The following is a 144,179-nucleotide window of genomic DNA, read 5'->3' as shown; positions in this document are numbered from 1 at the left end:
CTGACTTTAGATTTTTACCATTTAAAATATTTCCTTTTAATTATTTTCATCCCATTTCTGTCACCATGTTCTGATTTGTATTTGTATGTGTGAATTCTTAGACAACACATGGATGAAGGAAAAGGTTTTTTACTTTAAAGTTGTTGTAAACAGCACCACAAGGCATGCCATGAGGCTGCAAGCCTCCATTGCAGATACTGCATCTGCAGTGCCCTGCTCTGTGTGTCAGCCCCCTGCTGGCAGCCAAGTCTAATCAAACAGTAAGGCATTGCTAGTTGCATTTCAACCATGATCACTATCATTACACAGGCTATAGTTGAGTCTATTCATTATTGGAAACAATATTTAGCAGGGAAAAGATTCACATTGCTGACAGATCAAAGGTCAGTAGCTTATATGTTCAACATGAACCTGAAGAGCAAAATTAAAAATGATAAAATCATGTGCTGGAGGATTGAATTCTCTACCTATGATTATGATATTCTCTACTGCCCAGGGAAGCTGAATGATCCTCCTGATGCTCTATCTCGTATGACCTGCACTCGTATACAATCTAATTACTTGAAAGAACTTCATGATGATTTATGCTATCCTAGTGTTATGAGATTGTATCATTATGTGAAGTCTCTCAACTTGCTCGAAGACATAAGGCAAATTATTAAGAAATGTGTAGTCTGAGCAGAGTGCAAACCCCAGTTCTACAAACCTTCCAAGGCCAGCTTTATTAAATCCACCAGACCTTTTGATTGCCTCAGTGTCGATTTCAAAGGACCACTACCAACTAACAATAAAAATGTCTTCTTCCTTAACGTTACAGACAAATGCTCAAATTTTCCTTTCGCTATCCACTGTGCTGATGTGTCAGCTTCAACTTGCCCCCTTGATAAAACCTTTAATATTTTTGGTTATCCTGACTTTATTCATAGTGATAGAGGATCTGCCTTTATGAGCACTGAGCTAAAACAAGCACTCCTGGCAAAAGGTATCGCTACTAGTCGTAGCACTAGTTACAATCCACTTGGTAATGGGAAAGTGGAGAGGGGTAATGCCACTATTTGGAAAATTATCGCTCTAGCACTAAAATCTAAAGGTTACCCCACCAGTCACTGACAAGACATATTGCCAGAAGCGCTACACTCTATTCACCCCTTACTATTCGCTACTAACGACAGCCCTCACCAATGTATTTTTACTTTTCCTAGAAAATCAAAAATTGGGACAACTTTGCCAGCCTGGCTTTCTAAATCAGGGACAAGTTTTGCTAAGAAAACACATAAGACACAGCAAATCTGATCCACTCATAGAAAGAGTGCAGCTACTCCACACAAATCCAAGCTATGCTTATATTATGTATCCAGATAGAAGAGAAGACACTGTCTCCCTCTGTGACCTTGCCTCACCTGATGTGGAGTTAACTAACTCCTTTACTCAAAGCACTAACATGCCCCAACCATCTGCTAGTCACATACAGCCCTCTTCTCAATGTGTCGCTCGATCTAACAATTTATTGCAAGATTCTGTGTCAGCCCAGGAACTATCACCACAGCATGAACATGTCCTACCTACCCCTGAACCTCAGCCTCTAGCCACAGCTGGGAATGAATACACTGTCTCTTCCAAGGTCTCAATTCCACCCCCACAGCCTCCACCTGTTCCACTCCAATGTTCAACCTGCATTTCCAAGGACCCACAGAGATTACAATACACAAAACTCTGAGGAAAGTTTCTTAGTGACCATGACAACTGAATTGCTATTCTTTTCTCATTTTATGTCATGATTCTGTGGAATTTTCTTCCAATTAATGCTTAATGTTTACTCTGTTATTTTCTGGAAATTTTTCCAATTAGTGCTAAATATATTTATGCTTTTAACTAATACATTTTGCTGCTGCACGTTTCTAAAATTTAAATGCAGTTTTGCAGCCATTTTATGTTCCAGTCAGTACATTTTTTTTAATTTAGCTAAATTCTGCAGGGGTGGGGTGAATATACTAACTGTCACTCACATAGATGTGCTTGTGTATTGGCTACTGCTGTAGGAGTGTCTGCCAAGCTGGTATAACAGATGGTGCACAGTGTCCCACTCGCCAGACTAAGGTAGCACTGAGTCTGTTAATAAAAGCTCAGTATAATTCCATCCACTTGTCTGAACTCTTATTGATGGCATATCAACATGTAACTTTTTCTTTAAAGCAGGAGAAGTTGTAATAAGTTGTAATACATCCAGCCTCTAGCTCCACCTTGTGAATGGGACTGGAATCTCCACTGAGGTCTGGTTGTGAGGTCTTGGAATCTGTAGCCTCCATTTTGAATAAATCTCTGTGTTTATCTCTGTGTGAGTATATTACACACAGTCCACTCGATGTCTTCGTCGACTGAAACAATGCCCTCCAATTTTCCTGTCAGCTTCAACTGTCTACATTTAGTGCCTACATCCCCAAATGGGTCGAGGTGGTGCCGGACGTAGGTCAGAGTCCTCAAAAGCCAGACTGTCCAGCCTAAAACCAGATATTTGGCCATCCTAGGGAGGACACCAGAGCCCCTGGAGGAAACTCATACAAACACAGGGAGAACATTCAAACTCCTTAACTCCAAATTGGAACCCAGGTCGCTGGCATTGTCATATCTTTGTGCTAACCACTACACAAAACTGCAAAGAATGGCATTTTCCTTTTTCAAGCTGGGAAGTTGTACTGAATTAAAAGAAACCAATCACCAGAACTGTCCTGTATGCTCATAGAGTGAAAGCAAGCTTTCTGATTTGTGTCAGACCATACCTTACCAAATGCTTGCTCAATCAGCCTCCGGAAACTCTAGAAATACCCATGATCACTGAGATCTCCCTTTTCTCCGTTGATGAAATTCACCAGGAACGTTGCTTAAATAGGACTCAGAATTATTGAGGATCCCTGCCATCCATCACACAGTAACTTTAACATCCTACCCTCAAGAAGGAGGTACAGGAGCATCAGGACTGCCAGACTGGGAAATAGTTTCTTCCTGTGGGCTGTGTTATTGATGAACCTTGGGTCGCCTAGAAATTAAATAGAGTAAATTATTCCAAGATTATAACCCATATTTATTTTATATTTCTATGTACGTACGTGATTATTATGCGCTGTGTGAGAAATTTATTATGTATGTGGACTCTGTGGTCCAGAGAAATGCTGTCCCACCTGGTTGTATATGTAGTCAGATGATAATGAATTTTAAATTGAAATATTCATGAATTACATTTGTTTTTACTTCAGGAGCCCTGAGACGATGTAATTTTATTGCCTGAAGTAATATCATCATGGACTAAACATCAAGAGATATGAGAAAAAGTAGACATTCTTAGAACTTTTTTTAAAACATTGGAGGCCAGACTTATGGCCTAACTGTTCTATTCAGCACTTTACATGGGACAGGTAATGAGATCACTGGAGACAACATAAAGGTGCCTGGATGATAAGAAGATTTTTATTGATTTAAAAATGCGCACTGGAGGCTATTAACGACTGCCAAACTGATTTGTCAGTCCAAGCCAAGCCAGTGCCTCACTGTAGAGCTTAAAGCAATGCATCTCTGATTTTAAAACTTATCCCATGGGATAGTGTTCCCATTGAATCAAAACTTATATCAGAGTAAAAGAAAATCTTATTCCCATTTTAAATCAAAGGTGACTGTCTTTTTTTTGTATTTTGCAGATGCGCAGAGTCACCTACTCTCCTCAAAAAAGTTGGAAAAAAAAGAGACAAGAAAGGTTGGATAAGTTCAGAAAACTAGAAGAGTTGCAGAGTCTGTCCCGACAATGGCTACCCACTACGGGTGAAGAAGTGACTCTGCGCATCTGCAAAATGCAAAAAAAAGACAGTCACCTTTGATTTAAAATGGGAATAAGATTTTCTTTTACTCTGATATAAGTTTTGATTTGCTAAAAAAAAAAGAGAAGAGAATTTAACACAGTTAAAAATATATTATGGGAAAAGGTTATGACTTTATCTTGAGGTATCTGGTAGTTTTGATAGTTTTTGTTCCAAATGAATGTATCATCAAATTATGTTTTTGGAAACATGGTAAAAGTTCAAACTATTGGTTTTTTTTTATGGTCACACCGTCAGAGGGCCCTGCTCACCACTACTTGACCTATGATCTAGTAGCGCACCAGGACAATGTTCAGACAGGTCACGTTATGTCTAATCTGGAGCAGCCACAAATTTTGAAATATTAACTGTCAGGCCAGTGGATTTCTCGCACTTATCAATACTGTTCCTCATACTTTTGGAATCGAGATCTGCCACCTGAAGTAAGCACAAACCCCCTGGACTATCCTAATCCCCTCTTATAAAGTGGAAAGGAGGTTACCGGCCCACGTAGAAAATGTCTTCTGGGCTTGATTAAAAAGATTTTTATTTTTGGTTAGATCACTCAATATTTGAACGTGGTCATTCTACACATCAACAATTTGGAATAAGCATAACAGAGAAGGCCTTAGGATGTCAATAATATTCCCTATATGACCATTTCTCTTTGTGCCACAAACCCATGCTGATGCACCTTTATTTGCTCTCTGTCTGAGACCTGCACAGTGGCTGGAGTGTGCTCTGCATACAGATTCTGGATTAGAATGACAATATTATATCAGAATCCTCAGTATGAAATAGGTCTCCAGTTTGTTTGGTACCATTTGTGTGGCACCATTTCCCATCCACATGAAGCTGACACAAATGGTGATGGATGGGATGAGGCATTAAATTAAAATCTAGATTTTCACAATACTTCCATCAAACTTATTTCCAACGATGGTCACAAACAGCAGATTCAACCTGAGCCACTTAAGCAAAACACAGTGTACTATCTGTTTATTTTGCTTTCTGCAGAGTTCAATTAATGAATGTTTCAACACTAATTTAATGGTCACCATGTAATGACCATGCATGTCTTTCCTGTCATAATGGGTTTCATCTCAAAACAGGCACAAAACCATCAGAATCAAAGTCTACTCCTTGTGGTCCACAGTGTCACCTTGTGGCCAAGTCTAAAATGACCTCTCATTGATGGACGGGTTTCTTTCTGAATGAAGGGTTCCAATCTGAAATGTTCCCAGTTCTTTTCTCCCCACTGTGGTTGTTTGACCCATTGATTCCTCCAGCAGACTAATTCAAGATTAATGAGATATGGGGGAGAAACATGTGATGACTGCAAATCCCTACTCTCCTCAAAAAAGTTGGAAAAAAAAGAGACAAGAAAGGTTGGATAAGTTCAGAAAACTAGAAGAGTTGCAGAGTATGTCCCGACAATGGCTACCCACTACGGGTGAAGAAGTGACTCTGCGCATCTGCAAAATACAAAAAAAAGACAGTCACCTTTGATTTAAAATGGGAATAAGATTTTCTTTTACTCTGATATAAGTTTTGATTTGCTAAAAAAAAGAGAAGAGAATTTAACACAGTTAAAAATATATTATGGGAAAAGGTTATGATTTTATCTTGAGGTATCTGGTAGTTTTGATAGTTTTTGTTCCAGCTGGGAAAAACAGGTTTTTTACGGAGCCTAATGAGGCAAAAGTGTATGCAGAGAGAGAGAGAGAGAGAGAGAGATAGGTGGTTGTTGACGCTTGAAAGGAATCTATGACTGAATGAGTTAAGATGTACCTGAAAATTTCAAGAGTTTAATTGGAAGGAGGGTTTTAACCTAAAAGTGATCTATATATGTTTTAAAAAGTTATGATGAATAAGAATTTATAGTCATAATGCAACAGGGACTGTATTGCATTTCGAGTGAGTTAGTTGGGAAAATGGAGCTGACTACTGTGGAATCATGTGAACGAGTGTGGTTTCAACTACATCCCGTATAGATCAGGGGTTTAAAGACTTTAAAACATCATGTGCTTTTGGGGGGGGGTAATGGAGAGGCAGTGTCCACCACCTGGTGGCGCTGCTGTGCTCCTGTTCGGAGGACACACTGCCTGCCAATCAAGATCAAAGAGTCACCCCAGCCATCAAGGTGACCCTTGCAATTGGCCCACCTAAATCACCAAGTGCTGCAGTCCAGGCAGCCTGCCCAGACTCAGCCCTGACCTTCATCCAATTGGCCCAGGTGAATCACCTCAGCTGACCCCTGCTGCCCTGACCTATACCCAATTAGCCCAGGTGAATCACCTCAGCTGGCCCCTGCTGAGCCCTTACACTTGGCTTCAAGCCATTGGCCACAGCAGCCAATGGGGGCCAGATTTCCCTGAGTGATTGGCCCCGCAGTACTGCCTGCAGAACTATAAAGGACCATGTGCCCCTTTATTCTGTCTCTTTGGACTCCTCATGGCACATAAGCACCACCTTTCACACTGGATTGAGATGAGTCTCAAGGCCAGGTAATGGCCAAGAGGTGGGGGCACATAGTATCACCTTGATCTTGATTGTTGAATGTGTATGTTTGTGTAATTTCCCCCAGTCTCTGTCGGTTCCTCCCTCATTATCTGGTATATATTTGCGAAGTGTGTGTGTGTGTGTGTGTGTGTGTGTGTGTGTGTGTGTGTGTGTGTGTGTGTGTGTGTGTGTGTGTGTGTGTGTGTGTGTGTGTGTGTATATAAAGAGAGCGAGAGAGAGAGAGAGATTTGCCTCGCATATTGACTCTGTTGTCCTATTTGTATCCCCGAAATAAACGTGTCCTTTGTACCTCAACTTTGGTTCTTAACCTGTGCGACCCACGCGAACCCAAATAACAGGAGTAGGTTTGTTTCTTTTTTCTTTCTCTTTTCTATTGTATATCTAGGTTAATCAAGAATATTATGAGATATGTTGTTAATATTTTGAAAGTGGGAGGACTGGGAGAGGTGGAGTGGATGGACAAAAGATTTTATTAAGGTACTTGATGGCAGGGAAATTGAATTTGATTGGTATCAATATAAATGGAATACAGAAAATAATAAAATAGAAAAAACTTGTTAATGTATATAAAAAAACAAAAGTAGTTATAACTTTTACAAGAAACTCATTTGACAGAAAAAGAGCAAAAAATGTTGAAAAGAGATTGGATTGGATTGGTATTGGCATCTTCATTTAATTCAAAACCTAGAGTTATGACAATATTAATGCATAAAAAATTACCAGTTAAAATATTAGCTCCAACTATAGATACAGTGGGAAGATACGTAATGGTTAATTGTAAAATTTATTTTGAATATTGGACTTCATTGAATGTGTATGCACCAAATGTAGATGATGGAAAATTTATACAAGATGTATTTATGCAATTAGCAAGTGCAAATGGAAAAATATTAGTAGAGGGATATTTTAATTTTACCTTTGATCCAAAATTAGATGGTTTAGGTGGTAAAATTATAAAAAGTTAAGTAGTTAAGATTGCAACAGGTTTAATGAAAGATATGGATCATATAAATATTTGAAGAAGAACTCATCCATCTGATAGAAACTAATCTTTTTATTCTTTTAGACACAAAACATATTCACATATAGATATATTTATAGTATCTGCACAGCTACAAGCTAGAGCTTGAAAGATTGAATATCAAGTGAGAGTTTTATCAGATCATTCACCTTTAATTTTGTCAATTGCATTGGAGGAAGAACAAAATACAGGTTATAGATGGAGATTTGATACAATATTACTAAAGAGAAATGATTTTTGTCATTTTATGAGACCACAGATAAAAAATTTTTTAGAAACTGATGGAAATTCAGTAATGAACAAATTTATTATATGGGATTCTATGAAGACATATTTAAGAGGTCAAATAATAAGCTATACTTCTAAGATAAAGAAAGAACATATGAAAGAGATAGAGCAATTGGAAAAGGAAATATTAAATTTAGAGAAGGAATTACATATCCAAAAAAATGAGGAGAGAAAAATATTATTGGAATTTTTAAAAATTAAGATTTAATACAATACAAACTTCTAAAATAGAAAGAGATATAATAAGAATGCAGCAGAAGTATTATGAACTAGGTGAAAGAGCTCATAAAGTATTAGCATGGCAATTAAAAGCTGAACAAGTATTGAGAATGATCATTGCAACAAAGAAGGAAACTGATCAAGTCACCTATAAGATGCAAAATATAAATGATAATTTTAGGATTTTTTATAAAAAACTATATCAATCAGAATCCCTGAAGGATGAAAAAAATACTAAAGGAATATTTATCACAAGTTAATCAAACATTAGAGTTATCTAATCATTTTTCTGAGATAGAAGTGTATGAGATTCTGATGTCATTACAAAACAACAAAGCCCCGAGAGAAGATGGTTCCCCCCACCCACCCCCGGAGTTTTATAAAGAATTTAATGAATTGTTAACTCCTGTATTAATGAGAGTATTAGATTAAGAGAGAGAGTCACATGATATGCCAGAATCTTTTAAAACAGCATTAATAATTGTTATTCCAGGAAAAGGAAATGATCCTTCTTCTTATAGACCAATATCATTATTAAATATAGATTATAAAATTGTATCTAAACTAATAGCTAATAGATTAACTAAATATTGGTCAAAATTAATAAATATGGATCAAACTGGTTTTATCACAAATAGAAGATCTGTAGATAATATAGTTAAATTAATAACTTTATTAAGTGTAGCTCAAAAAGAAAAGAAACCAGCAATAGTATTTGCATTAGATACAGAAAACACGTTTGATAGGTTAGAATACAACTTTTTATTTAGGAATTCCAAATGTTTTTATAAATTGGATAAGAGCATTATATAATCAACCAAAAGCTAAATGTAGGCAAATATCAAAACCCTTTTTTTATTAGAAAGATCATCTAGGCAAGGGTGTCCATTATCACTATTTTTATTTGTTTTAACAATAGAAACTTTGGCAGAAATAATTAGAAGAGACAATGAGATTAAAAGTTTTGAGATGGGTAATAAAGAACATAAAATTAGTTTATTTGTGGATGATTTTATAGTTTATTCAACAAAACCAGAAGTATCATTGTGTAGACTAAAAGTAAGATTAGCAGAATATGGTTCATTATCAAGCTATAAAGTAAATGTTGATAAGAGTGAAGTGATGCTTATGGTTGATATGGATTGTACACAAAGTAAAAAAAAAAGACAAAATTTAAGTGACAAAAAGGAGCAGTTAAATATTTAGAAATAAAAATTAGATAGAAATTTAAATAATTTATTTAAATTGAATTATTTACTACTATTGAAATAAATTGAAGATGATTTTTTTAAAATTGAAAGATCTGTCAATAACTTTAATAGGATGGGTAAATTGTATTAAAATTAATATTTTTTCCAAAAATACAGTATTTGTTTTAATCATTACCCATTCCTATACCAGAGAAATTTTTCCAAGAACTAAATTAAAATAAAAGGAAATTTATTTGGAGAGATAAAACCCCAAGAGTAGCCTTGGAAAAACTGACTTGGAAATTTGAACAAGGAGGATTAAGAGTACCAAATTTTAAAAATTATTGTAAAGCAGCTCAATTAAGATTCTTGTCCTCCTGTCATCAGATTGGAGTAAAAACAATGTGGGTTCAGATTGAAATGAATAAAATTGGAGAAATTAATTCAGAGCATTTTTTGTATAAATGGAACAATGAGTTGTTGAAGAAGAAGACAGAAGTACCAATTTTAAAGCACTTGCTTAAGGTAGGGAACAGAATCCATATCGAAAGAGGAATTAAAAATGATCAAATACCTAAGATGATGTTAAAACCAAATCATCTTGCTCCTTTTACTTTGAAGTATTATTTATTTGATACTTGGTACAGAAAAGGTTTACAGAAGATAAAAGATTATTTTTCAGGTTCCTTTTTATGACTTTTGCACAAATGAAAGAGGACTATGAAATACAAGATAATACAATTTTAAATCATATTTAAAAGGAAAATTAGGTGTGAATTTAAGACTCCCAGAAAAAAGTCAATTTGAATATTTAATTACAGATACATTTATTGAGAAATTTATTACTAACATGGATATAAAATTATAAGATACTTTTAGAAGATTTGGGAACCATATATGGAATTCGTTAACAAAAGCCCATCCACATCATCTACTCCTCTCAATTAATAATTAGAAGATACAAAATTATGTTAGGAAAATATGAATACTGATTAATATATAGTTTAGGTGTTTTCTTACTTTCTTTTTCTTTTTAGGGGAGGGGAGGGGGTGGAGGAGAAATATTAAAAAAGATTGTTTCATTTTGTATTGAATAGTATTATAATGTACTATTTATATATAATTGAATACTTGTTTGTTATTGATACAAGTGATAAATAAATTTTTCAAAAAAATAATTAATGATACGCCATTATTAGAACAGCCATCACGATCTATGACCATGATTTCTCTTGAAAATGTTATCTCCATGAGCAATGTTGTCCAGATCACTTGAATGGAAATATAACAGCAAAAGCAATTCATATGTCTCTAAGGAAGAAAATGTATCAAAATTTAGCTCAGATCTACAAGGAAAAAATGGCCAAATCTTCTCAGACATTGGTTTTGCAAGCCTGCTCAGAGCAGGAAAGTGAACAAATCAGAGATATTTAGGGAAGGAATTATGGAGATTGATTGATGCTTTAGTAGCCAAAAACGTGGTCACCAAATAGAGCACTATTCAGATGGGGATGTGTGATCAGAAGAATCAGTGGAACACTGAGCTCTCAGGAGCTCACAGTGCTGAGGGATCTCATAGAGATCACACACGGGGCACCACACAAGGATTCTAAAATAATGCAAAGTATTTTTAAACTCAGGGGCCAGTACAGGTGAGCAAGCACAAGAAATGAAAAGAACCTGGTGGAGATTGAGGGAAGGAGAGCAGAACTTTAGTTCATGTCAGACTGTGTAGTGTGTTGAGCAGGCAGGAAGACCAATAAGCATTAGAATAAAAGAGAACGCCTGCATTTATTTCATGCTTTTCTCAATGATAGTTATTCTAAATGTGTTGTAGCCAACCTGAATAGACTTAACTCCACCTGGCTGGCTGTCAATCAACTGCCTGGGATATAATCCTGAGACAGCCCCTCCTGAGCCAGTCACTCCGGAGTTAAGAGTACTGCTATTACTGTAGCAGAGACTTTTAACTGAATAAAACCTGTTGTACAGACTTTCTCGAGTTTTGTGTCTGTTTATTGCTGCAGCAGCGCATCATAATTTATTCAGTTAAAAATTTAGACCTGCTATGGAAAAGCTCCTTACCATCGGGAGCCTAGAGATCGACCCTCACCACCCAGAAGCCCAAGCACGCTTTGAAATCTGGAGACACGCATTCAAGGCAGTCATCCAGGCACACTCGGACGTGGTAAACATGAATCAGAAGAAACTCTTGGTGCTCTACACGAAGTTGGGTCCTCGTGCCTTCCAGGCCCTCAAAGACTGTACAGTGTTAGTGCATGGTTTAATACTATGCATGTTGGTCAAAGAAGCAAAACCACAAAATCAGTCTAATACTTTACAATCATATCTGTAACTCCTTACAAGATACCCTCTGCAGCTAACGAAAACTGATATCTTGACAAATGAAAGAGTGTAATAAAGATATGTCTAGTGTGTGATGCGCTGCTGCAGCAGGAAGCAGACACAAAACTCAAGAAAGACTGTACAACAGGCTTTATTCAATTAAAAGTCTCTGCTACAGTGATAGCTGTACTGTTAACTCCTAAGTGACTGCTCAGGAGGGGCCAGCTCAGGATTATATCCAAGGTGGTTGATTGACAGCCAGCCGGGTGGAGATTCAGGTTGGCTGAAGGACAGCTGGCCAGGTGTGGTCTGTCCTCCGGTTATCTTCCTGCAGATACAGAGATTGCCCTCTGCAGTAGGCTAGTGATGCATCACCACATTTCACCTCCTTCTTTAAAATTGTCCCGGGGTTGGGGGGAGGTTTAGCACATTCTTAGGTGGTATATGTGTATTTACAGGTTTAGACGGTCCGGCAGCCGTCGGAGTCGCTGTGACCATCGCAGGGTTGGCTCCTGGTCAAAGGTCGGCAAGGGTGTGCTGGGAGGGCTAGACGGCGAGGCTAGGGTGGATGCCGGGCTGGTTGGTGTGGCACAGCGCGGTAGGGTGGCCAGGGTGGCCTGGATCAGCAAGCCTGTAAAACGTTGGAGGGGCAGGGGAGAAAGGTTGCCCCTCGTGGTGTGAGTGAGCAATGAGTGTCCAAGATGGGGAAGATACATTGGGCCATCATGGTCCTGGGGCGGTGGAGGCTGCTGTGTGCACCTGCTGAGGCCAGATCCCAGGTTGAAACAGTGTCTTCCTGGCCAACGGGGTACCTGACGTAGGCGTAGTTGTGATTGGCGTGTGGGAGGAACACCTGCTCAGCCAGGGGGTTGGCCTTGTGGACCAGTGCGTATTTATGCAGGAGCACCGGTCCTGGAGATGTGAGCCATGCTGGAAGGGAGATTCCAGTTGCCAATTTTCTGGGGAATGAAAACAGGCATTCGTGGGGGGTCTCATTAGTAGCCGTGCATAGGAGTGACCTGATAGCATGAAGCACCTCGGGGAGGGTTTCCTGCCAGTAGTCCACGGACCAGCCTTTTAACTTAAGGGCTAGGAGTACTGCCTTCCAGATCACACCATTTTCGCGCTCCACCTGCCCATTGCCCCTCGGGTTGTAACTAGTCGTGAGACTAGTTGCGATGCCCCTTGCTGTCAGGTACTGGCACAGCAATGCATTCGTCTACCAGCAATCCTTGAGTCACGGCTGCTGTCTGGGCTGTCCATGCGGAGGCTTTGGGAAGTCAAGAGTTGAAGGCTTCGGCATGGGGGGGTGCAGCCCCTAAGGAGTGGACTACCTCTATAGTTCAGGCCAGAGAGGAGATACTGTCTTCTAGTAACTTCTGGTGGGCTGCTCTCGAGCCCAGACCTCAAACACAGGTGTCCCTGACCAATCTCTTGACTTCCCCTTTGTTCACCCTGGGCTCTGCCAGGCAAGGACAAGCTATCTCACACAGGACTTCCAGGTAGTCTCACCTGGCTGCTGGGCCTGAATACTTAGGAGGGATCTGGTGTAGACCATATTTGATGGGGGCTTGTACGTGGCCTCCAGGGTAGATCATTTCCTCCCCCCCACCTGGGGACAATTTTAAAGAAGGGGGTGAAATGTGGTGATGCACCACTAGCCTATTGTCTACTGCAGAGGGCGATCTCTGTATCTGCAGGAAGATAACCGGAGGACAGACCACACCTGGCCAGCTGTCTTTCAGCCAATCTGAATAGACCTATCTCCACCCGGCTGGCTGTCAATCAACCACCTGGGATATGATCCTGAGCTGGCCCCTCCTGCGCAGTCACTCTGGAGTTAACAGTACAGCTACCACTGTAGCAGAGACTTTTAACTGAATAAAGCCTGTTGTACAGTCTTTCTTGAGTTTTGTGTCTGCTTCCTGCTGCAGCAGCGCATCACACACTAGACATATCTTTATTACACTCTTTCATTTGTCAAGATATCAGTTTTCGTTAGCTGCAGAGGGTATCTTGTAAGGAGTTACAGATATGATTGTAAAGTATTAGACTGATTTTGTGGTTTTGCTTCTTTGACCAACATGCATAGTATTAAACCATGCACTAACACTGTTTACATAATTAATTATTACTCTACACTTACAGCAACTCTCAGTTACATGGAGATATACAGCATACTAACACCAAGCTGGCCATCAAACACTCATTTGCTGCCTCCTCCAAAACTCACCACTCACTGGCACAAAGGGGGTAATTTACAAAGGCCAACTAACCTGGTGACCCTCAAGTCTTTGGGATGTAGGAGGAAACCGGAGCATCCAAAGGAAACATGATGATGGGGGAATGTGCGATTTCCACATAGACTCCACTGTTCTGCCCTGATCCATATTTTAGAGCATAGAGCATATTAGAGGCCCTTTGACTGTCAATGTTGTGCCAACCTATATATTCCTACCTAAAATAAATGTATTCTATATTTCCATATATTCATGTAATTTACTGTACAAATAATGACCAGGACACAAATTATAATACTCCTGCTCTTCTTTGAAATCCTGCTGTGGGATCTCTTATATCAATTGAGAGAGAGAAAATGGTATCTGGAGTGAATAATACTAATTGATAAAGGGCTCCGAGCTGAAACCTTGATGGACAATTTCTCCCCATAGATGCTGCCTGACTCACTGAATAATATTAACATCTAAACTTGGTCCCCACTTAGCAAAGTGTTTAGCACAATGCTTTTACAGCACCAGCCACTCGAGTTCAAATCCACCAGTGTCTGTAAGGATCTTGCACATTCCACAGTGACCTGTATGGGTTTCTTCCAGGTGTTCAGGTTTACTCCCATGTTCCAAAGATGTACAAAGTTTAGTAGATTAAATGGTCACATGGGTATAATGGGGCAGCACAGGCTCATGGGCCAAAAGGGCCTGTTACCATGCTGTATCTCTAAATTAAAATAGAAAGTTCTGATTCAGTTTGTGAAGTTAGAGGGTCAATGATGAAAATGATTTTATTTTGCCTCCGGAACCAGGCCCTAAACTGTCTCTTTGTTCAAGTAAAAGAGCAGTATGGACATTCGTTCTGTCAATGTGTCATTCAGATGAAACAATAGCACCAACTATCAGCCTGATACTGTATTGCAACTGGGCTTCAAGACCAGAAACAGCTTTTCCAATGCACAAAGGAGCTGCTACTTTTGGCCAAACCATCAGTTAATGTTTGTAAAGATGAAAAAGTGATGATCATATGTCTTTAACTACTAAAGTCACTGTTAAGAAAACTCAGCAAATTATGTAATATTTGTAAAAACATAAAGCAATGCTGGAGGAACTCAGCCAGTCTCACAGCATCCATAGGAAGTAAAGACATTTCGGTCTGAGCTCTTCTTCAAGATGTAAGCAAAGAACAGGAAGGCAACAGAATGAAGATTGAAGACTGGCAGGGGATGGAGTCCAGATCAATAAAATGCGTTAATTGGATATGATAGAAGGAGAGGTGAGAATTGATTTTAGATCTGTAAAAGGAGACAGAGGGATAAGGGAAGAGAGGGAGAGAGAGAAAAAACTGGGGAAAGGCAATGGGGGAAGAAAGGGGAGGGTTTTTAAACAGAAACCGGAGAAGTCGATGTTAATGCCATCTGGTTGGAGGGTGCCTAATCGGAAGATGAGGTGCTGTTCCTCCAATTTGCATGTGGTCTCAGACTGGGAGTGTATGAGATCACAGACAGACATGTTAGCGGGTGAATGGGATGGGGAATTGAAATGAGTGGCAACTGGGAGATCCACACTATTATGGCAGACAGAGTGAGGTGCTCAACAAAGTGATCTCTAAGTCTGCATCCAGTCTCTTTGATGTAGAGGAGCACTGGATGCAGCAGATGAACTATGCAGATTCACAAGTGAAATGTTGCTTCAGTTGGAGGGACTGTTTGGGGCCCAGAATGGTGGTTACTGCAGGATTTGTGGGCGCAAGTGGAGCATCTCCTGTGGTCAGAGGGGTAGGTGCCAACCAAATGTATTCTTTGAGGATTTCTCTGTGTTTTTACTACCATCATAATACAGACTTCTGTGTTTCACCCATGTAATATTTGTAAACCAGAGATATCACTGCTTTAAAATGATTGATTTAGTTTTTTTACCCTTTTACACCTCATTTGTTTTTCTATTTTGCTTACCCCAATGGAGTGTGTTTGTGTGATGGGGGCAGGATGATGGTTGGCAGGAAATGGGGTAGGATTTGTGAAACAGAAGGAGGAAAGTTACTACATGGTGATTCTTCCATTAGTGAGGGACTCGTGGTCTTCTTCCTGCCCTTTTCTTGCACTTGGGGAACAACTGCAGCTTAATGAAAAGATCCTGTTGGATATGGCAAAGGTTGTACCTTATGGCACACCGCTACATGCCTGCTCCACCCACACTCTGACCTGTTGCAGCTGGACCACCCCTATTGACCTCAAGCCCTTGCCATCGTGGCTAATCCACAGCCAGTAACCTGAGTCCCTGTGCCCACCTCCCTGACACTCTTCTGACAGCGCCCACTGCAAAAACCCAATTCAGTCATCCAAGGATTTTTGATGGTGTAAGGAATGAAGAAACAATTTTTTAAAATCCTTAATTAATTGACAAAATAAAAATGATTAAATAGAAAAAATAATAAATTCACTGAAAAGCCTTTGAAGTGACATGAATTAATGGAATATTATTCATGAGTTAAAATGAAAATTACCAAGTCACGCCTTTACTTGCCTTTAAGTACAGACCATCATGTGGCCACGGCTATGGCTGATGTAATGCTGAGGGAAAGGATGTGAAATACATCCAGCTCTTCAGTCCAAGTTGTAGCATAGAACATTGAACACTATAGCACAGTACAGGCCATTGAGCCCTCGATGTTGTGCCTATATATTCCTACCGAAATATGCACTAAAACAGGGAAAAACTGTTGATTGGAAAACTAAATTGAAACAGAAAATACTAGAAATACTCAACAGGCCTGGAGAGACAGTACTTGTGGAGTGGGGAACAGAGTTAATTTGAGATTTTCTCTCTCCAGCATTTTCTGTTTTTTTTATTACGGAATGCTCCAGCACTCAGCAAGTTTGGGACTGGGTAGATAGTCAGATCATCTACAGCATCCCTGAAGCAGTCTTCATTTGGTTCAGCTCACAGTTAGATGTTTCTAGATATCAAGCAATCTGTACGAAGAGTACAGGATAGTTCTTTAATTTAATTTTTAAAGTTAGACATACAGCTCAGTAACAGGCCATTTCAGCCCATGAGTCTGTGCTGCCAAATTTACACCCAATTAACCTACACTCCCAGTATGTTTTGCACGATGGGTGGAAACCAGATCCCCCTGGAAAACCCACACAGACACGGGGAGAACGTTCAAATGCCGTACAGGCAGCGTGAGATTCGAACCCCTCTCCCAATCACTGGTGCTGTAACAGTGTTCGCTAACCACTACACCAACTGTACTGCTCAACCATGCTATGAGAAACATTGTTGATTCATCAACATAATTGAGGTGAAAAAGGAAGGAACCAGAACCGCATATGAAGTCTCATGATACACAAGCTGAACATAATTTCTCCTCCTAGAGTTAAAATAGAAGCCAGTTACCAAATCCTCACCATCAAGGAAAGGACATTTCTTTTACTGCATTATTGTGATCTAGAGTACTCTGTGTGAAACTGAAACAGATGAATAAACTTGAGAAGGACAAGCATTTGAAAAAGAAGCACTCTCAGGGCTACAGTAAAGCAGTAGAGTGGGCTAATTGTTTGGCTCTTTCAAAGAAATGGCATCAACATGATGGGCCAAATGGCTTCACTAATTCACTAATTCTACTTGATTTTAACAACTCTTACAGAGGCAGGTGATTACTTTAAAGAGTGGATTTGCTAAAACGCTGGAACAGAATAAATTACTTGTTCAGACTGTCTTATCCTCAATGAAAAGAATACGTCCATTGAAATTAAATAAGTTGAAAATGACAATTATCACCTTGAGAGATATTACAACATTCAATCATACAAGTACCTAATATCGTAAGATAAGAGATTTTTAATCCAAAGAAGTCCCTCAATACATTGAAAATACAAAATGCAAGACATGATAGCGTTTTCAGCTTTTGAGAGCTACCAGCCTGGATTGAAAATTTAAGCCTCCAAACCTAAAAGCTTTATTCAAAGTTCAGCAATGAAAATGGGGCTTCCTTTTCTTCCCTTTAGCTTTTATTTTTTAAAAATCTTTTGTTTTATGATGTTTTCCATGTTGACAGTTTATTGAATGCCTTTCATTGGGACATTTTTTTTTACAGCTGCAAATTTTAAAGACCAAATAAACATTTTCTATTTCTAAAAGTAAAGGGTTGAGGGGCTGTGAGAGGAATATATAAAATGTGTCAACAAAGAAGTTCAATGTGGCATCTTTCAATTGCATGGAACTTCTGCAATTCACTTCAGATCTTTCTCATTTTCAACTTATTTAATTTCAATGGACGTATTCTTTTCATTGAAGAATAAGACAGCATGAACAAGTAATTTATTCTGTTCCACCGTTTTAGCAAATCCACTCTTTAAAGTCATCATCTGCCTCTGTAAGAGTTGTTAAAATCATGTTGGATTAGAGCAGTGGTTCTCAACCTTTTTCTTTCTACTCACACACCACTTTAAGAATTCCCTATCCCATAGGTGCTCTGTAATTAGTAAGGGATTGCTTAAGGTGGTACGTGGATGGAAAGAATCATATCTAATTGACTCGTTATGTGCACAGTTTCAGAACTCCAAAAGAAATTGGCCAACAACAATTTTTCTCAAGCAAAATATTTCAGTAACAATTGGGTTTGGGGCAGTAATTCTCAACCTTCCCTTCCCACTCACATCCCACCTTAAGCAATCCCTTACTAATCACAGAGCACCGATGGGATAGGGATTACTTAAAGTCGTATGTGAGTGGAAAGAGAAAGGTTGAGAACCATTGGATTAGAGAATGCTGGAGTGCAGAATGAGGCCATTTGGCCCATCACTTTGGTGCCATTTCTTTGAAAGAGCCATCTAATTAGCCCACTATGCTGCTTTACCAATGTAAAATAAACTGAGAACAAATGAAAGGAAGTGAACCTACCAGCAAAATTGAAATTGTTACATGCTATTGCTGTCAATGTAGGAGTGATCATCCTATGACTGCAGCTGAGAGCTTTAGGCTGTATCAGAAAGTTGACATCATTGATGATAATTTTTGAGGCTGCGGTTATGGACTGAATAATGAATATTCTTAAGTTATTATAATACTGAGAAGGCCTGTACTAGGCTCATTTGGAGAACAAGGGGAAAGCAGCAAGACCAACTAGGTGAAGCAACATCTCTAAAAAGTTCATAAGGCCATTAGCACTATATTGATTTAAGTTTCCAGTCTTAAATCTCAAGCTATAGTCTATGTCACCTCGAAAATTAAAACAACCACAAATTCACTGATGATACCATGGTAGTGGGTTGCATAAAGGAGGGGGATGAGTCAGCCTACAGGACGGAGATTGAAAACGTAGCCGAATGGTGCACCAACAACAACCTTGCACTTAATGTCACCAAAACCAAGGAGCTAATTGTTGACTTCAGGAAGGAACCCCCACTGTTTACGATCCAATGATCATTGGGGGATCAGAGGAGGAGAGGGTAGCAAATTAAGTTCCTGGGAGTCATTATCTCAGAGGATCTTTCCTGGAGCCAACACACCACTGGCATGTGAAGAAAGCCTCAACTTCCTCGGGAGTTTGCGAAGATTTGGTATGACATCCTGGCAAATTTCTACAGATATGTGGTGGAAAATGTGCTGACTGGCTGCTTCTTGGTCTGGTATGGGGACACCAATACCCCTGAGCGCAAAGCCCTCCAAAAGACATTAGACATAGCCCAGGAATTCCAATCAAACCCCTCCTCACTATTGAGAACATCTACAGGGAACGTTACCATCGGAAGGCAGCAGCAATCATCTAAAACCCTCATCACCCAGAAAACGCTCTGTTCTCACTGCTACCATCAGGAAAGAGGTGTAAGTGCCACAAGACTCACACCACCAGGTTAAGGAACAGCTGCTACTCCTCCACTATCAGTCTCCTCAATGCAATCAGGGACTCAGTTAGGACTCTTATTTTTGCACTTTATTGTTTTATTTTCTCCTCTCAGTATTGCACAGTCAGTTTTACATTTGTTAATTTGTGTACAACTTTTTTCACTACCTATTGGTCATTCCGCTTGGCCCACAGGGAAAAGAATCTCAGGGTTGTATGTATTCTGACAATAAATCTGAAATCTGATCTTCCTGAAAGAGATTCTAAGAGGCAATTAATTACAACAAATTAAGTCTTCCTATTCTCGTGTTGAACGAATCATTTCTGTTAAACTTATAGGAGGATGGAGGGCTGCAAATTTCACCAAAACATTATGGTTGGAGTTAGTTAAGAAGGTGAGCAGAAGATCTATTGGCCAACATGAAGTGTGGTTTAATAAAAAAAAGGTCAAAATATATGAGTGCCCTGCCATATTTAATAAAAGTTTGTGGGAACAAGATTTACTCACTAGCACCCACTACTCCTCACCTCCTGCCTCTCTTTTTGCCCTGAATGCTCTGTGGCATCATCACATCTTGCAATGCCTCAGCATCATATTTCAATTGATATGTATGTTCTCGTGCCTGGATGTGTCCATCTCTTGTTCCAATGCAGTTGAGGAGATTATAAATTGTACTTTTGAGGAGAGTCCAAGTGTCCAATCATTTTGGCTGTTAACATCATCGGGAATGTTGCTAGCCCCTGGCATGTAATCCATCCATCACTGACAAAGTGATTCATTGTTTCATAGTTTCATGGTAGATGATGCATTGGGACAGGCCTGTTGGCCCAGTGGTTGCAGCACTTGGGTAGGCCCAGTGGTCTACCCAAATCATACAATTACTTTTGTTTGGTTAATCATGAGTGGTGGTGCAGGACTTGAAGTATTAATCTTTAAACACTGTTATCCTCAGCTGACCAAAGGCTGTGAGGGCATTCTGAAGACAGTGAAGAACTCCATTATTAAGGTCTGCCTTCACTGAGAGATGATTCCCAAGACGCAGGAAGTCTCACCATGAACGTGGTTTAGGGGGAGCATCGTGAAGCAGGAGTGGGATGGCAGCGGAGTTTTGTCTTCTAGATGTTCAGTGTAAGGCACATTACATGCTTCTGTGAAGGAACTGATGACAACTTGAAATTAGGTCTCCAAGTATGCATATTAGTAAGTACTGTCTGTAAACCAATGGCTGGGGTGGAATGATCTGATATTGGAATGGAAACAACAAACAGCAGAGCCCATTTCCTATTCATTTTGTAGTGAACTTCACATCACCAGTTTCTCATTCCTTCTGCTTTAGAAACCTCTCTTTCAACTGAGAAATAGTAATAGAGGTGTACGGACTTCTTCAAGTTGACCAGATTAAATTTTCTGCTGCAGAAACTCATTGCCAGTAGCAGATAAGCTATCTTAAACTTATGCCAAAGGCTAAAAGCAACCTACACTGTATCATCAGTCTTTCAATTGTTCCGTAGCTGATGACTGCGGTAGTAAGCCCAATATTCATGGAAACAAAGTGAAGGACAAGGAAAGCTGGTTACATACATGAGAAGCCATAATTACCACAAAATTGAAGGTCAGTTGAATTGCCCAAGTGGGTCAGTGGGACTAGGTGGGAGAAAATGTTCGGCATGGACTAGTAGGGACAAACTGGCCTGTTTCTATGCTATATATTGTTATATGGTTAATTTTTATTTTATTTTCAATTTTTCATTGCCTTCTCACTGGCTCTTCACAAAGCCCTGGAAGACCTGAATAGCAAATATGCATGGATCTGAATACTCTTTATACCAGAGCATCACAGCGCTGTGTTTTTAACCCCCAGCTCAACTCACTTTACACTGACTGTGTGGCTCGGTACAACAATGAGACCATCTACAAATTTGCTGTCGATACCACGGAAGTGGGTTGTATACCACAAGGTGATGAGTTAGCATACAGAAGGGAGATTGAAAACTTGGCTGAATGGTACACCAACCACAACCTCACACTCAATGTCATCAGGATTGTGGACTTTAGGATGCTAAAACCAAGGAGTACGATCCATGATTATTTGGGTATCAGAGGCGGAGAGGCTGAGCAAATTTAAGTTCCTGGGAGTCACTATTTCGGAGGACCTTTCCTGGGCCCAACATATGAATATCCTTGGTATTTCAGTGGAGTAAAGGAAATTATAGTGGCATGAGAGAGCCAAAGTAGGTTGGAAGGAAGGAGGAGAGCAGAACAGCAATACATGAAGTTCCTGCAAAAATTGGAAACAGTGCAAGATAAATACATCCAAAAAAGAGGAAATATTCAAATAGAAAAATATCACAGCTGTGGCTGATGAGGGAAGTCAAAGTCAATGTGCAGGCAAAAGTGAAGGTATACAAGGAAACAAAAATTAGTATGAGAAGTTTTTAGAACTTACAGGAAGTAACTATAAAACTCATAAGGAGGGAAAAGATGAAATATGAAAGGAGACTAGCAAAAAATATCAAAGAGGATACAAAAAGCTTCTTCAAGTATGTAAAGAATAAAAGAGAGATGAGAGTTGATGTAGGACCACTAGAAAATAACAAAAGAGAAATAATAATGGGAGACAAGGAGATGGCAGAGGAACTAAATGAGTATTTTGTACTAGTCTTCACTGCAGAAGGCACTAGTAGTGTGCCAGATGTCCAAGGGGGTACTCAGAAAGCTGAATGGATTAAGGGTGGACAAGTCATCTGGGCTAGATGGATTGCACCCTCGGATCCTGAAAGAAGTAGCAGTAGAGATTGTGGAGGCATTGGTAATAATGTTTCAGGATTCAATAGATTCTGGCATGGTCCCGGAGGACTGGAATTTTGCAAATGTCATCCCACCAGACTCTGTGTCAGAACAGATCTAATTGGGGGGTATTAAGATAATGGCTGGGGGGGCACAAACTGCAGTTTGAGAACTCAATCGGCATGTGCTTATAGTGCGTGGAGATGAAACCACGTGATTAATTTTGGTGACTCTCCCTCTGATGGTGTCACCTGGTGACACTAGTGCTGTAGGTGGGTGAGGAAGCACAATAACTTATTTGGGGGGCATGGCCCGCACATGCGCCCCCACCATGACACCGACCCTCCATCTCACTACTCAAAAAAGGAGGGAGACAGCAGAAAGGATATTATGAGTCTATTAGCCTGATCTCAGTGGTAGGCAAGATGTTGGAGTCAATTGTAAAGGATGAAGTTATGTAATACTTGGAGGCACATGACAGGAGAGGCCAAAGCAACCACAGTTTCCTTAAGGGAATATCTTGCTTGTCAAACATATTGCAATTCTTTAAGGAAGTGACAAGCAGGCTGGATAAGGGAGATGCAGTGATGATGTGTATTTGAATTTTCAGAAGACATTTGAAAAGGTGCTGGACATGAGGCGACTTAACAAGATAAGAACCCATGCAATAACAGGTAACATACAAACATGGCTGATTGGCAGGAAGCAGAGTGTCGGATTACAGGAATTATATTCTGGTTGGCTGCAAGTTGCTAGTGGTGTTCCACGGGGGTCGGTGTTGGGGCCGCTCCCTTTCATGTTGTATATTAATGATTTGGATTATAGAATGAATGGCTTTGTAGCCAAGTTTGCAGATGATGTGAAGGTAGGTGGAGGAGCAGGTGATGTAAATGAAACATGAAAGCTGCAGAAGGCCTTAGACAGATTAGGAGAATGGGCAAAGAAGTGGCAAATGAAATATAATGTCAGAAAATGTACAGTCATGTACTTTGGTTGAAAAAATAAGCAGGCAGACTTTTTTTTTAAATGGGGAGAAAATTGAAATACCCAGATGCAAAGGGACCTGGAGTCATCGTGCAGGGTAGCCTGAAAGTAAACTTGCATATTGAGATGGTGGTGAAGAAGGCAAATGCAGCGCTGGGATTCATTTCAAGAGAAAGGAATATAAAGTTGAGGCTTTGTAAGACACTGGTGAGACCTCACTTGGAGTATTGTGAGCAGTTTTGGGCTCTTCATTTACGAAAAGATGTGCTGATGTTGGAGAGTGTTCAAAGGAGGTTCACTAGGATGATTCTGGGAATGAAAAGGTTATCAAGGGGCATTTGACAGTTCTTGGCCTGTATTCATTGGAATTTAGAAGAATAAGAGGGGATCTTATTGAAATATTTTTAATGTTAAAAGGTGTGCACAGAGTAGATGTAGGAAGGTTGTTTAATCTCGCACAAGAGGGCACAATTTTAGGATTGAAGGGAGTCTACTCAGAACAGAAATGTGTGGAATTTCTTCATCCAGAGAGAGGTAAATCTATAGAATTTATTGCCTCAGATGATTGTGGAGGCCACTTATTGGGTGTATTTAAGACAGAGATTCATAGGTTTTTAATAAGACAGGGCATCAAAGGCTATGGGGAGAAGACCAGGCGGTTGGGCTGAGTGGGAAAATGGATCAGCTCACAATTGAATGGTGGGGTAGACTCAATAGGCTAACTAGCCTATTTCTCTTTCTATGCCTTACAGTCTAAGAACGCACATCAGAGCCTCCACTTTCCCAGTATTTTGCGGAGGTTTGGTATGACATTGAAAACCTTGGCAAACTTCTACTGATTCATCATGGCCTGGTAAGGAGGCACCAATACATCTGAGAGGAAAGCCCTGCAAAAAGTAGCGGACACAGCCCAGTACATCACAAGCAAAATTCTCCCCACTATCGAGAAAATCTATGTGGAACGGGGCCATCAGAGAGCCACAGCAATAATCAAGGATCCATACCACCATCACAAGCAAAATTCTCCCCACTATCGAGAAAATCTATGTGGAACGGGGCCATCAGAGAGCCACAGCAATAATCAAGGATCCATACCACTATCACAAGCAAAATTCTCCCCACTATCAAGAAAATCTATGTGGAATGGGGCCATCAGAGAGCCACAGCGATCATCAAGGATCCATACCACCATCACAAGGAAAATTCTCCCCACTATCAAGAAAATCTATGTGGAACGGGGCCATTAGAGAGCCACAGCAATCATCAAGGATCCATACCAGCCAAGACATGCTCTGTTCTCAATGCCACCATCAAGAAAGTGGTAGAGGTGCCACAAGACTTATACCAACAAGGAACAGTTACTATCCCTCCACCATCAGACTCCTAAACAACAAACCCAATCAGGGATTAATTTAAGAACCCTTACTTTGCACATTATTTATTATTGAATATTTATTTTCTGCCTTGCGCAGTTTGTTTACATTTATTTCTTTTGTATATGTATCCTTTCTTGAGTACAGTTTTCTTTTGCACTTCCAATAATTCGGCCTGGCCCACAGGAGAAAGAATCTCAGGATTGTATGTTTTGTCATGCATGTACTCTGACAATAAATTTGAACTTTGCAAAAACTTTGGAATTTGCAGAGACCAGGCGATTCAGATGCCAGATAAATGATTAACTGGAAGTGTGGTGTGGTTGTCAAGGGTAGGTTTCAGTAGAGAGAGGGAAGGGAGAAAGATATTTCATAACAGTCAGGAGAAAGCTTTGTCAGTATGATGGCTTGAAGAACCCTATTTGATTATCTTATCCCTTCCCTACTCCATAAAAAAGCAGTTACCTACTAGTAGAATTGCTCCCATTTCCATTTAGTGTCTGGATTCCAGAAGCTGAGAAACCAGCAGTGAATAATCATTACTGTCCACAATGGCTTCAGCAGCCCAGCTGAGAATTGATGGGAAAGGCCTATTCACAAAGAACACAGGAGAACCACCCAGGGATTTAATGAGGGTTGCAGAGAGTCAAGTTAACAAATTTTTGAATACGATGCAGTACAGAGAATTTCTTTGGAAGAACAATTGATTAACATTTTTGCTTTCAGGTTAACAAATGTCTTCTTCAAATTGTTTCAATTTTAAGTAAACATTTTAAAATACTTAATTAAAAAATTAAAGTATTTTAAAGTAATTTGTACTTGTAATTTTAATGATACAGCTCTGTAGGAGGCCCTTCTACAGAGTTTTGTATGTTCTCCATATGTCCTGCGTAGGTTTTCCCTGGTGCTGTGGTCTGCTTCCGTGTTCCAAAATGTACATGGTTGGTAAGTTAATGAGGTGGAATTGAGCGGCATGGGTTTCAAGGGCCAGAAGGGCCCTCTACAGTGCTGTATTAAAATTACAAGTACAAATTATTTTAAAATACTTTAATTTTTTAATTAAGTATTTTAAAATGTTTACTTAAAATTGAAACAATTTGAAGAAGACATTTGTTAACCTGAAAGCAAAAATGTTAATCAATTGTTCTTCCAAATAAATTCTCTGTACTGCATCGTATTCAAGAATTACTGAAAATTAATACAGGTAAACAAAGTTCTGGGACTCACTTCATAAGTTGAAATATTCATACATTGAAATCAAGTAAAATAACAGATTTTCTTAAAAAAAAAAGAGATTTTGCTTTTAAAAAAAATGCCAGATTTCACCGAGAAAACACCAGAAAAGAAACTTCGAAACTTGAAAATTATGTAGGTCGGGTCTTCGTAAGTAGGGATCTTTTACCTGGACTTGACACATTTGAGGTGTGAATTCATAATTAGAAAACTGAACCTACTCCCCAAACTATCCTGTTTAAATTTCTCACATCAACAAAGATAAACCTTTGTCTTTTTGCACTGCAGAGGAAAATGTTTCATTGTATTCATGAATGGTAGTGACATAAGGGATGAAAAGAGTGGAGACACAGGCAATTCAAAGAGTAGCGACAGGTATGGAGCAGCAGTGGTTGTGGGTGAAGGGAGGAGTGAGCAGTAACATAAGGGCACAAAAATTTTGAGGGCAGTATCATCAGTGTAGCGATTTGCGCAGTACTATTACAGCACTATTGAATGGGTTCAAATCCGTAAGGAGTTTTGTATGTTCTCCATATGTCTTGCCTAGGATTTCCCTGGTGTTGTGGTCTGCTTCCATGTTCCAAAATGTACAGGGTTGGTAAGTTAATGAGGTGGAATTGAGCGGCATGGGTTTCAAGGGCCAGAAGGGCCTTCTACAGTACTGTATCTTTAAAATTACAAGCACAAATTGAACAATTATGAGGAAAGCTAATGTCCAGATGTAAATCCCTTGCAAAATGCTTCATCATTTAACTCTGACTTCAATAAATGTGTATGGACTTGACAATTGTGGTAAACTAGCCCCTTTGCATCATATTTTCTGGGTACTGATTTTCTTCTGATAATTATAATATATTCCAATTCTTTAAGAGAAGCAAGAGAAGAAACTATAGATCATCTGACTTTACATTTTCAATCCACTGTGGTGGTAGACAAAGAATGAGAAGATTGGGGTAATGCTGGAGTGGTGACATTATTCTGTAAAAGGATGGAAGAGATGTACCAAATAATTATGGCCATAGTTTAATTTTAGTGATGGGAAAATTATTGGAATTTATTTTCAAGGACAGTATAAACCATAATTGAGAATGGCATTGATTTATCATGGGCAATTAGCATGGGAAAGTCATGCCTGACTAATTTGATTTGATGAAGTTATCAAAAAAAAAACAACAGAGTAAATTACTGCATTTTTAGAGCGTCTACAAGGATTGTGGCATGTTTTTGACAAGGATGCATGTGGCAGACTGGTCACAAAAGTAGAAACACGTGAGATCACAGGAAGACTGCAAAATTGGATGCAAAATCTTACAGTAGCAAGAAGCAAAAGGTAATGTTGGATGGGTGTTTTTTTCTCTGAACGGCTACTGGCAGGGGGGTCTCTATGATATACAATTGGTTAGAAATAAAGGAAGGGAGCATGATATGTACTATATGCTTGCAAACAAATCAAATATTATATTGAAGGAAAGCACAGGTGATTCGGTGAACTGGGCAGAAGAATAACAAACGGAATACCTTAAAGGTAGCAGTATAGGTCAATAAAGTAGTTAAAAAGTCACTTGGAATCCTTTCATTTATTAACCAAAATATAAGGTCTATTGGAATTATATACGGCAGTTCGTCTACAGTTTCAGCATCGGATACAGTTCTGGTCACCACACTAAAAGTGTGATTGGACTCGAGAGGTTGCAGAGTTTTACAAGAAGATTGTCAAGACTGGAAATATTGTAGCTATGAGAAAAGTTTGAATAGGCTCAGGTTCTTATTGCTGAAACAAAGGAGTTTATTGAGGTGTACCTGAACTATTTTGTTACAGCATTCAGTCCATCAAATCTTTTCCAGCTTACAATCTAACTTGTGATTCTACCACACACCTGATGACTCAGCACCTAATAGCCTAAAAAGCCTAAGATTGTCAGAACTCAGAAGCAAAGCAGGCTCAGGACAGGTCAATATGTGGAGGGGAACATGAGGTGCTGTAGGTGCTGTAGGTACCTGAGAGGGATGCTGGACAAAGTAGTGACTCTCTGTCTGCCTTACGGTAGACAAAAGTTAAATAAATTCATGGACATTAATTCTAAATAAAGGATTATATGACAATAATGGAACCTTTATCTTTAATAGCCATTTACAGTGGCATATGATTGTACCAACCTGCACATCTGGGAGGAAATTAGACCATCTGGAGGAAACCCACACATTCACAAAGAAAGCATGTAAACTCCACACCTAGATAAGAGTTTCTGGGAGGATTTGGTTCCCCAAGCAGAGGAGTGCAATGGATAGGAGAACCAGCAAGCCACATCACATTGTTGTGCTATGTGTTTGAAAAGCAATCAAATGCAGAGCTACAGAACAAGTATTGGAAATTGGGATGACGTTAGATGTCTTCATTTCAACCAGCTCACATAAGAGGACAAAAGTCCTCAATATTTTTTAAAGGACTAAATCATTTCCAGAGTCATTTTAATTTAAATTCTTGGATACATTCCTGGTATTGATATTGACCCCATTTGTGAGTTTGAAATCATTGTTTACTGTAAGGTTTCTCAGACTGCAGCAGGTTAAAAACAGACATGGTAAAACCAAAGAAGCCCACTACTACAATTGGTTAGGTCTCAGACAGCATCCTAATCAACCCACTCCTGCATTTGGTTAGGAGGTCTCAAACAGCAACCTGACCCACCCATTCCTCCATTCCATTAGGCAATCTCAGACATTGTCCTGACCCACCAACTCCTACATTTCATTAAGGAGGTTTCAGACAGCGTCCTGAACCACTCACTCCTACAGTTGGTTAGGAGGTCTCAAACAGCGTCCTGACCCACCCACTCCTACAATTGGTTAGGAGGTTTCAGTCAGCGTTCTGACCCACAAACGCATGCATTTGGTTAGGTCAAGGACAGCATCCTGACCTACCCACTCCTGTATTTGGTTAGGAGGTCTCAGACAGCATCCTGACCCACCCATTTCTGCATTTGGTAAGGTGGTACAGACAGCGTCCTGACTCACCAATTTCTCTATTTTGTTAGGTGGCCTCAGTCTTTGTCCTGACCCACCCTCTACTGCATTTGATTAGGAAGTTTCAGACAGCGTCCCGACCCATCCACTCCTGCATTTGGTAAGGAGTTTTCAGACAGCGTCCTGACCCACCCACTCCTGCATTTGATTAGGAGGTCTCAGACAGGGTCTTGACCCACCCACTCCTGCATTTGATTAGGAAGTCACAGTGTACTGATCCACCCACATATGCATTTGGTAAGGACGTATACACAGCATCCTTACCCACCAATTCTCCTATTTCATTACATGGTCTCAGACATTGTCCTGACCCACCCTCTCCTGCATTTCATTAGGAAGTTTCAGACAGTGTCTTGACCCATCCACTCCTGCATTTCGTTAGGAGGTTTCAGACAGCGTCCACACCCACCCACTCCTGCATTTGGTTAGGAGGTTTCAGACAGCGTCCACACCCACCCACTCCTGCATTTGGTTAGGAAATCCGAGACAGAGTCCTGACCCACACACTCATGCATTTGGTTAGGTCCTGGACAACATACTGACCCATCCTCTCCTGCATTTGGTTAGGTCTCAGATAGACTCCTTACCCATCAACTCCTGCATTTGATTATGAGATCTTGGACAGTGTCATGACCCATCCACACCTGCATTTAGTTAGGTCTCAGAAAGCGTTCGGACCAACCCACTCCTGCATTTCGTTAGGAGGTTTCAGAGAGCGACCACACCCACCCACTCCTGCATTTGGTTAGGAAATCCGAGACAGAGTCCTGACCCACACACTCATGCATTTGGTTAGGTCCTGGACAACATACTGACCCATCCTCTCCTGCATTTGGTTAGGTCTCAGAAAGCGTTCGGACCGACCCATTCCTGAATTTGGTTAGGTCACAGACAGCGTCCTGACCCACCCACTCCTGCATTTGGCTAGAATGTCTCAGACAGCATCCTAACCCACCCACTCCTGCATTTGGTAAGGTCTCAGAAAGCATTCGTACCGACCCATTACTGTATTTGGTTAGGTCTCAGACAGCGTCCTGACCCACCTACTACTGTATTTGGTTAGGAGGTCACAGACAGCATCCTGATCCACCCACTCCTACATTTGTTTAACAGGTCTCAAACATCATCTTGAATCAACAACTCTTGCATTTGGTTAGGAGGTCTCAGACAGCGTCTTGCCCATTCAACTCCTGCATTTGGTAAGGTCGCAGAAAGCATTCGTACCGACCCATTCCTGTATTTGGTTAGGTCTCAGACAGCGTCCTGACCCACCTACTACTGTATTTGGTTAGGAGGTCACAGACAGCATCCTGACCCACCCACTCCTACATTTGTTTAACAGGTCTCAGACAGCGTCTTGAACCACCCACTTCTGCATTTGGTTAGGAAGTCTCAGATAGCATCTTGACCCACACACACCTGCACTTGGTTAGGAGGACTCAGACAGCGTCCTGACCCACCCACTCCTGCATTTTGTATGGTCTCAGATAGCTTCCTGACCCACCCACTCCTACATTTGTTTAACAGGTCTCAGACAGCGTCTTGAACCACCCACTCCTGCATTTGTTTACAAGTCCTCAGATAGCGTTCTGACCCACCCACTTCTGCATTGGGTTAGGCGGTTACAGACAGCATCTTGATCAACCCACACCTGCATTTGATTAGGAAGTTTCAGACAGCGTTATGACCATCCAGCTGTGCATTTGGTTATGAGGTCTCAGACAGCTTGCCAACCCACTCAATTCTGCATTTGGTTAGGAGGTCTCAGGCAGCGACCTGACCCACCCACACCTGCATTTGGTTAGGAGGAGTCAGACAGCGTCCTGACCCACCCACTTCTACATTTGGTTAGGAGGTCTCAGACAGTGTCTTGACCCACACACTCCTGCATTTGATTAGGTCTCAAACTGCGTCCTGACCCACCAACTCCTAATTTTGTTGGAGGTCTCAGACAGTGTCCTGACCCACCCACTCCTGCATTTGGTTAGGAAGTCTCAGACAGCATCCTGACCCACCCACTCCTGCACTTGATTAGGAAGTCTCAGTGTCCTGACAACACACACTACTGTATTTGGTTAGGAGGTCTCAGACATCTTGCTGTCGCACCTACTCCTGCATTTAGTTAAGTATCAGAGTGTGTCTTCTTCTACCCACTCCTACAGTTGATAAGGTCTCAGACAGCGTGCTGACCCATCTACTCCTGTATTTTTTTAGAAAGTTTCAGACAGCGTCCTGACCCACCCACTCCTGCATTTGGTTAGGAGGTGTCAGACTGCATCCAGACCCACCCACTCCTGCATTTTATTACTTCTCATACTGCGTCCTGACCACCCACTCCTGCATTTGATTAGGAGGTTTCAGACAGCGTCCTGACCCACCACTCCTGCATTTGGCTAGGAAGTCTCAGACAGCATCCTGACCCACCCACTCTTGCATTTGGTTAGGTTTCAGAAAGCGTCCTGACCCACCCACTCCTGCATTTGGTTAGGTCTCAGAAAGCATCCTGAACGACCCACTCCTGCATTTGATTAGGTCTCAGAGAGCGTCCTGACCCACTCACTACTGTATTTTGTTACGAGGTCTCAGTCCATGTCCTGACCCACCCACTCCTACATTTGTTTAACAAGTCTCAGACATCGTCCTGAAACACCAACTCTTGCATTTGGTTAGGAGGTCTCAGACATCGTCTTGAACCACCCACTCCTACATTTGGTTAGGAGATGTCAGACAGTGTCCTGACCCACCCACTCATGCATTTTTGTAGGAGATATCATACAGCGTCCTGACCCAACCACTTCTACATTCGGTTAGGATGTCTCAGACACCGTCCTGACGCACCCACTTCTACATTTGGTAAGGAGGTACAGACAGCGTCCTGACCCACCAATTCCTCCATTTCAATAGGTGGTCTCAGACATTGTCCTGACCCACCCTCTCCTTCATTTCATTAGGAAGTTTCAGACAGCTTCCTGACCTATCCACTCCTGCATTTGGTTAGGGTGTTTCAGACTGCGTCCTGATCTACCCACTCCTGCATTTGATTAGGAGGTCTCAGACAGCATCCTGACCCATCCACTCCTGCATTTCATTAGGAGGTCTCAGACAGCGTCCTGACCCACCCACTACTGTTTTTGGATCGGAGGTTTCAGACAGCATCCTGATCCACCCTCTCCTTCATTTCATTAGGAAGTTTCAGACAGCTTCCTAACCCATCCACTCTTGCATTTGATTAGGAGGTTTCAGACAGCGTCCTGACCCACACACTCCTGCATTTGTTTGGGATGTTTCAGACAGCAACTTGACCCATCCAGTCCTGCATTTGGTTGGGATGTTTCAGACAGCAACTTGACCCATCCAGTCCTGCATTTGGTTTGGTGGTCTAAAACAGCGTCCTGACCCTTCCCCTCCTGCATTTTGTAAGGAGGTCTCAGACAGCATCCTGACCATTCAACTCCTGCATTAGGTTATGAGGTCTCAGACAGCGTCATGACCCACCCACTCCTGCATTTGGTTAGGTCTCAGAAAGCGTCTGGACTGACCCACTACTGCATTTGGTTAGGTCTCAGAGAGCTTCCTGACCCACCCACTACTGTATTTGGTTTGGAGGTCACAGACAGCGTTGTGACCCCCCCCCCCCCCCCCCACTCCAACATTTGTTAAACATTTCTCAGACATCGTCCTGAATCACCAACTCTTGCATTTGGTTAGGATGTCTCAGACACCATATTGAACTACCCACTCCTTCATTTGGTTACGAGGCCTCAGATAGCATCCTGACCCACCCACTCCTGCATTTGTTTAGGAGGTCACATACAGCATCTTGACCCACCCATTTCTGCATTTGGTTATGAGGTTTCAGACAGCGTCTTGACCCACCCACTTCTGCATTGCGTTAGGCGATCACAGACAGCATCATGACCCATCCACTCCTGCATTTGTTTAGGAGGTTTCAGACAGCGTCCTGACCATCCAGTCATGCATTTGGTTAGGAGGTCTCAGACAGTGTCCTGACCCACCCACTCCTGCATTTGGTTAGGAGGTCTCAGACAGCGTCCTGACCCACCCACTTCTGCATTTTGTAAGGAGGTCTCAGACAGCCTCTTGAACCACCCACTCCTGTATTTGGTTATGAGGCCTCAGATAGCGTCCTGACCCACCCACTCCTACATTTGATTAGGAGGTTTCACACAGCATCCTCATCCATCCACTCCTACATTTGTTTAGGTCTCAGACAGCGTCTTGATCCACCCACTTCTGCAGTTGATTAGGTCTCAGACAACGTCCTGACCCACCCACTCCTGCATTTGACTATGAGTTCTCAGACAGCGTGCTGATCAACCGCCTCCTGCATTTGATAAGGAGGTTTCATATAGAGTCGTGACCCATCCACTCCTGCATTTGACAAGGATGTCTCAGACAGCCTCGTGACTCATCCACTCCTGCATTTGGTTAGGAGGTCTCAGACAGCACCCTGAACCACCCACTCCTGCATTTGGTTAGGTTTGAGACAGCGTCCTGAGCCACCGACACCTGCATTTGTTTAGGAGGTCTCATACAGCATCCTGACCCATCAACTGCTGCATTTGGTTCGGTGCTAGGCAGGATTCTGACCCAGCCAGTCTGCATTTGGTTAGGGCCCAGGCATTGTCTTGACCCACCCACTTCAGCATTTGCTTAGGAGGTTTCACACAGGGTCCTGACCCATCCACTCTTGTACTTGGTTAGGAGGTTTCAACCGTGTCAGACAGAGTCCTGACCCACGCACACCTGCATATGGCTGGGTTTCAGACAGTGTCCTGACCCACCCTCTCCTGCATTTAATTAAGAGATTTCAGATTGCGTTCCTTCCTTCCCCACCTCATTTTCACTGGCCATAATAAATTAAATTCGTGAAGTTGTATTTCGAGCCATGTGCCAGAGATGCCCCAAACGGTGAGCTGTGTTCTCTGGGGGGGACGTGCAGAGCCTCGGATGTGCCGACTGAAATGTTCGGGAACTGTGAAGTTCTCGAAGGCGATGTGTTTCTGGATCGCCTTGAGGTGTCTGTCTGCACGATATCCTGGCGCAGGCAAAGGGACGGTGATCAGTCGTTGGGCTTCAACGTATTTCCGTGTTTTTTAAGCTCTTGACGTAAATACGCAAAGTATCATAAAGGAAAGGCAAAAGCTGAGGGAGAATCGAAACTGAAAGTTGTTGTTAATGTCAGGACTTCAGAGGAGCAGGAGAATTGCAGCTTCCGAGACCCTGACCACCCTCTGGTTTAAGGTGGAACACTGGAGGAGGCAGGGAAAGCTCCAGGTCGGTCCAACCTTTTCTTGGATGGTTTCAGATTGTTTTTAGTCACTTGTAACTTTGTAAACAACAGTCGTTTAAAGGACGCGTAAGGTGTCCAGGTAAACAACTTTTGGCTTGCTATTCGTGGTGCACGGGCAGGATGAGGAGAGGTTGACCCGGTGTGTTCCCACTCCAATAAAATTAGGAAATGCTGGTAATAATTCACAGGTCGGGGTGCGGAGAGAGAGAAAGAAACCGGTGAACGATTCAAGTCAGTAATTTCCTGGAGATGAGGATCTTTTTTCTATTTAGATTTCAGATTGTCAGCACCTTTTGCTGAAATTCTCAGCTGCATATTTTCAATCGTTTCTTGACCGAAATGTCGTCCTCATCTTAACTACAGCAGGTCAGGCGGCGCACGCAAGAAGCAAAACTCGACAGCCAACGTTTCAGGTCGGAGCCCTAAGTCAAGGTGCGAGTCTGCTGCGCTGGGACGTGTTGGCTCAAGCCAGCAGTGTTGTCCTGGGCAGCGATGTTCAGTGAGGATCCAAGTGAAGGCAGTTGCTGGAATTTGGAGCAAAAATGGAGCTGATGTCGGTGGAGCAGAAGTCATTAAAATAATAAGTCAGTATTCAAGGTGGACAGAAAGAGTAGGGAGGAGATCATCAGTACTGAGAGGTGAAGGGGATCGATGTTGTGGCTGGATTGCCTAGTGAAGTCAGAAACAGGAAGGGAGTGATCACTACTGGCAGCCTTCTATTGCCCCTAAATAGAAGAGCAGAGAAGCAGGTATTGTGGCAGAGTGTATAGATATGTTTTTGGAAGACAAATTGGGAAAAGGTTTTTTAGAGTAGGTTACATACAAACACTTTAAAACAGATCTTATTTGAAATACTGGAGCTCTGCCCCCCATGCTAGACATATTGGCTCTCCAGCTTTTGCATGAGCTTTGGAGAGTGTTCAAGAGACTTCACTAATGGATCGTTGTTTACAAAAGGCAACAGATGAAAGATCTTGTTGGAGCCACAGACAATCTGAAGGAGAAGTTGCTGTTCTAAGAGGGTCATGTGGTTTCGCAAGCAGAGAGAGTCAAACAGGCTTTCTCTCAAAGAGAGAGAGAGAGATCATTGATACAGCGTTACAGCCAGCAGAAGTAGCTGGAACAGGATAAGCTGTCAAGCTTATGAAAAGCCAATTTGTAAGATGGCCTGGTCAAAGCCCTTGTGGTTTATGCAAGAGGAGAGGACTGACTGTCTAATGTTTCACTTGGAATAAGGGTAACAAAAGGAAACTCTGTAGTGACCTGAAAGAAAGGTTATCATCTGGAGAACCCTAAAGGGGAAAGTTTTGTCAGCAAGACACTGGAGTGGCTGATGGAAGTACATCAGTTGTGGATGTCCTAGAATAATAAACCTCTCTCTGAAAACCAACAAGAAACTTCCTGAGCGGTAACCATTTACCTTTCAAGCACCAAAGCCTGGTGAACTTTATAAATGTTAAATTCTGTGCACAGTATAAGAATTGCCTGCAACCAGTGAACTTGGAGGAATGAGAAGTGAGATTGGACTGGAACCAAAAACCTTTTCTGAACTTACACACACATTACATACATGTGCACTTTGAATTAGAAAGGGGTTAAGTTAGGTTAGTTAAGTCAACAGTGATAAGCTAAAGTGTTATTCTGTTTTCATGTTTAAAGATAATTAAAAGCAACTTTTGTTTAAGTAACCATTTGTCTTGATGGATATCTATTGCTGCTGGGTTTGAGGGTCCTCTGGGCTCATAACAGTGCAAAAATAACATTGTTGTTGTTATGGGAGGCTTCATCATCTCTAACATTGACTGCACCTTTGTAGTGCAAAAGGATTAAGTGGGGCAGAATTTGTGAAGCGTGTCCAAGAAGGATTCCTGGCACATGTTACTAAGCCAACTTGTGGTGATGCCATTCTGGATCTAGTACTGAGAACCTGGTCATTTATGAATATCACAAAGAGCAGCATCTCTGAACAAATCCCTACAGAACACCACTAGTCTTCACCTTCCAGATTCTGATCAAACCTCTCCATATTCAATCTGTTTTGCTCCCTTCAGTCATTATCAGGCATGTTGTCATGTCTCAATAGGAAAGTCAGCCTCTGTGGGTGTAGGATGAAGCAATTGATGGCTCACAGATTCCCTCAAAGCTCCAAAGCTCATCACAGCAGTCAGGCCAGGCTTTCTCTTTCACGAGCAATGCACAATTTAATTTTGTAAAAATACACATTGATTATTTTCATAACGTTAGTGTGTTGTGACTGTATAAAATTGACACTTCTGCATTTTGTTTGATACCTGGCAAGTGGGATTCATACTTGTGTGAAATAGTTGACCATACATTTGGTTACTTATTTATGGATTTTAGCAGTTTTATTAATTTATGGTGGTCTTCACAAATAATTTCCCTTTCAACTTTATCAGCAGACATAACTCCAGGGTTTCTGGAGTCATCTTAGCATATTCCTTTAACTATGAAAAAGTAGAATAATGGTTAAAAATAGATTAATCAATCAACTTTGCATGATTCTTCTCAAGAACCTGACACCACTGATCCAAAATCTTTCCAAGGTTGAATGTGAACAGACTAAGTTGAGGAAAATATCGATCAGAGGGATGATGAACCTGTGGAATTATGGTGGCTGCCAGAAAAGGTTATAGGACCCTCTGAATATACTAAAGAAGAGAGATGAATTTCTAGGTGCAAAATTTATCAGGCAAGAACAAGAATATGGCATTGATACCACTGATTCATCAGGATCATATTGAATGAGGAGAGGATGGGGGCATGTGTGCACGTTCAAAGGGTTGGTGTGTATATATTTCTACTAATGTGGTCCCATTAGCTTTAAAAAAAACACTAATTAGAGAACTTTATTTGATTAAGTGAGTTTATATCTCTCTAATTCTACTTAAACGTGTGCATTTTAGAATTAATGTTTCCATGTTTATTTTTCGACCTGCAATCAAATATAATAGAATGAATGTAAATATCAATGCATTTATAAGCACTCAGTAGCAGTGACTGTTTTGTCAGCTGGTGAGGTTCAAGCAGATGTTCCCGAGCTGGGTGAGCTGTTCTGGGAGTGCAGTTGACTGCCAGGGTTGAGACATCTCTGGTGAACTGACCAAAGTGGTGAGTCCAGCAGGTAGAGGAAACTAATTCAGGGCAGGTGGCACCAATCTCAGGGCTGCAAGAGATCTCCATCAATATAAAATGGCATTGTCATTACATGAAATTTAAAACATTTGACAAAAATTATCTGACAATTTTTTATTCCATTATAGGTGAATAATCAAAGATGAGCAAAGCCTGCGATTTTCCCAATGATTTAACTGAGTGGACAAAAGATCACGTGAAATCCTGGGTGACTCATCAACTGAAACTTGATCAGAAACATGGCGAGATACTGTACAATGAAGATGTCAATGGGATGATATTGATGGAACTCACCAAAGCAGACTTAAAAGATATGGGAATAAAGGGTGGACCAGCTGCTGTAATAAAAAACAAATGTGATGAGATAATTAAAAGGTCAAAGAAAGCTACAAACTCACCAACTACTAATAAATCCTTTTGTCCAGGCATAAGTGGTTCAGACTGCAAGGTGCCTGAGTTTCGTGGAGCAGGGGGCCAGAATGATAAATCAGTTTCCTTGGATTTAACTATGAATCCCTCACAAAAAGAGTATAATAAAAAGAACTCTGCTCTACATGAAGTAGCACAACCCAACACAGGGACTACAAAATCAGAGGAAAGTGGGACCAAACTGCAGGAATGTTCACAAGAGAAGATTGATCCTGTTGCTGAGACACCACTAGCCACTGTATCAGGAGCAAAGAAAGACCAACAGCAATCAGAAAAAAGCACCTCAAAACCAAGATGTGAGCCTTATCCGTTTGACCAAAGTGATGTAGGTTCAAGGTATATACAGGCCTACGTCCTTCCTCCAGAAACAGGCCCCTCCAATCTAATTGACCCAGTGCATGAGTTTAAGCTTTTTACTGTGTCTGAGAATGAAACAAACCAAGAAATATTGCAAGATATGATGAAGAAGTTTTCCAATGAGGTTTTTAGATTCTCAGCTGCATGTATGAATAGCAGAACAAATGGGACCATCCACTTTGGCGTAGGAGACACCAAAAGTGGATATGAACATGGTGAGATCATAGGCGTGTCTGTGGACAGCATGGACAAATACGTTGATTGTCTTTGCAACAATTTTGTTCTTTATTTTGATCAGAAGGATGTAGAAAGTGCAAAATCGTGCATTAGACCACCCCGATTTGTGGAGGTTTTAAACCCAGATCAAACGTTGTTACGAAAGTTTGTAATTGAAGTGGATGTTGTTCCAAGTTCTTATACTTGTGGCTCGACATTGTATTATATCCACATGCAGATTAAACCTGACAAAAAATGGATGAAGAGCAAGGAAAAACACTTCTTCATACGTGATGGAAGTAGCTCCAGAGATATTCTGAAACAAAAAAACATCACAGAAAGAAATGCAGAGCACTGTAGATTTCTCACTGAGAAATTAGTTACCTTGGAAAAGGAACGAAAAATTGCAGAAGAGAAACCACGAAGACCAACAAAAAGACAAGACGGCTACAACCTGCGTAGGATGATTACAGGTGGCTCAGATATGCTAGACTCATCCTATTACCAATGGTACATATTGGTGACAAACAAATCACAGCAGGATCAAAACCAACATTTAGAGTTTCTCAGGGAAGTGAATTTGTTTTGTGTTCTAGAGTATGATCCTGAATCTGTAATCAGTGGTGTTTGTAATTCATTTCGTAAAGAGAGGATCGTGAATCTTCACATCCCAAGTCAGTTTCAGAATATTGATGCATCAATTCATGAAAACATTGAGAAACTCAAGTTATACAAGCAAATAAGCTGGATATTTTGTAATGGAAGATCAGACATTGAAGATCCAATATTTAAGCCAATGCCACCTAATCAATGGTATAAGGATCGAGCTGCGGATATCAGGAAGCTAATTTCATTTCTGTGCCGATCAGATATTATGCCAAAAGGGAGATTTCTGGTCATTTTTTTGCTACTGTCCAAAGTAGATGATCAAAGAGATCCCTTTCTTGAAACGTTCTGTTCATTTTACCAGGAAATGAATGGGGTGGAAGATATCCTGTGTATCTGTGAAAGTGAGCAGACATTCTTGCGCTGGAAGGACCTCGTGCAGTGCAGATGTGATCCACAGGAGGTTACAGATAGATGTGTTTCTGCCTTAAGCCTTGGAGAAGTCAATAATACGGTTCTGAAATTGAAATCAGTTATTCGGGCCACAAAGCGATTCTTGCCCTCAGCATCTTCAGGGTCTGTCATACTTAAAAAGAAAGATGAGGAACAAATGACTGCACTTGAAGTCCTGTGTGAAAATGAATGTGAGGGCACTGAAATCGAAAATGATCAAAAGCGGTTTAAAGAATTTCAAAACTCCATGGAAGAACAGTTTTACAGAGGTGGTAAAGCGTCATGGTGGAATTTCTACTTTTCTACAAGAGTCCCTTTTATCAAACGAGATGCTTATACTTCTGTCTTTGAATTAATTCATGCAAAATCTACCTCTAAAATGTGTGTGAAGATCATCAGTTTATTTCATCATCCAGGTTGTGGTGGGACAACTTTAGCCATGCATATTTTGTGGGATTCAAGAAAAAAGTTTCGATGCACTGTATTGAGGAATAGTCAAGAAGACGTTTTAGAAATAGGAAGACAAGTCATTGATCTGGTGACCTATGGGGTTCCCTGTAACTCTGAATACTTACCAGCATTACTTATGGTTGATGACACTGAAGAATTTGAAACTGTGCATGTGTTACAGAACTCCATTCAAATTGCTGTTGCAGAGAAAGGGCTACGATTTGAGTGGCCACTGGTAATTATTTTAAACTGCATGCGATCACAGGATCCAGCCAGAAGTTCAAAAATGATTGTATTTGAGAGCATTGCTCTGAAATATAAATTGTCGGTTGAAGAGCAACATTTATTTGAGTTAAAACTTGAGGAAATTGAGGAGAAACACTCAAAACCTGAAGATTTCTATTCTTTCATGATCATGAAGCAGAATTTTGATCAAAAGTACATTGAAAATGTAGTCCATAATATTTTGAAGGATTTGGATATTGCAAGCAAACAAGCACAGCTGATCTCATTTTTAGCTTTGCTGAACTGGTTCGTTAATGATTCTTCAATATCAGTTTCAAAATGTGAACAATTCTTGGGATTAGGACAAGTGAAAAACACATTTTGGGGTCCTGAAAAATTTGAAGACCTAATTGGCACTTATTCTACCCTCGTTATTCGCACAGAGGTGGAAGAGTACGGAAGATACCAGGGAATTCGGATCATCCACCCATTAATCGCAAGCCGCTGCCTGGAAGAATTCAAGTCTTGTTATGACTTTCCCAAGAGTAAAATTGCCTTAACGTGGCTCATGGAAACCATCTTTCTCCAACGTGGCATTGGAAAAGAAAAACTCGTCAAAGATACATACAGTATGTTGATCACCAGACAGCGAAAAATATATGGAGATGAAGCAGATACTCAGTTCTCTCCTTTGATTGAAGCAATACAGAATGAGGAAGGAAGTGATCAAGTCATTGAAGTTTTGACTGAAGCATCCAACAAGTTTGATGAAAATCCCTTCATTTCACAGGCCTTAGCAAGACACTTCTATCTGAATAAAAAGGATTTTGGTTCAGCACTTAAATGGGCTTTTAAGGCAAAAGAAAAAGCAAAAGATAATTCCTACATAAGAGACACTTTAGGTCAAGTTTTCAAAAGCAAGTTAAAGCACAATATAGAATCATCGCTAGTTGATGCTGGCAAACACACTGTGGTGACTCCTAGTCAACTGGCAGAGTTCCTGCACCTTGCACAATCTGCTTCAGATGCATTCAGAGAATCACAGACCCTGACAGAAATGAAAGAAGATAAAATTGGTTGGCAAGAACAGAGAACCAGAATGAGATCTGATGTTTACAATACCTCTGGCTATTTGGGAGAGATTGAAGTCGCTCTGTACGTCATAGACATTGCCAAAATGATACCTTTCTTCAGTGACAAGAACAAATTAAATGAAAATAATTTGATGTGTTTCCTCTCAGGAAACATGAACCTTCAGCACAGGAATGAGATAACTAGAGATGCTGAAGAATTGTGTTCCATTCTTGATGAATATAATCGATACCTAATTAACATTCAAAGTTCTATGAAAAGAGCTTTTGATTTTTTTGAAGACTATTTTGTCTATTTCAAAACAAGGAACATAGAGAGAGAAGCAGCTGACGTCAGGATTCGCAGAAAAGTTTCAGAATGTTTTTCTAAATACACCAAAGTATTTTACTTAAAACAGATAGAAAAAATTTCAGTAATGCAAGGCAATCCAAAACTCAGCCAATCACTGATATTGGAAGAACACAAGAAGTTCTTAGAGTTCTACAAAGTAGACCGTTTTGCTGGTTTGCTTGAGTTCCTTACGAATAATTCTGGAAATGGGAATAAAATGGAAGAAATTGTCGTCAGATACAAATTTATCCTTCAGAATTCACCAAACCAAAACTCAATAAGATATAAACAAAATTTTATCTTGGCCAACATTGTTCTCAACTGTATTAAACCACAGTCCAAGGAAATTGAATCTTATGATAAACTTAGAAAATATTTGAAGGAAGTGCTACAAGTTGTAGAATTTAGTTGTGGTTACGTTGAACCATATTTCTTGGGTTCTCTATTATTTTGGCCAACAGAAAAAGAAACTGAAGATGACAAATTTCTTCTGAAATGCACGACAGCAATCAGGCAGTCATTTAGAATGAGGTATGGGCGAATGAGTCATTCCAAACACCCTGTTGCACATTTCTATCTCTGCAAAAGGAAAGGGTTGAAGAGATTTGTTCACAAAGCAAAAATTGATCAATATTTTCAAAAGGTGTCACACCTCAATTCCTTATGGCAATCTGGAGAAATCTGGAAGGAAAATGAAGTCAGAAATCTTCTCACTCGCATGAATGGTAGAACAGGGGAGGATAACAAGGTGTATTTAGAGTTTGGCAAATTCAAAGTTCCTGTGAGGCCTGTATTTTTGGGCAAGCTGAGATGTGGTCTAAGCATTGAGAATGTATCCTTTTTCTTGGGATTTTCAATGGATGGGCCAATAGCATATGACGTTGATATCGCAGGTTCAGAATTACATGTATGAACTGTGGGCTAACATTGATACACACCCTTTGTACATAATTTTCCATATGCCAGTTAAAAAATTGAGATATTTCCAAATTAGCAAGGTGTATGACGAAAGCAAACCTATATGTGTCGTGTCCCCATGTTCCTCCTCCTCTTGTTCTTCGTTGTACAGTGGGGACAAGCAAAATATGTACAAATAAGTGTTGGAGAATATTATTTTGGCATTGAGACAATATTATCTGTTTTTGTTCCTAATGATTCAATGTGTTTTTTAACAGTTTTATTTGGAAAACTTGTAAAACAATGTAATTATATGCCACCTTTTCAGAGAAATGCATTCTATTAGAAAGTTATGATATTTCTTTTGGACTTTCATTGCATAAAATAATCAGAATGTTCTTATAACGGCTACAATCTTTAGGATTAAAGACAAATCCAACTCTTTTAGTGAGAGGCTGATTGACTGAGTAGGATTTTAATGATGTAAGAAACCCTCCTCAGAAATATCAAATTCTAAAGTTAATGTATCTTGGGCTTCATCCTATAGAGACTGAAACCATAAGTAAACCAGATAATTTCTTACTTAAGAGCATACATTTTGGAATTCAGCACTGATACATGCTTGAGATGATTTCTTCTGAATCACTTGTTGCTTTATCTTAAGTACTCCTCCTGAATTTGGAATTAAGATCGTCTTTTGTTTATTTTACTGATTTGCAGAGTGATACTTCCAACTGAGTAGCCAGACCTGGAAGTACGTGATTTAAGTTAAAGTACTGGTTTCCCCAAATCCATCTAAAATTAGCATCATAAGGAAGTCCTCAATGGGATGAAGCCAGGTCCTATTCAGAGACCTGAATCTACTTTAGTCCAAAGAATTCCATGATCTGAGACTGGAATGTTTGATCCTTCTTTTGGTAGTGTGACAGAGCATATAGAAATGTTTTGGGGAGATAAACTGGGAAAGGTTTGTTAGAGTAGGTCACATGCAAACACTTTAAAACACATCTTATTTAAAATACTGGAGCATAGTGGTTTCTCACACCTTTTTGCAAGAGCTTTGAAGAGTGTTCAAGAGACATCACTAATGGATTATTGTTTATCAAGACAACAGATGAAAGAGCAGGCTGGAGCCGCTGCTGTCTGAAAGGAGACTCTGCTGTTGTAAGAGAGTCATGTGGTTTTGTAAGTAGAGAGAGTCAAACAGGTTTTCTCTCAATGAGAGAGAGAGAGAGAGAGAGAGAGAGAGAGAGAGAGAGAGAGATCACTCTGACTGTGTTTCAGCCAGCAAGAGCAGCTGGAATTGAAACAGGAAAAGCTGGCAAGAAGTCCCAGTGTGGAAGATTGTCAAGTCACAGCCCTTGTGGTTCATGTAAGAGGAGAGGACTGGCTGTCTAATGTTTCACTTGGAATAAGGGAAACAAAAAGGAACTCTGTGGTGACCTGATAAAAAGTTATCATCTGGAGAGCCCTGACGGAGCAAGTTTAGTCACTGAGGTGACTGATGGAAGTACATCAGTTGTGGATGTCCTGAACACCACATCTCTCTCTCTCTCTATCTGAAAACCAACAAGGACCTTTCTGAGTGGTAACCAATTACCTTTGAGCACCAAAGCCAGGTAAACTTTATACATGTTAAATTCTGTGTACAGTGTAAGAATTGTCTGCAACTAGTGAATTTGGAGGAATGAGAAGTGAGATTGGACTGTGAACCAAAGAATTTTTCTGAACTTACACACACACACATATGAGCACTTAGAATTAGAAGGGGATTAAGTTAGGTTAGTTAAGTCAATAGTGATAAGCTAAAGTGTAATTCTGTTTTCATGTTTAAAGATAATTAAAAGCAACTTTTGTTTAAGTAAACATTTGTCTTGCTGAATATCTATTGCTGCTGGGTTTATGGGTCCTCTGAACCAGTAACATTTTATGGGGGGGATGTCTGTTTGATTTGAAAACTCAGGTTTTTGTGATTTATTAGTTAATTGTTTTTTCGGAGATAATTTAAAGCTTGTGTGTGGAAAAACAGCAGCAATGGATGTTTCTAAACTTTTGTCACAACCATCACCTGCAGAGATGAAGAGCAAGAGAAAAGAGGAACTGATGGTTATTTTTAAGGAATTAAAACTGACTGAAGTTAAAAATTGAATGAGGAAAGTACAAATACAGAGGATTGTAGTGAAATATTATATAGGTGAGGGAAAATTAGTTGAGAAAGACAAAATTTTCCACAGGATAAATCTGATGAGTTTCAATTAGAATTGGAGAAATTAAGGGTGGAAGAAGAAAGGGAAAAAAAAGAGGGTGGAAGAGGAAGGAGAGAAACATAATTTTGAGTTACAGACAACAATGAGGCAACCAAGCTGAAAAATAAAGAGAAGAGGCTGAAAAGCAAAGAGAAGAGGCTGAAAAACAGAGGATATATGTTAGAGGTAGCTGAAAAACAGAGGAAATATGAGTTAGAGGTGAAGGGAGGGTGATGAAAGACAAAGAAAATATGACTTGGAAAGGGGCAGATGGTTTCAATTAGAGAAGATGAAAATTGAGATGGAGGGAGGTAAGAGGATTGAGGCTGTAACTCCTGGTGGGAGGATTTTGGCTAATAGAGAGGTAAATCTATTTCCTCCTTTTAATGAGGGGAATATAGATACACGTTTTCAGCTTTTTGAAAAGGTTGCTGAGAACTCAAGATGGCCAAAAGAAAAATGGCCTTTTATGCTCCAAAGTGAACTGAAAGGAAAAGCACAAATTGCATACTCTAGCTTGTCTACAGAGCAAGTGACAAATTATGATACTGTTAAACAAGCAGTATTGAAAGCTTATGAGTTGGTTCCAGAAGCATACTGAAAAAAAAATTTAGGAGTTTGTTGAAAACATGGAATCAATCTCGTATGGATTTTGCTCAGAAAAATTCGGTATGATTTGATGGTTTGTGCCCCTCAAAAGGAATAAACAATGATTTTGACAGATTGAGAGAATTGATGTTAATTGAGGAAATTAAAAGGTGTGTTCCAAAGGAGATTAAATTATACCTGGATGAGAGAGGCATGGGAACATGGCGACAAACGGCTAGATTAGCAGACGAATTTGCCCTAATTGACAAAGGTACATTTCAGAATAGTAGGCCTTTTCAGAAAGTTAATGTGGAGCAAAATAGTAGGCCTGAAATTAAGTCTGGAGAGAATGTTAAAAGATAAATGTAAGGTGGGAAAGAACATAAATTCTGGATTTATATGCCATTTTTGTAAGAAACCTGGTAATTTTATTGTGAATTGTTCAGTGTTGAAAAAGAAACAAGTAAAGAAGGTTTTACCAGAAGCATGTATTCAGAGAGGTGAATTTGAGGAGAGCAGATGTTCCTGGTATAGGTGTCATGGATTTTTTCAAACCTCTTGTGTCAGAAGGCTTGGCTTCAGTAAAGGAGGGAGAATCACAGGTTCCAGATAAATTCATAAATATACTAGAGCTGCTCAGTCACTGTTGTTGGAAAAAGTTTTAACTCTGGATCAGAAGACTGGCACAGAGGAGACGACTTTGATTAAAGGTGTTGGAGGTAAGGTCGAGTCAATATCTCTTCACAACATAGTGCTGAATTCAGAATTAAAGGACCTGTTGTAGTAATTTCAAAGTTACCCATGCAAGGTGTCTCATTTTTATTAGGGAATGATTTGGCAGAGGATAAAGTTGGGTCAGTTTTGAGATTAACAAATAAGCCTAGTAAGGATGAGGTTGAAGAAGATGGTGAGATATATCCTGCATGAGCCGTAACAAGGTCTTTGTCTCAGAAAATGATGAGAGCAGAAGATCCAGTTGATAGAGACTTTCCCAGTGCTTCTGAAATAGTTTTGACAGAGCAGGGTAATTGTGAGAGTACGGATTTCTCTTTGTCAAGGAAAGAGTTAATTCAACAACAGAAAGCAGATAAAAATCTTGTTGTCTTAAGGGACAAAGCAGTAACTGAACAAGAGATTAAATAAATGGCTTGTGGTTATTACTTGAAGGGTGAATTGTTGATGAGAAAATTGAGACCTCTTGATATTCCTTCTAATGAAGAGTGGGGGTTGATTAATCAGGTGGCTGTTCCTAGAAATTACCAGAATGACATTTTAAATCTAGCCCATGGTACATCTTTGAGTGGTCATCTTGGTGTAAAGAAAACCATGAATAAGATTTTGAGACAATTTTTCTGGCCTCGTTTGAGGAAGGATGTTGTAAATTGGTGCCAGACATGTCACTTTTGTCAGGTTGTGGGGAAACCTACTCCTGTTGTTGGGGAAACCTTTCACTAGGGTTATTGTAGATTGGGTAGGTCCCTTGCCGAAAACTAAGTCTGGAAATCAGTACTTGTTAACAATTATGTGAACAGCATTAAGATTTCCAGAGGCTATACCATTAAGAAATATCAATGTCAAAACAATGATAAAGGCTCTGGAAAGATTTTTCCCAGTTTTTCCAGAGTGATCAAGGATCTAACTTTATATCTGGGTTGTTTCAGCAGTTGATTTATGAGTTGAGAATAAAACAGATCACTTCATCTGCATACTACCATCCTGAAACTCAAGAGTTTTGGAAAGATTTCATTCTACTCTTAAAAATATGAGGATTTATTATCTGGAGAATGGGAAAGATTGGGATGAAGGTATTAATTTATTGTTATTTGCAGCAAGGGAGGCTCTGCAGGATTCATTAGATTTCTGCCCTTTTGAAATTGTGTTTGGACATCAGGTTAGAGGACTTTTAATGTTGATAAAAGGACAGTGGGATAATGAAGATGTGCAGTTGGACTTGCCGGATTAGGTTTCTAAATTTTAAGATAGGTTACAAAAAGTGGGATTTTGGCTCAAGAAAATTTGGAAATGGCTCAGGGTAAAATGAAGCATTTATTTGACAGGAAAGCTCAAGTGAGGAATTTTAAGACAGGAAGTAAAGTTTTGATTTTGTTTCCAACACATGACAATCCTTTGAGAGTTAGATTTTCAGGACTGTACATAATTAAATCAAAACTGAACAATGATAACTATGTTGTAAACACTCCAGATCAAAGGAATAAAACTCAGGTTTGTCGCATAAATATGTTGAAACCTTATTATGTGGATAAAGGTAGTGGAGAACAAACTGTATCAGAGGTGTTAATTGTTGACAGAGTTGAGGAAGTTATGGATCATAAGATTATGGAAACAGAAACTTGTGAGGGTAACCTTAAAGAAACCATGGTTCCTGTGTGCCTGTCTAACTCAGCAATTTTGGAAATTTGGAGGAAAAGTTAGGCCATCTTAAGTCACAAAAACAAATGTAGTTGAAAGAATTAATTTTGAAATATACAAATTTGTTCTCTGAGGTCCCAAGAAGGACATCAGTGATTTATCATGATGTGGACGTGGGAGAAGCAAGGCGCATTAAACAACACCCACACAGAATTTAAAAAAATCAGAAGAGTAAAATCACGGATCAGGAGGTGAAATATATATTGAGAAATTTTGAGAAATTATATTATTAGACCTTCGAACTCAGATTGGAGTTCTCCTTGTATTTTGGTACCGAAACCAGATGGAACTGTACAGATTACAGGAAGGTTAATTCAGTAACTAAAACAGATGCTTATCCTATTCCGAGAATAGATGACTGTATTGATAAAATTGGGAAAGCTAAATTTCGTACTGTTGGATTTGTTGAAGGGTTATTGGTGTGTGCCTTTATCCGAGAGAGGAAAGAATATTTCTGCTTTTGTAACTACATTCAGTTTATATGAGTATAATGTGTTACCTTTTGGCATGAAAAATGCCCCTGCAACATTCAAAAGGATGATTATTTTGGTAATCCAAGCGTTAACACATACAGATGCTTATACTGATAACTTGCAATTTCTGAGTTTTTTATTCCCAATGGCAAGAAAGAAGTGAGAAGGTTTTTAGGAATGGCAGGATATTATAGGAAATTTTGCTGAGGTTGCTCTTCCTTTAACCAATTTTTTTGGAGGTTGGCATGGCAAGATGGCGTAGAGGGCAGACATGCAGTCCTAATCCTCCACAGCCAGTTTTTTAAATACCCGTTATTAAACTTTAAGTACACAAATGTTTTATTTTTAAGAACACTATTTGTTCATAATGGCGGCTAATGTTTTAAAAAAAATTACAGAAAAAATGTTTTTAAAAAAATTACAGAAAAAATTACTTTTTAAAAGTGCTAAAGAATTGAGGCCTACCCATCCAGTTCGAACCACAGAGTCGTCATCTGGAACTTCCAAGCCATAGAGAACTCCAGCTAGGCTAAGTATGATCAGTTCGCAGGAACAATTGGAGGAGGAGTTTGGAGAAGGTAAGCCTCAAGATGTGGAACTGGAATCTGGATTGGATTCTATTTTTGCTGTCCTGGAAGGGATTGCCTATCATATGGATAACATATCTCAACAAATGACTCAAGTGTGCAACATGGGAATTCACCAGTACTGCACGATCTGCTCAACATTTGAAAGAAGATTCATGTAGAAAGGAAAAAAACAAATGATCAACTACCAAGATTAATATCGATGCAAAATCAACTAATCCCCTTCACAATAGATAACCTTTCCTTTAGAGAATGGGAGAGAAAAGGAATCCAAAGAATAGAAAATTGTTTTTCGGGAAATAAATTATTATCTTTTGAACAAATGAAGTGCAAATATGGTATAACTCACGATACAATGTTTGCATACCACCAACTGAAAACTGACTTGAAGGACAAATTGGGAAGCAGGCTGAGATTACCAGAAGGAAGCAATTTTGAATATGTGATTACAGACACAATAATAATTAAAAGATTTATAACAAACATGTACATCAAACTGCAAGAGAAAGAGAACGAGGAAACAAGCTGTAAACCCAAACAAAAATGGGCGCAAGATCTAAACATAAAGATAATGAATGAAACATGGGAAAAGTTATGCTCCAGAATTATGAGAAATACAATAAACATGAGGTTACGCATGATACAATGTAATTGGTTACACAGGCTATACATCACGCCCCAAAAGTTAAATAAATGGGACCCAACAGTATCAGATAGATGTTTTCGCTGTAAGAAGGAAACGGAACAACAGTACATGCAATTTGGGCATGTGAGAATGTGGAAAAGTTTTGGGAAGATCTCAACCAGGTTTTAAATAAAATCACAAAAAGCAACATACCAAAAAATCCAGAGATCTTTCTTCTAAGTAATATAAGTAAAGACTAGCCCTCAATTTGGATGGAGCACAAAAAAGATTTATTATGATAGCCTTAGCTGTAGCAAAAAAATGTATTATGTCAACCTTGAAATCAGAAGATAGTCTGAGAATACAACAATGGTACATAGAAATGAATAAATGTATTCCATTGGAAAAAATAACATATAATTCATCACAGTATTCAAACAAATTTGGGAACCATACATGGAACAAACAGAGAAGTCCTATCGTGGACCTCCACCACCTAAAATGACAGAATGAGGAGAAGACGAAATGAACTGACCCAGTATGTAAAAGTAGATGACACAATTTTCTTGTTTATTTACATTGTGTGATGACATTGTTTAATGGGTTTAATGTATCATACATGTTGAATGTTGAGTGGGTGGGGGAGGGATGAAGGAGGGAGGGAAGAGAGGGGGGAAAAGGGGAGAAAATGACACTGTATATTCAAGAGGGAAATGTTTGTGTGAATTTTGGTCAGTATGGTTCATAGTGCAAAAAATTATAAATTAAAAAATAATGACTCAAGTGATAACTAAAATCTCTAATATGTCTGAAGATATGTCTACACTTAAGAGGGATGTCAATAAATGCCTTACATCAGTGGATGTAGTACAAGAATTTTTTTTTTTTAAATTGAGACATATTTTTCTGAATGTAAAGATCAAATTGTGCATAATAAGGACAAAATAGAGAAAGTGGAAGATTTGTTTGTGGATTGGAGAATCCAGAAGAGAGATTTATTGAAAAAAATTGATTCATTGGAAAATCAAAGTTGGAGAAATAATGTAAAAATTGTGGGTCTTCCAGAGGATATTGAAGGATCTAATCCAATAAAAAGTTTTAAGAACTGGATCCCCGAGATGCTGGGTTAAAAATGTTTCTTTGGAGGTTTAGTATTGGAGAGGGCACATAGAGCATTACAGAAGAAACCGTTCCCGGGATAGCCACCACGAGCAGTTTTAATTCGATGTCTGAACTATCAAGTTAGAGAAATGATTTTGTGGTTGGTCATACAGAAGTCAAGACAAAGTCAAGCTCTGATGATGATTCAGAACAATAGAGTTTTTTAATGCAGATTTGAATCAAGAAATTATTAGGCGTCAACAGGAGTTTAATTCAACTAAAGATGTGTTGTGGCAGAAGGGATATAAATTTGCTTTTCAATGCCCTGCTGTATTGAAGGTCTTCTACGGCAATTTCCAATCTCAATTTTTTGAAAATGATCACGATGCACTGGTTTTTGCTAATTCATTACTGGACTTGCGTGGTCAGGGAAGAGTTTCACCATTGTCATCTAAAAGCAGGGCCATTGGAAATGGAAATGGACAGAATGGGAAAAATGGAAAGAAGGAGGTTTTTTTAAAAACACATAGTCCTATTAACATTGAAGACCCGAACTGGTCATTGGGAATGGAGTCGTTGGGCTGAATACAATACTGAATTGTATCATTATGTATAATGTATTTCTGGCTGGGGGGTGGATGGCACTGGAATCTTTGATAGTCATCTGCCTCTGGTGAGGTTTACCCCACTGTTTTTTAGGGTGTTACTACCTTTTGGTGGGTTTTTTTTGGGGGGGAAATTAATTTCATTCCTTTTTCTATATCTATTTTTTTTAAATATTTGGGGAGGGAGAGTGGATTTCGTTCATTAGTAGGGGAGCGATATTTTGTTTTAAGTGATTATATTGTTAGTTTGTTAAGATGTCTAGTTTGAAATTTGCAACTTTTAATGTTCAGGGATTAAATAATCCAATTAAGCAAAAGCAGCGAGTTTTAGCTTATATTAAGAAAATGAAAGTATAAAAACATTACAGGATTGCTTTGTAGAAAGACAGCATTTTTCTTTTAATCAATTGAAAGAATGTTTTGATATTGCTGAAAATTCTTTATTTGTTTATTATCAACTTCGATCTTTGGTGAATAATATGTATGGTAGAGAGATGATTTTACCTGTATTATCAGAATTCGAGTCTTTGATTTCTTCTTTACCATAAATGGGCTACATTTCTGCTATGTATCAAGTATTACAAGATAATATGGATAAGTCAGAATGGGAGAAATCTAAGCTTAAATTGGAAAATGACTTAATTTTTGTTTTTCCTGAAGATTACTGGGCTAGAGTTACAATAGTGTTACTAAATTGATCAATGTGCATTATGGAATGGTTTAATTATAATTTTTTTACATCAGTTATATTTAGCTCCTGAGAAATTGAGAAAATATAGTTTTAGTAATCAGGATTCCTATTTTTGATGCGGTATGTGTGTGGGAACTTTTTTACATGCTGTTTGATCCTCTGTGTATGTATAACCATTTTGGGAAGAAATCAAGTTAATTTTGGAAAAACTGTATAATTTTAAGTTACCATTAGATCCATCCATTTTTTTTTACTGGGTTATAGGATTCCTTTAAGGGGATTAGGATTGGATAAATTTTAAATTGCATTTGTATATTTAGCATTGTCCATAGCTCGAAAATGTGTAGCAACTACTTGGAAAGATAATACGGTAATTAATATAATGCGATGGCATAACAAATTGAAAGCTTATGTAATGGAAAAAATTACATATGTTTTGCATGATAATTACTTTTTTTTGTTAACAAATGGTTACCATATTTGGAATATATGCATTTAGATGTATTTTGAACTAGTATACTGTTAGTTTTTGTTCATATATTTTTGGCTCCCCTTAAGAGAACTGGCTGTTGTGGGGGGGTGGGGGGGGGGTTGGAAAGGTGGGTAGGGATTTTATTTATTTTATTTTAAAACATTTTTTTTATTATTTCTTACTAATATATTTTTCTATTTTTTTATATATATACTTACATAAAAACGTTGTTATTGGCGGTACTTTGTATTATTATTCATGGTTTTCCAAATAAATAAAGTTTTTTAAAAAACACAATATTTTGAAGAAAGGGGAGTAATTTGTGTGGACTAAAGTTTGTCAGCTTTAGAAAATTTAAAAAAGAGATGCTATGCCATTGCCCTGTGTTAAAATCTCCTGGTTTTGACAAACCATTTTCTTTAGCCGTGGATGCTAGTGAGGGAGCAGCAGGTGGAATTTTATTGCAAAAACAATGAAATTGACCATCCAGTTGTCTACTTTTCCAAAAAATTCAATGTTCATCAAAGGAACTATTCCACTATTGAAAATGAACTGTTGTTTATCATATTTGCTCTACAGAATTTTGATTGTACATCTCAGTGCCTCTCATGAACCAATTGTGATATTTACTGACCACAATCCTCTGCTGTTTTTGAATAAAATTAAGAATAAAAACAGAAGATTGTTAAACTGGAGTTTAATATTACAAGAATATAATCTGTGATAGCAGATTCTTTGTCAAGGTGTTAAAATTGATCATGTATAAAAATACTCTCATCGTCGTTAATTTATTATAACATGTTATATATTGTATATTGTTATCTGTTTAGTGATTTTAAGGACAGTTTCATTATAACTGAATTTTAACTCGCACCTTTTTGCAAGAGCTTTGAAGAGTGTTCAAGAGATGTCACTAATAGATTGTTTATCAAGGCAACAGATGAAAGAGCAGGCTAGAGCTGCTGCTGTCTGAGAGGAGAGTCTGCTGTTGTAAGAGGGTCATGTGGTTTTGTCAGTAGAGAGAGTCAAACAGGTGTGTATGTGAGAGAAAGAGAGAGATCACTCTGACCGTGTTTCAGCCAGCAAGAGCAGCTGGAACTGAAACAGGAAAGGCTGGCAAGAAGTCCCAATGTGGAAGATAGCCTAGTCACAGCCCTTGTGGTTCATGCAAGTGGAGAGGACTGGCTGTCTCATGTTTCACTTGGAATAAGGGAAACAGAAAGGAACTCTGTGGTGACCTGAAAGAAAGAGAATATAATCTGAAGAACCCCGACGGTGCAAATTTTGTCAGCAAGACATTGAGGTGACTGATGGAAGTACATCCATTGTGGGTGTCCTGGAACAACACAGCTCTCTCTGAAAACCAACAAGAACCTTCCTGAGTGGTAACACCTTTCGAGCACCAAAGCTGGGTGAACTTTATACATGTTAAATTCTGTGCACAGTATAAAAATTGCCTGCAACCAGTTAACTTGGAGGAATGAGAAGTGAGATTGAACTGTGAACCAAAGAATTTTTCTGAACTTACACACACACGCGCGCTTAGAATTAGAAGGGGGTTAAGTTAGGTTAGTTATGTCAATAATGATAAGTTAAAGTGCGATTCTGTTTTCATGTTTAAAGATAAATTAGAAGCTACTTTTGTTTAAGTAACCATTTGTCTTGGTGAATATCTATTGCTGTTGGGTTTATGGGTCCTCTAGGCTCATAACAGTAGTTACTACTGTAATTTCTGGCACCTGTCTGCCTTGAGATCAGAAAGTACCTCTCCAGTGAACTAATCCCTCACTGTGCTGATGGATAACTGAGTTTCTGGGAATTAACTTGTCCTCTGGCATTCTGGGACTTGTGGAGGTGATGTGGTAGGAGCAGAGATGGGTGGATGGAGAAAGTGGTGAAGGATTGCTAAAGGTTTGGGATGTGGAAACTATAAGGCCTTATATGTCACATCAATGAATTTATTTTTTATGTTGATGAGGCAACACAAACCAACTTATTAGTCAAGTAGTCCTAGGGGACATTACCTCAGGAACAGAAAGCAAAAATTATTACAAATGGGTAGATGTCTCCAACATTTCCATTGAGCAGGTTCAGTAGACAGGGCTGTCCATTGTTCCCAACGCTGTTCATACTGGCCATTGAGCCACTGGTGGAAGCCATTCAACAGGATCCAGACATAAAGGGGTTCAAGGTGGGCCAGGTGGAACACAAAATCAACCATTTTGCTGATGATGTGTTAGTATATTTGACAGACCCCATGGGTATGGGGGGGTGGGGTCATTGGCCAGACTGAGGACCACACTAGAGGATTACAGAAAGGTTTCAGGGTACAAGGTAAATTTGGACAAAATTGAGATAATACCTTTGATGAATGAGGATTATGGGAGGTACCAACAAGGAAGTAAATTAAAATGGCCACAAGAAGGCGTTAAATATTAAGGGATTAAAGTAGATAAAAGAGTTACACAACTTGGACAAACATTATCTCCCTTTGCTCCAGAAGATTGAGGAGGACTTGGTAAGATGGAGGACGCTACCCATTGATGAGCAGAGTCAACTGTGTTATCAAATTAAGGTGATGCCAAGGCTCCAATATCTTATCCATTTCATTACCTCATGAGTGTGTCTGAAAGTTTCTGTGGAATGGGAAAATGGCTAGAATCTCCATGGAAAGGTTGATGTGGGATTATAACTTGGGGGGGCTTAAACCAATTTCAAAAAGTATTACTGGGCAGCCTAGGTGAGGTTTCTCGCCTCATGCTTTGAGTGAGCCCCCCAAACCCCCACCCCCACGAGCACAATTTGGACTACACTAGGTTGGCGAAGAGATAGCTGAAGAATTCATATAAAAGTGGGATACCAAATTACTCGCAAAGAAAACAGATAACCTCATCCTAAAGCATGTATTCCAGACATGGAAAAGAGTAAAATTGTGTATTGGATGGAAGATGGGGGTCTCCCACAAAAAACCCTTGTCCCAGAATAATTTGATACCCTTGACTCTGGGTAATAAAATTCTGAACACCTGGTGCTAGAAGAGAATCAAGCATTATAAGAAACGGGGGCAGCTTATGTCATTTGAGCAATTAAACAACAAATACAATTTGTCTAACAGAACATTCTTCTGCTATCTTCAAATATGATCTTTCTTAAGGGAAAAATTGGGACCATCGATGGCCCTACCTAGATGTAGTAATGTGGAGATTCTAATTTGACAGGGGAATGTATAAATTTATTTCTAAGATGTATTACATACTCCAAAGTGAGGCCCCAAAGCCAGGCTTACACAGGTTGAGGGAGAGATAGGAGTTGGACTTTGGCACAACAATCAATGAAGAATGGTGGGAGGACCTGTGACCTGTGTGAAAGGGGTCGTCAATGCCAGATATAGGTTGGTGCAATACAACTTCTTGCACAAACTGTACTTCACACCACAAAAATTACACAAAAGCCTGAAATTTCAGAAATGTGCTTTAAGTGTGCTGTGGAGGTTGGAACTTTTTGTCCACTTCTGACTAAGGTGAGATCCTTGTGGGAAGATCTCTGGGATATTCTGAAACAAATTTCAAAAATGGATTTTCTACAGAATCCAGAAGTATACCTTCTGGGAGATATTGGGGATGACCAAATAACAAATTCCGATCATTAAGGTGGTAGCCAGGAAGTGTATAGCAGTTTTGCGGAAGTCTGACTCCCAACTAATTACGACACAATGGAATATGGAAATGCAGTTCTATTCCCCTGAAGAAAATCACATTCAATCTGAGGAAGAAGCACAACACATTTGTTGGAGGGTGGCAACCTTACTTGAATATATTGGCACTCAGATTGATTAGTTTCCCCGCCTCTCTCAATTTAGGGATACTGTAACAATCCATCCCCAGCAGGGGAATGAGTATGACTAACGAAATGGGACATGGAGCAGATGGCAAGTGTTTTCAGTTGTTTTGATTTTATTTTGAGGTTCTTTTCAGTTTTTCATCTTTGTTCCTTAGCCATTATCTTCTTTGGTTTCTGTAGGGGTCTTTGGCTTCACTGGCATTTGTATCACTATAAATTAATTGACTATTTTCTGCTGTTTGATGGAGGGTATATATTTGAATATTGGAAAGATTGAATTGTTTGTTGAATTTTGTTTGGCTATGATAATCAAAAATAATATTCAAAATAAAAGACTCAGACAGAAATGAGGAGTGACTCCTTTTTCCCCCCAAGTGTAGTGAATCATTATGGGAGAAGCAGGTAGATGGAACTGAATCCATAGCCAGATTAGCCATGATCTCATTGAATGTTGTACAAGCTCGACAGGTCAGGCATCCTACTCATTAATGCTATTTCCAATATTCTTATGTTCAAACTATGCAAAAACTCAATAAAATTCTACAGAATAGAAGTTCAACAGTTATGAAGAGATCACTACGTGACATGTATTATGTCCATTGTTGTCTGACAATACGATGGAAATAATGGACCATGCCTTCCATTCAATGATATATAAAGCATCAGCAAGAGAGCTACGCTCTACAAACAGTGCACCCCTTCCCATTAGAAGGGTAATGAAAGCTAGTGATAATGAGGAAAACGTGGATTTATGATTCAGGACTTGCCTGACTGGTTGGATAAACACAGAATATCTTTGTGATTGGATTTTTAAAACTGTGTTAATTTTGGGATCAATTTCAGGAACTGTTTTACAAACTTTGCAGCTGTTGGAAAATGGGGTCTTGAGGACCAAATATTCAGTCAAGGATGAGGCCATTTGGCATTTATATCTAGAAGAGGAGAAAGAAAGAACAGATTTTTGGACTACCACTCACAACACACTGGTATGCCAAAGGCATCGGAAATGTGGATGGTTTGGTGCCATCCTCAAAGGATGTGGCTTCTATCCAGGCCATGTCCATGTGACGTATACTATGCTGTGTTAACCACTGCTTAAACAAATGCAATGTTTTAGGTATTGATTACTCTAAATAAACCATATCACTCTCACCAATGCAGATCAATGTCAAATCATACAGATTAAATAGGTTATTTGTTATTAAAAACCTAGAAGGATTTCAGTAAATCTCAGAATTCTTGGACCAAAATCTAAAATACCGAAGCTGCTTCAATTGCTTTGCTTGCAGGTGTGAACATCAGCAGAACGTATGCATCTTTGAAATCTTTTGATATTAACCTGTCATTTTGTTTCCTTTGTATTAAGGGGATATTGTTTATTAAATAAGAAAATAGTTCAAAACTTTTTTTAAAATTCAATCCTGAATTTAATCCTAAACTAATTATATAATTCCAGGAGAAATAATCTCTTTATCCTGATGTTGGTCCACTTGGTGTCAAATGTAAAATTTTTGAGGCCTCTCTGATTCATATGTTTTGGGAGTGTCCAGAACTACAAGAATATTAGGAACAATTCTTTAGAACTCTATCACAGATTCTTAGGATTAAATTAGAACAGTGTCCTTTTATTGCTTTGTTTGGTTATTCTGTAGAAGAGAGGATTTCCTTGAATTTAACTCAGAAAAGAATAGTAGCTTTTACTTCACCGATGGCCAGAGAAGCAATTTTGATAAGATGGAAAGACAGCCTAGTACCAATGTGTATGTAATGATTACAGGATGTTATGTCTCATTTGAATTTGGAGAAATTTAGATATAATGTTAAAGAGATCAAGGTTGAACTTGACAAGATATGGTGCCCATTCATAGACTATTATCATAATTTGATTACTTAGGCAGAGATGCTCTGGGGGTTTTCTACCTGGAGGTCTCAGAGCCGATATATGCTTATTTACAATTTATTTGCTAGTGACCATGTGTAGTGGGAGGGGTTAGACTAGTTTTTTTTTCCATAACTAGAAGAGATTGAGGTGAAAAATCACACAAGTATTTTCCACTTTTTATGAAAATTATGGAAGACAATGTCTAATTTACATTTGACTCAATCTGTATTGCATTATATAAAAACTACATAATTAATATCTAAACAGTATTTAGATGTTGTTCATAGGGGCAGCACAGTTAGCGTGTGGATGCAGGATTAGCACAGTAGTTAGTACAATACTGTTACAGTGCCAGTGTCTTGGGGTTCAAATCCAGCATTGTCTGTAAGGAGTTTGTACATTCTCCCAGTGTCTGCATGGGTTTCCTCTGGGTACTCCGGATTTCTCCCACCATTCAAAATGTACCGGGGTTGTAGGTCAATTGCGTTTAATTGGCAGCACAGGCTCGCGTGGGTGGGGGGGTGGGGGGGGGGGGGCGGTCGAAAGGGCCTGTTACTTTGTTGCATTTCAAAACATTTTTTAATATACCCAAGTTCCAGGGAGCTATACAACCTACAACTCTTTGGCCCAACTCATCCATGCTGAACAAAACCCTACCTAAACTAATCGCAGTTGTGTATGTTTGGCCTACTATTACCCCATGACTTTCCTATCTCTATGCCTGCCTAGAAGCCTTTTAAATTATCTACTTTATCTATAATCTTCCTGATTTTATAAACCTCTATAAGATCATCCTTCAGCCTTCTTTGCTCCAGGAGAAAAGCCCTAGCCGATCCATTTCCTGATAATTCATGTCTGCCAGTTCAGGCAGTATTCTTGTGAATCTAAAGGGATCAGATTCAACATCTTAATGATCAGTTCTATCCATGGATTCTGTCTGATCCAAGTTCTTCCAGTAATTCTTAGTTTGATCCTTATAAATTTTTACTGCACCCTCTAGCTTAATCGCATTCTCCTGTTGCGTGGCAACGAGAAGTACAAAGAATGCTCCAAGTGCCGTTTAACCATTTCATATACCTCTAATAAGACACCTTATATGTCTCTTCCTGGGTGAGGACCTCATCCAGCTCTAGCCTTAGGGGCTGTTGAGGGAGCTGGAGCAGGGAGGATTCTTGGACTGAGCGGTTGGCACTGAAAAGAGATTGGAAGTGTTCTGACCATCGGTTGAGGATGGAGATCTTGTCACTGAGGAGGACTTTGCCATCTGAGCTGCGGAGCGGACTTTGGACTTGGGGTGAGGGGCCGTACACAGCCTTTAGAGCCTCGTAAAAACCCCTGAAGTCGCCAATGTCCGCGCTGAACGATGCCGCATTATTTTCCCATTCAGAGCCAGCTCTTCAGTGCTCGACGTCCTGTTTTGCGGAAACTGCCAAAATGTTTGGCCTGGAAGTCAGCCTGAAGAAAACTGAGGCCCTCCATCAGCCAGCTCCCCGCCATGACTACCAGCCCCCCCCCACATCTCCATCGGGCACACAAAACTCAAAACGGTCAACCAGTTTACCTATCTCGGCAGCACCATTTCATCGGATGCAAGGATCAACAACGAGATAGACAACAGATTCGCCAAGGCAAATAGCGCCTTTGGAAGACTACACAAAAGAGTCTGGAAAAACAACCAACTGAAAAACCTCAAAGATTAGCGTATACAGAGCCGTTGTCATACCCACACTCCTGTTCAGCTCCGAATCATGGGTCCTCTACCGGCATCACCTATGGCTCCTAGAACGCTTCCACCAGCATTGTCTCCGCTGAATCCTCAACATTCATTGGAGCGACTTCATCCCTAACATCGAAGTACTCGAGATGGCAGAGGCCAACAGCATCGAATCCATGCTACTGAAGATCCAACTGCGCTGAGCAGGTCACGTCTCCAGAATGGAGGTCCATCGCCTTCCCAAGATCATGTTATATGGCGAGCTCTCCACTGGCCACCGTGACAGAGGTGCACCAAAGAAGAGGTACAAGGACTGCCTAAAGAAATCTCTTGGTGCCTGCCACATTGACCACCGCCAGTGGGCTGATATCGCCTCAAACCGTGCATCTTGGAGCCTCACAGTTCGGCGGGCAGCAACCTCCTTTGAAGAAGACCGCAGAGCCCACCTCACTGACAAAAGACAAAGGAGGAAAAACCCAAAACTCAACCCCAACCAACCAATTTTCCGCTGCAACCGTGTCTGCCTGTCCCACATCGGACCTGTCAGCCACAAACGAGCCTGCAGCTGACATGGACATTACCCCTCCATAAATCTTCGTCCACGAAGCCAAGCCAAAGAGAAAAGAGAATAAGACACCTAATTCTTGTACTCAAAGCTGCAACAAATAGAGGCAAGATTGCCACATCTGTTATACACCACTCTGTCTACCTGTGTTGACACACACAGGGAGCTAGGTAACTGTACCCTTCAATCTCTCTCTTGAACAGACTTCCCATGCCCATTCTATTCTCAGTGCAAGTGATGCACTTTAGTTGAACTTACTCCCAGTCTCAATAAAATGCTGATCATTCTTTTTCTCCCACCATTGTTGCGTGATCTACTGGATTCCTCCAGTGTATGTATTTAGCAACACTGTGCACTTGTCGGAGTTCAATTCCATTGGTCACTTCTTGCCCACTTTCCCAATTAATCTAGATCCAGTTGTTACCTTAGCAACTTTCTTAACTGTCCAATTTACTACCAATTTTGGTATCATCCATCAATTACTATATCTATAGTCCCATTAATATTGTGAATGTACATGACAAACAATGGGACTGAACATCATCTGTGTGACTCACCACTGATCATAAGCCTCCAATCTGGAAAAAAAAACAACTCTCAACTACCACCTTTGGACTCCAACCACCAAGCTAATTTTATATGCAGTTAAACAGGTAAGTCTGTAACACTATGATTGTAATGCTGGAGTACTGCATCTGGTCCTCCTGTTGTGGCCACCTCTACATCAGAAAGACTGGACATTGACTGGGAGATCACTGTCTTAAGCACTCGCTCTGCTGCAATAACAAGGACCTCTCAGTAGCCAACTATTTTAATTCCCCATCCCATCCCAAAACAACATTTCTATAAATCCTCATGCACAAATAACATCAAGGAACATAATATTCTGTCTGGGCTTCTCTCCAACCAGATGGCATTTTTCCATTAGGTGTCTCCCCATCTATCTTTTTTTCCCCTATCCCTCTTTTTCTACTCCTCCAATTCCTCACCCCTTCCCTCTCCATTTAGATATAGCCCACCCATATCCACATGACTTCTTGCCTATTGACGTGCTCCTTCCCCTGCCCCTTCTTCCCTCTTCCCTCCTTCCCCCCAACTTTTTATTCAGACACCTGTCTGCTTTTTGCTCATACCCTGTTGGATTCAGACCTGAAACGTTGGTTACCTTTTGATTCCTATAGATATTACAATTTTATATCCAATTGGTCAGCTCACTCCCTAGTTCTGATACTTCTGTATCTTTTTTCCAGCGGGAGTAGCTGGAAGATGCTGCGTGCGGGATGGTAGGAGTTCTCCCTGGTTTTTGGAGCCCTCTTTAAACAACTATCCCAGTAAATTCCATTGAATGGGAGGTGGGGGTAGGAGACCCCAGTGATCTTCTCTCCATCTTTTATGGTCCTGTGGATTGATCTCTGATCCGATGCTCTACACTCAGTAACTGTACCACATTGTGATGGAGATGTCCAGGACACTCTCATTAGAGTTCTTGTAGAAAAGCATTGGCTCCAGAATGAATGTTAGAGAGGGGCATTACCATCATCCGCCCCTCTGATGTAGATGCCAAGAGTGTTGTTTTTATGGCTACAACCATCATTAGCCACTAATGACTCTTGATGCACGCTAGTGATGGTGGAGGGGCTGGGAGCGGGTCTGATGGCAGACAATGACTGCGACTGTATTGGGGGAGTACAGCACCTCACTTGGGGAGATAATGCCCGTGAGTGCTCCCCCCTTGGCACCAACCCGGTGTAGAAAGTTGACAGAATGTTGGCTGGTAGCCTTGCCCACCTCAGTCTTCTAAGTAAGCAGTTGTTGTTGAGCTGGAGATGTTGTGTGTCCAGGATAGGTCATTTCTTAAGTGGACACTGAGAAACTTGGCGCTCTCCACTACAGAGCTATTAATGTATAGTGGAGAACTGTCATCCCTGGTCCACAAACCTCTCCTTTTGTCCATATTGAGACTCAGCTTGTTATTCTCACACCATTTCATGAGATTTTCCACCTCTGTATTAACTCATCATTGTTGCTGTTGATGAGGCATAAACAGGACCAGACTGAGTGCACACCCCTGAGGTGCACCAGTGCTCAGCACAGTGTTGTACAACATTCTGCTGCCAATCCAAACAAACTGCAATCTTTCCATTAAAAAGTCCAGAATCCAGTTGCAGAGGGGGGTGTTGAGTCCACTGACTTAGCTATTAGTGTTTTTTTTAGACAGCAATGTTGGAAAAATCTGAGAAAAACTTAACACAATTATTCACTTTGTGGTCATTTACACTGCACACCTCAAGTTCTTATGTGCATTAGTCCCGGTGCTTTTACATAGAGCAACATTGCCTGAGTCAACAGACGGACATCAAATTCAAGAGGTGAGCTTTGCAGTGTGATTTAGACTAGAGTCTTCCCCTGAAAAGCAGGATAAATGGCAGTGCAAGAATTGACTAAAATTTCCTGCTCTTTCCTTTTCAGACTGCCCATGTAATGGCAAATTTTGTTGATTGTGCCATTACATGCCTAATTGAAAGAAGGTCAATATCCCTCACTGTATGGTAGCAATTTACGACATCCCAACGAAAGTAGGTTGCTTTTAAACTGTGCCACATTTCAAGAAGCGACAAGATAATTCTGCTGGACCATCATTATGGTTCAGAGTGTTATTAGTAAATTCACCATGGAGAATTTATTGTTGTTCACCTTTATTAGTCGTTGTACTGCAAGTATCAACCTGGTTCACTAAAACAGCTGGGAACATTTTCTGTGGTTAAGGATTTCAACAAAACGTTATTGCCGATTTTTAAAATCTGAATTGGTTCAGATTCTAATATGAGGGAAATAGATGGTAAAAATCAACAGGGAAAGAAAGGAATTCCTGAAGAGAGAATGGAAGCTATCTTTAATTTGAACATGTTTAAACTGAAAGGAATAGGCAAGGAATGGCATCAAACTCCAAGACAAGACAACCAGTCCTGAAATTTTATCACCTTTCACACTTGCAATTGATCTCAGGAATTAGCCACCAAGTGGGCTTTAAAGTGTCTAGTGTGAAAGCAAATTCAGCTCAACGCCAGCGTGAGATGATGACATCTCATGTCGGGGACGGACAGCCATGACCCCAGTACAATCCCCGGCATCTGCAAATGCCGGCATTGAAATGACCCAAGTTTTTGCATGAGTGCAGGAACGTGAAGGAAGAAAAGATTAAAATGAAAGTATAAACTTTGCCATGGGAAAGTTGCAGCGGGAGAGAGGGGAAATAAATAGCCATAAATTAAAATAGCTTTAAACTATAATCTCAGCTAAAAATGATCTTTGGAACTCATTACTGAAAAAATACTTTTTGTCGTACATTACAAAATTTGTTAAGGCTTGCAGCTCTTTAACAAAAGCACCAGATGGCAGCAACATTATTATAATGGAAGCCAAATTGAAAAAGTGTCTGGTTTGCAAACTTAGATGTCAATGAGCATTTCAGGAATTTGCATGATGGGATTACTGATCTCTGTAGGAGTTTCTGTCCATTAAAAATAACTAAATTGGTGTTTGCTAATGTCCCACTCAAAATCTTCATTTGTATTGGCACCACAGGAATATGCAACACCTACACTATTTTGTGAAATACTGCATTAAGATCATCAAATTCTGTAGCCAATGTCTCTTCACATTTCTTTGATTTATGTACCTATGAAAGGAAAACCATGTGCTCTGGCAAAAAAGACTGGTACATTTATGCTACTGACCCATCTCCCTAAATGGGAATATTAACTGCCTTATTCTATACAAATCACCCACAATCACCACTGAATTCATTCATGCTCAATACTGTCCACTGACCTCATTCAAATCCCCTCTCCGAACCTCCCCTTGCTTCTCCTTTAAATATATGGAAGGTTAATCAACTGGACACACAGGTACCCTATGAAGAGAAGTAGGCTCTATTCTACAACAGGCCTCAGTTGTCACTTGCTGAATGAAGTTCCACTCCAAGCCGCAAAAGAAACTGATGCACTTTGCCAATTCTTTATTGCCAAAGGCTTTGGAACGTTTTTTTAATTTCTCAACTGGTCAAAGGGCAAAGCATATCCCAACATTGCTATCTGCCAAGGTTTTGCATTTTTTTTAAATCTCCCTGGCTCTCAGAATTATTTTAAAAGTTTTAGTTACATAAGCAAACAAATTGTAAAAAATAAACATTTTGGAACAATACAAATAAAATCTCCAAAAACACTTAAAATAATGAAAACATTGGTGCAAATGGAAGAAGCTGAGAAAGTAACTTACCTTATTCTTCAGTTCCTATCAGAATCAGGGACCAGAATTCACCAGCAAAAATGACCTTGAACCCGAGACAGATCATAACCCAATCAATAACCATCAGATTTTGGCCAGAAAGTTTGGGACTTGCACATTCATACAGGAGTCCCAAACTGATGGTGAGTCCTGCATGGAACTCCTAACAAGATCCGAACAGTGTCACTCATTGTCAAATACTGAACAATGAAAGTTGTGGCTCACAGTTTAAAGTAGGATCTATTCTTCTCAAACTCAGCAGGATGATGTCTTCAGGTGCTGGTTTCTCAGTGAAAAACAGTGAATGTGCTATTTTTATCACTGTCTTGCTTTGGATCAAGTGCGGCACACTTACATGCTGTAGAAACTCCACAGAATCTATAGGAAGTAAAAGGAAACCAACATTTCAGTCTGGGTCCTTTTTCAGCTATTGCACTCACAGGCTGTATTGTTTGACTTGGATAAAGTACCATTTATTTGCCTGGACAATGGTTATTATTCCATTCCAAGTCCACTAATGTTGGAGATTGAGTAAAGGTGAATTTTATAAATCAGCAGCATGAACAACACCTGCAAGCAATTACACAGAATATCTCTTCTTTTTCTTCTTTGGCTTGGCTTCGTGGACGAAGATTTATGGAGGGGGTAAAATGTCCACATCAGCTGCAGGCTCGTTTGTGGCTGACAAGTCCGACGCGGGACAGACAGACACGGTTGCAGAGGTTGCAGGGGAAAATTGGTGAGTTGCGGTTGGGTGTTGGGTTTTTCCTCCTTTGTCTTTTGTCAGTGAGGTGGGCTCTGCGGTCTTCTTCAAAGGAGGTTGCTGCCCGCCGAACTGTGAGGTGCCAAGATGCACAGTTTGAGGCGAGATCAGCCCACTGGTGGTGGTCAATGGGGCAGGCACCAAGAGATTTCTTTAGGCAGACCTTGTACCTCTTCTTTGGTGCACCTCTGTCACGGTGGCCAGTGGAGAGCTCGCCATAGAACACGATCTTGGGAAGGCGATGGTCCTCTATTCTGGAGACGTGACCTACCCAGAGCAGTTGGATCTTCAGCAGCGTGGATTCAATGCTGTTGGCCTCTGCCATCTCGAGTACTTCGATGTTAGGGATGAAGTCGCTCCAATGAATGTTGAGGATGGAGTGGAGACAACGCTGGTGGAAGTGTTCTAGGAGCCGTAGGTGATGAAAAGAACAGAATATCTATCACCTGGAAATAACCATTCAGTTTAACCAGCAGTACATGGGATTCATTCTCTATCGACTTCAACATCTGATCTTCTCAGTCTAAACTAAGTTCATCTTTTATATTAATTCAGAATCTCTTTCACTGTATTTACACCTCAGCTGCTCTTTGTGGTAACGAGATCAACAACCTTCTAAACTCGGGAATCTGGGTGAGAGTTACTCTTCCGCATATGTTTTATTTTGCCCAATTATTTCAATGTGAAATACAGCAGGGCATGGAGTGAACCAAAACCCCAGCTCCATGGCCACGGATCAGACCAGTTAACAGAACCAGCTGAAAAGCGAGGACCAGCCATTGAAAGTGGATGCTTGGGAACCATGGAATTTGCCTGAGACCAATTGTTAGTTCAGTACAATTTTAGTGTCAAACTTGACTTTGACAATTTATTTAGCCCTTCCGTGAGGTGCCTTTCCTATGGTAACACAAGAGCCTCTGAGTAAGGAGGCCGATGGCTTTGACCTCTTGGGTGAAAAATCTGAGGTGACATGACAGTGCAGGAGGGGAGTGTTGGTGATCCAATGGAACATGTATTGAGACTCTGCTTGCCTCCTCAGTGGAGATAAACAACCCCATGCACAGGATCACTGGGCCAACGATGCTTCACTTACGGTTATTGTAATGTTATTACAGCACCATCAAACAGGGTTCGATTTTGGCACTGTCTGTAAGAGTTTGTAAGTTCTCCCCATGTCTATGTGGATTTTATCTGGGGGGGTCCGATTTCCTCCCACTCTTCAAAATATTTGGGGACGGTACATTAATTGGGTGTAATTTGGTTCATGGGCCAGTAGGGACTGTTACTATAATACATATCTAAATTTTAAAAATTTAACATTTAAATTTAAAATTTAAATTAAAAAATTAAATTTGTCTGGTCAGTGTTTGAGGGGCTGCGTAGTTGGCTCAGTGACATCAAGTGCTGTTGATGGAAAAGAATTCTGGGAAGTAACAGAGCTGGAAGATGGAACAAAAACACACTAGTCGGATGAAGCCATCTATCATTTTGAGGCAAGAAGAGGAGATTTAATATTGATCTCATTGGGTTTCAAGCATAACCAGGAACAGGTGAGAAGATTTCAGATTTATTGTCAGAATACATACATGACATCACATATAACCCTAAGATTCCTTTTTCCAGCGGCAGAATTATCACTAATTGGTAGTGCAAAAAATAAACTGTGCGCAGCATAAACATGTAAATAGACAAAGAACTGTTAACGGATAGCCAATGTTAAGAAACTGTGCAATACAGAGAGAACAAAAGAAAATCAATGAAGTGCACAAATAAATGAGTCTCTGAATGAGTTTGTTGTTGAGGAGTCTGACGGTGGAGGGGTAGCTGCTGTTCCTTAACCTGGTGGTGTGAGTCTTATGGCACCTATACCTTTTTCCTGCTGACAGCAGTAAGAACAGAGTGTGTGCTGGGTGTTGTAGATCTTTGATGATTGCTGCTGCTCTCTGATGGCAGTGTTCCCTATAGATGTACTAAATAATGGGAAGGGTTTTGCCTGTGATGTCCTGGGCTGTGTCCACTACCTTTTGGAGTGCTTTATACTCAGGGATATTGGTGTTTCCATACCAGACTGTGATGCAGCTAGTTGGCACACTTTCCATCACACCTCTGTAGAAATTTGCCAGGATTTCCGATATCATACCAAACCTTCGCAAACTCCTGAAGAAGTAGAGGCACTGACATGCTTTCTTCGTTATGCCATTGGTGTGTTGGGTCCAGGAAAAATCCTCCAAGATAGTGACTCCTAAGAATGTAAATTTTCTCACCCTCTCCACCTCTGATCCACCAATGATCACTGGACTGTCTACCTTTAGACTTCCTTTCCTGAAATTAACAATCAGCTGCTTAGTTTTGGTGACATTGAGTCCAAGGTTATTGTTGTTGCACAATTCAGCCAAGTTTTCAATCTCTATCTTTATGCTGACTCATCCCCTTCATTTATACAACCCACTACACACTGGTCTTGTAAACCAGGGGTTGCGAGTTCGTTCCTCAATGGGACTTCATTTCTGTGAGGGGCAATTGACAAAATGGCGACTCTCCATCTTATGGTGAACAAAGTTAAAGAATTTCATGCATGTTACATACTAAAAAATGTAGCATTACATGACAATAATGGAACCTTTACCTTTTTGTTACCGTGGTATCGTCAGCAAGTTTGTTATTGTTGTACCGAGCTACACAGTCGTAGGTGTAAAATGAGTACAGCAGGGGGCTAAGAACATAGCCCTATGGTGCTCTGGTACTGATAGAAATTGTGGAGGAGATTGTGGTCTGGAGGTGAGGAAATCCATGATCCAATTCACCATGGGGTGTTAACTCCCAGGTCTTGGAGTTTGCTGATCAGTTTTGAGAGGATGATGGTGTTTAATGCTGAACTGTAGTTCCTAATGAATGTATCTTTGCTGTCCAGGTGTTCCAGGGCTTTGTATAGACCCAGTGAGATGGCATCCGCTGTAAACCTGCTTCTATGATAGGCAAACTTGATTGGATCCATGTCACCGCTCAGACAGGAGCTGATCTGCTTCATCACCAACCTTTCAAAGCAGTTCATCACTGCTCTCATGTCAGGGAAGGCCAAACGAGGAGGGGAGAAAAGTTTATTCCCCAAGAGATTTCCAGGAAGAATGTTTTTAATTTCTCTTCATTCAAGGAGAAATGTAAATAGACAATGGACACTAAGATACATCACATTGTATAAGCAGCTCCAGAGCTGTATATCAGCTTACACTACATTGTCTGTGGCAGTCAAGGTCACAGCTCTACCCTAGACACTTGACTACAAAGGCTTTGATCAACACCCCAGAGAACTATCAACTTTGACAATTAACTCTTTCAGGTGTAACATTAAATCTAAGTGCCATCTCCCGTCATACATGAACCTAACACAGGTCAGAGGGGAAGGGATAGTGAGAATTGTAATGGGCAGCTGAAAAATCATGGGTGGAGAACCTCAAAGAAAATGAGAGAGTAATAAACAAGGGAGAAGAAACCGAAGGTAGTCTAACTATGGAGAGGGTAATCAATGGCAGAGAACCAGGGTATAAAATGAGGAGAAAGAGACTTGGAGAAGTTGAGGGTGAAGAAAAAATCAAAAGAGAAATTATTCAGAGCAAACCTGAAGGGATTGTAATCACGGGGGGAGGAATTGAGGAGTGAAGAATGATGATGAAGGAGTAAGGATGAGGAAAACAAAGGGGGAAGAATAAAGGGGAGCATAACGTCAGCTGAGAAGAGAAATCATGGGGAAGAGAGGCCAAGATTGGGGAGAAACATTGGACAGAACAATTGAGGACAGTAACAGCAGGAAATTTTAGACAATTATTTATGAAGGTGGGGAAAGAGATGAGAACCCAAGAAAAGAGAGTGGGGTTTGTAATCAGAGGAAAACTGAAGTGGGAAACTGAGCTGAGAGGAGCCAAAGGGAGAGAAAACGAGGACAGCAATTAAATAATTCTTCAGCAATCTCCTTGAGAATGATTGAGATTTCACTCCTTTGTTCCATATTCACCCATTATTTCACAATATACCCAGTTTTCCAAGAATAATCCTGGGAGTGAGAGGGTTAACATTTAAGGAGTGTTTGATGGGTCTGGGCCTGTACTGGCTGGAGTTTAAAGGATGAGTAGGGATCTCATTGAAACGTATCAAATACTAAAATGGTTGGAGAGAGTGGAAGTGGAGAAGATGTTTCCAGGAGTGGGAGAGTCTAGGACTACAATGCACAACCTCAGAATAGTAGGACATCCCTTTAGAACGGAAGAGAGGAGGAATTTCCTCTGTCAGAAATTTGTAAATCTGTGGAATTCATTGCCACAGACAGCTGTGGAGGCCGTCATTGGCAATACTTAAAGGAGAGGTTGATAGGTTATTGATTAGTAAAGGTTTCAAAGATTATGGGGAAAAGACAGGAGAATCAGAATCAGAATTTATTGTTGTGAACAAGTCACAAAATCTGTTGTTTTGTGGCTGCATCACAGTCCAAACATTCATACAAACCACCTTAGAAAAATAAATAAAAAACAGTGCACAAAAAGTTAAAATAAGACAATGTCTTTGGATCATTGATATGATAGCAGAAGCTGTCCCTGTGCCATTGAGTCCTCATCATTAGGCTCTTGTACCTTTTTCCTGATGGTAGCCAAGTGAAAAGGGCAAGGCCTCGGTGGTGGGGATCCTTGAGAATAGAGGCAGCTTTCTTCAGACATCTCCTCTTGTAGATGAGCTCGATGGAGTGAAGTCTGGTGCCTGTGATGTTGCAGGCAGAGTTACCAACCCTCTGGAGTATTTTTCTTGTCCTTAACATTATGCCTCCATACCATACAGTGATGCAACCAGCCAGAATGCTCTTCTGTAGAATTCTTTGAATCTTTAGTGACATACCAAACACCTCATAAAGTATATCCACTGGCGAGCCTTCTTCATGATCGCCTCCACGTGGACACTCCAGGAGAGATCCTCGGAGATGTTGACACCCAGAAATTTGAAGTTATTGACCCTCTCCACTACTGAGCCCTCAATGAGGACTGGGTCATGTTCTTCTGACTTCCATCTGAAGCCCACAATTATCTCTTTTATTTTGCTAACATTGATTGGGGTTGAGGAAAATTACCTCAGCCATGATTTGAATGTTGGAGCAAACTTAATATTCAATATTCAAATAATTATTTGCACGTAGATTCTTAAAACTTTTTTATTGAAATATGTCACTTGAATTTGCATAACTGAAAGCTGTTGCACTGATAAGCATCCTTGCACTGATGGAATTGACTGTTGACAAAAGGACAGGAAATCTGGAGTACAATCATTGTAAATGGTGTGAATTGTAGTGTAACAACATATCAAAGTTTTTTTTATATAAAGAAAGGTAACCAGCAATATCATCTGTGCCAGAGAATGGGAAAGATAAGACAAGGCAACAATAAATAATCTCATAATCTTGACAGGGCCATAATAGTACAATTCCTGCCAAGATCGAACAGGAAGTATTTGCCTCTTAAGGCACTAGATCAGCAGGAAACTACTTATAGAAATTGCAAATTTGAGGAGAAGTGAAAAGCCATCGACAGTGGGAAGTAAAAAGGTTTGAAATTTATGTACCTCCTTGATGTCTCCTTCTAATCATCACAAAGTACTTTAGTCAGTGAAGTACTTATGAGGGGTAGTTGATTTCTCAGTAGGAGAAAGAGGAAGCAACAATATAATAATGGTTAAGATGTTTCTTATTTTATGTTTGTGTATTAAAGTTGGTTAAGACATTGGGGACAATACTCTGCTCCTATACAAAAATTACATGCAGTTGAGAAGGCAAATGGGAACTCAATTTAATATGTTTTCCAAAGGATAAAGCAATATTTCTCTGGAGTACTAAGCTGAGATACTTGTCTCCAAATGCAAATTAAACTTTATGACTCAGAGGCAATTGTGCTCACTGAAACATTGCTCCCATCCTCAAACAAACAAAGAGGTAGAGGTAAAATACAACCATGTAATGGGATCTAATTATTTGTACATTCATGCTACTTTCATATGGAATTCAGCCATGTTAAGAGTTTAGAACAAATAAATTATGAGGATTGTCTAACTTTGGGGTAAAAAAGAGAAAACAAGTAACAAAATGCAGACCATTAACTTTAGGCCTGTATAAGATGAAAATAAATGAGTTATTACACTTGGAGAATGAGGATAGATGTGAATGTCATAATATAAAGATTATAACGCTTTTGTATCCTGCAGGATTTTAGTTCAGTGGAATGGATTGTTTTTTTTTTCCCTTAAAAGTTGTTTTATTGAGTTTTTTTAACTTTATTTAAAATAAAACCATTTTGAAAGCATATTACAATATTTCAAACTTAATCCAAATTCATGTGGTATTGTATAAAAAGGAGAAAAGAGAGTAATGAAATACAAAAGAAAAAAAACTTCTATTAATCCCCCCAACCCCCCTACAAACTAAAAAAAAAGAAAAAGAGGCAAGAAAACCACAACAGGAGCACTTCACTTTCCGATACCTTTAAATGTGTAAATATGTAGAGAGACCTATAAGAGAAAGGGAATGTTCAAGATTCATTTAATATAGGCTCCATATTTTCCAAAATGTATGATATTTATCTCTTAAATTATAAGTAATTGCCTCAAGTGGAATACAACTCCAAATTTCAAATGCCATCTGGCCATTCCCAAATCAGTATCAGACTTCCAAATTATAGCAATACATTTTCCAGCTATTGCCAAAGCCATTTGAACACATTTTACTTGATACATATTCAATTTTAATTTAGGTTTAATGCCTCTAACATCCCCCAGGAAGAAATGGCATTGGATCCTGTGGGAATTTTATTCCAGTTATTCATTCTAATAAATTACACATTTTAAGCCAAAAATGTTTAATTGTGGAACATGGCCAAGTTGATTGGAAAAAAAGCACCAACTTCTTGTCCACTGCCAAAAGTTAAAAAAGTATTCTTTATAAAATCTTCATCATTTACATTTGGTGCATAAATATTCATAAGTGTCCACATTTCAGAATAAATCAGGGAAGTAATCCCACAGGATCAATTATAGTTTCAAATATATTTACTGGTAATTTTTTTTTATTAATTAATATAGCTACTCCTCTTGCTTTAGAATGAAAAGATGAAGCTATAACTTGGTCCACCCAATCCCTTTTTAATTTAGTATATTCTTTTTCTGTCAAATTAGTTTTTTGTAAAATGCAATATCAACCTTCATCTTTTTCATATAACTGAATATTCTTTTCCTTTTAATTGTACTATCTTTTCCATTAACATTAAAACTAAAAAAAAAAATTTTTTATAAGCCATTATCCCAGGTCAAAATCTCTTCCAATCCCGTTCTCTCAGGTCTTTTTATCAACTCTGACCAACTCCTGTGTACATCTCTGTCTCTTAAGAAAAATTTATAGAAAAATAATTTAAATTTTTTTAAAAATCATTAATAATCCAACAAATAAATATTACTTTAAAATTAATTTTTAAAAACTCAAAAAGTGATGAATAAAAATATAACAGCACTATTTCCCTCCACCATATGGGTTGTGGCTCCTGCCATGATATGGCACATAATGGTTCAGGCAAGCAAGGAAGAATATCCAATCCCCCCCAAGGGTGAAAAATAATTAATTACACATTAGGAAATAATAAATCGCCAGCCTCTTCAAGGTCCACATTAACTTTATCATCATCAATTAAAGATGTTTCCGGCTGGGTTTCTGGCTCCAACTGTAACTCTTTATGACAGCTTACAATATGCTTTGGCAGAGTCACTTGTGGTGTAATTTGAATCCACAGCATCGCTCTTTGAACACCTCATTGAGGACATAAACTCAACAGTTCTTGCTGATCTTACTCAATAATAGGAAGTGACTCTGCAAATCTTTGTACTTCTTCTTCATCCATAAAGAACTTGGATCGATCATTCATCAAAAACACCTTCAACATAGCTGGATATCTCAAAGTAAACTTTCTTCCAAAGAATCACCTTCACTCGATTAAATTGTTTTCTTCTAGCCACCACTACTTTATTTAAATCTGCATAAAAGAAAATTTTATTTCCATCAATAACCATAGGTCCCATGTTCTGCCTGGTTTTCTGGTCTGCCAATCTTAACACTTTCTCCTTATCTTGATATCACAGACATTTAATCAATGTAGCTCTACGTGGCTGATTTGGCAGTGGTATAGTAACGCTTCATAATGCTCTATGAGCCATTTCCAATTCAATTCCATTCAGAAAATTTTCTTCTCCCAAGATTCTAGGAATCCATTTTTGAAAAAATTTAACAGGGCTCCTTCAAAATCTTCTTTAAGTCCAAAAATCTTAATATTGTTCTCTCTATTTTTATTTTCCACCATATCCATCTTATCCATCAGTTCTTTCATCTGTTTTTCCAAGAATGTATCTGGATTTTCAACCCTTTCAATTCTATCCATATAGATGCCTTTATTATTTTTAACTCTCTGCAGATCCAAATCAACTCTTTGAACGGTTTCTTTAACTTCCTTCACTTCTGAAGTATACTTCAACATTTCACTTTTAAACTCCTTTATGTCAGATCTAACATCCTTAATATCAGCCCTTATAACTTGATATTGACCCATTATTAGTAAGTATTTGGTTCTTTTTTCCAAGACCTGAAGCCCTTGGTATTTCTTCTCCATTTTCTTGATCATCTTCATCTTGATCTGATTCTTCTTGATCTCCCTTCTTCTCTTGATCATCAGCTGTCAAAACTGCAGGTCCTCCTGACAGCTCTGGCATATTTGTTATATCTGCCTGCAGTTACGTCATTCCACCAGCAATACTGGGAATAATGCTATGGAGCAACCACTCCAAAGCATATTCTTCTTCTTCAGGCATGCATGGAGGTAAACCTTTGTGCAGGTGAGATCTGGATCATCACTTGAGTTATTTGCAGGGACTTCGAAACTTGAGGCCCAGGATCCAACTGTAAGGTAGGCTGCTCTTCCTCGATTTTCTTAGTATCTTTACTTACAATTTTCTTCTCTCTTGCTGCTTTCCTTCTTTTAGCTGCCATATCCAACAGCTTCCAGGTAGGTTCCATGGGATTTTAATATATTTTAAATTTGAAATCAGTATTTAATTCAGGCTTTATATTTTAATCCCCTCGGAGAGTTGTAAGTCCACCTCCTTCCCCTACACCATTACATTCCACTCCCATTTTTATTGAGTTTTATCATACAACCATACATTATAAGTCCCTATAAATTAAATATAATATCTATTTGGATTGGTATTTGTTATTTACATTAATGATTTGGATGAAGGAGTTTACCAGATGATATGCAGTTGATTCAAAGATAGATGGCAGATGGAGTTTAAAACTGAAAAGTGTGAAGTGCTTCATTTTGGAAAAAAATAATCAAAATAGGACATATTCAGTAAACTGGAGGGCACTGAGGAATGCAGAGGAACAGAAAAGTCTAGGAATAACAGTTCATCATTCTTTGAAGGTGCAATCACATGTGGATAGAGTGGTGAAGAAATATTTTGGTAAGCTGGCCTTTATGAATCTAAGCATAGAATATAGGAGTTGAGAAGGGATGTTGAGACTATTCAAGGCATTGGTGAGGCCACATTTAGAATACTGTGTGCAGATCTGGTCACCAAATTATAGGAAGGATATCGGTATGATTGAGAGGGTGTAGAGGAGATTTACTAAAATGTTGCCTGGATTGCAGTATCTAGAATACGGAGAAAGATTGAGTAGATTAGGTCTTTATTCCTTGGAGTGTAGAAGGTTGAGGGGGGATTTGAAAGATATATTTAAAAATGCAGATATTATACTTATATGTACAAATAGTAATTCAAAATGTTCATCTATGAAATTCAGATCCAGAAGATACAGAAATACTGAAAGTGAAGAACAAATAAAATGTTTAATTTGATAATATCTAAAGGTTGGCAGATTAAATTTAATTGGCAATTGTTGAAAAAAATGCAAAATTTTGTTGGATAGAAAAATCATTAAAAGTTTAAATTCCTAGATGATTCCATTCTTCATAGTTTCCATCTAAAATGGTAGGTTGGAATAAATGACTGAGTAGAATAGGACTAGTAAATATAAGTCTCATCATTCCAAAAATATTCCTAAATTGACTCCAAATCCTCATTCTATGTCTCATTATAAAATTCTTTGCTAATTTTCGAATAGAGAGGGGTAAATAAGGAAATATTCTTAAGGGATTTCAATTCTATTCCCATCCAATTGGGGCAGTCATCTCTATTATCAAACTGTAAGAACAATAACATATTCCTTATGCTCATTGCCCAATAATAAATTCTAAAATTAGGTAATGACTGGCCTCCATCATTTCTTGTGTTCTGAAGATAACTTTTATTTATTCTTGGTTTCTTTCCTTGCCATATATATGACTCCATATATATGATTCCAATGTGTGAAAGACTTAGAAATAAAAATTGGAAATGATTGAAATAGGTATAAAAATATTGGTAAAATATTCATTTTAATCAAAGTAAATGGCATATCATAGTAAGAGAAAGTTCTTCTTTGGCTTGGCTTCGCGGACGAAGATTTATGGAGGGGGTAAAAAAGTCCACGTCAGCTGCAGGCTCGTTTGTGGCTGACAAGTCCGATGCGGGACAGGCAGACACGATTGCAGCGGTTGCAGGGGAAAATTGGTTGGTTGGGGTTGGGTGTTGGGTTTTTCCTCCTTTGCCTTTTGTCAGTGAGGTGGGCTCTGCGGTCTTCTTCAAAGGAGGTTGCTGCCCGCCAAACTGTGAGGCGCCAAGATGCACGGTTTGAGGCGTTATCAGCCCACTGGCGGTGGTCAATGTGGCAGGCACCAAGAGATTTCTTTAGGCAGTCCTTGTACCTTTTCTTTGGTGCACCTCTGTCACGGTGGCCAGTGGAGAGCTCGCCATATAACACGATCTTGGGAAGGCGATGGTCCTCCATTCTGGAGACGTGACCCATCCAGCGCAGCTGGATCTTCAGCAGCGTGGACTCGATGCTGTCGACCTCTGCCATCTCGAGTACTTCGACGTTAGGGATGTAAGCGCTCCAATGGATGTTGAGGATGGAGCGGAGACAACGCTGGTGGAAGCGTTCTAGGAGCTGTAGGTGATGCCGGTAGAGGACCCATGATTCGGAGCCGAACAGGAGTGTGGGTATGACAACGGCTCTGTATACGCTAATCTTTGTGAGGTTTTTCAGTTGGTTGTTTTAAGCGTAAGAGAAAGTAGTGACCATCCAAAGAGTACTGATTAATTAAAACTAAAAGTTTCCTTTAAAGAGGTTTTTAAAAGTCTTAGTTATCATATTGCCTAGATATTTAAACTGATCTTTCACAATTTTAAAAGGTTAATTAGAATATAAAGTAAGTGGGTGTCTTGGGTAAACTTATACCTCTCATTTTGTTCATTTTAGATTGGTCACAGTGTTTGAGCTACCGAAAGAAAATAGACACACACACCGAGAGCAGTTCAGTTTATACAAATGTTTATTACTAATTCAAAAGCTGATTTCACACTACAATATGCAAGCCCTTCCCAACTATACTTATCAACGCTTGGACTGGTCCCAACTGCCGAAGCGAGGCAACGACTGCACACTTGTAGTAGGTTGTCAGGGCGCTGGTAGCAGCTTCTCCACCTCCCCCGACCGGGACGTTGCTTGGACTCTGGCTGTTCTTCCTTCTTGACAAGGGATGTTCCCACCCCTCGGAGAATCTAAACTTCAGCAGCAGGACCACAGGCTTATATACCCCAAAAACAATTAATCATGCGCCTACTCCTTCTAATATTTGTCAGTCAAAATCAAAACTGAACATTACATTCTACAATTTAGAAGATTAATTATTATGGAACCAGGATGTTATAATTTCCTGGTTTATCTCGTAGATACAAAGACTTATTAAAACTTCTCGAGCAAGACAGGTTGTGACCAATTCGTCAATTTCAGAGTGTTGCATTTGACAACTGCTTTCCCTGGGCCTCACAGTGGAATTCCATTTTAAAGTGTATCTTCAGATAAGTCCCCATGGCTGAGTTTAATTACATCTGCTAGTTCTGAAAGTAAGGTGACCTGCGTGTGGACCCAGTGTCGTCAGTTCCACATAAGCAAAAAGCATCTGGGTACATGGTTTTAATCCTCCATTACATCCCACCCCTTGGACACAATCTGTCATTTGCGAGGCCTAACCAGTATTTGAGTACAGAGGGAGCGAAAAAAGAGAAATCAAAACAACAATTACAAAGATAAGCAATGACGCGAGCCACCAACGGAGGATAGTGTGGCCCACCCCCCCAAATGTAGCAGTTAGCCATGAGAAAGGATTCCAACCAAGGCTCAAATTATCCTTGTTGGCCACAATACCCAGGTACTGGAGCTCACGAACAGATTTTGAAACATGCTGAACAATAACATATTTATATAAGCTGCACTTGAGGCTGGTGACCGAGGACTTCCTTGGTGTAATGCATCGGACCGTGTTTCCCACGGGTAACTCCCTTGGAACGTCCTCGACATTACAAATCCAATTGCTGGCATCAAAGCAGCTGTTAAGCCAGATCACCAGGAGTGTAAAATGGAGAACCTGGAACAAAGAAGCCTGACACATGTCACTCACGATACCATAAGCGTTCAGTGTTTAAACAGACTAAATCATCCTGTCCCTCAATAGCTACCCACTGAGTGTTACCCTGGGCAGGTGTCACTATTTCCCCTTTTACAGGAGGGCCACTACCTGGTGGTGCCACCCATACCTTTTGTCCAACATTCTCTAGTTCGGGAATGGGGGGCAATGACTGTTATTCCTCTGGAATAGGCTGTAATTCAGGAGCGTGAAGAAGTCGGTGGAAAGGTGTACCTCCTTTTAAAGGGCGATGATTCAAATTGTCGACTGCCTGCTGCAGCACATGGCACCATCCCTTCTGGGTCCCCAGTGATGTTTCCAAACGAATTTGTTCCTTCAGTAAGCCGTTCATTTGTTCAACTAACCCGGCAGCCTGCGGGTAATAAGGAATATGGTGGACCCATAAAATACCGTTGTCATTTGCCCAATCACAGATTGCTTTCCTGGAGAAGTGCGAGCCATTATCAGAGTGAATCTCCTCTGGAGCATCATAACGATAAATCAAATGGTTTAGTCCTTGGATAGTGCTAGCTTGGTCAGCCGTCTTGGTGGGAAAAGTAAAAACCAGGCCCGAAAAGGTGTCAACCATTACTAGGATGTAATATTTACCCATACAGTCTAGCATGGGGCCTATGTAATCAATTTGCCAGACCGCAGCTGAGTGAGCACCCCGTTTTATTCGGCCATGTGGACCAGGTGGAATGGTATGGAACTTCACAAGCTGACATTCTGGGCATGTACGTACGACCATGCGGACATCATCCTGATGGACGGATAAAGCATGTGTACGGGACCACATAGCTGATCCCTTCTCCCCCAAATGACCACTCTGTTCATGTGCCCATCGAGCCAGGGGGACGGTATCAGCACAGCTGATAGTGGCAAGCTGATCTGCTACTGCATTATGTTGAGCCATGTTAGTCGCCATATTGGTATGGGCATCAACGTGATAAACGGTTATCTCACGATGGTGGGAAGCATCCCACAACAGCTGCCACAACTCTTTGCCCCATACTGGGCGGTCATGTATCATCCAGTTGTTCTCCTGCAAATCAGGCATCCATACCACAAGTCCATTAGCCAAAGCCCAGGAATCAGTAAACAGGTGAAGAGGGTGATCATGGGGATCTAGTGGTAAAGTGACTGCCTTCAACTCAGCATACTGACTGGAGCCACTATCCCCCTCCTCCGATAAGTGAGTTCCTGACCTGGGATGGTAAGCCACCTGTTCGTGTACGCGGCCCACCCCTTCAGGCCCTCTGGTCGCACGACTCTGAATATACCACTTCCATTTAACAATAGAAGACTGCTGAGCCCGCCTGATCTTTAGATTAGCGTCATTAGCCAGGACCCAGTTCATTATTGGAAGTGTAGGTCTCAATTGAACATCTGCATCGCCTGTCATTCTTTCAGTCTCTAGCAGGGCCCAGTAACAGGCTAGTAACTGTTGTTCAAAAACAGAATAACGAGTGGCAGCCTCGGGCATGGTACGTGACCAGAATCCCAGTGGGACTCGGCGACCCTCTTGTTTCTGCCAGAGGCTCCAGGAGGCCACATCATCAATATAATGGTGAATTGAGAGGGAAGGCGATACTGGAAGGTGGGTGAAGGTATACTGGCGCCCCTTCCAGGTAAAGGCGAACTGATCCTGTGAATCCTCAGCTATAAGAATACTGAAGAAGGCGTTAGCGAGATCAATGACAGCATACCATGTTCCTGAGTTCCCAGTAGCAATGTTTTCAATAAGGGTGACAATGTCCGGAACTGCTGAAGCAAGTGGTGGGGCATGTTTGTTCAAAAAACGATAATCAACTGTCATTCTCCAGGAGCCATCTGGCTTCTGGACCGGCCAAACAGGGCTATTAAAGGGCGACATTGCGGGCCTCACTACCCCTTCTTCTTGCAGAGCATCGATGGTGGCAGTAATCTCTTCCTGCCCCCCAGGGAGACGATATTGTGGAATGCACACTGGTTTCATGGGGGCTGGCACCATCACAGGATCCCACTTAACCTGACCCACTACTAGTTTTTTTGTAATAGTTCGAATTCCGAATTCAAATCCCCCTTGGCTAGTATTAAGGGCCATACCGGCCAACATATTAATACCCAGGATACACTCGTCAGTAGCAGCCACCAGGGCATGTAACCAGACAGGGGAAGGGCTATCACCCACCATGGCACAGACTTTTATTTCCTTTGCCAGGGTGACCGCTCCTCCCAACCCCTCTATTTGAAAGGCCGGTCCAGTCCAGAAGTCGGGATTACCAGGAATCACCGAGTGCTCTGCACCGGTGTCGACCAAAGCCAAGTATTGGCGATCATTACCCCCACCCCAGTGGATTGTTAACGGTATGTAGGGCCGCGGATCCCCGTGTGTGCGCCGTGTCTCGATGGAGTAGACACGGGAATCCTGCCCACACCTTGAGGCTTCAGAAGGGTTCGGGGGCTTCCAGGACCACATGCTATTGTTATCTTTAAGAGCCTGTTTAACCCATTGTTTTACCTCATCATGAGTAACTGGAGCAGGAGAAGCCAGCTCGATAGAAGCAGCAGTGGGAGCAGAAAGCACAGCTGGGCCAGGAGGACTCAGCAGCTGGGGATGATGTTCCCCTGCTTTTTGCCTAAATCGATCTCCAATGGCAGCCAGCTCTTTTACAGAGAAATCACGGATCATTGACTCCTTCCGACCCCTGTTCCCACTTTGACTCACAGGGTCCTCCACCCAGTCTAGGGGAGGAGGTGGAGGCCATCCAACAGAGGGAGTAGGCCATAGAGCACAAGCAGGGGTTTGGGTATTTTCCCCTGGGTCCACATGGGAAACCGGGGTATCTATCCCTTCCATCTCTACCCTTACATCATCCCCCCTTCTGTCTGTTTGGGAAATCTGCTGCCTTATAGGGCGGGTGTGAACAGCAGATGGAGAGGGTAGTATGTTAGACACATGCTGAGGAGTATCTGCATTATTACCATTGTCATTCCAGATATTCCCATCCCAATCCTCAATTACATCAGGATCATTACCATTCCTTATCATGGCATGAATACGATATGGATCGGGTTCTACTCCATGCCTTTCCTTATCTGCACAGAGCTGCTGCCGGAGTTTAATATTACGGCAAATCATTTGGACATGCTTATCTTCCCATTCTTTGGCTCTGTCCTGACTGGTGCGAACAATCTCGCTCATCATGGAACAGCATTGTCGCAGGACTTCTAGCTCCTCCTCTAATTGCTTTCTTTTGCACTGAGATTCTACTTCTCTTTGAATTAATTCTGCTTCACGCTGAACGGAGTGGCGTAATGCTGTGGCCAGCAACCAAAAACCATTCGTCAGCGTTCCCTTTTTATCAGGAAATTTACTTTCTCGAAGGAGAGTGGCAACCCGCTCTCCCAGAGGTGCACTTGATGAGTCTAACTTCTCATCCCAACTAATGGGTGGTCCCAACAAAGACAGGGTATTGGCCAACATGCCAAACCCATCGTCTTTGGAAGTCCATACAGGAATCAAGAACTGCTCAGGGCTCACCTCTTTCTTTCGGCGAAACATCTTGAGACCAATCCTGCTCGCAGCGCCAATTGTCTTGGGTAAACTTATACCTCTCATTTTGTTCATTTTAGATTGGTCACAGTGTTTGAGCTACCGAAAGAAAATAGACACACACACCGAGAGCAGTTCAGTTTATACAAATGTTTATTACTAATTCAAAAGCTGATTTCACACTACAATATGCAAGCCCTTCCCAACTATACTTATCAACGCTTGGACTGGTCCCAACTGCCGAAGCGAGGCAACGACTGCACACTTGTAGTAGGTTGTCAGGGCGCTGGTAGCAGCTTCTCCACCTCCCCCGACCGGGACGTTGCTTGGACTCTGGCTGTTCTTCCTTCTTGACAAGGGATGTTCCCACCCCTCGGAGAATCTAAACTTCAGCAGCAGGACCACAGGCTTATATACCCCAAAAACAATTAATCATGCGCCTACTCCTTCTAATATTTGTCAGTCAAAATCAAAACTGAACATTACATTCTACAATTTAGAAGATTAATTATTATGGAACCAGGATGTTATAATTTCCTGGTTTATCTCGTAGATACAAAGACTTATTAAAACTTCTCGAGCAAGACAGGTTGTGACCAATTCGTCAATTTCAGAGTGTTGCATTTGACAACTGCTTTCCCTGGGCCTCACAGTGGAATTCCATTTTAAAGTGTATCTTCAGATAAGTCCCCATGGCTGAGTTTAATTACATCTGCTAGTTCTGAAAGTAAGGTGACCTGCGTGTGGACCCAGTGTCGTCAGTTCCACATAAGCAAAAAGCATCTGGGTACATGGTTTTAATCCTCCATTACAGTGGGCCTTTTAGTAATAATGGTTCACGCTTAAGCAGATTAAGTTCATAACTTGCAAATTTACTAAAGCATGTAATTAACAACAAAACCTTTGGTATGGAAACCTCTGGAGTAGACACAAAGTGAAAGGTTATTGCATATAGAGATAACCTATGTTCAATAGGCCCTCTAATCAAGCCTCTAAAACCTTAATTTCCTTGTTTAGCAACAGCTAGCAGCTCAACCACTAAATCAAAAAGCAGAGGGCTTAGGGGGAAAACCCTGTCTCGTGCCTCGTTGTAATTTTAAAACTTTGATTGTTGAGAATTAGTATGAATTGATGCTATTAGAGACACATTTAAAAGTTTTACCCATTAAATAAAATCTGTCCAAAATAGAATTTTACTAAAATGGAAAATATGTATTTGCATTCTACTCTATCAAATGCTTTTTCAGCATGTAAGGAAAGAATACATTCATTATGGTGAGTAGAAGGAGAATATATAAAATTCATTAATCTATGAATATTATGTTAAGAATATCTATTTCTAATAAAATCCATTTGGTCTAAATTTATTATTCCTGGTAAAATATTCTCTAATGTATGTGCTAAAATTTTTGTTGAAATCTTCATTTCCACATTAAGTAAAGAAATTGGTCTGTAGGATGCACAATTATCAGGATCTTACCTTTTATTTAAATCACAGAAATGGCAGCCTGATTAAAAGAAGGAGGTAATTTCTCTTCTTGATTGAATCATCCAGTGCTAGGTTTAGTTGCAAAATAAGTTATTTAGAGAATAATTTGTAAAACACCACTGGAAATCTGTCTGGACCCAGAGATTTGCCTGATTGTAGAGAGGATGTTGCTTTTTGCTCCAAATTTAAAATTACTGGAGTGTGGTCTGTTATAACTATGCCTTGATATTCACATGATTTAATCATGTTGATCAATTGATTAGCAATTAAAAAATAGTCTACCCTGGTATAAACACTGTGCACACTTGTGGGATTTTAAAATCTCCATATATCAGACACCCCCATTTTGGATAAGAAAGACTGTATTGCCAAAGCTGATTTGGTGGGATTAACCTTTCTATTTGAAGAATGGTCTAACACTATGTTTAGACAACAATTAAAATCACCACCCAAAATTAGTGAATATTTGGATAAATCTGGTAATAGTGCAAAAATATTTTTGAAAAAATGCTGGTTTATCTACATTTGGAGCATAAATATTAGCTAAAGCAATCAATTTATTATGTATTTTCAGAATGAGGATGATATAGTGGCCCATTTTATCTATGATGCTATTATGGAGTAGAAATATGACATTTTGTTGAATTAAAATGGAGATACCCCTGATTTTAGCTTCTGAATATGAATGGTGACATTGCCTTGCCAATTTAAACATTAGTCTATATTTATCTGTCTTTATAATGTGTGCATTTCCTGAAAGAAAGTAATATCTGCCTTTACATGTTTAATATATGCAAGTAGCCTGTCACATTTGTGGCCCGAAATGTGAAGTTAATAAAACATTAAACACAAGTTTATCAGGTAAACTTCTCCCAGTGGCTTTATTCTCCCGTTTCCTTTGTTCTCTTGCCTGTGTTCTTATCTCTCTCTCTCATACCACGTGACTTCCGGTGCATCTCATACATATTCATTATCATGACATCCCTCCTTTAATAAGAAATAAACTTTACCTTAACTTACCAATATCCCTCGGAAACATACAAACATCGTAACTAATGGTAATACTATAACTCAACTACATAAAGTTTACTTCCTACAGCACTCATACATGCACTGTATGATATAAGATTAAAATTCTGTCCCAAAGTTCTTATTAAAACTATGGCACAAAGTTTTCGTATCGTTTGGGCACTTTCCGGTTTCGTTTCGGCCTGCCTGCGATATTGTCGTCGCTTCTCGGTTGTTCACTCTCGGCGTCGGAAATACTGCTCGCCATGGCTTCGGGTGTTTCTGGCGCTCTAGTCACTTCATCAGGAGTGCTAGTAACTGCCTCTGGAACATCATCAGGTCTCTCAGTTTCAGCATCTCGTATTGGCCTTTCAACCTCTTCGCTCGATGTATCTCTGGACTGGTACCTTTTTACACCTGTTACATTATACTCTGACAATGGTCCACAATTCATTTCAGAGTATAATGTAACAGGTAATCCATATCTTGCGAATATCTCTGCTAACGCTTGTATTGTTTTTTCAGTGGTTGTGGACTTCAACACCACGTACTCATAGTATCTGTTGTAGTAATCTATCACTACCATAATTGATTCACCCGTCGATAAAGGTCCAAGAAAATCAACAGCTATGTCGATCCATGGTCCTGTCGGGAGTTGCGTACTCCGGATCTGTTCTGGCAGATTACTCCTACTTGTGATTTGACATCCGTGACAAGTTTTAACAAATTTCTCTGCGTCTTTATCACAACCTGGCCACCATACCTTGGTCCTGAGGTTTTGCTTGGTACCAACAATACCTAAGTGTCCTTCATGCGCTAAGGATACGATCTTCGGTCTCAATCTTTGTGGAATCACCAATCTGCAACCTCTTAATACACACTGTCTGATGCAACAAAGTTTGTCTCTAATGGGAATGTAAGCCTTGTGAGTACACTTGTCCCATTGTCCACTCTGTATGCATTCTCTTACTTTCATGAGTTCTGGATCACGTTCGGATTCTCTCTCGACTTCCTTCGTAGTCACAGCTTTCGGTGTCGACTGAATAGCTACGAAGCGTACAAAGCTCTCTGTTTCAGTTCCCAATTCTGACTTGGAATGTGGACCACCAACCTTCACCAATCTGGACAGTGGATCAGCAATGTTTGTTTTCCCTGCAATGTGGATTACTTTATATTTGTAGGGTTGTAGTCTGAGTACCCATCTCTCTATTCTGGCACATGGTTTGGATCTAGGTGCATAGATCACCTCTAATGGCTTATGATCTGTGATGAGTTCAAATTCAATGCCGTATAAATATGCATGGAACCTCTCACAGGCCCATACATGTCTGAGTGCTTCTTTCTCTGTCTGAGAGTATCTTCTTTCCACATTTGATAACGATCTGCTGGCATAGGCAATGATTCTTGGTCCTCCATCATGCATCTGGACCAACACGGCTCCTAAACCAACCGGGCTGGCATCCGCTATGACTTTGGTTGATGCCGCCGGATCGTAATATCCAAGAGTTTTTGCATCTGTCAGGCTTTGCTTCAGCGCTGTGAACGCTTTCTTCTGCTCAGATCCAAAATGAAATGGTACACCTTTCCTGGTTAGTTTCCTTAGTGGTTCTGCCACTGTAGCGAGATTAGGAATGAACTTTGCACAAAAATTGACCAATCCCAGGAAACTCCTAACCTCTGTTGTGTTCTGAGGTGCACGTGCCTCTGCAATAGCTTTCACCTTGGCCTCTGCAGGGTTTAGTCCTTCCCGTGTAAGTCTGTGTCCCATGAAGTCCATTTCTGACACACCGAACTGGCACTTGTTTCCATTCACGATAAGGCCTGCTTCCTGTAGTCTAGATAGTACACGCCTCAACCGTTTGTCATGCTCTTCCTTCGTTGGTGCATGGACTATGATGTCGTCAGAAATGTTGGCAACTCCAGGAATGCCTTGAATCACTCGATGGATTTCATACTGGTAGATCTCCGAAGCTGCATTAATTCCAAATGATAGTCTCTTGTAATGATACAATCCACAGTGAGTCACAAATGTAGTTACATCTCGGGAACCTGGATCCAGCTCTAATTGATGATAGCCCCATTTAAGATCAATTTTTGAGAATACCTTGCTGGTAGTTAGTTCTTGAAGTATTTCTTCCACTGTTGGTATAGGGTGTCGTTCTCTAATTATAGCTTCATTGGCCATTCTCATGTCAACACATAGTCTTATGTCACCCTTTGGTTTGGGCACAATCACTACGGGACCCATTGTATCGAATGTTCCACTGGTTCAATAATGTCTTGTTCGATCAATTCTTTAATTTTGGCTTCGACTTTCCCACGAAGTCCAAACGGAGTTCGGCGCATTGGTTGTGCCTTGGGTTTGACCGTTTCATCTACCGCTAGCTTCAATTGTCGACCTTTCAGCTTTCCTACTCCTTGGAAGACTGCGGGGAATTCTTGCTCCATATCCTCGTATGACTGAATTGAATTGACACAAGCTCCAATATGAAGTATTGCCAGGTCTTGCGCTGTGCTTCTACTCAGCAATGGTTCTCCCTTCTCTTCTATGACCATAAACTCTGCTTCGGTGTACTTATCTCCAGTTTCAACAGTTGCAGTAAAACATCCAATGGTCTGCAATGGCTTGGTTGCTGTGTATGGATACAGTTTCTTGGAACACTTCTTTGAGATACAGATGATCTTTTTCCTTTTCAACTTCTCCCATAAATGTCAATCAATCACATTACTGTCACTGCCTGAGTCTACAATGACCTGAACTGTCACTCCACCAATGATCACTGGGACCTTCTCATGACGTACTTCATTCAACGTAAATTGGTAACAACTCTGTTCCTCCTGGGTATCATCATTGTCACCGTCTATCTGGCGAATGGTATCTTTCTTTCCAGGATACTTTCCTTTCCCCCAGGCTTTGCCTTTGGAAGTTGTACTCTTCCTCTTCTGGTCTACATTGGACTTGCTTTTGCACTTCTTTGCAAAGTGGTCCTTACCTCCGCACTTTCTGCAAACTTTGCCTTTGGCCGGGCAATATGTGTCTTTTCCAAAGTGACCTCGGTTTCCACATCGATAACACTCCACGTCCTGTGTCGACGTATATCTTGGCTGATTATGGCGATGTGAGAGCCTCTTAATTTGCTGGCTTGAGTTGTCTTTCAGGGTCATGGTATGAAATTGCCCTTCAACAGCCTCTAATGCAGCAGCAATGGTTACATACATACATCTCATACATATTCATTATCATGACATAGCCTTCTCCTTTTTATATGTTCAATAAGCCCCTTCACGTTCCACGATATAATTTTAATAGGTGCCATCATTCAAATAATTTATGGTATTGAACAAAATGAAAGGATGCATTGGGACATGTTTCACTTTTATTCCAGAGGCTGCAAAACAAAAGATGAAAAAGTAAATTGTTAATAACAATCTTGTACCTTAAAAAATCAAACAAATCCCTCTCTTCCAGCCCTCCCCTCCTTGAAGGTCACTAAAAGAAAAAATCTGATGAAGCCCCCCCCACTGTTGTTGTCACTGCTCCTATAATTAAACATGTGGTGTCATTTATTTCTTCCCTATAATAAGACCAAACAAAGATAACACTGATAACAACCTGCTAGTGTCTGAAAAATATTGCAAATTCTCCTTTATGCATGTCCATTCATTTAGCTAGTTAGTCTGTAAAATATCACTTTTAACATTTAAACATTCAATGTTAAAATATATAAATATTTTCAAAAGAAAAATGTTGAGCAACCAAACCATCTATTGCTAGTGAACAATTTCATATCAAATGGTTTCACATTACTTTTAAATATAAGGAAATATTTCTACCAAAAGTAAAATGAACAAAGAAGTACTGGGCACATATGTGCAAAGATATCAATGGTTGGTAAAACCAGCAGAAATAATAAAACTTAGAGCACCAAAAGATATCCTCTACTGCTATTAACATATAATTGATAAATATATAAATTGAAAATATTTCCCAGATATGGTAATTTTCCCTATACAAACTTACTTCAGAAGACCAAAGAAAATAAATATCCTCCTTTTTTAATTGAAATTGGCCAGTTTCAAGTATCAAAAGTTCACTCATCTTGACGTTGAGGTAGATGGTGCTACGGCAGACTCTCGATTCACAAATTTCCAAGCCTCTTCGGGTGAATGTAAAAATATCTTCTGATCTCCTTGGGTAACCATCAATCTCACCAAGTAGAATAAAACAGGTTTGAAATCATTTTAATACAGCTCCACCATTATCTCATTGTAGACGTTACACAGAGTGACTACTTCTGGGCACTAATCCTCCACAATCTAATACGTAGACCTTGAAAAGTTAGATTATTTTTGAATGAGTGGTTCTCAAAATTAGCTCCTTTTTTTGATAATGATGAAAGTGTAATATAACTGCTCTAAGATAGTCCTAAGAATTCTTTAAAGATTAGGAGTGGTGTGCTCTTTCTAGCACTAAATCAATTCCAACCACTTCAACTCCAAACCATTCAGTAAGTAATTGCATAAAAAAAACTTTATCGGTGGTTTACCTTTTACAACATTCTCCATCAGACCTAAAATACAAGATTATTTCAATGACTCTGTCCTTCTAATGTCAATACTCAAGCTTTTAACTTTTTGTTATCAGCAATCAAAGCTTCATTTTGTTGTTCGAGTTTATCCAACCTATTGTTCATTGTGATGCTGTCAGCTTTCAATGCAGTCAGACGATCTTCTATACATGGGAATGAGTCCAAAACTGTATCAAATTTATTTTCAATTTCTTTGGCCCACATTTTTAAAGCTTTGTTCCTATCCATCATTTACTTGGTGAGATTGATGGTTACCCAAGGAGATCCATCGTTTCCAATCATTTTGGTAGCTATTCCTGTTCAATCTCACTTTCTTCCTCCATTTCTTCTTCCTTCTCCTTTCTTTCTTTCATGGTTTTTAATGTAGGTACTTAGGCTACTCTTTTCATCATGAGAGGTCTTCAAGTAATAATTGATGGTCTTAAAAATAAACTTTAAACAGGTTGGTTAATTAGAAGCGAATAGAAAGTAGGGAGGTCAACAAAGGTGATGTAGAGTCCTTTGTTTTGTTCTCTGCACTTTTCTTGGAGCTGTCTGAGGGCAAAGACCATGTCAGTAGTTCCTCTGTTTGCGCGAAAGCCGCACTGTGATTCTGGGAGAATATTCTCGGCGACACTAGGTATTATTCTATTTAGTAGAATCCTAGCGAGGGAGCTGGAGCAGGGCGGAATCTTGGACTGAGTGGTTGGCACTGAAAAGAGATTGGAAGTGTTCTGACCATCGGTTGAGGATGGAGATCTTGTCGCTGAGGAGGACTTTGCCGTCTGAGCTGCGCAGTGGGCTTTGGACTTGGGGTGAGGGGCCGTACACAGCCTTTAGAGCCTCGTAGAAACCCCTGAAGTCGCCAATGTCCGTGCTGAGCTGGGTTCGTTTGGCGAGGCTAGTCCACCACTCATCGACACCGTGAGCAGGAAAGGGCTTTGGCAAATACTAGAGCGCATCGGATGTCCCCCAAAGTTCCTCAACATGATTATCCAACTGCACGAAAACCAACAAGGTCGGGTCAGATACAGCAATGAGCTCTCTGAACCCTTCTCCATTAACAATGGCGTGAAACAAGGCTGTGTTCTCGCACCAACCCTCTTTTCAATCTTCTTCAGCATGATGCTGAACCAAGCCATGAAAGACCCCAACAATGAAGACGCTGTTTACATCCGGTACCACACGGATGGCAGTCTCTTCAATCTGAGGCGCCTGCAAGCTCACACCAAGACACAAGAGAAACTTGTCCGTGAACTACTCTTTGCAGACGATGCCGCTTTAGTTGCCCATTCAGAGCCAGCTCTTCAGCGCTTGACGTCCTGCTTTGCGGAAACTGCCAAAATGTTTGGCCTGGAAGTCAGCCTGAAGAAAACTGAGGTCCTCCATCAGCCAGCTCCCCACCATGATTACCAGCCCCCCCACATCTCCATCGGGCACACAAAACTCAAAACGGTCAACCAGTTTACCTATCTCGGCTGCACCATTTCATCAGATGCAAGGATTGACAATGAGATAGACAACAGACTCGCCAAGGCAAATAGCGCCTTTGGAAGACTACACAAAAGAGTCTGGAAAAACAACCAACTGAAAAACCTCACAAAGATAAGCGTATACAGAGCCGTTGTCATACCCACACTCCTGTTCGGCTCCGAATCATGGGTCCTCTACCGGCACCACCTACGGCTCCTAGAACGCTTCCACCAGCGTTGTCTCCGCTCCATCCTCAACATCCATTGGAGCGCTTACATCCCTAACGTCGAAGTACTCGAGATGGCAGAGGTCGACAGCATCGAGTCCACGCTGCTGAAGATCCAGCTGCGCTGGATGGGCCACGTCTCCAGAATGGAGGACCATCGCCTTCCCAAGATCGTGTTATATGGCGAGCTCTCCACTGGCCACCGTGACAGAGGTGCACCAAAGAAAAGGTACAAGGACTGCCTAAAGAAATCTCTTGGTGCCTGCCACATTGACCACCGCCAGTGGGCTGATAACGCCTCAAACCGTGCATCTTGGCGCCTCACAGTTTGGCGGGCAGCAACCTCCTTTGAAGAAGACCGCAGAGCCCACCTCACTGACAAAAGGCAAAGGAGGAAAAACCCAACACCCAACCCCAACCAACCAATTTTCCCCTGCAACCGCTGCAATCGTGTCTGCCTGTCCCGCATCGGACTTGTCAGCCACAAACGAGCCTGCAGCTGACGTGGACTTTTTACCCCCTCCATAAATCTTCGTCCGCGAAGCCAAGCCAAAGAAAAAGAAAAAAAAAGAAAGTAGGGAAATAAAAACAAATTAGTCAGAGCTTATGACCACACCTCTTCACGACATCAAGTCACATGGGGAAGTCCAGAATGGGTTATTTTAATCCAATCAATCTGTCAAGGAGAGATCTTTAGCACAAAATATTAATATTTTATGGAGATTCATAAAAAATTAATACAGATAAAATATAGATAAATAAATGCAGATAACTCAAAAGTATGCTGAAAATTACTTCAGGATGAACGTGTTCTTCAACATAATTGACTTTATTATCGATGGCCTTTTACGCTGCTTTTCTGCAATCAGGGATATTTGTGGACATTTTGATTTTTTGTGGCGCGTGAAGCAGTTAGAAGAGAATGAGTTGTTACAAAAAACTAATCAGTTTTATCTGCGATACCCAAATCATATTTCAAGTGACATTCAAAGGGAAGTCCATCTTCTTAAAATAATTTTTGATGTGAATTTCAAACTCGATATTGTGTTACCGAAGAAAGTTTATGGTCAAATATTGAAATTGAGATTGGGCAATGTTTTCCCAAATGTCCTCATTGTGTTGCACATTTTTCTGTTATTGCCAGCAAAAATGACCTCTAATGAGAGGAGCTTCAATGTCCTTGTGGTGGAACCACTGTTAATACTCTTTGTATGTGTATGGCTGTCCCACCTCTTCCTGATTGTACCCATGGCTCCTCCCCCTTGATTCCCCTAATAAAGACGGCAATGCCATAACACCTCCCTCAGAACAAGCTCAGGTCGAGGATCAGCAACATGAGATGTGCCTTCTGTTTATGGTAATAAGAGCCTATCAGTCAAGTAACTTCTAGTCTTAATTAAATCATACTTTCAGTCCACAACAGTGCAAGAACATTTGAATGGATTAGCAATTTTAAACATCAACAGTTGCAAGGCTTGATTTTTCGGGTGTCATTGATGAATTTGCCCAAAGAAAAGCACATAAAACATTTCTGAATGTGAAGAAGTGATGACTATTTTTGATCTGAAATTCTGAATACAGAGTAAACATGATTGTACAATTATATTTACTGCTTCTTATTATAGTATTGTACTCTATTCTCTTACATATATTTTGAATATAATTGCTTGCCATTACCTTTAGTTTAGATCGTTCTAGTTCTTTTATTCTGTTCTGTTACTTGTAAGTACATCATGTACACTACATGTACATGTATATACCCATATATAAATCATATGTATTTAGCACTTATTACAAAAATATTTAATGAGCAGATTGAAATGGGGCCTACATTTCCCACTGGCTTGGGCCTATTACCAGCTTTGCACGGCCCTGTCTATACCTCAGCCAATAAAGAAAAGCATCCTCTCTGCCTTCTAAACCTCTGTGTCATTCACTCCAAGATCCCACTGTTCTCTGCTCCCCTTGTTACCCTTTCTTCTATTGTGTATATCTTCTTCTTTGGCTTGGCTTCGCGGACGAAGATTTATGGAGGGGGTAAAAAGTCCACGTCAGCTGCAGGCTCGTTTGTGGCTGACAAGTCCGATGCGGGACAGGCAGACACGATTGCAGCGGTTGCAGGGGAAAATTGGTTGGTTGGGGTTGGGTGTTGGGTTTTTCCTCCTTTGCCTTTTGTCAGTGAGGTGGGCTCTGCGGTCTTCTTCAAAGGAGGTTGCTGCCCGCCAAACTGTGAGGCACCAAGATGCACGGTTTGAGGCGTTATCAGCCCACTGGCGGTGGTCAATGTGGCAGGCACCAAGAGATTTCTTTAGGCAGTCCTTGTACCTTTTCTTTGGTGCACCTCTATCACGGTGGCCAGTGGAGAGCTCGTCATATAACACGATCTTGGGAAGGCGATAGTCCTCCATTCTGGAGACGTGACCCATCCAGCGCAGCTGGATCTTCAGCAGCGTGGACTCGATGCGACGTTAGGGATGTAAGCGTTCCAATGGATGTTGAGGATGGAGCGGAGACAACGCTGGTGGAAGCGTTCTAGGAGCCGTAGGTGGAGCCGGTAGAGGACCCATGATTCGGAGCCGAACAGGAGTGTGGGTATGACAACGGCTCTGTTTCCGCTTATCTTTGTGAGGTTTTTCAGTTGGTTGTTTTTCCAGACTCTTTTGTGTAGTCTTCCAAAGGCGCTATTTGCCTTGGCTAGTCTGTTGTCTTGGTTATTTGCACTCCCCAAATGTAATATTTAATTTTCTTCTAAATTGAATTTTCCCATTGAACCTAACCAGTCCATCAAAATCTGACTGCAACATTGACTTTTCTTCCTCACTATTAACCATAATGTCAGTCTTGATATTATCATGGTTTTGACAGTTAAGTCCAAGTATATAATTGACTGCTTGGACTTAAAACTCACCTTCTCACCCACTATCCAGCAAATAAAAGCACATTATTTACCTGATTCCAACGAGGACAGGTGAAGACTTGTTATGATCAGACATGACTAGTGTAGGTTGGTGTGGCACCGTTAGTGTAGTGGTTAACGCAAAACTATTACTGCACCAGTGACCTGGGTTCATATCTGCTGCTGTCAGTAATGTTTTTTAGACTGTAATGTGGGAAAATCGCTGAAAAAATTAACATAATTACTGCCCATGTGGTTGTTTACACTGGCCGTTTTTTTAGAGTGCAACAGTCCCGGAGTTGGAAGTGCAGTAGAGTGGATGACTGACACAAATTTTTCTGCTACAATTTACACTGTGGGCTTCCTCCAAAAAGTTGTAGGGGTCCTGCAGGATAAATCGTGGTGCAGGAATTGACTCAAAATTCCTGTGCATTCCTTTTTAGACTGGCCATGTAGCGGCAAAATTCTTTGATTGTGTCGTTACATGCCTGCAGTCTAAAAACCATCAGTAAGGAATTACTTCTATAACTATATGCCTCTCTCTGTCCTATTTACCCTCATAGGATGTTCACAACAGCCTATCACTTTGGCCAAATCTTTTGCATTTACTTTAATGACCTTATTTGACTCAGGATCATTTTGTACTTGACAATGCTTCTCCAAAGTGATTTGGGATGCTTTGATGTGTTAAATATGTCACATCAATGGAAGTTTTTATTGCTATATATTCTTGCTGCTGATTTCATCCAAATTATTTAATCCAGGCAGCTGTAAGATATTGCACTTGGGAGGTAAAATCCTGGTAGGTATTTCGAGGAAACCTTAGCAGTTCTGAAGTATAGAGGATCTTAGTGGCATTGATTTAGAGACATGGGTGCAAGGTCAGAGCTCTCTGAAAGTGGTGACACAGGTGAAAAGGTAGTGAAAGGATATTTAGTATACTTGCCATTGTAGGTCAAGACATTGAGCACGAGTTGGGTTTATCATGTTGCAATTGTGCAAAGCATTGGTAAGTCCACACAAAGAATTTTGTGCAATCAGGCTGCCACACCACTGGAAGAATGTGGTAGCAATAGAGAGAATGCAAAAGAGATTTACCTGAAAGTTGTCTGGAATGGAGGGTTGTAGTTATAAAGAGAGATTCTCATTGGATCATGTGAGATTGAGGTGTAACTTCACAGAGGATTATAAAATTCTTTTTCCAGGGCAAAGGAGTCCTGAGGCCATCATTTTAAGGTGAGAAAAGAGAAATTTAAAGATGCTCTGAAGGATGCATTTCACTAAGCAGGTGGTTCATATTTGGAATAATCTGTCAGAGGAGTTAATAGAGGCTGATACAAATGCAATATTTCCAAGGTACAGTATTTAGACCAGATAGGGAAGGTGTCAAGGAGTTATGGGCCTAAACATGATAAATGTAGATAGGCATCATAGCCAGTGGGGAGATGGACTGAAAGGTCCTGTTTCTGTGGTGGATGTACTGGCTGCTTTGATGATTGTCCATGTCTCCAGCAGAATGCTGAGCACTGATGCACCTCAAGGCTGTGTGATCAGCCCAATCCTCTTCACATTTCTGATCCATGGCTGCAATGCCAGTTCCAGCTCCAACAGGATCATCAAGTTTGCAGATGACATGAAAGTAGTTGGCCTCATCAGCAACAACGATGAGTTGAAATACAGAGAAGAGATAGAAAATATTGTGAAATGGTGCAAGAATAACAACCTGAATCTCAATGTGAACAAAACAAAGGGGATGATTGTGGACTTCAGGAGGACCAAGGACCACCACATTCCACTACACATTAATAGCTTGGAGGTGGAGAGAGTTCCTCGGATTGCAATTACCAAGTGGCCTATCTTGGACTCATATTTCCTCACATGTCAGCAATGCACAACGGTGACTGCACTTTCTTAGAAGGCTGAGGTGGGCAAGGCCACTGGTCTCTATGCTGTTAACTTTCTATAGAAGCTCTATTGAGAGAGCATCCTGGCTGGTTGCATCACAATGTGGTATGGTTGCTGTAGATCATCTGATCAGAGGTCAAGCCACAGGACCATAATGGCGGCAAAGAGGATCACTGGGGTCTCCCTCTACCCTTTTGAAGTGATTTATCAGGATTGTTGTTTAAAGAGGACTCACAAAATCATTAAGAAGCCCTACCACAGCATCTTCCACCTAATCCCATCAGGAAAAAGATGCAGGAGTATTAGAACCAAGGAACAGCTTCTTACCAACAGTAAGACTCCTGAATAACTGTTTTACAGCTAAAACAACTCTCTGTGACTCTGCTATTTATTAATAATATTTATTTTAATATATGTACTCTGTATATTACTAGTTGTCTGTATATGTGTTATGTCTGTACCTGTGTTCGCCCTGTTTGCACCGTGGATCAGAGAATGCTATTATATCAGGTTATACCAATACAATCGGAGACGAATAAACTTGATCTTGATTCTACACAATTTATCAGCAACTTCTCAATGCTTGTCCAGCCAAGGCCATCTAATATGTTAGCACACAGGGATATCAGTGTCATGTTAGTAAAACACTGAAGTGCTGGATGGACTCAGCAGGTCTCGCAGCATTCAAAGGATATAAAGACATGTAAATGTTTTGGGCCTGAGCCCTTTTTCAAGGTTGCCCAAGAGATAGAGAAGGAGAGCAAAGAAAATATTGTGTCCTTGACTCTTTGAAATGATACAATGTCATTTTTGTTCAGATGTTTGAAAGATTCCGACAGAATGGAGAGGCATCAACAATATGTTGGTTTTACATTGCACTGTTGCAGAGACCTGCTCTCAGTAGAGTCCATCTTTTAATAGTGGACTGTATTTTTGGCATCTGCAGCCTCAGATCTTTGAGTTAGCACTCCTTTACAAAACAGCATTTGCGACTTTTTTTTTAACCATTTGCATGGAAATCACATTTTCATCGTGTGTATCCAGTCAGCTGTTAGTGTAGGTCAAAGAAACACAAAGTATCATTCTCATCTGCCTGATGAAAGCACTAAACAGCTGTAATCAATGGCATTTCCTTACTCACTGAAATATTATTTCAGGATATTTCAGCCTCTTGCTGAAAAATGTTCTCATCACAAAAGAGACAGACCAAGATTTTTTATATCCTGAATTTGCTTAATTTCCACAAAATTAAACAACTGAAAATGTGAAGTAGCGCAGCATATTTTAATTTTATTCCTACTTCCTGTTTGTTTCAACAAGGTCATAAAATAAATGTAACCTAGATTGTATACCTAAAATGGATGGGAAGGGGGGGGTGGGGGGGTGGCTTGGGAGGAGGGAGGGGGGGGGGAGAAAAAGTCACTGTATATGTGTGAAAAAGAAAAAGTGTGTAACATGGCTAATGTGATTTATGGTGTGAAAAATAAAAAAATTTTAAAAAATAAATAAATTTTAAAAAAAACAAGGTCATAAAATATATTTTGTGGTCACAATAGCTAACCTCAGATTCACTCAGTTTATTTTTTTACCTCTGACTCATTATTTGGTAATACTTTTAACTTTGAGTTTCTGGCCACCTTTCCTAATTAACAACAGCAACCATTTATGAACATATGGACAAAGCAAAAATCAGGGATTTCCAAAGGAAGCAATGCAAAACCTGAGATAAAAACAATAAAAATATTCATCTGTTCAAGCAGGCTGTGGGGAAAGAGGTAAATGAGCTAATGTCTCAGGTCAATGACCTGAGAAAAGGCCATTAACCTGAAATTATTATAAAACAGGACATGCTGGAAAATCCAGGTCAGCCAGCGTCCTTTCAGAGGGAAATAAAGTTGTCACAGTATTTTAGTTTAATGAGCTTTCATCAGAACATGGTCAACAACCTAAAAGGTTAACCCTGTTTTTTCCCTTTACAGATGCTGTCCAGTCTGCAAATATTTCTGGGTTTTCTGCCTCTCGTTCAGAATTTCTAGCCCATGAAATTTTTTGAATTTAGATTGTCAAACATTAACTTTGGATCTCTTTACACAAGTGCTGCAGGATCTGTGGACTATTTCCAGCATCTTCCTGTTCTCTCTCTTGCTCTCCTTTGCTTTCATTCCAGTCCTGTGGGTTGTAAGATGAAAGATGAGACAAGGCTCCACCATGGATGTAACAATGTGACATTGACGGGAAACTCAGTATGAAGCAGGAATTTAAAGTCTCAATTAGTGCGAATATTGTTTCAATAAAGGAATTTGATGTTTCACTGGCAACACCACCCAATAAAGTTGGAGAATTTGATCTACACAAGGTAAATAGAGAGGGTTTAAACTAGTTTGGCAGGGGTGGGGGCAGGTGGGAACTAGAATGTGAGTGCAGAGAATAAGGCAGAAGATCAAAAGCATGATGCAAATGTTCTGACTGGAAGGGCAGGCAAGGAACAAAGCATAAAAGTAGACAGAGGGTTTGAAATGTATCTATTTCTATGCTGGGAGTATTAGGAATAAAGTGGATGAACTTACAGCATGGATCAGTATGTGGAACTACAATGTTGTGACTGTTCCAGAGACTTGGCTGGAGGATGGGCAGGATTAGCTAATGCAGGTAGGAGCTTTAAAGGGAATAGGATTGGGGGGGGGGGGGGGGAGTAGCATTACTGATCAAGGATAATATCATGGCTTTAGAAAGGAAAGATGCTGCTGAGGAAGTGTCCACTGAGACAGTGTGGGTGGAGGTTAGAAATAGGATGGGAGCAATTACTTTACCAGGAGTAGAGTGTAGACCCTTAAATAGCCCTCATGACACCAGGAGCAGATAAACAGGTAAGCCAAAAATTGTGAAAAACTTTTTGTAGAGCTCGTCGAAAGAACCAAAGACTTGTTGATCCAAACCAAGGCTTTTATTAGCAAAAGACCGGAGCTCTTCACAGGTGGCCGACCAGTCCGGAATGATCCGACCTGGCTAGGGACACAACCCTTTAAGGCCCAAACAATAGGTGTGGCTTAGCTCTCAGCCAATCGCTGTAAGCACAGTCTAGATACAGTAACTATATACACTATGTACATTGGTGATAGATCTGTACTATCACATTCACCCCTTCTTGGAGAATTGACCCGGGGAAAAAAAAAAAAAAACAAAAACGAGGGAGAGAATGAAAAGGGGTAGGTCAAGGACTGTAGCGGTCAGGGGGTCTGACCATCCGGCGTGACCGCCTTGGTGCCGGGATTGGGGTCGCTGGAGTGGTGTCACCAGCGGGCTCATCGGGTGCGACTGCTCCGTCGCTCAATTCCCCAGTCGTTTTGTCGGCAGGGTGGCCCGAGTCATTGGGGTGCTGTTGGTCCTTCTGTTGCGGCACGGGGCCTGGAGCATAAGGAGTTGGGGGGTTTGCTGGGTCTACCGCGTCCTGAGCTAGGTCCCGCACCGAAACAGTGTCCTCCCGCCCGTCTGGGAACTCCACGTATGCGTAATGTGGGTTCGCGTGGAGTAGAGTCACTCGGTCGACCAAGGGGTCATTCTTTGAGTGCCGGACGTGGCGTCGCAAAAGGACGGGGCCAGGGACGGTGAGCCATGCCGGTACAGTGGTTCCCGATTCGGATTTCCTCGGGAAAAGGAACATCCTTTCGTGGGGGGTGGCATTTGTTGCAGTACATAGGAGGGAGCGGATGGAGTGTAAGGCACTAGTGAGAACCTCCTGCCAGTGAGAGGTGGGGAGACCTTTAGACCGGAGAGCCAGTGTAACCGCTCTCCATATGGTGGCATTCTCCCTCTCGACCTGGCCATTACCGCGTGGGTTATAGCTCGTGGTCCTGCTTGAAGCAATGCCACACTCCAGAAGGTACTGTTGCAGCTCTGAACTCATGAATGAGGACCCCCTATCACTGTGGATGGAATTGGGGTACCCGAAGATGGTGAAAATACTGTGAAGGGCCTGTATCACTGAGGTGGCAGTGGTGTCTGGGCAGGCCACAGCGAATGGGAAGCGGGAGTATTCGTCGATGGCCGTAAGGATGTAGGTATTACGGTTGGTCGACGGTAGGGGTCCCTTAAAGTCTACGCTAAGACGCTCGAAGGGGCGGGTGGCTTTGATGACGTGGGAGTTATCCGGACGGAAGAAGTGGGGCTTGCATTCGGCGCACACCGAACAGGCTCGGGTCATGGAGCGGATCTCCTCAATTGTGTAGGGTAAGTTGCGCGCCTTGACAAAGTGAGCAAACCTAGTGACCCCTGGATGACAGAGCGCCTCATGGAGTTTCCGTAGTCTGTCCATCTGTATGCTGGCGCACGTCCCCCTGGAGAGCGCGTCAGGCGGGTCGTTGAGCTTACCAGGCCGGTACAGGATGTCATAGTTAAAGGTGGAGAGTTCGATTCTCCATCTGGCGATTTTGTCGTTTTTTATCTTACCACGCTGGGTGTTGCTGAACATGAAGGAGACCGCGCGTTGATCAGTCAACAGTGTAAAGCGCCTCCCAGCGAGGTAATGTCTCCAACGACGTACCGCTTCAACTATGGCCTGGGCCTCCTTCTCGATCGAGGAGTGTCTACTCTCCGGACCCTGGAGGGTTCTGGAGAAGAAGGCTACAGGCCGACCGGCCTGGTTCAAGGTGGCTGCCAGGGCGAAGTCGGATGCATCGCTCTCGACTTGAAACGGGACAGACTCATCGATCGCGTGCAGCGTCGCAGCAGCGATGTCAGATTTGATTCGATCGAAAGCCGCTGTGGCTTCGGTCGAGAGGGGAAAAGAGGTGGTCTTGATAAGAGGACGTGCCTTGTCGGCGTAGTTTGGAACCCATTGTGCGTAATAAGAGAAAAGGCCCAGGCAGCGTTTGAGAGCTTTCTGGGTATGTGGGGGGGGTAAGTCCATTAAGGGACGCATGCGGTCAGGATCTGGCATGACTATCCCGTTTTCCACCACACAACCTAGAATAGCGAGTCGTGTGGTCCGGAAAACACACTTGTCCAAATTGTAAGTCAGGTTTAGCTGACGGGCAGTTTGAAGAAATTTGTCTAGGTTGGCGTCATGGTCCTGCATGTCGTGGCCGCAGATGGTGATATTGTCCAGATACGGGAAGGTAGCGGTTAGCCCGTTCTGGTCCACCATCCTGTCCATTTCCCGCTGGAAGACCGCGACACCATTTGTGACCCCGAATGGTACCCTGAGAAATTGATATAGCCGCCCATTCGCTTCAAAGGCCGTGAATGGTCGGTCCTCGCAGCGGATCGGGAGCTGGTGGTAGGCCGAACGTAGGTCAATAGTGGAGAAAATGCGGTACTGGGCGATCTGGTTCACCACATCCGTGATGCGTGGCAGGGGGTACGCATCCAGGAGTGTGAAGCGGTTAATGGTCTGGCTGTAGTCGACCACCATCCGTAGTTTTTCCCCATTCTTGACAACCACCACCTGGGCTCTCCAGGGGCTTGAACTGGGTTCGATGATGCCCTCATCCAGCAATCTACGCACCTCACTCCTAATGAATTGCCTGTTTTCGTAACTATATTGCCGACTTTTGGTGGCCACAGGCTTCCAGCCAGGGGTGAGGTTTGCGAAGAGTGCTGGCGGGGCAATCCGGAGTGTGGAAAGGCCGCAGGATTGGCCCCGGGGCACGGGGGCGGGTTGCTCGGGTGCTTCGGGAGTGGGGCGATGGCGATGGCAGACCGAGAGGGGGGCGTGGGGTCCCCCAAAGTGTAGGGACACCGTTTGGAACTGACACTGGAAGTCTAATCCCAGCAACACTGGGGCGCACAATTGGGGAAGGACGAATAATTTAAAGTGGGTGACCGTCACGCCCTGTACTTCCAGCGTGGCGATGCAATACCCCTTTATCCCAGTCGAGTGCGACCTCGTCGCTAATGAGATCCTCTGGGTAGTGGGGATAATGTCAAGTCCCCAATGGAGGGCCAGATCTGGCTGGATAAAACTGTCAGTTGACCCAGAGTCAAATAAGCAATTGGTGTAGTGTCCATGCACTTTAATCAGTTCCATTGCTCTGGTGAGGGGATGAGAGCATTGCTGGTTTAATGTTATTGAAGCAGTTGACAGGCGAGTTTTGCGCGATGACGTCACGCAACGGGATGACGTCACGCAACGGGATGACGTAGTCAACGCTCGAGGAGCAGGTTGGAGAACCTCCCGGAAGTGCTGTAGTGGCGGGTGAATGGTAAGTAGTGGGGTTTGTAGTTGCTCGTGATCGGTGGTCGGGCCCTGGCGGTCGTCAGCGATGGACGCTAGGGTGAACACCTGGTTGGCCGCGGGGGTGGCTGCGGCGGCGGTAGCGTCGGACCCGGGGGTGTCTGTGGCGGCAGCAGCAGCGGCGGTAGCGTCGGCCCCGGGGGTGTCCGTGGCGGCGGCAGCAGCGGCTGTAGCGTCGGCCCCGGAGGTGTCCGTGGCGGCGGCAGCAGCGGCGGTAGCGTCGGCCCCGGGGGTGTCCGTGGCGGTGGCAGCAGCGGCGGTAGCGTCGGCCCCGGGGGTGTCCGTGGCGGCGGCAGCAGCGGCGGGCGAGAGGCAGGCCATCACCATGGTTGCGACGGTGGGTTGCCCCTTCCGGGTTCGGCGTCTCCGTGACGTCAGGCGTTGCCGTGCAGGGGAGCCCTCGCTCTCATTGGACGAGAGCTCTGGGGAAGAAGAGTTTGAATGGGATAGTGGCGGTTGGGCTTCACACGAGGCACTGTGTTTGCTGGCGGCCATTTTAGACCTACAGACTGCAGCAAAGTGGCCGTTTTTAAGGCACTTCTGGCACCTGGCTTTTCTTGCTGGGCACTGGGATCTGCTGTGCTTGTTCCTCCCGCAGAAATAACATTTCGGGTTCGCACGGGGCAGGGTAGCAGCAGCCGACAGGCCGTCAGGGGTAGGGTAGAAGGGCACTTTACTCACATCAGAACGAGGGGTCCAGTCCCCAGAGAGCTCGGTGGACTTTAAGGCTGCATCCTCCATTGTGATTGCAATCCGGGCCACGTCCTCTAGTTTTTCTACCCCTTGTTCGAGCAAACGCAGCCTCACTTCGTTCGATCGGAGCCCAGCCACATAGGCATCCCGGACGAGGTCGCTAGTGATCTCGGCAGCAGTTTTGTCCACACAGTTACAGTCCTTGCCCAATGCCTTTAGTACTTGTAAATATGCCCTGCTGGACTCACCGGGCTGTTGTTTCCTCGACGCAAGCATGAGCCGGGCATGAACTCTGTTCACCGGTTGATCATACAGTCCTTTCAGTACCTTTATGGCTGCGGTGTAAGTGGTCTCATCCTGGATGTTCTCGTAGACTCTCAAGGACACCATAGACAGCAATGCTGTTAGACGCTGGTTATCCTCCTCTACCTGAATGAATCTCAGGAAGTTTTCAAAGTTCAGCAGCCAGAACTTAAAGGCTTTGAAGGCTGTAGCTGACTGTGGGTCGATATCAAGTTTTTCTGGCCGAGTTAAACGCTCCATCCCTTTCAAAAAAAAATCCTTTTGCTAATAAAATTGTAGAGCTCGTCGAAAGAACCAAAGACTTGTTGATCCAAACCAAGGCTTTTATTAGCAAAAGACCGGAGCTCTTCACAGGTGGCCGACCAGTCCGGAATGATCCGACCTGGCTAGGGACACAACCCTTTAAGGCCCAAACAATAGGTGTGGCTTAGCTCTCAGCCAATCGCTGTAAGCACAGTCTAGATACAGTAACTATATACACTATGTACATTGGTGATAGATCTGTACTATCACACTTTTCCAAAGCCTTTCCCACTGTTTTTGCTTTAATATTCCTCAATGCTTCTGGAAATCTGGATGCCGTACACATAATTGATAACAAATACTGATTCCTAGCTTTTGTTTTAGGCAGGGGACCCACACAATCCACAATAACCCTAGTGAAACATTCCTCAACTACAGGAATAGATTGCAAGAGGGCTACCAGAAGTCCCTGGTTAGGTTTCCACATAACCTGACAAGGGTGACATGTCCGCCAACAATTTAAAACATCCTTCCTCAGACCAGGGCAGAAAAATTGTTTCAAAATTTTTCCTTGATGGATTATGCGTTGGTGCAGGAAATACAGGTTTTTTATTTTATTTTCAGAGACTTCAATTTCCCTAGTATTGACTAGGACTTCCTGACTACAAGAAGGCTAGATGGGGCTGAATTTGTTAGGTGTGTTTGAGAAGGATTCTTGACATAGTATGTGGACCAGTCGATGAGAGGAGAGGTCATACTGGATCTAATGCTGGGTAATGAACCTGGTCAGGGGGAGGACTTCTCAGTAGATGAGTACTTAGGTGAGAGCGACCATAACTCCCTGATATTTAGCATTGCTATGGGTAAGAATAAAACCAAATAAAATGGAAAGTGTTTAATCGGGGAAGGGCTAATTATAGTGGGATGAAGTAGGAACTAGTGACAGTACATTGGAAACAGATCTTCAAATGTGAAAGTACAGAACAAATGTGGAGGAAGTTTAGGGACGACTGGTGTTGGGTTCAGGATAGATTTGTCCCAACGGGAGAGGAAAAATATGGTAAGAGAAAGGAACCACAGATGACAAAACAGATAAGGCATCTAGTCAAGAAGAAGGAAGCATATATTAGATATAGGAAGCAGGAAACAGGACAGGCTCATGAGACCTAAAGGGTAGCCAGGAAGGAGCTTAAGGACTTAGGAGAGCTCGAAGGGAGCATGAGAAGGCCTTGGCGTGAAGGATTAAGGAGAACATCAAGGCATTCTATGTGTATGTGAAGAACAGAAGGATGATGAGAATGAAGGTGGGGCCAAAAAAGTTGCTCAGAGCTCAAGCTGGCTGAAAGAAAAGTGGCCTCTTATGCTCCGAAGTGTGATAAAGGGAAAAGCACAACAGGCATACTCTAGTTTGAAAGTAGCAAATTATGAGACTGTTAAACAAGCAGAGTTAAAAGCTTATGCATTGGTTCCAGAAGCATTTAGACAAAAACTTAGGAATTTGGGGAAAGGAGTGAACCAATCTTCTATGTATTTTGCACTTGAAAGATCTGTATGTTTTGACCGTTGGTGCACCTCAAAAGGAATAAATAATGATTTCAGCAAAGATATTTGATATTAATTGAAGAAATTAAAAGGTGTGCTTCCAATAAGATCAAATTATACCTGGGTGAGAAAGAAGTGGGAACATGGCAACTAACAGTTAGGTTAGTGGATGAATATGCCTTAGCTCACAAAAGCAAATCTCAGCATAGTAAGCCTTTTCAGAAAGATTAATGCGGAACAAACCAGTAAGTCTAAAATTAAGTCTGGAGAGAATAATAAGAGAAAAGATGAGGGTAAAATAGGAAAGGACAGAATTTCAGGATTTGTCTGTATTTACTGTAAGAAATCTGGTCTTGTTCTTGCAAATTGTTTAGTGCTGAAAAAGAAGAAAGAAAAGGAGATATTACCAGAAGCTTGTATTCAGATGGTTGAACTTAATGAGAACAGAAGTTTCATACCTGATAAGGATGTTTTGGATGTATTCAAACCTTCTTGATTCAGAGGGCTTGATTTCAATTGAGGTAAGTGTACTGACAATAACCACAACAGCAGTGCGAGTATAAGACAGCTTTAATAAACTAATATGTACACTAAGAGATCTTGTCTCACTGCAAGACGAACCTGGAAGGCAAACTGTAGCTCTGGACTGCTTTATATACAAGGTCACCAGGATGACCCCTGGTGCCCTAGTGGTGTAATTACATATCACCACAGAAAGAACTTCCTCAGTTAAAATTCTCAGAGACACTGGGGCTGCCCAGTCACTATTGTTGGAGAATGTCTTGACGCTTGATCAAAAGACGACTAGATTAGAGGTGTTGTTGGAGATGTAGAATCAATAACTCTGCACAAAGTAGTGTTGAATTCAGAATTAGTTAAAAGACCTGTTGTAGTGGGAGTTATTTCAAAGTTGCCCATGCGAGGAGTCTCTTTCTTACTAGGGAATGACTTGGCAGGGGATAAAATTGAGTCAGTGTTGAGATTAACAAATAAGACAAGTAAGGATGAGGTTGATGAAGATTGTGAGATATATCCTGCATGTGCTGTGACAAGGTCTTTGTCTCAGAAAATGATGAGACCAGAGGAAGATCCACTTGATAGAGACTTGCCCAGTACTTCTGAAATAGGCCAGAAAGATCAGGTTAAATTTGAGAGTCAGGATTTGTCTTTGTCAAGGAAAAAGTTAATTGAGCAGCAAAAGACAGATTCTGATCTCATTGTTTTGAGGGAAAAGGCTGTGGATGAGGAGATTAAGGAAATGCCCTGTGGATATTACTGGAAGGATGATTGCTAATGAGGAAATGAAGACCTTGTAATGTCCCTGCAAATGAAGAATGGGTAATTCATCAAGTGGTCATTCCTAAAACCTACTAGAATGAAATTTTAAATTTGCCCCATAATACACCTTTGAGAGGTCATCTAGGTGTAAAGAATAAAATTTTGAAACAATTTTTCTGCCCTGGTCTGAGGAAGGATGTTTTAAATTGTTGGTGGACATGTCACCCTTGTCAGGTTATGTGGAAACCTAACCAGGGACTTCTGGTAGCCCTCTTGCAACCTACTCCTGTAGTTGAGGAACCTTTCACTAGGGTTATTGTGGATTGTGTGGGTCCCCTGCCTAAAACAAAAGCTGGGAATCAGTATTTGTTAACAATTATGTGTATGGCATCCAGATTTCCAGAAGCATTGAGGAATATTAAAGCAAAAACAGTGGGAAAGGCTTTGGAAAAGTTTTTCACAATTTTTGACTTACCTAAAGAGATCCAGAGTGATCAAGGAATTAACTTCATTTCCGTGTTGTTTCAGCAGTTGATTTATGAGTTGGGAATTAAACAGATCACTTCATCTGCATACCATCCTGAAACTCAGGGAGCTTTCAAAAGATTTAATTCTGCTCTTAAAAATATGAGGAGGATTTACTGTCTGGAGAATGGAAAGGATTGGGAAGAAGTTATTAATTTACTGTATTTACTGTAAGAGATAGAATTCATCAGGTTTCAGCCCTTTTGAAATTGTGTTTGGACATCAGGTTAGAGGACCATTAAGGTTGGTTAAAAAAGAGGGTTAATGAGGATGTTCAGTTGAATTTGTTAGATTATGTTTCTACATTTAATGATTGGTTAAAAAAAGTGTGGGCTTTGGCTCAAGAGAATTTTAAAATGGCTCAGAGGAAAATGAAGCGATTATTTGACAGGAAAGCTCAAGAGAGGGATTTTAAGATGAAAATAAAGTGTTAATTTTGTTCCCAACATGACAATCCTCTTAGAGGATTTGTATGGACCATACAAAGTAAAATCAAAACTGAATTATTTTAATGATATAATAAGCACTTCAGATTGTAGGAATAAAAATCATGTTTGTCATATCAACATGTTGAAACCTTACTATAAAAAAAATGGTAGTGGAGAACAGTTTGAATCAGGGGTGATAGTTGTTGACAGGGTTGAGGAACCTGTGGATCATAAGATCATGGAAATAGAATCTTGTGAGGGTAACCTTAAAGAAACCATGGTTCCCACGCACCTTGGAAAATCTGGAGAAAAAGTTAGCTTTCCTTCCCTGAAGTCAACAATCAGTGGCTTGGCTTTGGTGACATTGAGTGCAAGGATGTTGTTGGTGCACCATTCAGCTGAGTTTTCAATTAACATCCTGTACGCTGACTCATCCCCTTTCTTTATCCAACCCACTACCGTGGTACTGTTACAGGGAAGGGAGGATTTAGTACTTTTTTAAGGAATACATGGGTCAGCACAACAGTTAGGGCCGAAGGGCCTGTACTCTGCTGTAGTGTTTGATGTTCTATGTTCAAAGTAATTGGTTGAGCTGAAATCCACAGAATGTGAGCAATAATGAAGTCCAACATTACAAAACCAAGTTTAAAGTGTATTAGTAAGAGTGGCTTGTTAGCTGTCAATTGTTCCAAAGGCCACCTTTCATCACAGACCTGTCAACTTCATGCAGCCAAATGTTTAATTGTTCAACACAAAGGCCTTATCCTGAAGGCTGAGACAGGCAGTGAAAACAATCTCAGTGGCAATGTTAAACAATGACAGAGAGAAGAATTTCAAAGGTTGGAAGTTAATTTGAAAATAGGAGAACTGAGGTATTCAGCATTTCTGACACAAGCAAGAAAAGCAATAAGCAGACAGAGTTTTAAATAAAGATGTTAATTGACAAACAGGGCACTGATGTACAATGTTTCATAGCTGTAGGTTCTTTGATAAATAGTCCCAACGCTTATTCTAAGAAGTTTAACCATCAAACCATTGATGGCGACAAACAGGACATTCAGGAAATGACCTAATAAGGTGGAAGAACTGGCTGAGACAACTGAGACTGATTGGAAGGTTTTCAGAATTCTAATAATATGTATAACTGCATCTGGGGTCCAAAATGCACATCTGCATCAGACCTGATGCAGAGCTGGTCCATTGCAAACTCAGGCCAGTCCCATGATCCCAGGACGAACAGCAATGGTTCTCAATCTTTATTCACCCACAGAGCTCCATATGTGTTCCTTTACTTACTGGGGCAACCTTTAACAATGCCACAGACCACAGGTTGAGAAATACTGCACTTCACAATTAAGTTGAGAAAGAACTGGATAGGTTGGATCAAAAAGATCCCTTTGTGAGAATTGACCTTCACAAACATTTTGCAGACTCTGCCGCAGATATAACACAACATTGTGCATATGAGGAATAAGATAAGATTCACATGTGAAGCTCTCCTTGATCATCCCGTTATTGAGCTACTGAGCACCCAGTCTGTAGTAAAATTTAAACATCCAATGAGTGACAGGCAGTGGGACGAGAGACAACGGAAAACATGTGGGGAGACCTTCAACTTGATGCCACCACAGAAAAACTTTTCCCTTTACATGTTCAAAAGGTTTCATTCCTATTCCCACTCTGGTTCGCTCTTCCATCTACATCAATGCTTAGTTCCCTTTTCATGACATCTTTCTGTGCATTTACAGTTTTTCATTTCTTTCCTTGTCACCTTCCAGGAACCCAAATATTATTTTCTGACAAAAGCAGTAATTTGGCTGTGTTTCTTCCAATTTCGCGGACAGCTTTTGGGACTCAGGGTGTGTCCTTCTCTACAATCACTAGACAGAATGGAGATTAGGTGACTCTGTGGCAGAATATGTTCATTGAGCTGGCAAGGCTGATCATGAACTTTCAATTGGTTTTCAGTGTAATTGTTGAAAACAGAGGCAGTCAGTTGTTGTAATCAGATATTATTTTCTTTCTTTTACTTTCTATTCTTTTCTCTTTTTTCTATAATATGGGTTTATTATTTAGGGGAGAGTTTGGGAGGTATGGGGGAAATATGTATTGTGAGTATTTCTATAAAACTGAAGGACATTTCTGTATTTGGACATTAATAAATGAATGAAATTTAAATAAAATTTTTAAAAAGAAAACATGGACAGTCATCCTCGTGCACTTCATCTGAAATGAATTCCTCTGCCTGCCATGGTCACAGTCCACCCTCCCTGTGATTAGTTTCAATTTGTGCTGATTAGTTTGAGCGAGCCATTTGCAAAATTCAGCACAATGGGTCCCATTTTGGACAAAGACGAAGACCACCACATTTAGTGCCGGCATGTTACTAGATCCATAATAAGGCACAAGCAGTGTCATTTCAATGTGTTGCCTACACAAGATGGAGAAGGCATAGGCAGCACACTTAATATGCACCCCTTGCACATTGTCAGGGTTCCGGTATCCAACCAACACTAACTGTGTGCAAAAAAAAAATCTGCTGTAGGATCTCGGTGTGTCGAGCAGCATCTGCGGGAGAGAAGGAATTGTTGGTGAACCCTTCTTCGACTGATTGTGGAGAGGAGAGATAGAATGTATAAGGAGGATAGAGTGAAAGGGATTGATGATCCAGGGAGGGTGAACTATGTTGGACAGATGGAGAGGGTGAATGCTGGAGTCTAGCGATTAATAGGTACCAGACAGAGAGATAGACAGACAGACAGACAGACAGACAGACAGACAGACAGACAGACAGAGACAGGGACAGAAAGTGATGAGGTTTGAGCAATATGATCCAGCAGAGGAAGAAGATCGAGACAGATGATGGAGGAAGACTAATGGAAACAGTGTAAGAATCTGATAACAAAAGTGGGTTTTTAAAAAATATTTTATTTTAAATCAACACGTATATAACAGCAATTAATAAATCATAAATCAAAATAATAGAGTTTACAAATAAAGGTTGAGTAATATATAATAAGAAAAGAAAGAAAACAAGAGAAAAAACCCTTAAAAAAACCCAACTAATCTCTCCCACCCCCCCCCCCCCCAACCCAACCCTTATTAACCCTACTAAACTAAAACCTAAATCTAAAATACATGATAGCATAGCTATATATTGATTTGGACTCAAAGGATCTCAAAGAAAGCATTTTTCAAATAAGACCCTTTCTCATTTTCAGGGAAAACTTAACCGTTTGGAGGATTCAAAGAAACTATTTATAATTTTAGGCCCATTATTCGAGTATACAGGCTCCAGACTTGTAAAAATACAGAATATTTACCCCTCAAATTATATGTATTTTTCTCTAAAGGGATACAACCTTGAATCTCTGTATGCTATCTCCCTAATGTTAATGAAACGTCTGATTTCCAAGTAACAGCAATACATTTCCTTGCTATTACCAAAACTAATTTGACAAATTTCAATTGAAAATCTGATAAATGGAAGTGTTAATGTGATAATAGGAACCTTCAGGGGAGTGGGAAGGACAGATGGGCCTAGCTTGAACCAGAGAGAGAGGGGATCCATGGATGAAATATTTGGGAAGAGGTGGGCAGAACCAGAAGAGACAGAGGGATAAAAATGGCTATGGGTCGGAGGTAGGACAAGAAGTTGGGTAAATGAAAAAGGGGGGAGGGTGTGACATAACATTAACTAGCTGTTGCTCTTTCCCTTCACCAACCCTGTATGTTGCCCGTACCACCCACTTGGCGTTCGAAGAGTCTTGTCTATAGTGTAGATAGTGTAACAGAAGCACTCAATTGAGATATGAGACACTCAGTGGAGGTTTGAGACCAGTCAAGGTTCGAGACTTTGTCTAGATGTTGGGTATTTGCTGCTATGGAAAGTGAAAACAGCTTCTGTTGTTTGGGGCTTTCATACAGCCTGAAGTTGGCTGAGTTTTCAGCATGATTCATGTAAATTATTTTGGCATGCTGCCAGGGTGGTTGTTTCCAAAGAGAGTGATTTGCTTGGAGTCTCTAATGCAGAGCGCAGCTGATGTTCTGTCCATCCCTCTGCTGTTGATGGCACACTTCACATTTTATGTCCTTTCTTTTGCTGTTGTGGGATTATTGAACAGTCAGCATCAAAAGGCACCCTGTGTGACCAGTGTTATTACAGTGCTTTTAAATATTCGAACAGAGCACCTGCCCATATATTGATGCATATGTCATTTTGCAACCTGTCGCTTCTGATGACAAGTGGAAGCGAGACTATAGAAATATAAAGGAAGGGGTGCTGGGCCATTTTTACGTGTCCTCAATGCAGGGGAAATGGCAGTGGGGAAAAGAAAGAAAGTGCAAGAAGCCTCAAGAAAGAATCTGCAAAGGACACGGCAAAGCAGGGGGGAAGAAAAGGGTCAAGGCACAAGCAGAAGCCAGCGGAAGCCAGCAGCCTCTCAGCATCTGAGGAGGAAGCTGGAATAAGCGCTGGATGGAGACAGAGGAAGTGCAAGGACAGAGAGGAAATGCAGCAAGATAATGCATCACAATTAAGCCTTTCAGAGGGAGATACAACATCCAGCAACCCCCAGCCCCGGGAAGACATGAGCAAGGCTGAGCCCAGCGGTCCTTGGCCTCAGGGGAGAGGCTGCCGCACCCCAGCTCTGCGAGACCTGGAGCAGCCCAGATGTCATGCTTCCTGAATACTAACCAACCAAGAAATGGAGAAGCAGGAGCTCAGCCAGTAACACCACCAGCATTGCCCAAGGAGACTTCACTGCCTGTGGAAGATCATGCCCTGTTCCTGAGCCAGCAATCAGTACTGAAGTTCACCAAAGCAGTGGCCATGTAGGCTCAGGCTGATGGAGATTGACTGAACTATAAAGATTACCAACTGTGGACTCTTATGAACCAAAATAATCTTTAAATTTTCAACTCTAAGTATGTGCAGTGCTAAACAAACTACGTGATGAATTAACATTAACAATACTTTGGTAAAGTCAAAGCTGAAATTATTTTCTTACAGGAGGGCACTTTGCCACATTTTCAAAACTATCAGAGGTGGTCGTGATGGTAGCCCCATGGATTGTCTGTGTGGTCGGCGTGGGAAAGATTGTCATGCTTCCGGTCTGGGAATCTTGCTGTGGGTGGTAGGAAGGAGGGCAGCAACTTTACAATCACCGAGGTTAAAGAGGTGTTGGGGGGGAGGTATCTCCTTGTGGTGAACTTGAAGTACCGTAACACCCTACTCCAGCCACACCCATGGGGAGCAAGAGATTAACTGTCTTCCAGCAGCTCCCTCTGCTTCTGGAGACACTCAGGCTGCTTGTTCTGGTTGGTGACTTCAACTGCATCATAGATGCAGCTGGTCAATCTGGTAGAGCCAACAGCACACTAGACAGCTCCTTCAGACTTCTGATGGAGATGGTAAGCCTTGCTATTTACCTCGGAGTCCTCCAAGATCATCTTATGATTCAGAGTCCGCACTGTGGAGCAAGATGAGACTTGCTTACGTTTCTTCTTCCCAAAGGTTCACTGAGGGAACTCTGTGATCCAAAGCCTTAAGAAAGAGGATGACTCAGTCATATCCTCACAGACGGGATTCAGAGGATAGGCAGATCCTTTTATGACAGCATGCATGACATGAAGACTACAGACAGAATGGCCTCCCAAAACTTTCTGTCCTCTACACAGAGGTCTTAGGTGACAGAACGAGGAATGTCTTGATCAACCAATTACTTTAGGGTAGCTGAAGGACTTCATCCATTCTACTGACTCCCGGAAGCAATGGCCTACCGGTTGAGTTGTCTATAGCTCTGTGGGACCTTCTGGAAGTATACAATGCGATGCTTCTGGCAGGAAGCATATCGGACTTCACGAAGAAGGACATGATATCAGGAATTGGAGACTCATTTTTTTCCTAAATGTGGACTACAAAATCTTGTCCAAGTCCATGGCCAATTGAGTCAAGTCTGTTCTGGGATAGGTGATACATGCAGACCAGACCTGGATGGTTCTGGGCAGGAAGATCTCTAACAGCTTCGTGCTGCTCAGGGACACCATCGGCTACATGCAGAATGGGGGTGGGGGTGGGGCGGATGATCAACACAGACATCTGTAGTTCAGTCCAAATAAATGGTGGGAAACAGATAGCTTCACCATCAAGTCTAGAGTTAAGCAAGGTTGCCTTATTTGTGTACTGCATAGAGCCCTTTGCCATATCCATCAGGAAGGACAAGGGCATAAGAGTAATGCTGCCAGGCAGTGGAGGAACTCAGGTCAGGCCTCCCTGTATATGGATGATGTCGCCATTTTCCGATCAGATACACGATCGGTCTGGAGACTGATTTGAATCTGCATCAGGGGTCAGGGTAAATCAAAGGAAGAGTGAGGCAATGCTCTTTGGGAACTGGCCCAACAAGTCCACCATCCCCTTCACAGTCAGATCTGACTATCTGAAGGTGCTGGAGATCTGGTTTGGAGAAGTTTAGCCGCCCAACAAGAATTGGTTGGAGCAGATTGCAAAGGTCCAGCAAAAATTGGGACAGTGAGCGCAGCACTGCTTCTCAATTACAAGAAAGAACTTGGTCATCAGGTGTGAGGTGCTCTTGGTGCTGCTGTACATAGTGCAGGTGTGGCTAATCCCCCGCACCTCCACCCTAGCAATTATCAGACCAGTGTTCTGATTAATTTGGGATTCCAAAATGGATAGGGTCCAAAGGAGTGCCATGTACAAATCCCAGAAAATGGGAGCAAGGGCATACCCAATGTGGGACTCATCCTGATGACCATCTTCATGTGTGGTTGCATCAAGTGGTGCATGGAACCAAATTGCGAGGGCACCAAGTGCCACTATGTGCTGAGGTTCTTCCTGTCCCGGGTGTTGCTAAGGATAGGCCTGGCCCCATTGCCTCACAATGTCCCAGTAAGCTGGACTTTCCCGCACTATCTATCCTTCATGGAAAAGTTTTTCCAGGACAACATCTTCGACCACAAGGCCAACAGGCAGAGGTCAACATGGAACGTGCTACAGAAACTGGGAGAGGAGGACTCGATGGATCCTGTGGAATGGTCCCCCTGAGCAGACTGTCCAGGTTATCTGGTGAAATTCCTCTTTGCCAGGACTCTCAAACAAGCACCAGGATTTGGCCTTGCTGGCAGTGAGAGAAGCCCTCCCAGTGAGATCCGTCTTGTACAACTGGAACATCACCCTTGAGGCAGCTGTAGTGGAATGGAGATAGTCGCCCACCTCTTTGCCAAATGTAGATTCGCAGAGAGTGTGTGGAGAGGGATGCAGGGGTCTTTGTCACGGTTCATCTCCAGAAGCAGCCTGACAGGAGACTCTCTGATTTATGGACTGTTCCTGGGAACACACTCTGAGACTGACATCCAGAACTGCTGGAAGAACATCAACTCAGTGAAGGTCACTCTTTGGTCAGCCCAAAACATGTTGGTCTTTCAGCACATGGAGATGTCAGTCTGGGAATGCTGCTGACTGGTGCATCCCAGGCTGCAGGAGTACATGCTGAAGGACACACTGAGCCAACGCGAGGACACTGTGGGGAAGGAGCACAGTTCAATGTAGGTCAGGGACATGGTGTATGACGGAGAGGGTGAACCATGTCCCATAGCTATGGGGTGGGGGGGGGGGGGGTTCCGAGGGGTGGAGCAATTCCAACTGTGCTGAGCCCCAATCAGCTGGGTGTGCTTGTTTGACCCAAAGCCCAACGGGTTATGCAGGAGCTGGTCCAGCATAACATGAGCTGTCTATAGTGATTCATGCTGTGCCATTCCGGGATGCGCCAGTGTTTCCTATATGGGCTGCTCCTGTGCAATTTTCACTTCTTCGCCCTCATCAATGATCTGGACATGCTCAGAAAAATGAGGGGGGTCCCCAGGTGAGGTCTCTGTATGCAGGAGTCCTCATCCTTTACATCACAGACCTGAGTGGAGAGTCTTGCACCAAGCAATACCGTGTAACCATTTCCTGAGTCAATTCACCAACACCACGGCCGCCTGTCACTTCTGCGGCTGGGAGAAGACGGTGTACTACATCTTTGTGGAGTGTGTGAGGTTGCAGGCCCTCTTTGCATCCTGAAGGGGCTGCTCCACAAATTCTGGTTGCACTTCAGCCCCATGATCCTGATCTATGGTCATCTGGTGCAAAGGTGGCATCAGGCGTTTGGTTGATCTCCTTGGGGGTTTGCTGTTGGGTTGACAAAACTGGCTATTCATGGGTTGATGTGGCGGGCGATTGAAGGTGTAGGGCAAGCCAACTGCCTGCCATTCTTTTGGGGTTACACCCAGGGCTGTGGGGACGGTGGCCAAGTTCTGGGAATGGAGTGCTCCCCAAGGGATCATGTGTATGGTTGATGATGAAAATTGTGTTTTAATTTGATGTGAAGTACTGTGTAACAGACAGGCCATCGTGATTACTGCTTCTCATGGGTTTTTTCCACATGTTGTTTTTTACTTGTAGCCATGTGTGTGTTTTGGGTCTTGTAATGTTGCAGTTTTGAATAAAGTTTGTATGTTAGTTCAAAAAAAGGAGCACAGTCTAAATTCCTCCCATTACCGGGCACTGAGGGACTGACACTGAGGGGAAACCCCGCAACCAATGGGGGTGGAGGGAAGAGAAACAACAAGATGCCATGGTAGGGACACAGGGATGGTAACAGAGTATTAAGAAGAAGAATGTAAAATCTAAAATGTACATTGACGAGATGATTGGTGCTATGTAACATTTTTTTCCTATTTGTAAATAATTTACCCAATATGATTGAAACAATGAATGTTAAAATCTTGAACATGTTTTCTTTTCTCCTGTAATGTATATCATTTATTGTGAATAAAGTATATTTTTTGATTTTTTTTTCCTGCCCTCAATCTCCCCCACCTTAATATGGACCTACATCAGCGGCAGCAGAATCAGAATTCATTGACATGAACAAGTCCTGAAATTCGGTGTTTTGTGGCAGCGTCATAGAGCAAACATACATATTATAACCATCTTACGACATTACAATAAAAAAGTAAAAATTATATTTATTTTAAAAAAGAGTCTAATGGAGAATGCAAAAACAGAAATATAAAGCCCTACAAAAAAAATCACTAAGTGCATCCATAGCAAGCTTAATCAGTTGAAATTAAACATTTTTGCACACTAGTTTAGTTTTCCAGCCTTTCTTTTGTTCAGAAGTATGAAAAATATTTTAGTGCAGCATTCTGTACAAAAATAACAAATTTCCATTAAACTAGCATTTAACAAACATTTTGTTCTGTGTTTCAATGTGCAAAAAGATTTTGTTTTGCAGATTGTCCTCATTTTACTTACTCTCCAGCAGAAGAACGCAATATAAATGCAAGTCATCTTTTGCAGTTTATTGGCAGATTATCAAACAGACCTGTTCACCAAAGTGAGAAAAGGCGACCTTTTGAAAATCTGAGTTACTCTTAATTTTCAAAACCAATTTAGACTTTAAGAAAAATGGATTTATATGAATACAAATGGTGTTGCATAATTAGCTTCTGCCAAATTAATAGTCATTATTCGTGATTGAACATCAGGCTAAGGAGCCTGGCAATGTCTGTGAATTTGTTCAACATTAACTGTCGATCACAGTTATCTACAGTTAATGATTGACATAATGCTCACATGCTGCCACGCTCTTTGGCCTGGCCATCAATCTGAACAGAACTGAAGTAGTCCATCAGTCTGTGCCAAATACCAACACCATAGAACCAAAAATCACTGTTGACGACATCCAGCTGACAAATGTAAACACCTTCAAATACTTGGGGACCATTATCTCAAGTGATGGGTCTATGGACAAAGAAATTGACTCCAGGATCAGGAAGGCCAGCCAGGCTCTGGAGAGGCTGAGTACAACATCCGCATCTCTAAAAAGCTGTAAGTCAACATATCTGCGGTCATACCTTCTTTCCTATATGGATGTGAGACCTGGACTCTGTACCAATGTCACATCAAACAACTGGAGAAATTCCACATGAGCGCTCTCCATCCCATCCTTGGCATCCATTGGCAAGTCAGTGTCTCCAACCTGGAGGTCTTGGGTCATGCGAAGTTCACCAGCATTGAGTCGTTGATCATCAGAGCCCAGATGCAGTGGGTGTGACACATCATCAGAATGGATGACCACCAAATGCCTCAACAGCTGCTCTATGGTGAATTGGAGACCGGAAGGAGATCTCAGGGTCGTCCATGCAAGCACTATAAAGACACTGTAAAGGAAACCTTACGCTACTGTGATGTCCAGCCAAGAGAACTAGAAGCTGTGGCTGCTAACAGAACCACTGGTGAGGCCAGTGCTATGAATCCTACACCAGTTTTGAAGACAGGCGCTGCTAAAAACTGATGGAAAACTGTGAACGGCGTCACACCGACGGACTCCCAGTGCCCTCATTGTGTTAGCCTCTGCACTTCCAAAGTGGGACTACAGTCACCTTCATGTCCACAGATGAAGTGCACAACAATATGTCTTATTCGAATTGAAGGACTACCAATATTAATGGATTGAATATCTGGGTTCCATGATGTTTGCGATTGTTACTTGTTTTCAAGTACGAATACTTGTATGCTTCAGTGCTTGTGCTGCTCTGTTATCCTTTTGGTGTCAGAAGACAACCATCATTCATAAACATCCTGTTGATTTAGACCCAACCAATTTAGAATTAGATGAAACACTTTGCTCTTAAGGCCCTTAAAAGTTGTTTTTAACTGTAAATTTTCACCTTCAGTTTCAATATACTGTAGAAATGCACTAACAGTATATTTTTCTGAAAACTGCATCATCTTCTCGTTTATTGCAAAGTTTCTCAGTTATAGAAATAGCCCAGAAAAGTAAGAACATGGACATTTATGGGTTTTTGCTAAGGTCATTTTCTTTATTGAAAGTAAAAACAGAAAATGCTGGAAAGAGTCAGCTGTCAAGCATCAGGGTAGAAAGAGAAACATAATTAGTACTTCAGGTCAAAAGATGAGCTCATAGTCTGTAGGGCAATTTAGCAAATTGAAATGGACTTGGTGAGAGGAGGCAGACAGTGATAGGACAGTGATGGGATATTTGCTTTGATTATTTATGACATAGAATATAAGAGATATTATAATACCATTTTAAAAAACATTAGTTAGGTCAAAGCTGAAGAACTGTGTACACTAATAACTGTATAATTCGCTTGCATTGAAGAGAGTGCAGAGGAGATTCGTCACAATATTGCCTGAGATAAAGCATTGGAGCCATGAGGAAAGAATGGATCATCTGGATTTATTTTCCTTTAAAACAATGAGGAATTTAGCTGAGGCACACAAAATTGAGGGGCATGGATGGATATGATGGAGAGGAAAAATCTTTCTCCCTGAGCAAAAGTCTCGATAACACAGTGTGTTGGATGCTGGGACACACTGACTGAGGGGATAGTTGAAAGCAGGTACTCCAAGAAGCATTAATTGCCCATGAAACATTATGATTTCGAAGACTATGGGCTGAGTAATGGAAAATGGAATTACAACAGATGGTGCTGAAGAGTCTATTTCTATGCTCATTAACTATTCAATTCCATGGTTCTCTCTACCAAAAACAAAATGCCCTGGTGCCACTTTGTCTTAAGTCTCTGGAATGGATTTTAAACCAACATAATTTCAACTAGAGACAAGACCAAAAGACATATGAGTTTAGTAGGTTAATTAGTCACGTGGGTGAATTTGGGCAGGATGGGCTCGTGGGCAAGAAGAGCCTCTTGCTGTGCTGTATCTCTAAATTTAAAATAAACTATAAAGGGTTATCACCAGCAGAGAACACTTCTGACGCCCAAGTAAATTCATTCAGAAAATGCTTTAAAAAAGCATTGTAAATTAAAGTAAGAAGTTATACTGGTTAAAATGCAGAAATGGACTGAGAATTACATTTAATCTCTGTATTTCAGAAGTTAATCGGGGAAGTGTCTCACCACCCTTTTTGTCTGGTTTTTTTTTTCGTTTCTTTTTTTTGACAACAGTCTGCAGAATGAAGCAGCAGATGCTTAATCTCCATGTTTGGCCACAGCAGCTGGTGTGAACCTTGGACAAGTTTCATTCAGAAGAAGGTTTAGATTCATTTTGTTGCTAGGTCAACACAGAAATCGGTGGATACATTGTCTGATTTTTAATAGGTTTCCAGTAAATGGTAAATGAACCTTTCAAATGTGCACTCTTATATTGCACACAGAAATTGATGTCCAGCTAAGTGACACTTATAAGAAATAAAAATCCTGTTTATGAAACTTTTCACCATTTTTTTAAAATCTAGAGATACACCACAGTAACAGGCCATTCTGGCCCACAAGCCTGTGCCTGCCCAAATACAACCCTGTGACAAATGAACCTACTAATACCATAGGTCTTTGAGTACTTGGAGGAAGTCTACGCAAACACCGGGAGAATGTACAAACTCCTTACTGACTGCGCCAGAATTGAACCTGGATCACTGTTGCTGTAATAGCAGCTCTTTTAAGCTGCAGCACCTGGGTCCCCCTCCTGGGACCCAGGTGAAATTACTGAGGCAAACGTGCTTCCAGCACCTTTTAAACTGCAGGGGGATCAACCTATTAAATCACCCACCTGGTGATTTAAGGGGGATCCCGTCACGGCGATGACACAATGACACGTCACACAAACTATCATTGGTCAGTCGCCCCGTTACCCCCCCCTGCCAGCTCAGTCAGCCCCCCCCCACCGGCTGTCAGTCTCCCTCCCACTGTCAATCACGCTCCCCCCACCCCCGCGGCAGCCGACCCCTCTGCCCCCGCCGATACTAGCACCCCCCTGCCCCGTTGATCGTGGCATCACCTGCCTGTGGCAGCGACCTCCCCCCATGTCAGCAACCTCATTCCCCCCAAATTGTGGCTCCCCTCCCCATGGCAGCACCTCCTATCTCCCCCTGATCATGGCAGACACTTCAGCAGGGGTTTCCCTGGGTTGGCCATTTTTGTTTTCAAGCCGCCAGTGGACATGACCTAGGTAAGTTTAACTGGGTTCCCTGACTACCTCCAAGGTAGGGCAGGGACCCGGTTGGTTTTGGAGCCCGCTGACTGGGTCGCTGCCTTGTGAGTGGGGCACTAACCGGGCAAATTTCCAAGTTAATCCCATTTTACAAGGCATCCTGAAAGTGTATAGTGTATACTAACCACCCACACTAACTGTGCCATCTACAAATTAAAGTAGCTAACTAAATATTAAAGACTACTCGATTCCACCATCATCAAAATTTGGTTTTAAATGTTAGTTATCATTTTTTTCTATACCTTCCAGTTTCTTACCTTAATCACTCCATGGAAGAAAATAGTACATATGAAAATGAAGATTTTATCATTCAGTTATATTGCATGGTACAATCTTTTATGATCTGCTAATACGAAGATGTTGGTCCTCATCGTATGGAGTGACACAGTTGGGGTAAGCAATTAGTGAAATGTCTTTACAGCGCCAGCCATCAGGACCAGGGTTCAAATCCCGCATTGTCTATAAGGAGTTTGAACTTGCTCCCCAGATCTGCGTTGTTTCTGGGGGTTCCGGTTTTCCTCCCACCATTCAAAACAAAACGGGGATGTAAATTGGGTGGCACGGTGTGGTGAATGTCTGCCAAGCTGCCTGTCTCCCCACGAGTGAGTCTTGCTGAACTAACATTGGCTGTGCATTATCTCTACTGTTAAGGACACTCCCCTTGGGTATAACTGTATGTGCACCTATTGTCTTTCATTAATGTACCATGAGTTTCTGCTAATAAAAGCCATGATTATTGTTTGACCACATCATCTTTGTCTACTTCATCAACTGGCACTTCAATTTTATTAGCAGAAATGGATGCAGCGCTCAAGCCAGAGAGGCTGATAATCGACCAGTCTGCCCCAAGGGCCAGAGAATTTTTCAACCGCTGGATTGCTTGTTTCGATTACTACATGGCTCGAAACAATGTGGTCGATGAGGCGATACAGTGGGGCCACCTGAACTCTCTGCTGGGTGAGGTCCCTTTCACTGTAACACAAGGAGCTACCACTCTGGCTATAGCCCGGGAACGTCTGACTGCTTACTATGCAGGGCCACGGAATGTGGTGCTTGCTCGACACCAGTTGCTGACTAGACGCCAGAAACCCGGGGAAAGTGATGCTGCCTATGCACTGGCTCTCGACTCACTGGCAAATGAATGTGATGTCAGGGCAGTCAATGTGCAACAACACCGCAATGCCTTGAAGCTGGATGCTTTAGTCATTGGGATTGACTCTAGTTACATACGACAGAGGCTGCTGGAGACGGAGCCCTTAACCTACGTCCGGGCAGTCACTCTAGCCAAAACACTAAGAAGTGTCATGTGGTCCAGTGAAATGCTAGAAACCAAAAAGGAAACACCCAGGAGTGCTGGAACCCCAAAGGAAAGAAAAAGGCAAACTCCTGAAAAATGCTACTTCTGTGATAAGAGCTGGCACCCTAGACAGAAGTGCCTGGCTCGATTTGCTACCTGTAGCTATTGTGGGAAACTCGGCTGATAAGAAGAAGAGAAGCACCAAGAAAATGCGTCCTGGAGCTGCAGGAATGGATGACAACTGTGAAAAGGGGGAATCTTCAGATGAGCAGGCTGAATCGACTTCAAGTGACGGGGAGGTGAGATCCCCTGTGATAGATCAATTGACTCCAAAGCTTGGGGAATGTTACGGACTGGAACGGTCGACTATGAAGGGGGAGGTGAATGGTGAGACTCTTGATTGTCTAATAGACTCAGGGAATGCTGACAGCTACATCCACGAGAGAGTCAACGAAGCCTTAAATTTGCAGAGATATCCAGTGAACCAAAAGATATCGATGGCTTGTAGTGAACTTACAAAAACTGTATGGGACAAGTGTAAAGTTACTTTAAATTTGCAGGGACATTGCCTGGCTGAGGTGTGGCTCTTTATTATGACGGAGCTGTGCGCCCTTGTGGTACTGGGGTTAGATATTCAATCTCAGATGAACAGTGTGATGTTAAATTTCGACTACCCACACTTACCATTCCATGCGCTAGTTACTGCAGTCTGTCCACATAAAGATCAAAGCTCCCTCCCTTTTCAGTGATTTATCCCCCGAGTGTCAGCCGATTGCCAACAAGATCCGTTTTTACAGCAAAGAGGATCATGAGTTTATCAAAGCCGATACCCAGAGATTGCTTAAAGAGGGAGTAATTGAACCCAGTAAGAGTCCATGGTGAGCCCAGGTGGTAGTTGTGAAAAATCTCACTAAGAAATGACTGGTTATTGACTACAGCTAGACAATCAACCATTACACTAACCAGGATGCCTGCCACGCATCAATGAAATGATTAATCAGATAGCGCCATACAAAGTGTACTCCACTATTTACCTCAAAGCAGCTTACCACCAAATCCCCATTAAAAATAAGGAACGACCCTATACAGCCTTTGAGGCTGATGGGGGGCTTATACCAGTTTAAAATGGTACCTTTGGGAGTCACTAATGGTGTGTCCGTGTTTCAGAGGGAAATGGATAAGATTGTTAGGACATATGAGTTACAGGGTACGTTTCCCTATCTGGATAATGTCACTATCTGTGGGAAAACACAGGCTGAGCACGACAACAACTTAAAGAAATTTTTAGTAACAGCTAAAGAACTCAACCTTGCATTTAACGAGGGCAAATGTGTGTTCAACGCGACAGAGCTACCCGTTCTGGGCTACATTGTCCACAAGGACGAAATCTGCCCCGACCTTAAGAAGTTACCAACCCCAAACTCAGCAAAAACCCTTAAAAAGTGTATGGGATTCTTTTCCTACTACTACAAATGGGTTCAGGACCACACCACGAAGGCACGCCCTCTGTTTGACACAAAATCTTTCCCTCTCTCTCCAATGGCCTTGAAGGCTTTCGAGAGAATTAAAGCTGATATTGCCAAAGCTGCACTCTCGTCCATTGTCGAGGATGTCCCATTCCAAGTGGAAACTGATGCCTCAGATTGTGCCTTGGCAGGAACCCTTAATCAAAAGGGCAGGCCTGTGGCATTCTTCTCCTGCTCGTTACGTGGACCTGAACTTAAACATCCTGCCATTGAAAAAGAAGCCCAGGCTATTATTGAAGCTGTTCGCTACTGGAGACACTTTCTAGATGGCAGAAAATTTACTCTTGTCACTGATCAGACATCTGTAGCCTACATGTTCAGTACTAAACACAAAAGTAAAATCAAGAACGATAAGATGGCACGCTGGCAAATAGAACTCTCAACTTATAATTATGAGATCAACTACAGACCAGGCCGCTGCTGGTGCTCAACTGGAGGGGCTAAAAGAGATCCATAGCAGACTGTGCCACCCGGGAGTCACAAGATTCTTCCACTACATAAGGGCTAACAACCTTCCTTACACTCTGGAAGAAGTCAGGAAACTGACTAAAAGCTGTCCTGTTTGTGCAGAATGCAAACCACAATACTTCAAAGCTCCAGAGGCCACTACCATCAAGGCAACACGACCTTTTGAGAGGATTAGCTTAGATTTTAAAGGGCCATTACCTTCCAACAACAAAAATGTATATTTCCTTACTGTAATTGACGAATATTCCAGGTTTCCCTTTGCGATACCCTGCCCTGATGTTTCATCCGCGTCTGTCATTAAGTCACTTGACAGAATTTTCAGCATTTTTGGTTTTCCCAATTACATTCATACCGATAGGGGCTCAGCATTCATGAGCGCTGAACTGCGGCAAGCCCTGCTACGGAAGGGGATTGCCACCAGCCGTACCATGAGCTACAACCTGCAGGACAATGGGCAGGTTGAAAGGGCTAATGCTACAATCTGGAAGACTGTTAGTATTGCTTTAAAAACAGATGGTTACCCTGTTACCCGGTGGCAGGAGTGCTGCCTAAGGCACTACATTCTATTCGGTCATTATAGTATACTGCAACAAATCAAACACCTCATGAACGTATGTTTGCCTTTCCTAGGAAATCAGGAACTGTGATGGACTGGCCAGCCTGTTTATCTGAGCCCGGAACCGTGCTGCTGAAGAGCCATGCTCGGGCGCGTAAAACAGACTCCCTAGTCCAACCAGTTCAGCTACTGCAGGGGTGTCAAACCCAAATTCACGGAGGGCCAAAATTAAAAACTTGGACTAAGTCGAGGGCCGAACTAAATATTTATTGAAAATTTTCAACAACATCTGCATGTTTTCTCTTCTTTCAACATATGTAATGTTAAACTTTAGGATATAACTTTAGGAGGATAATGTTACAGGTCAGGAGTAGGTAGCTCAAGTTCACCCTTTGCTTGACCTGAGGGAAACATAATTGGTCCCTGTGGAGATGTAGTTAGCATTCACAGGCTGTGTCCATTTTGGCCTGCATCAGGACTCAGCATTTCCTGCTCACTCCTCAGGCTCTAGGCCTTTATTCACCCTCAACCCACCATCCTTGTACCTAACCAGTCCTTTACCCAACCTCTACTCACCCCTCACTCCACTCGCTCTGCCTCTACCCACCCCATTCTATACACGCCCCTCTACTGCCTCTCCCCTCAACCTGTTCCTCCCTCTACCCGTCTCTCACCCTCTAATCACCCCTCCCCTACTCACCCTGCCCCTCCCCTTTTACCTCTTCCCTATCCACCCCTCCTTCTACCCATCCCTCCCTCTAACTGCCCCTCGCACCGCCATAACTTCCCCTGCCCATTACTCCTCACCTACACCCTCTGCCCACCCCTGCTTACCCACCCACTCAGGCCCAGCGCGCTGCCGATCAGCCTTTGCGGACAGCCACCATCTCTCTCTTCACGTGCAGGGCCGAACCAGCCATCCCTGGGGTCCGTGCGGGTGCAAATGCTGAAGGCCGTGGCGACCGGGAGAAGTGTGCTCGCACTGTGGAAGGGCAGTCGGGTGCTAGTCGTGTGGGGCTCACGCTGCCCGGGTGCCGTGCGCAGCCTGCCATGCCCGTCGCGCCGACAGGCATTCACAGGCGCTCGCCCATCCGCCGCACCGCTCGACAGGTGGGAGAAGTGACTGGTGTGCGGGGATCCTTCCAACTGGCTTGCCGGCTGATGACATCGACAGACTTCTCGTGTTACAATTTCTCGTGTTACAATGGGGAAGGATGTGCAATGAAGGGGGAGGATGGTGGGGGTGAGATTACCAAAAAACAACATCGGCTCTCGCTGCAGGGCGGGCCACCTCTAATACATTTTTGAAATGATCTTGCGGGCCAAATATAATTATATCGCGGGCCAAATTTGGCCCGTGGGCCAGAGTTTGACATGTGTGAGCTACTGCATACTAACCCCAACTATGTTAATGTTAAATTCCCAGACGGGAGTACTGACACTGTACCCCTAAGAGATCTGGCCTCGCCTGGTTTGCCCCTTCCTCGCACCCCTACTCAGATTGAGCCAGAGAGGTTGGACTCACCGCCCCCCCAGCCTGTGACCCCTAGTAAGCTTTCAGATGGCCATGCTGAGGCTCCACTGCCTCACACTGGTGATTCTGGAGTGGGTCCAGAAGCCAGTCCTTCCCACACTACAGACTCAGTGTAGAGCGCATCAAAAGAACCCAAGATTTGTTGATCCAAACCAAGGCTTTTATTAACTAAAAGACTGGAGCGTATCACATGTAGGTCGACCAGTTCAGAATGACCTGGTCAGGCTAGGCGCAATCCTTTATGACCTGCCAGTGGGTGTGGCTACACTCTCAGCCAATCACAGTCATCCTACACTACAATCTGCACATATACACATTGGTGATAGAATCTATACTATCACATCCAGGAACTGTACCAGTTCCCAAAGTTGCTAATGAGCCATCTGTTTTGAGACGAAACACCAGAATTTGTAAACAACCTGATAGGCTGACATATTCATAAAATATCTCATTATATTTTGATTGCTTGCTAGATACTGGTGTATTTTGGGTATCTCAAGGCCAAACATGGTATCCATGTTTATTGCTTCAGTCTTTCCTTCTTTTGCCGGGGGTGAAGCTGCCAGTCTCCCCTCTGGCGAGCCTTGCTGTGCTAACATTGGCTGTGCATTATCTTTACTGTTAAAGACACTCCCCTTGGATATAACTGTGTATGCAAAATAATGTCTTTCATTATTGTACCATGAGTTTCTGCTAATAAAAGCCATGATTATTGTTTGACTATATCGTCTTTGTCTACTTTATCAACTGGCACTTCACATGGATATGTGGGTCGATATGGCCTGTTACCAGGCTATATGCCTAAATTTAAATTTAATTACATTTAAAAAATATTGTGTGTCCCCAGGCATGCACTGTGGATGAAGTCACTGGGAAAGCCCTTGTACTACCTAAATCCCCCTGGTTGATACAATTGGTGTGTGTACAATGAAAAATTTCTTTCCTCAAGAGAAGCCATCCAGACAGGCAAACGTTTAGATAGGTAACCTTGGGTCTTTTATCAATAACATTGACTAAGTTGTTCCAAAATATTCATATATACTATAATATATTTTTATTAATGTCTGTGATATCTGTGCTGTATGAGTAATTTCTTGTGTGTCCGTGTGTGTGCGTGCATGCATGCCCTGTGGTCCTGAGAACTGCTATTTTGTCCAGTTGTCCATTACAGTCAGAACATAATAAATGAACTTGAACAGTGGTAGAGCTGGATCCATTGATCACTTGTCAGACGTGTTTAAAGCCCTTTGTTTGGGAGATCCTAGATATGCTTTGCAGAGCCCTGAAAAATATCAGAAGGCTACAGATATCTTCCAGTAGCAGGTATGAGCTGCTGAGAGTACCTAGATGATATTGCTATTCCCTTGTCGTTCAGTTTAAGGCATCCAAAGCATTAACAGCTCTGAAGGCATTTTGAAATCCCCTAATGTGCAAAATGTAATCTCTCAGGAAATGTTTGGTGACCAAACACTTATCATATAGTACAAAGGAAGAGGGCTGAGAATTCTGAGAATTAACTGATGTATTTATTCAAATTTCAGTAACTATCTTATATTCATTCACAGGTTTTAGGAATTCCCAGGATCTAATGTTAAAGTTAACTCTGCTGACATCTGCCTCCGTAAATGAATTGCATATGTTAATAAGGTAACATACCTTTATTGAAGGAAATATGCTTTTAGGCAACTGAACTTTGATTATATTGGAACAACACATTTGCATTTTTGCTTGATTTAATTCTTTCAAGTGTATCCTAACCCATGCGCTCTTCTACTTTACCACTTGCTCCCAAGCGATCTGTGCCTAGAAGTTTAATCCATCTAGTAGTTTTACATTTTTAGCTGAATCCATAGCAACAGTCGGGAGACTGCAGCATTACCTTAAGTTTGAAGGATGGAGCAATTTTGGCCCCTCCACTCCTTCCACTGGATGTGAATGTTTACATGAATTGATCTGACCTGAGACCCAATTAGTCGGTGGTCAATAGCAAATCATCACAGCATTTAAGGAAAGGTGATGCTTTATATTTTCTAAATTATTTAATACCTCAGATAATGAAGTTCCTCTGCAAAACTAAGCAGCAACATTTCCTGAGTTAACCCAGGTTATGGCTTCTAGATCCATTTACAAGGAACAAACATGCTTTCTCTGCAGATCGTTTGTACCATTATCATCGGCAAATTTTATTATCTGATAATCTGTACTTTAAATGAAAAGATAAGCTAAAGTTTATTTTCATCTTTTCTTGTAAAAAAGAGCTTATATCTATTTAATATTTTAACAACTTAGAGCACAGTGATGTAGTTTCTGAAGAGCATTCTCTGTTTTAAAGTAGAAAAACCAGCAGACATTTTATACTCAGGAAGAATAGCCAGATATGTGCTGTAGAAATATTGGTAGTTGAGAAAGATGCTGCAAATCCTATAGCTCTGTTTGAAGGTATGCATGAAATATTTCAAGTTTCCTTAATATTGCTGCTTTGTTATAGATTAATGTGTTGATGTTTGTGGCCACACATTCCTTAAGGGATGCATATCTTTCAGCGTAACGCCAAACCACCTGATTTGGTTCATGCACAACACTGGAAAAGTGGCCTGCTCCATGCAACCAACAAACATGATCAATACTAAATAATACTCAATAATCAGAATATCCACTTAAGCAAGTTTTGAAACATGTTGGAAAAAGTTCCAATTTCAGACTTGCAGCCTTACCTGGGTTTCTTATTCCTAACCATTTTCTCAATTACCATCATTCATAACGTCATGCTTTGATGGTTTATTGGTCTGGTCCTTTGGCCGTGATACTTATCCATTTCAAATGTTTGAGTGATACCTTAACAAATTTATGAGCAATCCATAGGAAATGGGAGGAGAATAAATTGCAAGGAGGGGAACATATTTACAGGGTGATGCTGACTGATTTTTAATTCAGCTTTTATGAAAAGAATTAACAAGCTAATGAAAAGGTTGACAAGCAAAAAAGAATTATAGATAATAAAAAACAAAATAAATTCAAAACGTTGGAGATCAGGCAGCATTTGTAGAGAGTGAAACAGAGATCTGTTTTATGTACATGAACTTTTAGAAATTTCTGTACTAGCTTTCACAATTATTTCAAAGTGTTTTACATCTAAATAATCAATTTTCAAATATTACTGCCTGATTATTTCAGTGACAAAATGTTTTAGGTAAATAGTATTGATTTTGATTTTTGTGAAAACTTCCCTACCTTTCTTCAAGACCATCACATTGGATCTTTTACATTCAACAGAGAATCTAGGTTTGTCACCTGATCCAAAGGACATCACCTCCAGCAGTCCTTCAGTACTGCACCGTAATATCAGTCCATATTTGTAGCTCAAGCTTTTTGATTGTTATTTGTACATCAGTTTTCTGACTCAGAAACAAGAGTTCTACCTCTAGCTGATACAATACTATGAAGGCAATAGCCTATTTACAAACATAATGGCAAGTGTAGGCTATTTAGGTGATCGAACCTATTCGGTCATTTAATGAGATCATCGGTGAATTGGGATGCTGTTCTTTTCCTCGAAATTAAAAACTGGAACTAATTTTTAATTCAATGTGTCTATTATTTATTTAATTGCATTTACAATATCACTTATTTTTCTAATGGACTTTCATTGATCCAGATCATTTCCTTTTCCTTCATCCAGGTCCAATGTGCAAACTCTGGCACCCTCAGAATAAATAAGCTTGTTGTGTCAGATGTTGGAAATGCCTTCCAAAAATACTTTATATCTTACCTTTCAAAACTTCCTATTTTTTTGTATCAGCTGTAATTTTTAAGATTGTGGAACCCATGTACTTGTTAAAATCAGTTCCATTTTTGTATAGTATTCAATCAATTCTTCCCTTGCTCTGCTTAATCTCACAGAATTATAAACTGTACCAAAGTGATGCTGTATAGTATTTTGAACAAAATTTTAGGCCACTCTTTTAGTCGTGAAACCATCCGAAGAACGGTCTTCTGAAGATTCCTCTATTTTTAATGGTTGTTCTCTTTGTCAATTATCAAGCAGTTACAGCTTCATCCATTGACAATGCTGGAAACCACAGTTCCAAAATCTTTTCATAGAGACTTATGGATTATTAGCTCTATCCCTAACATCTGTGCTCTAAAACAAGCCAAGCTTCAATAAATATTACATTGTATAACTTCCTGAAGATATGCCATTCTCTTTCTTTAATTAACACAGCTGTTTACTAGGTCATAACTTGGAAGGGATTTCACATTTTATGCATGACAGAACAGCCAGAGGCATTTCACCAACTCTTTTCTCTTCATTAATGCACAGATATGGCACAAGTTTTTGACAAAAAGTTGCATCCAAACTCTCTGCTGATCATTATAGTTATAATATTTAATGCTATACTTTACGTAAAGCAACATTATTTTTCAGGAATAAGAGATTAAGGTTTGCACCTCATCAATCTCCTTGCACCCTCCCTAATTAGCAATGCAAAGTATTATTTTCAATCTCGTGAGAATCTTTGCATTTATTAGGAGTGATATTCATCTTGAATGGCAGTACAAACAGGAATATTAACAATCAGGCAATGCTTTACACCCAATCAGGGTTTCATCGCCATGTGAAATGTGAAGGGAGACCATTTGTGCAATTACTATTTTCACCTTATTCAATATTTTTGGTGAAAAACATAAACATTGCATTTTTACCTCATTTGCAATAATTTTGACTTTACCTGTATATGCAGCGTTCTGAGTCAAACAACAAAGAAACTTGTTGTGATTATTAATATCACCAATATGCTGAATTCAGAGAATAATTTTCCAATGCCAATTTGTCTTACTAACATTATTAAATGCCAGAGTACATTAAATCATAGCTACACAGTGCAGAAAGAAACCATTTAATCCATTATGGCCTCTGTTGGCTTCTTGAAAGAGCTGTAGTAGTTTCACATTTCCATATATTTTATATATAGCCCAATCCCTTGTACCAATTATACTCTTGTTTACTAAAAGTTACAGATTACACAAGTTTGTATTATTAATAATATGAAAATAAATAATGTCAGATAAATCCAAATATAACTTGTTTGGCTTTTTCAGGTAGTATCTGTAAACTTTCTATGCAAATTATAAATCAACTTGGTAGCACCCATGATAATTTATAGCAATCCATTTAAAAATCAGCCAAGAAACCCATAGACAAATTCTACATAAATGCTTGGCACATTAGAAGCTTAAAAAGAACATTGAGAGGAATGAATGTTTATCTGGAAATCACACCCAGTTTTTCTTCCATGATCAGATCTTCTGGTTTGCCTGGGATCCAGGTTTCTCCTACTCTAAAAAAGACTGGAACTCATCTTAGGCTGGTTTATCCTTGGGCTTCCTCCAATGTTTGTTAAATTGTCTTTAAATCAATATATATCTTATTCTTAGCTAAGTAATTTAAAAATGTATATATTCCAGCTTCTGTCATTCTGAAATTGTCCAGTCTGTAAGCTCTGTAGTTCCTAGAACCAGGTGTCAAAGTCTCAAAAAAAAGGGGGGGGGAGTTAGCTACTCAGGAGAGGGATGGACAAATCTTTAGAATCTTTGGAACTTTTTGCCAAGAGCATTGTGCATCCTCGGGATACTCAAGACAAAGATTAATATATTTTCAGATGTTAGGGAAATCAAGGAAAATGGGATTAGTACAGGAAATTGATAGTGAGGTAAAAGGTCAATTATGATCTTATTGAGATGTGGAGCTGGCATGATGGGCTGATTGGCCTTCTCTTTTATAAATGTTATGTTCTTTTCAGCATCCTCAGGAGGTCTGGGGCTTTCTGACTCAAATTACTGATGCAATAGAGAATATTCTTGAAAGAGAAGGTGAAGGCTAACTTTAAGAAACTGAACCTACACTTCTTTGGCTCTGCTGTGAAGACTGCCACTGAATGTAGTATAACCAGCACAGGACACAGGTGCTCAAGGCCACTTTCGATGAGAAGGTCATGGTGCCCCCTTCCATAGAGGAAGAACACCGTACACCAAACACAATGCCTTACGTCTCATGTGTGTTGCAGCAAAAGCAATCCCACCAAGGGATGTGGAACTGAGGTAGAAGCCAGACAATTTCAAATCAACCAAAGCCAAGGTATGGACTCCGAAGAATGCACAAAGGGAAAATATAAGAGGAAATTAATAGTTTGCAGGAAAACATTCCTGTCTCCTAAGTTTCAATAATCCAGCCAACAAAGAGTCACATGACAGTAGATCCCTGTTGTTGGAACTATCTGATTTTTTTTCATTTTAAATGGATACATTATCAGATTTGATTTTTGTAGTCTGGTATATCAGCATGCCCATGTCATAAATATGTAATAATATATCTCCTTTGTGCTCCTATGAATACAATGTTATCTGATTTGCTACGCTTGTTTAAGGTTTACTCCCAATTATTGAGTTGATCTTCTGATACCATGCATCCGGAATCGGAAGATCAAAGGATCAATCCAGTATAATTTCACCAGCCATCACATTGAAAATAGTCCCACACTGCAATTTCACAGAATATAATGACACTGCTTCATTTCTCTGATCTCTCTCTGTGTCAACATACTGTTGTTAAATATTTCCAGAAAGGCCTAAAGTGCAGGCAAACAGAGACAGCTTCAGGTGGAGTTGACAAACTGGATATTAAAAGACAAATGCCAATTTTAACTCAATGCAGGACCTGTCTAACTAACTTTAGGACATCACTTCGAGGATTCTCTAGCTTCAGCCAGGTGACATTGCATTCTTCCAGTCATTCTCCAGAACAATAGTCACTGATCCCTGGCAGGTACTACGTCCAAAAGGATTTCTGTTGACACATTTAAGAAAAAGCAACAAGGTACATGAAAGAGATAAGCATAGCCAGGATTGCTGACAGTCTCCACTACAGTAGGCTGAAAGGAGGCTCACTCAATTGCCCTGCTTTGTGCTGTTATTTCTATGTATTTCTCTAATTACCCCATTATAACTAAGGATATCTGTACTGTAGTATACATAAATATTTGAAGTCATTTGAGAATTATCCACAATGGCAAGCATTCAGAGGAGTCAACAAATGAGCTGCCTTGTCAACACATTGGTTTAAGTCCTTCCTCAGTTCTATTCCCAACAGCCCATCTTTCTATGGTTTCAGGAATAACATAAGATACAGATGACAGAAACAAGATAGCTGCATCAAATGAATTAGCTAGAAAAAAAATCACGAGCTAGTTGAGTGGTATCACAATAACAACCTTGCACTCAACATTAGCAAAACCAAGGAACTGATGGTGGTCTACAGAAGGAAATCAGGAGAACACGAACCAGTCCTCAACAAGGGGTCAGCAGTGGAGAGGGTCAAGAATTTCAAATTCCTGGGTGTCAACGTATCTGAAGACCTGTCCTGGAGCCTCCATGGAAAATCAATCATGAAGAAGACTCACCAGCAGTTATACTTTGTGAAGGGTTTGAGGAGATTCGGTATCTCACCAAAGGCACACAAAAATTTCTACAGGTACCATGGAGAGCATTCTGGCTCATTGCATCACTGTCTGGTATAGAGGTGCCAATGCTCAGGACAGGAATAAAACTCCAGAAGGTTGTTAACTCGGCCTGCAACATCACGGGCGTCAGACTTCATTTCATTGAGGATATCTACAAGAGGCAGTTTCTTCAGGGAGCAGCCTCTTTCCTCACAGACCCCCACCACCCTGGCCATGCACTGTCCGCTCTGCTACCATTGGGAAAAAGATACAGGAGGATGAAGACAAGTACTCAGCAGCACAAGGACAGCTTCTTCCCCGCTGCCCTTAGATTCATGAATAATCAATAAACCAAGATGCTGCCTTTCTTTGTTTTTTTCTTTTTCTTGCACTTTTTAAAAATAAATTTATATAAATGTTTGCACTGTGATACTGCTGCAAAAAACTGAATTTGATAACATGTTCATGACAATAAATTCTGATTCTGATTCTGATCACAAAGAGGAAATGAAGCAAGTCTAAAATGTAGGCTGAAGATTTAAAGATTGAACATGTGAAAAACAGCTAAAATTACTTAATTATCAGTGCTTGTTTTGAATCCACAGATTAAAACATACAAACTCCACACAGACAGAATCTGGAAATAGTATAAAACTGGGTCATTGGACCTGTGAGATCACCACAGTGCCTACAGCATCTTTGTCCCACTATTTCACCGTTGCAAACAGACGAGGCAGGCCATGTTATCTGATAGCAAGGACTCAGAAGGTGCTTGTAATCACATACAAAATGAATTGAAATCATTCCCAAGTTCTTTTCAAGACAGTAGATAAAGCCATTCAGGAAAACTTGAGTGTTCAAAATGGTTTTCCAAAGACTCAATAAACACAATCGAAAATAGAAATAAAGGGAGCATCTTTACTCTAAAGAAAGTTCCCATAGTTTGGTTTAATTATCATTGAACTTGCAAGGATTTTGTACAGTGTTGAATGCCTGACAGCCAGAGAATTTTATGGAACTTGTGTCTGTCCTTGGCATGTTACAGTATTATTTCAGGCTCTGATCAAAACTAGCCAATATCTCTCCATTGAAAAAGAATTAATGGAGTCATTGGAATGAGGAGGAACAAGAGGTGGTTGCCAAGTGCACAATGTGCTTCAGGCATGAAACATTTCTGATAAACAATGATGGTAAATACTTTCATGTGATGCCTTAAAGTATGGTATTGGAGCAGTCATCAACCACATTACAGGTACATGATCCTTTATCCAGACATCTAAAATCTGGAAAGCTCCAAAATCCAGCAAGTGGGGACCGGCGGTTGGGGGATCTGGCCAAGGGACCAGCAGTTGGGGGGAGGCAGCCGAGGGACCGTGGTCGGGGGAGATGGCTGAGGGACCGCAGTTGGGTGAGGTGCCGGGTGGCTGAGGGACCAATGGTCGGAGGAGACTGCCGGGCAGCCAAGGGACCGCAGTTGGGAGAGGCGGCCGGGCGACTGGAAGGGGGTGGGGGTGGATACGGCACAATTAGGGTTGGCTTTCTGAAATCCAGAAAAATCTGCAATTTGGAACACACTGTCCTCCAAGGGTTCCGGATAAATGATCGTGTACCTGTAGTGACTATGGTCTCATGTGATTAATGGTGTTCTCTTCTCACATGATGACAAAGAATGAAATGAATGATGTTCAAATTGGAAAAAAGGCATTGGCAATTGTTTTTGGAGTTACTTGATCCAACAGGTAGTCACTCCGTGACTATAAATCTTGTTTTACCACAAAAAGAACTATTAATAAACGATGCTCATTTTTCATCACACCAGGATTACCAGAAGAACCTGTGATAATGGGTCAAAATGTTGTTCTCCGCAGTTCAGAAGATCCATGTGCATTAATAGTATGAAGGGCATATACACATCACAGCACCACTCTGCCTCAAATGAGAGACAAAATGTTAGCAAAGAAGGCCAACGTTCCATTTGCCTTCTTGATTATCTATTGCACCTGCAAACCCAAGCATTCCCAAGTCCCTCTGTACAATAGCACAATGTAATCTTTCCATTTTAAATAATAATCTTGTCTTGTATTTTGCCTTCCAAAGTAGATGACCTCGCATTTACCAACATTGTACACCATCTTCCAGACTCTTGTCCACTCACCTAAACTATCTATCTATCTTTGCAGACACTCCCCATCTTCTGCACAATTTACTTTTCCACTCAGATTAGTGTCATCTGCAAACATACAGTGTCCTCCATAATATTTGGTACAAATACATTTTTTTCCCTTTATTTACTTCTTGTGCTCTAAAGTTTTAAATTTGTACTCAAACAATTCACAAGGTTATTTGTATACATTTTGGTTTGACCATGTACAGTAGAAATTTACAGCACTTTTTTGCATAGTCCCCTCATTTCAGGACACCATAATGGTTGGGACATATGGCTTCACAGGTAATTGTGATTACTCAGGTATGTTTAATTGCTTTATTGCAATGCTAGACTACAACTTCCACCATTCCTTCCAGAATCCTGGGATGCATTCCAATAGGACCAGGGGATTTGTTCACCTTTAGACCCACTGGATTGCTCACCACTATCTCTTTAGTGATAGGAGGTCAGGATTTCAATACAATTGCTATCACATCCATAAGGTCTCTCTGAGACATGTCTTTCACTATGAAGGCAGGCAGGCAAGGCCTCGGCCATTTCATCATTCACAATCTTCTCATCCTCAAAGATCTACATTCATTTTTGTCACCTTTTTCTGCTTCATATCATTACAAAATCTTTTATGATTTCCTTTGATATTTTGTGCTAGTTTACTTTCATAATTCATATTCCCTTTCTTTATTGCTTGTTGAGAGGTTCTTTGTTCTTTTTTTTTAAGTTTTCCCAATCTTTACAACTTTGTAACTTGATTGGGATGTTTTAAAAAATTTTGGGTTGTTCCTGAGAGGCCCGGACAGCCCGAAAGATGGGGGTCAATTTGTACACTGGATATAACATAAAATCATTAAAATGAGGCTAAAAAAAAGGGGGTTCAATACATCTACTGGTTGATTTATACACTGAAGTATAATTTTCTGCTTTTCTTGGAGATTTTGTATGCATGATCTTTTTGATGCATATCTTTATTTCCTTAGATATCCAAGGCTGGCTCTCCCCACCATTACTGTCTTTGCTTTCAATTGCCATATACTGTACTTTTGTTGAGCACTTGTGAAAAATCACTTTGAAAGCCTTCCACTGTTCTTCAACTATCCCACCATGCTGCCTGCATTCTCACTCTGTTCAAGCCAATTAACCCCTCATCCAATTGTAGTTTCCATTGTTTAGAAATAATACATTGGTCTTAGATTTATCTATTGCAGCCTACATTTCAATGAGAAATTCAGTCATCATGTGACCACTGTTTCAGAGAGAATTCCAAATGACAAAATCATTAATTTTACCTGTTTCATTACACAGCACCAGATCTAAGATAGAATGTTCCCTTATAAAGTTTAGTAACATGCTGCTCAAGAAAGCTGTCACAGATGCATTGATGAACTCCTCAAGACTGCACTGACTGATGATTTACTCAATCTTATGCAAGTTAAGTCCCCAATAAATGGTTTATTGCCAGTGCCACTGCAATGTTATTATTTGGTGGCCTAAAGACACTCCACTTTTTTCCACTTACTATTCCTAATTTCTACCCAGATGGCATCAACATTCTGCTCATTCGATCTAATAACATCTCTCAACATTGCCCTGATATCATCCTTTATTAAGAGCGCTATTGCACCTCCTTTATCTTTTTCAATCCTTGCAAATCACCTGGTTCACTTGCATATTCAATTTTCAAGCCTTCAACCACATTTCTGTAATGGCTACTAAATCATATCCCTTTGCAGTGATATGTGCCACAAGTTCACTGACATTGTTTTGAATACTGTAGGTCCTTTCATTCATTGTCCTTTTAGAATCAAAAAAATTTTGTGCCTTTTGCATTTGACTGTTCTGTACACTACCCTTATTTTTCTATATTCTTACTTTTGCTTTGTGCTTTGCATTACTTCTTTCTGTCTTCCCCCACCCCGCCCCCCCCCCCACCCCTTGCCATATTATTTTAACCCATCCCCAATGGCACTTAAAAACAATCCCTCGAGGACGTTGATCCCAGTCCGGCCCAACTGTAGCCTTGTTTATATTGGTCCCAGTTCCCCCAGAACTGGTTCCAATACCCTAGGAATATGAAACCCTCCCTCTTGCACCATCCTACTTTGACCAGCATAGGGTTCATGTAATCCCAAAATTACTACTTTTGAGGTCCTTTCTTTTTAATCTCCCTCCTAACTCCCTAAATTCAGCATGGGGGACTGTATTGTTGATATCTGCATGCATCACAACCACAATATGTTCACCCTCCCCTTTCAGAATGCCATGACTTTTACACCCAGGAGGCAACACATCCACTGGAAGTCCCGCTTGTGGCCACAGAACCACCTGTCCGTTCTCTTACAATGGAATCCTCAACCTCTTTAGCACTGCTGCTCTTCTTCCTGCCCTCTTTTTGCTTCTTAAATATTCTCTCTGCATTCGCAATAACTCCACCAGATTCCACCACTCAATTGCAAGGGGATTTCAGAGTGGCCAACTAAACAACCTAATGGCACACCTTTGGGATGCGAAAGGAAAGTCAAGCATCTGTGCCAATACCATATAATTTAAAAAATAAAGTCACATTATTTGAACAAATTTAGGAACCGTACATGGAACACAACAGAGAGGGCCTACCGCGGACCTCCACCCCCTAAAGTGATAGAATGAGAAGAAGACAAAATGAACTGACCCAGTGTGTAAAAGTAGATGACACAATTTTCTTGTTTATTTTCATTGTTTGATGACATTGTTTAATGGGTTTAATGTATTATATATTTTGAACGTTTAATGGGTTTGGAGGGAGGAGGGAAAAAAGGGGAGAAAATGACACTGTTTATATTCAAGAGGGAAATGTTTGTGTGTATTTTGATTAATTTTAAAAAATTTAAAAAAGCATCTGTGCCAAACCCATGTGAACTTTTAAACTCAACACAGATAACACTGGAGGCCAAGGTTGAATCCCAGTTACTGGAGCTGTGGGGAGCAGGTATATTGGTCTGGGGCATTCTATTGGAGTATCATTGGTGAATAAATTCAAGGTATTTTGTGGATGGCACATATTGGAGATGCAAAGGGAATGAATGTTTAAGGTTCTGGTTGGAGTTTCATTTAGGCAGGTTGCGCTATTCTGGCTGGTGTTAAGCTTCTTAAAAATTGTTTGAGCTGTAACTCATTAGCCAAATGGAGATGATCTCATCGCATTTCTGACATGTCCCTTGCTGATGATGAAGTGAATGTTGTCTAGATCTTGCTACTTGCAGGCACAGGCAAATTCATTTGATGGTGCATTGCAAATGGAATGCAGCATTGTCGAATCACCAGTGATTCTGATGCTATGTTGGAAGAATCATCATAATTGAAACAGCTTGGGTCTTGAACACTGCCTGAAAGAACTCTTCCAGCAATATCCTGCAGCTGGATTGACTGGCATCCAATAAACAGAACCATCTATTTTGTGCAGCGAATGATCTAACTATTGGAATGCCTTTGGGCTGATCTCGCCTCAAACCGTGCATCTTGGCGCCTCTCAGTTCGGCGGGCAGCAACCTCCTTTGAAGAAGACTGCAGAGCCCGCCTCACTGACAAAAGACAAAGGAGGAAAAACCCAACACCCAACCCCAACCCACCAATTTTCCCCTGCAACCGCTGCAACCGTGTCTGCCTGTCCCGCATCGGACTTGTCAGCCACAAACGAGCCTGCAGCTGACGTGGACATTTACCCCCTCCATAAATCTTCGTCCGCGAAGCCAAGCCAAAGAACCAGGGCTCCTTGAACCCACACCCAGTTAAATGCTGTCTAAAATTCAGTCACATTTACATCACCTTTGCAATTATCACATCAGGAGAAAAGGCTAAAACAGCATTTGTGATCAAATGAAAACATTTGTTTCAATATGGCATAGGAACGTATTTCCCTTCAGCAATCACATCAAAACGCTGAATCCTCCAAAAATGCTAAGTCAATGGAAATTTGGAGACAGAGCACAATAATATTATAATACAATGCTTTTAACATCTACTGATGAATTTCTAAGATCAATAATTTAATCTTTGGTCAATTATGTGTGAGAATTTTCTACATTTCCTGGAAAATGAATGTTGAAAGCAGCCATCTTTCACCTAAAGCCATTACTTTCTATTACAGTTACCTACCACAGCAGGTTTTATGTCTAAGTGACAGATAAAATTAATCGAGAGCATATTTATTTATTTATATTGGGATATGAATGCTGCTGGCAATGGCAACTGATATATTCTAAATTTTATATATTCTAAATAGAATATATGAAATCTTGAGCAATAAAAATGTGCATAAGAAACCTTCAACAAATGTGCAAAAGGAAAAAAAAATACTGGTCAAATATAGGCCCAGTGGAAAAATATTTCCTTTTTCAACATTACTTGATTTTTTTTTCCATTTTTAGTTGCTTGCTTCTGGTCGAAAATTGATGAGTTTTTGTCAGGTAAGGAAACAAAGTCTGGTGACTGGGTTAAAGAACATTCTGATGGTCCAACTGAAAGGCAGAACAAACCTGAAGTTTACACCTATTTTGAAAATGACGGTGTTCCAGTGGCCAATATTAGTTTGAAAGTAGGAAGGAAAACCAGCCAAAGTTCCTGTTTCTGATCGCTATCCAGTGACCCCTCACACACCTCATCCTCAAGCTCACTAGTGATCTTACATTCTCAGGACCTGCTGGATATTGAGAAAAGTACGGGTGGAGATTGATAGTGCCTTGACAGAGATGTTGGGAGCCAGCTGGAGGTGAGTGCCTTTAAAAAGGAGCGAAGCAGGACTCAGGACACAGACATCTCAGGACCGTTACTGAAGGAGGAGGAGCATGGGACAAGAAAGAGCTGGGATTGTCAGGAGCCAGCTAGAGGTGAGGGCCTTTAAAAAGCAAGTTAAGGGTTAAGCAGAATGGTAATTATTGGGAGGAGTAATTAAGATAAGAGGAAATTACAAATAAAAAGAGGGGTAGCTCAAGCGGAGCAGCCAGTGGAGAGAGGCCAGTGTGCGAATGGCTCAGAATAAGAGTGGGACTGAGAAGTTTTGGCTCATGAGGAGAGCTATGGTAATTGGGGTTTCATTAATTAGGAGAGCAAATAGGAGGTTTGGTGAATGAAATTGAGACTCCTGGATGGTATGTTGCCTCCCAGGTGCCAGGTTCAGGGACATCACTGATTGAGGTCACAGCATTCTAGAAGGGGAGGGGGAGCAGCCAGATGTCATGGTCCACGTGGGGACCAGACATAGATAGGAGTAGGAACGTGGTCCTGAGGAGGGAATATAGGGAGTTAGGAAAAAAGTTAAAAAGTAAGACCTCAAAGGTGGTAATCTCAGAATTTCTGCCTATGCCATGTGCTAGAGAGGTTAGAAATAGGAATTTGCGACAGATGAATGCATGGCTGAAGAGTTGGTGCAGAGAATAGATGTTCAGATTTGTGGATCATTGGGATCTCTTCTGGGGAAGGTCTGTCTTCTACAAAAAGGACAGGCTGAACCTGAACAGGAAAGGGAGGTTTCCTAGAGCTGGTGGGGAGGATTTAAACTAGTTTGGCAGGGGTGGAAATCAGAATTTGAGTGCAAAGATGAGAGTAGAAGGACAAAAGCAAGTTGCTTTGTACTCTGAGTTGGTGAGGAAGGACAGGCAGGGAACAAAACATAAATGTAGCCAGTTAGAGCAGTTGAAATGTGTCTATTTCAATCCAAGGAGTATTAGGAATAAAGGAGATGAACTTAGAGCATGATTCAGTATGTGGAACTATGATGTTGTGGCCATTACTGAAACTTGGCTGGAGGAAGGGAAGGATTGGCTGATGCAAGTAACGCAGTTTAGGTGTTTTAAAAGGAATAGGATGGGAGGTAGAAAAGGGGAGGACGGAGTAGCATTACTGGTCAGGGATAGTATCACGGCTGCAGAGGGAGCGTCCACAGAGTTGGTGTGGGTGGAAGTCAGAAATAGGAAGGGAGCTATCACTCTGCTGGGAGTGGTCTATAGGTCCCCAAATAGTCCTCAGGACACTGAGGAGCAGATAAGCAGGCAGAGTTTGGAATGGTGCGGGAAATACAGGGTTGTAGTTATGGGTGATTTTAATTTCCCTAATATTGACTGGCACCTACTGTCTGCAAGAGGGATAAATGGGGCTGAATTTGTCAAGTGTGTTCAAGAAGGATTCCTGGCACAGTATGTGGACCAGCTGGTGAGAGGAGAGGCCATACTGGATCTAGTTCTGGGAAATGATCCTAGTCAGGTGGTGCACCAACTGGTGGGGGAGCTTTTTGGTGAAAGTGACCACAGCTCCCTGAGCTTCAACATAACTTTGGAAAAGGGAAAAAAAACAGACAAAATGGGAAAGTGCTTAACTGGGTAAGGACTAATTATGAAGGGATGAGGCAGAAACTAGCGAGAATAAATTGGAAACAGATGTTCAAGGACAGAAGTAATGTGGACAAGGAAAAGATGGTAGGAAAAGGGAACTGTGGCTGACAAAACAGGTGACTCAACTAATAAAGAGGAAGAAGGAAGCATCTGTTAGATAAAGAAAGTAGGAAACAAGAAGGGCACAAGAAATTTATGGTAGCGAGGAAGGACCTTAAGAAAGGATGTAGGAGAGCTTGAAGGGGGCATGTAGAATTAAGGAGAACCTAAGGTGTTCTATGCATATGTGAAGAACAGAGGATGATGAGAATGAAGGAGGTGGAGGAGGTTTGGGATGGTCCTAAATTAATACTTTGCTTCAGTATTCACAAGAGAAAAGGATCTCAGTCAGGGTGAGGTCAAAGTAGTACAGACCTGTGTGTTGGACATTTTAGAGCAGTGGTTCTCAACCTTACATTAGTATGGGATTGCTCAAGGTGGTATGTGGTGGAATGATTAAGAACCTCATTGATGCATTATGTGCACAGCTTCATAACTCCAAAGGAAATGAGCCAATGACAATTTTTCTCAAGCAAAATATTTCAGTAACATTTGGGTCTAGAGCAGTGATTCTCAACCTTCCCTTCCCACTCAAATACCACCTTAAGCAATCCCTTACTATTCGCAGAGCACCGATGGCATAGGGATTACTTAAAAGTGGTATGTAAGTGGAAAGAAAAAGGTTAAGACCACTGTTGTAGAGATTAAGAAAGAGGAAGTGTTGGATCTTAAAAATGTCAAGATTGGTAAGTCCCCAGGGGTGGACGCGATACATCCCAGGTTGCTGTAGGAAATTAGAGAATAAATAGCTGGGACAGTAGCAATGATCTGTGAATCTTCTTTTGCCACAGAGGAGGTGCCAGAGGATTGGAGAATGGCAAATGTAGTCCTCTTGTTTAAAAAAGGCAATAGGGAGAATCCTGGGAATTATAGACTGGTAAGTCTTATATCAGTGGTGTGCAAAACTAAAAAGAGGATTCTTAAGGATAGGATCTATGAGCATTTGGAAAAGTACAGTCTACTCAAAGATAGTTAGCATGACTTTGTGTAGGGAAGATCATACCTTACGAGCCTAATTGAGATTTTGAGAAGGTAACAAAAGAAATTGATGAGGGTAAGGTGGTAAATGTGGTCTACATGGATTTTATCAAGGTATTTGACATGATAGACTCATCCAGAAAGTCATGAGGCATGGGATCAGTGAAACTTTGGCAGTGTGGAAAAAAATGGACTTGCAGGAAGAAAGAAGAGTGTAGTGGTGGAAGGAAAGTATTCTGCCTGGAGGTCAATGACTAGTGGAGAGCCGTAGGGATCTGTTCAGGGACCCTGGCTCTTGAAATGACTTGGATGAAGAGGCGGAAGGATGGGTCAGTAAGTTTGCAGATGACACAAAAGTGGGGGGGGGGGGGGGGGGGGAGTTGTGGATGAACAACCGTGCATCCGTGGAGAAGATAAGATATAATTTAAGAAATATATACGATACTTTTGCCCAAATATGGCAACCTTATCTAGAGTACTTTGGTGCCCAGTTATAATAACAGCTCACAGATCTAAAAACCTGATAAAACATGTAAAGACTACAGCAGTGCTTAAGGTGGTATGTGAGTGGGAAAGGAAGTAGATCAGAAGACTGGCAGCACGCTGAATTTTTCTTTCCTTTATTATTTTCTGTCTCTTTAACTGTTTTGTTTTCTTTTGATCTGGGGGAGATGTGGGGGGGGGATGGGGAGGTGGGTGGAGAATTACAAGTAAATTTATATTGTATTTGAATCTCAGAAGTGAAGTGTACTAAACAAATGTGGAAATATGTTAAAAATGATTGTGATTTCAAACGTGATACTATGTTTTGAAAAAAGGAAAACTAAAATTTTCAAAAGAAAGGTTGCGAACGGTTAGAAGAGGATATAGGCAGGTTGCAGAGAAGGGCAGATGGCGTTCAATCAGCACAAGTCTGAGATGTTGTATTTTGGAAAGACTAACCAGAAGGCTGAGTATTGGGTTAATCATCAGTTACTTTAAGAGTGTGCATTAACAGAGGGATATTGGGGTTCAAATCCATATATGCCTCAAGGTTGCTGCATAGATAGGATAGTTAATAAGGCCGATGGGATGCTGGGCTTCATTAATGGGGGAGATTGAGTTCAAGAGTAGAGAGGTCATGTTGCAACTCTACAAATCTCTGGTGAGACCACACTTAAAGTAGGAAGCTATGGAGAGGGTACAGAGGAGATTTGCCAGGATGTTGTCTGGACTGGAAAATATGTCTTAAGAGGCAAGGTTAGCAGAGCTGTGACTTTTCTCTTTGGAGCGTAGAAGGATGAGAGGAGACTTGATAGAGGATTACAAGATTATAAGAGGTATAGATAGAGTGATGAGCCAGCATCTGTTTCCCAGGGCAGGCAGAGGAAATACCAGAGGACATATGTACAAAGTGAAAGGAGGAACGTTTAGGGGAGAGATAAGGGGTAAGTTTTTTGTTTTTTTTTAAATTTTACACAGCGAGTTGTGGGTGCCTGGAATGCCCTGTCAGGGATGGTGGTGCAGGCTGAACATTAGGGTTATAGGGTAGGGTGGGTTTAGTACTTTTTTTTTAAGGAATATATGGGTCAGCACAACATCAAGGGCCAAATGGCCTGTAGTGTTCTATATTCTATCTATGTTTGTACTCTCCTTACCCAGAAATGACAAACGTAGCTGTTCCTCATGAGCACAACCTCCCATCCATTGAAAAAGTTTATGTGAGACATTGCTTCAAGAAGATAGCAGCATCATGAACAATCCCCATCACATTGATCACAGTATTTTGCTGCTTCTACCTCAGGCAGAAGATATAGAAGCCTAAGGTCCAGCAACTCTAGATTCAAGAACAGTCCAACACCAATCAGGTTCTTGAATCTTACCTCAACCATAAACTACACCAGGAGCACAAAAAAAATCTGTCTGCATCTCTTTTTTTAAACTGCCGTGATTAATATTTATTTATCTATCCTTTTTCCTTCTCAATTCCATTTTAAATCTTTCTCCTCTTCCCTGGGGAAAAGTCCATAACTAATCACCTTATCTTTGTCTCTCCTAATACTGAATACCTTAAGGAATGACATCATCTGCTCTTGTACAGAGTAAATGAGTGAGCCTTCACCTTATTTTTTTTTAATTTAAATGTATAGCATGGTAACAGGCTCTTCCGGCCCACAAGGCTGTGCTGCTCAAATACACCAATTAACTACAAACTCTGTCGGTTTTTGGAGAGGAGGAGCAAATTGGAGCACCCAGAGGAAACCCACATGGACACCCGAAGAATGTAAAAACTCCTTATGACAGCAGTCACTGGCACTAACCGTTACGCTAACCATGCCACCCAACTATAAATGTATTTCACACATCCATTACAAGCCATCATCACCAATCT

General features: G+C 41.2%; 1 protein-coding gene and 1 long non-coding RNA gene across 2 annotated transcripts; both read left to right on the top strand.

Moving 5' to 3' along the window:
• The first annotated feature begins 34,090 nt into the window (after positions 1-34,090).
• LOC138751543 (sterile alpha motif domain-containing protein 9-like) lies at positions 34,091-44,301 on the top strand. Its single transcript, XM_069913958.1, has 2 exons — positions 34,091-34,211; positions 37,509-44,301. Exon 2 carries the CDS (start codon positions 37,523-37,525, stop codon positions 42,449-42,451), a length of 4,929 nt encoding a protein of 1,642 aa, XP_069770059.1. The 5' UTR covers positions 34,091-34,211; positions 37,509-37,522; the 3' UTR covers positions 42,452-44,301.
• A 13,476-nt stretch (positions 44,302-57,777) lies between these two features.
• On the top strand, positions 57,778-128,876 carry LOC138753278 (uncharacterized). Its single transcript, XR_011351071.1, has 4 exons — positions 57,778-57,853; positions 126,275-126,356; positions 127,045-127,148; positions 128,389-128,876. It is a non-coding gene; the product is annotated as an uncharacterized lncRNA (long non-coding RNA).
• The last annotated feature ends 15,303 nt before the right edge of the window (positions 128,877-144,179 follow it).

The sequence above is a fragment of the Narcine bancroftii genome, chromosome 1, assembly GCF_036971445.1.
Source record: "Narcine bancroftii isolate sNarBan1 chromosome 1, sNarBan1.hap1, whole genome shotgun sequence".
Classification (NCBI taxonomy): Eukaryota; Metazoa; Chordata; class Chondrichthyes; order Torpediniformes; family Narcinidae; genus Narcine; species Narcine bancroftii.
This window is presented reverse-complemented; position numbering and strand designations above follow the sequence as displayed.

Coding starts and splice junctions, on each gene's coding strand:
- LOC138751543 (XM_069913958.1), top strand. CDS start 37,523: ATGAGCAAAGCCTGCGATTTTCCCAATGATTTAACTGAGTGGACAAAA.